Source organism: Motacilla alba, chromosome 3 (genome assembly GCF_015832195.1).
Source record: "Motacilla alba alba isolate MOTALB_02 chromosome 3, Motacilla_alba_V1.0_pri, whole genome shotgun sequence".
In the NCBI taxonomy this organism is placed as follows: Eukaryota; Metazoa; Chordata; class Aves; order Passeriformes; family Motacillidae; genus Motacilla; species Motacilla alba.
Genome location: NC_052018.1, coordinates 98,106,186 through 98,250,364, shown reverse-complemented (window position 1 = coordinate 98,250,364; position 144,179 = coordinate 98,106,186). Strand labels below are relative to the sequence as shown.

At 40.3% G+C, this 144,179-nt stretch overlaps 1 long non-coding RNA gene across 2 annotated transcripts; it reads left to right on the top strand.

The window, feature by feature from the left end:
- Nucleotides 1-58,545: 58,545 nt before the first annotated feature.
- Nucleotides 58,546-112,808, top strand: LOC119699820. 2 transcript variants are annotated; one of them, XR_005256558.1, is made up of 5 exons: nucleotides 58,546-58,669; nucleotides 58,966-59,162; nucleotides 90,920-91,048; nucleotides 92,898-92,987; nucleotides 112,728-112,808. It is a non-coding gene; the product is annotated as an uncharacterized LOC119699820 (long non-coding RNA). The 2 variants fall into 2 exon arrangements; XR_005256557.1 differs by lacking the exon at nucleotides 112,728-112,808 and having other exon boundaries at nucleotides 92,898-93,151.
- Nucleotides 112,809-144,179: the final 31,371 nt, after the last annotated feature.

Here is a 144,179-nt window from a genome sequence, read left to right as displayed (position 1 = left end):
AGAGGTTTGCAGTACTCATTTGCCTTTCCCTTAATGATATGCAAAACTAAGCAAATGTAAAATTTTGTTTGGTGTACACTAAAAATATTGTCTTCCTGTATTTTTCTCCTCCTTTGCCTCCCATCTCCCTCATAGTCTCTGGAATTTTCAGTTATCTCTGAAGGAAATGATAAATGTTTGGCTTGCATGCAATTTGAGGTTGCACATAGCCAAAATCTGTTCTCCTTCCCCCAAATGAATAACCCAAAGACTGAGGAGTTTTCCCACATTTTGCAAAAAGTGCATAATTTAAGCAATATTTTGATGACATTTTTGAGTCCAATTTAAGCCCCAAATGAAGACACTATTTTTTCTTTATCCTGTTCTTGGGAAGTATTCTGCTACTGGAAAACAATTTAACAGAAGCTTCAGTGCAGCTGTTACCGACAGAGTATTAAGAAATTGCAAGGAAATGAGGCCCTGTGTTATCATATTAATGATATATTAGCATGTATGTGTATATCCTACAGGACAGTGTAATGTACAACATGAGTGGAGGTAACAAATGGCATTGCTGGGGAATGAGGAATTGCAGCTTACAAGTAGCAACGCAAAGCAGGAACCTCAGGGTAGTCTTCTGTACTTCTTTACTGCATCTTCTGAGAGATGATGCAGTAAATGGTTTATATTCATCTTTGTGTTGTGTGCTATTTTTATGTATATCCTCTTTGCTTATTCCATGATTAAAGGGTATCTGTACACGACAGGAATGATGCAGAAGACTGCAGCCATGATAGATTGGGTTATGTAGTGTTATGAGAATATTGTTATGGTGTTAAGGGGACCCTTTCCTTTACTGCCTCCAATATTTTGCATATTGCATCCAAAGGCAGACTTCCACAGCTGGTGGGCTGTGAGGTTAGGCAGAGTTCCCATGTACCTCCACTGAGGTACCTCCACGGCTGCATAGCTCACTTTGTGAACTTGCTTTCTGGAAGAATACCATGGCAAGTTCAGTAGAAAATCATCATCCCAATGAAGCCTAAATTTGTTTAGCATAGCTTTTCAGGAGATTATTAATAATGGGTAAATTTGAGAGACCTAAACAATAGTTTTGAAATATTTTTAGACATTTCAAGCAATTCCTACCTTGACTATTCTCGCTCTTGGTTTGGTGGTGTTTTTTGTTTGTTTGTTTGTTTGTTTGTTTGTTTTGCTTTGTTTTGTAAGGAAAGGCAAAGAGCTCCAAAATGGTGATTTAATAAGTCTGAAATAGCTAGTTATTACAACTTTGGCACGGGGAAGAAGGGAGTCACTTCAGAAATGCTGATTTATGTGATCTCTGTCACAGCTACTGCACATCAGCATTTTTCTGTCAGAGGCTGATGAAGACTTGATTTGTTTACTGTGGTTTTTGCACCTGGAGTTGGAATGATCTGCTTCCTTAAGGTGCTGCCCACAAAGGTGGGTGCAAGGATGCCTCTTCATGAAAAATGTGCCCAAACCTTTTGGAATAGGCAGCTGAGAGATTTGTGTGCTCATCCAAGAGGTCTGAAAGGCACATGGAAATGTCCTGCAGTTAAATGCTAGCTTTTGTGGATTTAACTATTTGGCAGTGCTGTACCAAGGGTTGCTGAGTATTCCAGTCAACTCCTTCCCTCAGCTGGTCCAGCTCTAGCTTTGTCTCTCTTGAGCCTCTGCTTGCCACTGGCTTTTGCAGAGGTAAAATGATACAAAAATGCTTCCTTGCAATCCAGTGGAAAGTTTGGTGATGGTGATTCCCTGTAGCAGAGGGAATGAAGGGATGCAGCTGTTTCTATGTGCTTTGTGGGCATATTGCACTTAAAAGAAAAATGTCTCTTTTCCAGCTCTGTCCCAGTCAACCTGGGGAGGAGAGCAGCTGGGTTGTTCCAAGAGGACATCTTGCCTTCTGGTGCCTTTGTATCTTTCCCTGCTGCCCTGATTTCCTGCTCGACTCCTTCTTGTGTCTTGTCAGTAATGTAAGGCCCTGGTATCAAGGCTGACGAGAGGTAGTCTCCAAAAGATGAGTGTGTGCAGTTTCCATATAACATCCTCCTTATCCTACTCACTAAAATGTGTAACAAATAATCTGTGCTGGCAGTGGGATTAACACATTTGACCCTTAATGGCTCAGAAGGAATATTTGTGATGTCTCGGGTCAATAACTGTGTGAACTAAGGAGGATTTGCTTGATGCACCATAACATCTTCCACAGAGCAGTTCATCCCTTTTGAGGGCCTATGAGCCATTGGAACTTTTAAGTCTGTGTTCATTATGCTCTGTTCTCTGTGTGCATATGGTTAGGACCTGGCACACGTTAAAAGTAAACTCTCCAGAATGCTGACAGGCCCTCTGATTCCATTCTAAGATACCACATTTCTGTCTGATTCACAAGTATCTTTTTAAATTGAAATGGGGCCTGCAAGCAATCTGAGATGATGCAGTAACAGTCTCTGAGATAGCTGTTGCTTCCACAATCCAATAGGAATTTCTGTTCCTTCTTGCCTTCATGCTGAACTCGTCTGCTCTATTTATATGAGCTGTCAGTCTGCTGCTTTTCCATAGAAAGGGGGAGTGGGGGGGAGTTTGGTAGAAGTAGCTTTTGGGTCTCTAAGGCTTGCTTCTATATGGAATTACTTCTTTTAGGTCTCTTTCACTCTGCACCTCCCACCTCTTCTGTCTGCATGTCCCCCAGATAAGGGTGAATAGCTTTTGAATTTGGCTTTGAGGAAGGCAAGCCTTTCTGATGAAACAGGTCAAAAAATACTTTTACTCTGAAAAGTAACAGCTGTTTTCACCATCTATTTGCAGATATTGTTTGGGTATGAAGGAACAATTTAGATAAATGGGAAAAGAATCCATTGAATTGCTGTAAAATTAGCTGTGCAATAATCAAAGGAAAATGTCATCTCTTTACAGGAAATGCTACTCGTCTTAACATATATTTGAAGAACAAGTCTAGTCAGCATACAATTATTTTTCAGGTAATTTTTCTGTTGTGGTTAGTATTAATGGTTCAGATTCCAGAATATCCTGATTTTACTATCTGTGCAGACTTTCCCAGTAGGTGCAGAGTTCTTCCTTTACTTTTGGTGTGAAATGTTTAGCCGTGTGCTAATAACCAAGAGTTGAGCTACTGAAAGGGACTATGTACTAGCACTAATATTACAGTGGACTTAAAAAACCCACAGAAACCCTCTGCTTGAAATTTGCCACTGTCATTTTTATTTTGTCAGGTGTCAAGAGAATGCATAGTGCCATCTAAGAAACATATGAAGGGCCTAATTTACAGAAGCAAGGGACGAGGAGTTTCTCTGTCAAACGGCCTGTTCTGTTTTCCTCAGAAACCACACGGGAGCAGTGTGGTCCAGCCTTTGAGAAAGGAAATGCTAGTCTTTCCTCTGGCGACTGAACCTATCTGTCAGAGGGTGTCTCAGTCTGAGATATAAGAACACAAAACTGATGACAAGTAAAATATTTCACAGAATATCCATCTTTCACTTTGCAAATACTCCTTTGTGAGAAATCAGGTTGTCAGTAAGGACTACTCAGAATACTCGCTATAGTGAATGAAATAAAGAATAAAGGCTGTATTTTGTACTGTTGCAATCTGTGATTGGATAATATGAAGTAAAAAAGAAGAAAAAAAATCTACGATTTTGATGCTATAATGAATTAATAAATGAAAGTTACCAATATTCCATTTCATATTTCTGACAAGATGTAGTTACCAAGAAAAGAAAAATAAATACCTTGGGAAAACACTTCAGGAGTCTTTTGGGTGAAGGCATAGGTGCAAATGTTTAGATGTTACAAGTTTTGTGTGTATGTACAATTTTGAAATTATTTGAGAATCCCTGTGCAGATTTTGTATTAAGATGAATAACTTTGCTTGTCAAAGGTGTACACTGGATCCTTTCTGAAAGATCAGGTAGGTATAAATACAGCACAGAGGAAAAGGCCTTTGTAGTGTCTGGTACTCCTAGGAAAAGAGAAGTAAATCGTTGCTGTTGCTTTTACCCTCATCATATGGGGTCATGGGATGGGAGGACCATAATGTGCTTTGGGGAAAGACTCAATTGCTCAATCCAGAAGCAGTGATCGTTTGCCTGAGGCTTGTTACAGGGAATGAAAGATCTCTCCTGTCCAGCCAGCCCTGGGGCTAATCCTTTTCTGTCTCTGTAGGTGTTGGTCTAGAGAGACTCAATGCTCAAACTTCTGGCAACGCCTACAAAGACCTTTCAGAGGAAACCAGCCTACAAACCAGAAATAAAGTGTAGAAAACAGACTGATGGTTGCTGCTGTTCTCTCCCCGAGTGGGGGAAGACAGGTGAGAGCAGTGGTCAAGATGACTTTCAAGGGAAGAGCTTGGCCCCAAATATCTTGTCTGAGATGGTGTGCAGGGATTTGACGGTTTAGAACCTTAGGAAACTTTACGGAGAGAATTGCGTAGGCATCAAATTTGATTTCCAGCTAGATTAAATTTCAGAGGCTTAGAATATGTTTCTGTTTTTACACTGAGACCCTTTTATCTTGTTACTTGTTCCTCAAAGCCTGAAACAACAGCATAGTGTTCCTGGGGGCATCAGGCAAAGCATCGCTAGCTGCTCAGGGGAGGGTATTGTCCTGCTCTGCTCTGCACTACAGCAGCCTCACCTCAGGTCCTAGGGGCAGTTTTGGGCACCACAATATAAGAAAGATATAAAGCTGTTAGTGAAACCCAAAGGAGTTGGAGATGGTGAAGGGCCTTGAGGGGAAACCCTTGAGGGTGGCTGAGGTCACTTGGTCTGTTCAGCCTGGAGAAGAGGAGACTGAGGGGAGACCTCATTGCAGTTACAACTTCCTTGTGAGGGGAAGAGGAGGGGCAGGCACCATTCTCTTTTCTCTGGTGACCATTAATAGGACCCGAGGGAACAGCATGAAACAGAGTTAAAGGAGGGTTAGGTTGAATATTACAAAAAATTTCTTCATCCAGAGGGGTTTGGGCACTGAACAGGTTCCCCAAGAAGCAGTCACAGCACTGAACCTGCCTGAGTTCAAGAAATGTTTGGACAATGCTCTCAAGCACAGGGTGTGACTCTTGGGACTGTCCTGTGTAGAGCCAGGAAGTTGGATGAATGATCCTGATGGGTCCTTGCAAACTGGGGATATTCTATGTTTATATGAGTGGAATTCATGTTTAGCTACTCTAATCTGTGCCTCATCTGATTCACCTGATCTCAAGTGCTTGGCAAATACCAGAACTGACATAACTGAACACTTTATTCTTGCTGTATTTGCCTCCTCCCAAAAGCAGTGAACAAGGTCAATAATTCTTTACTGACATGAGTGATTTTATTTCAATGGTCCTTAGTCCCTCTTTGTATATGTATAGAAAAGAAGACCTATTGTTTAGATATGACTGCTAAGGTCACTTTTTCGGTTGGTTGTGTTTAGCTAATGATAAAAAGGGGTGAGAAATCTGATATTTGGTCTTTTTCATAAAGCCCCCAAGCTCCTGGAGTCAGGTACTGAGGTGTTTTGTTTTGGATACCCCATTTATTCCAAAGAAGGGTGAAGATTTTGACTTCCATTGATTTAGGGATGAGGTGCAGAAAACTTGAAGAAAAATAATGGTTTACTTGTGAGCATTATAAAATGGAAAGGAAATCAAGAACTGTCAGTCCTCTTAGAACCTGACTTCCTCCAGGATAACATTGTAAACATCCTCTGACCACAGCGTTAAATAACACTTGTCAAAGCGCAATTCAGCAGATTCACTGGGGGCTGCCTAAATTCTGACATGCAAAGTACATTAGGGAGTTGGCAGTATCTCTTCTCATTTCCATAACTTGGAAGAAATACCAATATATTTCTGAAACAAGCGATGAAATACAACCATTGTGTTTGCAAAAGCAGAAATGGTGGCATACAGAAGAGTTACAATATTTACAATTCTAGATCAGGAGATTCTGAACAGATTTCTAAATCAGAAGAGGAAGAATTCAGCATTCTCCTGATGCAGGAGAATCTTTACAGAAGGTGGCTCTGGGATATCCTGATGCTGCCCCTATTCAGAAAAGCTCTTGGGCAAAATTTGTTACTATTTTCAAAGTCTGCCTCAGGTGAAACAACAATCCCAGCAGTCTGAAGAAAGCAGTGCAAGTTGCATTATGTTGACTAGATTTTGCTGCTGGAAAGGCATTCTGTGGTTCAAAAACACCCTGATAGCTTGACTCTAATTACAAATGGAGCAGACTCCCAAAGCATATTACAAGATCACTGGCAGGCAGCAATTTCTTTACGGAAAGGAGCCTCTGTCATTTCAAAAGCCCAATATTCTCTTAAGAATGATAAAAAAAAGATATGATCAATGGGAATGCACAGGAGATATTATGTTTCATTAAATGTAGATTACAGTGATCTTTGTCACCTTACTTTTAAAAACCAAGGCAGAGAATCAGCACACAGTAATTTAATAGAGTGAAATTCTTAGTGTGTGACCTCATTTGCTCATTTTTGGGGTAAAGCTCAAGTTCGTGGGGCATTTACTAGAGTGGGACTTGTGCTATTCTTCCACTCTAATTTCCAAGTATTTCATCAGTGTCAAATGCAAAGCAACTTGTCCAGGATTAGTAGGATCTCCATTATGTCCTTCCATACAAAAATATCTCTGTCAAGTTTTAATTAAATGAAAACCTCTTAGATAATTTATTAAGACCATAGAAGATGTACAAAACATGTGACTTGTTATTTTAAGGGTTGAATCTTCACTTTGAAATTGGTATAAATTGACCAAAAGTCAATGGAAGTATTTAGATTTACACCAGCTGAAAGGATCTGTTCTCAATTTTACTCACAGTTTTTATGGCTTTTTTTCCAGAATGGAAGCAAATGTTGAAAAAAAAAATATACTGCAGTATTATTATTAGGCTGCTTATATCTCAATCAGCCACACAATATGCAGGTGGGATAATCAAAGGTGTGGAGGGAGGAGGTGTCCCTATGTACTTTGTTAATTCTGACTGTGACTCTGAACTCTGGGTGTGTGGCTGAGTATCACACTTTGAGCGTGGTGCTCAGGCTGAACAGCATATGGCCAATGCAGCTCCCCAAGCAGGGGGTCTGGCACGCATTCAAGTGGGATCCCTTGTGGACAGTGGGAGAGCTGAAGGCAGGGAAAATCAATCCAACTGAATCTGCTGGTGGAAAAGGTGTTTGGAACAGTGAAACTTCCCCAGAAGCAGAGTCAAAGACATTGAGTACTAATGGTGCATTTTGAGCTTCAAAGGTTATGGGAGAAGAGGAAGGGATCTCAGAGGCCCATGCAGCGATGAAGAGATTGTGGGCAGGAAGGAGGAATGGCAGGGTGGGCTTTGGTGTCACTCTAAGACTGGCTACGCAAGAAGGGAACTGGCTGGAGAGGGAGACAGACTGTGGGAGTCAGAGAAGAAAACACGTATAAGGGAGGAGGTTCTTGAAGTGAGATGACTTTGAGCTAAGTCTGAAAAGTAAGAGGCACAGGAATACATAAAGGTGTGAGTTGTTTTGCCAGAGTCTCCAGATAAAGTGGAGAGGCACGTGACTCTCCCAGCCTTTACAAATGAGCATGTCAAACTTGCCTGGGCTGCTGTTCCTCGTTCCTTGGGAGGACAGCTGTTCAGCTGGAGCACCTGTGAGGCTGGAGAACAGTGTGCCTCTACTAATGGGACACCAGGGGTGTCAGCACTGGTATGAGGAGCAGAAAGTAGCAGCACTTCTCAGGCCCCTGTGTCTTTGACAGGATAACAGATGCCTGTCCACAAAGTGCTTCAGAGAGGCCACAGAAGGAACATTTGTTGCAGCCTGCTCAGATGAAGGGAAGTGTAAAGCACGCTGGGCTGTGTGGGATGAGGCCAAAGTGCAGCAGCCTCAAAGGAACTTAGAAGTGAAGTCTTCTGAGGCTGTGTGGGAAATGGTCAGCTATGGTTCAGGGAATGGACAAAGATGTGAGAAATCTGTGTTTAGTTTAAACCAGTTCCTGGTTTAATTCCTTTTCAACAAGTCACTCCATTCTGGCTGTGGCATGCTTCTCAATCTGCAGCCTGAAGGTAAATCTTTTTCTCTTGTTCTGTTACCTAGGTTGCAAGCTTTTTTTTCCCTTCGCAATGGGTGTTAGGTCCCATAGCTCCTCAGCTGATCCCTCAGTTTTACTGTCATACAAATCATTAATAGTGATTATTGAGGGTCAGCTGTAATGTCAACTGCAGAGAATAAGCCTTTGGAACAGGTACTTCTGTGTTGGACCTGCATTGCAATCTTTCTAGGTCTGAACTGATTTATGGCACCCTCAATGCTGGTCCAACATACTGGAAAAGGAGAAGGATCCATTGTGTTTGCAGGTCACCTGCTCTTCTTGCATAGGGTAGACTCTTTACAGGAAAGGATTTGAAAATGAATTGGCAGAGTGATAAAGACCTTTGAAATGCTTGACTTCTTGTGTTTGTTTCACCTCAACAGCAGGTGTCTTCCTAAATATAATTTCCAGCTGAAACTTGGTCTCCTCTCCTTTCAAATCTGTTTAGATCACACTTTCAAGAAACAGCAAATGAGGTTTAGCTGTGAACACAATAGCAAGACATATGTCTTGTCACGGGAAAATTCTTCATATAATTTCATTTTAGAGGTAAAATGAGACTCATGAGGATCCTGAGGATCCGTGAGAGATAACACCACTGACTTCCCACATTTTAATTAAAGCTCATTTCCAGAAGTAGGAAGCCTGGTTGAAAAGACCAACTGCATGCAGTTGTGTTGCTGCCCTTAGTGAAGTCTGCTGGGACAAATAGCATTTCATGCAGCCTGTCATTTATTCAATCTTTTTATTCTTCTTACACCCCTCTCTAGCATATCACAGTCTATTTCAGCAGGTATTTTCTTGTTAGATACCTATATTAAGCTGCTTCTAAAATAATCCTCTTGGTGTAGATATTAATAGAATTCCTTGGTATGAGTAAGTGAAATCTGGTAGTACAAAGTTTAATGATGTCTGGTAGTACAAAGTTTAATGGATCTCTTTACACAGATTTGCCTGTGTTTGTGCAAGTACATACATGTAAATCCCACTTTTACATGGCTAAAATCTTCAATGTGGTTAATAAATGGAGGAAAATATTTAATCCTTCATTTTTATCAGTGGCTTCATCTGAAACAGATCACTATTAGTTTTATGATTTTAATTGTATTGGGACTCCTATTATAACTTATTGTTCTATCACATTAGTCCATTAACCTGTGGGTCATGAGCAGAAGTGGAGAAAGCCTGTTCTTCCTTCTATCCCAAATAATTTAAATATAGTGTTCATTGAAGGTTTCAGGTTTTTCAAAGCACTGGAGTCTAGTGTGGTCCTTTTTACTCTAAAACTTCAGAGGCTATGAACACATTCCCAAACCTTCTGTTAGCCTGAAATATTTTTTGGTTTGAAACATTCCAAGTGGCAAAAGAGCCTCAGAAACTACATTTGGTCCTAAGTATCTGTGGCCACATGCCTTTGATCTGGGTAGAATGCTTATGAGGGGCTGTGTTTTTTGCTTAGGATTTGCAGCACGTTACCATTAATCAAATTTTCTGACAGGACTCTATGAGGAGGCTATTACACACTCTGCGTTTTAAAATGTGCATCTGGCACACTCCTGTCACGGCCCAAGATGTGGAGATGTTCAGCAATGGCTTCTCTGATGGCTCTACATGGAAAGCCTTTGGACATCACCAGTAACAAAGGCAATCTAAGTGACAAAATAAGTGATGGGTCACCTAAACAGAAGTTTTTGTCAGCTTTCTAGAAATATTGCAACACTTGCAGCAGAAGCTAGGGATTTGTGACGCTTATTTTTCACTCTGCATTAACTGTAGTTTAGAGACTATCGCTTCCTCTTGGGATTGTAGGGAGCTAAGATCTTAAAATAGAGAGGAGCAGACTGGGAGAGGCTTTCACACTCAAATCACATGCTGAGAATGCCTTAATTTTCCAAAGCTCCAAAGTAGCTTTTTGCTCGATCAGCTGCTGAGAGTGGCTACTTGCAGTTTTAACGAATGTAGCAGGGTACAGCCCAGCACAGGGAGCTTGGTAGGACTCTGGCATTTCAAATGCTTTGGTTACTCTCCCCGATTCTCAGTCACACACCTCTTGAATGTTGAGTTAATAGAAATGCCTGCCCTGCCGGGAATACCTGGAAGCTACAAGAGCTGGCCATCGGTCTGTGGTGGGTGTTTGAAGGGGGAAATACAGCCTGGGGCGTTGTCAGGTCTGGTCATACAAGAGCATCTCCCGCCTTTGTGATACGGCTGTGAAAAGGTTGAGTGGGCTTTGACGAGGGTAAAGCCATTGATAACGCAGCTACTGCAAACTAGGCTGTGTAGTTTGGGGGGAAAGAGCACTCCCAGCTGGGAAGCTGTTGGAATCTTATAAACGGAGGATGGTTTGCTGCAAGGCAGCAGCAGTGCTGTGGAGAGTGCTTGGAGTTAGGCATGCAGTGTTAAAGGTCTGAGGGAGGAAGGGGGCAAATGTAGTTGTGATTTGTCACTGCCCTGTTTAATTCCTGACAGCTGCCTGGGGATCGTGTCAGCCCCCTACAACAAGGTGGGGCAGCTTGAACAATTCTAGCCTGTTCTTTCCTTCACAATTGTCCTTTTCCTTGAAAGAGAGCTTTTGACCCTTTCATAACCCAGAGCTGTACAAAGGAGATCTCTCCAGTTTTGCCCTGCTGGTTCAACACTTCAAAATCCTTCCAAAAGTTTTAATTTCTTTGTCTTGTACTAGAATATTTGATAGCAATTTCTTCTTAAAGTATTTTAGAGGTTTCCCCTTGATTATGACATTCATCTGAATATTGCCCCCAGACCGTTTCTTGGTGTCACTATAAATCTATTTTTACTTTGTTTTTGCAGATACTCAGGAATGCTAGCACTGAATAAGCTTAAAGCAAACTAAAGCTATTCCAAAGCACACGTACTATAATAAGCTATATTTACACTGAGGTTTGTTGGGACCTGATGAGTTAACACCCATCAAACTTGACTGCCATTCTAATCAGGGTGAAGCCAGAAATGGCTATAATCATAGAGTCTGACCATTCTGCTTGAAATTTTCTAAAGCTCTGCTCTAAAGTTGTAGGGAATGGAATATTGAGAGGCTGCCTAAGAGGATTTATAAACCCTCCTGAGCCTATTCTTTCTTTTTGCTCTTTTATTTCAAAGCCATGGCATTTGCCTTTTTTTTTTTTTCCTCCCAGGTCAGAATAAGTATTTCTTTCTCTATAGCAGGGATCTTAGCACAGCTTCAACATTTACAGGCCAGTCCTGTGCTTGCTGAAGCCACAGGTTTCTAGGTATGTAGAAAGGAGCCCTTCATGCCTGTCTTTGCCTTCTCTGCTCTGAACTTAACTCTTTAAACACAATGCTCAAACTTCAGTCTGAGTTATCCAGGCACTATTTGCTCAAGGCACTTACCTCATCATCAAGGGATTTTACACCTCTCAGTCTAGGAATTTTTATGCCTCCAGCACTTTGTTTGAAGGGAGGAAGCAATGTTATCTCTGGATTGCGCTGGGATAGCCAGTGTACAGGGAGAGTGACTTGCCCAACGCTACTCACATGCTCAGTGGCCAGGAAGATTGGAGCCTCTGTGATTGTCCCCTGTTCACTCCATGCCCTGTACTTGGAATATATTCTGTGAGGAGGGGCCTTTGTATCTTGATAGAAGTGAGCTTCTTTTCCCAGCAGTATGAGAAACTGGCTTTCCAACATACCCTTGCGAAGTACCGTTATTCTGGCATATTGGATTATTTGGGTGATTTGCATTGAATGCTACTGTTGAGGAAAAAAAGTTAATCTGTTGTCATTGAGGATATTACAGTGTTGCACACATGTTGAGGGAAAAAGACTAGTGGTAAATAATGAAGCCACCTGATAGGAAAAGTATGAAACAGAATATTCATTTTTCTTCAATGGGAATAACAGATGACAAACGTGAGGCTTTCTTCAGATTGTTTGTTTACAGAAAATTCATATCCACTGAGACTGTATGTTAAATTCGCTCTCTGATGTTACTGTTTGCCGGATGCATGTGGCCACTAGAGTATGTTCTTATGATCTTACCATTTATTTACCTTGATACAAAACTCCAATTACTGTCAGAGATGCTTCTTGTTAAATATAGTAAGATGTCTAGCTTCTAAGAGAGTGAATATGTATTCTTTACTCTGGGGCCACAGTGAGCATGATGCTAAGGAATGAAAATACTGGGGACTTTGGTGCAAATTAATTATCTAAAGATAACAGTGTAATGAAAATAGTTTGAAGAAGTTTGGGCTTTAGAGACAGATGAAATTTGGAAGAGAGAATAATACAGTTCCATGTTTGTCTTTCTGTTTAGGAAGCTTTTTCAAAGCATTGGTTTTTCTTTTACATAGATGTAAAGTCTAATGCTTCCAGAAGATGAGGACTTATCACTTTTATTAGTGTTAATTTAATTCTTATAATTTAACAAATTCCCAGAGTAGTTTTAGGTATGGTCCCTGTAGACACACAGAGTACTTGGAAGCTTATGTTGTAAAAGTCCCCAGCTTTTAGATGTCATTGTGATCTGAGGAAAAAAAAAGGAACTGTAACATTAGAGGTGAAGAAATATGAATAAAAAAGTTTTTAGGGAAAAAGTCATATAAGCCCATTTTTGGACCTGACCACTTTGTGTCATTGTCTGCATGTGAGCCATTAAATCACATTCCTCCATAGTAGTCTGAGCTGAAAATCTTCCTGGCAACCAAGAATGCTTTCCTTTAAATCCTGACTAGTAATGGCAAATTATTTCTGGGAGAACTTTTTACTGCTGAAGCATGTTCTGGACTCAAGGAATTTCAGTGTCATACTGTCTCAAAAACAGTCAGTTGGCTTAAGTGTAGTGACTGAAGATGAGCAGCTTGTGATCAAACACGGAGGTCAGCAGAGGCTGGAGAGATAACAGTGTCTACATAGTTGGTTTGGTTTTTTTGTTTTTAAATTTGGTGGCTCAGAGAAGGTTCTGAGTATCCCAAATTCCAGACTCAGTTATTGTCATGGTTTTAAGAAACCAGGACAGCAATAAACAAAGAATATTCAGAAGGAACAAGCGGAAAAAGAGAAATATAACTTTACCAAAAGTATTTTATCTAAGTGTCTTTGGGTTAATTCCTCTTTGTAATAATTTCTTAAACAGAAGAAATTAGCTTGATCTGCTGTATAGCATCTTCAGAGTCTCTATGGTGTTACATGGGCAATTCTTAATTTAAAATGTTAAGGAAGCAGCTACTAGAACTGTAATGTGGAGTGGAACTGGTAAGAGACAAAGCAGTTATACTAAAAGAAATATTGCTATGCTGAAAGCAAGTTACAAAAGGAAGGTCTCCTGAGTGAGTTTTGGCACTGGATTTGGTTGAAGATTTTTCTTTAATGATGCAAGCATGAAAATTGGAGCATGCTTGCATTGATAGAGGAAAATGAGATGAACTGGCAATACAGAGAAGGCCTTAAATCTCCCATGGGAAAATAAAGATAACTCTGAGAAAGCAAGTGAAAGAAAAGGCATTAAATGCACTAGTGAAAAATGTAAAGCCATTCCAAAGTGGAATCCTATTTCCACTGAAAACTCATAATTTAGAAGTATGTAAGTAGGAGGGAGACTGGAATATAGTACTTGCTTTGAGATGATTGAAATATGTGAAGTATCTCCATAAACGGTGTTCTGAGATGAGAAAAAGATCTACCCTCTGTAAATATTCCCATGTGCTAATACGAGCAAACCATGTTCAAGAAGAGGAATTTGGAGAGGACTTCCTATGGTACTCTGGGTTTATCTCCTGTGGGAGTACAATTTGTTTAGCCTAGAGAAAACAAGGCTGAAAGAAAACAATATTGTTGTAAAATCACAAATAAAAGGTAGGAAAATGCTATGTATGAAATGCGAGTTAAAAAACACCACCATGAAACAAACCTGGAAGAACTTGAAAATATGGGTTTACCCAGTGGAGGGTGGGCAGATATAGAATGCATTTAGTCTGAAAAGTAGAAGGTGATTACTAGGCATGGAAAAAGCTGTTTCCCTGAAGCAGCTTTAGCAAGAGCAGAATGTTCTTTCTTGAGTCTGTGCCTGCTTCAGGACCTCCAATATCATCTTTAAGGGTGAAATTCCTATGTCTGTGTATCCCAAGCTTTGAAAAAAGTGTAGTGCTTTCATCTTTTTTAGCTAAAAAGCTGATAAATGGCTAACTCTGACTCCATCTGTTTGTTGCAGGTGTCTTGAATCCTTCTTCTGCTATGATGTAATGCGAAATGATGATATTTATGTTCATGAGTGGTCTAGTCTAGTCTTTTTTTGGCTACTGGCTGACATTTTTTGGTCCTTTATGGTTCCTGTGGCTGTGTCAACTGTTCCTGTTACCACTACTGTTTTAAAGCTGCCTTTTTTACTATAAAGTTGTATGAAGATTTTTGAGATGGTGCTTTTTATTCCTTTCAGAAAACTCCAAGAAAGCTGGAAGATTTGTAATGGGCAATTTAATTTCATTCATCTTTCCAACAGCTCTCTATTTGAATTTTATTTTTTTTTCCCCTGATCCCATGTCATCTTACTCAGCATCTTTCTTAAATGTCTGGTGGAGTTTGTGTGACAACTGGACTCCCAGAAACATGCTGTTGCACATCATCTTTATACCAGAGGGAAATGACTCCCTCTACAGCTTTCTGCATTGCCTGGGAAAGATCAGTACCTGGATGAAGGCCAGTCGGCTGTAACTGAACTCCTTCCACAGGAGATAAAAATGCCTGGGAATTCATCCATCCACAGAGCAAAAAAGCAAGATTTGCTGGCTTTCCCACAATCAGCCAAGCTGCCATTAGTGGGTGGACAGAGAGAATCTCTTATACTTAGTGCAAGAGTGATAGTTTGCTGGATAATGTGGTGATAAACACAGCATTGATACCTAGGCTAGAATTTTTGTGAAGCACATCACTCTGGCTTCTACCTATACAACTGTGGGGACAACTGTGTAGATTTCAGTGGAAGCAGAGGTTGAGTAACTTCTGAGTTATTTTGAAAAATTTCAGTCAAGGTTGAAACAAACACAGATATTGTTCAAAATTTTTTCTTAGGTATTCAAAGAGTAGATAAAGCTTTTCTTTAAGTGGTGAGTAAAATAGTTCTGTAAGGTGACAGGTAAGAAAAATACCAAATTGTTTCTAATAATAATTAAAGCAGTTGGTAAGCCTTGCTGACTTATTTTGTTAGCCTGAGCTATATTTGTGCATTTGTTTTATTTATCACAGAATATTGTAATAACAATATCAAAAGAATTTACAGCGGGGTATGCTGGTTTACTTTCATCAAAAAAAGTTACAGCAGATGCTTTGAATTTACTGCAGATGGTGGCAAATATTTGCCTTATTATGAGGTTACACTAGTAGAGTGTCATGGCTGTTATTTAGTAAATCAGCTCATGATTCAGGTGGTAATATCTATTAGCTGTAGCTGGCAAGGCTCAAGTAAAATCAAAAATAAACCAAATACTCAGCCAGTTCTTGCTCTTGGAGCAAATGTTTTTTCTTTGGAGAAACAAGAATTTTTTTTTTCTGTTGTTGTTATTAACTCTCTCATATCCCTCTTTCCTGCTTGATTGTGAGAATTCCTGCAGCCCTGCAGGACTCCCACCTGCCCAGAAGCAAGGCCTCAGCATGAGCAGGGGTCCTGATGTGCACTTGTTGGGGTCCCCCATCACGGGGGGCTGTCTAAGGGGTGATGTTTAACAGGGGCCTTGCTGAATCCAGTGCTGCCTTCTGCTCCTGACTGTCATCTGAATGGCTTTGTCCAGGGCAGGAGCATGGAGCCTGCTCCAGAGGCTGGGCAACACAAGATATTTCTTTTTCCTTGGGAGCTCAATAGAGCTGAACTTTACTCTTGAGCAGTAGTGTGATGGTGGATGCAGGAGCCTGCATATAAGAGCTTGATATAAATGGATTTGACATAGAGGTGCAGGGATGTGACCTTGTCCCCTGGGATCAAGAGAGTGCTGGGTTTGTGGGAGACCTATCCCTACAGTCTCAGAAGAAATTACATTTTTATTGCCAGTGTCCCAAGTACACCATCAGACCTTAATGGTCAACATCACCAGAAGCATCCACTGCACCCTCTTCCTATGTACCTTATTTGAACTCTGTCCTGCCTGAGCTGAGCTTTGTTAAAGGAACTTTAGTCTCCAGCTCAGCTGTAGCTGTGCTCCTCTCTGGCTATGAATGGCCTTAATCTCACTTGTTCTCTTGGGCCTGTCTTGTCACCGTGGATGTCCCTGGTTGACCCTTGGGCTGTGTCTGACTTGTTTGGCCTCAGCAGGTCTGATCCTGGCTCTGACTTGTGCTCTCAGCCTGATTTTGGTCCTGCCTCCTCTCCCTGAGCTCTGAGATGACCCTGGGTGCCATCCTGGGACTGCCTTTCCCACCGTGTCAAGGAGTGGTGGGGCGGGGGTTTTGCTGGTAAGGCCTCAGTCATGGGATTCCCCTCAGGTCCTGGCTCCCTGTCCCTCAGGGAGAAGCTGACCCATGTGGTGCTCTGGGGTGGACCCCACTAGTCCAGCTCATTAAAAATGTCAGGTACATCTGAGCCCTTCTGCGTCTAGGGAGTGAGCATAAACCAGGAAACATTAATGGGGTAGGTTCATATGTTTTCCTCCATCTTTTTTTTTCCCCTCCCAAGACATGTGGGAGGAAGCCAAACGTGAAGAAAGTTGCCTTTATTCTGTCTTATCAGCAGTACTGTTGCACCTGGTGCTGAGCTTACCCACATGAAAGGACATTGCTGCATTCTGTGTGAAGTGACGTGAGTGCCCGCTCATGAGGTAATTCTGTGTGGATTGGGAGCAGGAAGCAGAGACCCTCTCCTCAGATATCTCACTCCCTGGGCAGACTGGAAGTTTGAACAACTCAGATAAGTCACTAAAGTTTTTCATACTTTTTTCCCAGCTGGTTGCAACATATAAATCCCTGAGAGTGCAGAAGGCATAAAATATGTACTTGAGATCCTTGAGTTTGTTTCCCGAAAGGTGTGATGGTTTTCCTAGGTGAGAGGTGCATCCACCCAGACCAAGGATGAACAAATATTTGCTCCTTATAAAGCTTGGTGTCATAACTGTTGAAAATCACAAAATCTTCTAATTCAGACACTTTGACAGGGTAAAAATTGTCTTATTTTGCCAGTTTAATCTTGTGTGTGAGATAACTAATAATTTTTTGGTGCTAGAATAGGTGTTAAAAAACAGGAGGAATAAGAGGGGATTAAAATGTTTGGAATAAGAAAAAAGAAAATACTCCTACTTAAAATTAATAACTACATAATTTGAACTATTGGAGAACTTGGAGCCATTTGCTGAGCTCCTTTTTGGAGTAAGGGAGTGGGTAAAAGTTAATCCAGTTCCACAGAAGGTAATCTTGTTATGGGTTAATACTAGCAATTTCTAGGTTAATGGGTATCCATGAGGAATTGTCCAATGTTTATGCTATCTAATGCACGTCTATGTTATGAGGGGAGTGGGATTCACTACTCTTGCATATTTTTAACAAAACAATTGCTATTAAAAAAATGTATACTTTAAGGAGTTTTAATTATGTTAATTATCACATATTTTGTTAATAACATTTTCTTTTGAAGATGCCCATTAGAGGTTTTAAAGTGTTAATTTGCTAGGAAATCAAATGAGAATGCTGTTTGAAATTTCCTTTTAAATTAACTTTACTTACTTTTATGTCCTAATTAAGTGGAGATAGTAGTATTGATGGAAATATTACAGAACTAGGAATTAGTGCTCAGTTATTTTACTTAATACCAAGACTTTAATTGTAGTGTAATGTATCTTTTGTTCTAATCAACAATCTTTGCATTTAATTTACTGATGTGTTTTGATCAAAACATCTAAATAGGAACATTGATGCAAAGTGAGACTATCCTAACAGATAGCATTCTGATACTGTTGCACTCCTTCTGAGTAATAGGTTCCCCCCACTGCAGCTGTAATCTTTACTGGAAAAAGTGTTGAGGGTTTTTAGTATTTTAGCATTACCTCATCACGTATTAGGTAATACACAGTGATCCCACTTAAAACAAACTTTCCGTAGTGTTTGCAAATCAGTCTAGGATGTGTAATTCCCTTCAAGTTTGACTGCTCTGCTGCCTGGTCCCACAAAAGCCATGGAATTTGCCTATTGCATAGATCTTTACATTGTTGCAGAGATGTGTTGTATTGAGAGGCCTGTTTCTTTGCAGTAGAGGGGGTGACATTTCTACATATCATGGGTTTTGTTTAAATAGAACTGCATTAATTGCAGGAGATACACTGGAAAAAATAAGTAAAAAACCCTAAGAAGTTACATTCCTATAGTACTGGTGTGGGGAAGCTTTATTTCAGATGAATGAAATATCAGTTCTGCCCTGATACAAGGGAGTCAGGCTTTCCTGTGTGGCCTAACTCAGCCTGAAGGGACAGTGAGGTTTTGTGAGGTTTTCAAATGCTTCAGTACAAAATGGAGAGGCAGCAGTGGTGGATGCCTGCTTAGCACATGCACACTCACACTTGGGGGATGCCCTGCAGGAGAATTCCACAGGTTTTTGTGAAGTTCATGCTTCCTGTATCAGGAGCACCAGTGGCAATCTGTTCATCAACTTCTACCTCTATGTTCACTCACAAAAGAGCCATTCTGCAGTGCTTGGCCTTCATGTAATTTTTTCCTTTGAAGTCCATGTCTGACAGTCTTATGAAGGAGTAGAATTTTTCTGAACCACAGAAAACCCATTCCACGTTCTCTGTTCTGCATGTATCACTACATTTTTGCTATTGAAGGAAAACTTGTGTACTGTTAGGCATGTGGCTTGCAAAGCTGCCACACGGTGTGATGTCTGTGACAAGCTGAAGAAGATCCAAGCAGAGCAGTGTGATGGGTTGGTGACTGAAGGGGGGCACTTGTAAAAGCAGTGCAAGATGTGTAAACCAAATATCCATTTGCTCAGAAGGAGTAATTTGAGTTACTTTTAAATAGTTAGCTTTTATGGTCAATTGGGTGCTGCCACATTACTAGTAATAAGCCATAAATCTATTTGGTATAATATGAAATCATTTTTTAAGACTCTCAGACTGAATTTTCAGGTAAAGAGGAGAAATTGAAATTTATAATCCATACCCCTTTTTTGTGTAAGAGTTATTAATAAATTAGCAAGAAAGTGGCAGCAGATGGAATGAATTGTTGTAGTTCATTAATTTTATGATGGCTTTCTTTGCATGAGCCAATTACGTCTGTCATTGTATCTCTAAACTGCAGTGGTGCCCAAAGTAAAGGGCACACAGACAGGGACAAATCACTGAGGGGATTTCCTGCTTTCTGAGGTTGTCAGAAAAAATTTGGTCTCTGTTCTTACTGATAGCTTTGGTGAAGATATCAGGTCCCAGAAGCTGTTGCAAATGTGGTTCTTAATCCTACCTTCAAAATCTTGGTAAAGAGATAATTAGTCTTGTTCTGTGTGCACAAAACTGGAATCTTCTGTCTGAAATAATGATAAATTCATGATAATGATTACAATTTCCGAGTTTGATCTCAATATGCCTTCACATTCTCAGGATGTGTTCAGGAATGCTTTCCAGTGATGCTGTGCTGCAATTTGCAGAAACAAGTGCCTGTGTGGTTAAGGACAATAGGAAGGAAAATTATACTTATGGTGCCTGTGTTTCAGGAAAACTTCCTTTGAATATGTCATTGTGATCTCTTTAATTAGAAAACACTCTGTTATCTCCTGAGACACTCTGTGGTAATACGCTGATAGAGTTTCATGTGGAATATGAGTTGATTGCTTTACCTTCAGACCTTATATTCTGAACTTGGAGATAGTGGTTGTTTTTCTGTCAGATGTATGCTTCACTTAATGACTGTAGTTTATTACCCAGCAGGTCACATCCTGTATGTATTTTAAGAACAAACACCTCTGAGATTGTGACTTGGTGGAAGGAGGTGACATATGTCATTGCTGTTGTTTTCACTACAGCCTTGTGGAAAAACTAATTACCTTTTCATCTTGGTAAATTCAGAGGTCAGTTTACCACTGCTATATCACAACATAACAGGGAACATGGGTAATTAGGTAGGCTGTGTAACCTGGATATTCCATGGATCTCATTACATCTTATTTAGAAAGGCTATAATTTGATTGGTGGAAAATTAAGGCATCTCCTCATGGGTCATTTTATCTTTCTGCAATAATAATTCTTGGCTTGATTAAAAATTGATCCAGTGTCTTAAAGTGAATTTATTATTGCTGCAATCTATCACCCACAGACAGATAATCTGGTTCCCATCTTTATCTGATTTGAAAAATCTGTCACTTATTATGTGTTGTTTTTTTCCCAATCATTTAAATTGATGGTTTGCTGAAGCAAGGCGTGCTACCATAGGCTTCTTGGAGAAAGCATGTGCAAGATTTTCAGCCAGTATTTTTTACTGCAAGGAATCTGATACTGTGTCAAATATTGATTGCAACTGTGTTGTGGCATCATTTTCCCTAGGAAGAAAAGAACTGAGCAGAAATTTTGGATGCAGAGCAACAAGAAGGACAGACAAGTCATACTGCTGGAGAAGACAGTCTGTGTGTTCCAAGTGTCTGGGCGAATTCCTGCCTTGTGTGCTGCAGCTCCTGCTGAAAGCAGATCTTAAATTGATCAGGTTACGTAGAGGCTGGTCTCAATCTGTTGGCCTCCGAGAGTCCTGAAACCACCTTAGCTATGGAGCTGTGTGCCCAAAACATTACCTGTTCAGATAAAAAAACAGAAAAACAAAGGTTAGATCCATGAGCAGTCTCACTGGAATCACAGTTTTAGGAAATATTTTTCTCTTGATTGTATGCTTGAGCTTTGATAGATCTTCAGGCTTCAGTTTTTCATTTAATTTGTTCATGTAAAAGTAGAGTGGGAAATTCTGATCAGGGAAGAGTGATCTCCAAATTACTTAAAAAACATCCTAGTTGAAGAAATGTTGCAGTAAGTATCACACTGAGAATACTAAAAGGATTTGACATATGCTTATCTCTGAAAACAACATTTATAAACCAGATGTAGTTGGAAAAACACTACTTGTGGTATAAGCATTAGAGAGTCTCTATGATTCCTAGGCATTTTAACATACTTTCTTTCCAGTTTTCCAAAGTATTTTAAAAGAAAGGATCATATTTGTTCCTGTCCAGAACCCTAGCAGATCCCATATACCTATACCTATGCTTATAAGGGAACACTGGCAACTATTACATATGGTCTGATTCCTGCAACTACCCTGGAGAAAAAGGATGAAAGAAGATAGTGCAGCCAGCTGGTCAAGGGATGGGTGTGTGAGAGAAGGAATGATTACTAACAGTCCTGCTGAATGGCTTTAGACTGGGGCAAAAACATGAAAAAATAGAGGAACACAATTTTTGGTTGAATTTCTTGAAGCAGAGTAGAGCCTGGGGCAGGTGTTTCTCTCAGATGACTTCCTATTATTTAAAATATGATGGCTCTTATTAGATTAAAGATGGAATTCAGCTCTGGAAATTTGCGTAGTTTGGAATAGAAGATTGTCTATTAATTTGGACTGAAAACAAATAGTAGAAAATAATTGCTGTAATAAACCTTTGGTTATGGAAGAGAAGCTAGCTGGCATTCTATCCTTTGGGTGGTCAATGGGAATTTTGCTGCTGACTTTTGTAAATCTGAAATTGCCTTTTGTGCACATTGTAAAATGTGTCCTTTTTAGCCCAGAATAGGTTGCCAGACCCATCCAATCAGTGTAATCCAGGACTGATAGTCTAACATGTCTTTTTTTTTTTTTTTTAAGAAAAAAGGAAGAATTTCAAATGGCATGTGCAAAATTGAATCTGTTCTGTAATGTTGAACAAGCATAGTTGGCTCCCTTTCCCAGCCTGCAAAGGGCGTGTGTAACCTGTGTTTCTGGATACTAATCAGAACAAGACGTGATACCCTCAGAAGTGGGGGAAAACAACCTTTGTAAATTAAATTTTCCTGCTTAGGTTCACTTACTGCATTTGTTCAGCCTTGATGTCTTGTTTCAGCTTGGGACAGGGATGGCTCAGAAATGACCTGTACTGTTGTATTGTGAGGTCCCGTAGTCCAGAGACATGCAGTCTTTGGAAGGGAACTGTGACAGGTTGCGCTTTTCTCTGTTTTGAGATGAAGCTTGAATTTGGGACCCCAGGGCAGGCCAGAAGATGGTCCTTCACCAAGAAGCATTTTGCTGTACCCTGGGCCTCAGAGCAGTATCTTGCCTTGGGGGAAAGCATCAGCTGCTGGAATTCAGATGAGGGAACCTTGGGGTGGTTGGAGCTGCTGCCTCTCTACAGTGTTCATTTTGCACTAGTCCTGCTCCCAGCTCTGGGCTGTTTCGTGTGCTGTTTGAAGTCTGCCTCTAACATGCACCAAGCTGCTGACCTTTGGCTTGGGTAATGACTGATAGCAAGAGAGAAGGTTGTCTGAAGAAGGGGTTTCCAGCTGCATGATCCCTCATTGATTAGCTTTAGTTGTGCCTCCCGAGTCACTGTTGATGTGATCTTGCTATTGTTAATACTTTCCCCAGAGACCGTGTGTTCATTGCTTATTGCTTGTCCATATTCCCTATAATTAGACCCGACTACAGGATTGGAATGCAGATAAAAGCAACAAGGTGTTACTTTCTCTGAAAAGCCATCCAAATGGGTAAAGCTGCACATCATCTTCAAACAGCAGCAATCAAGCTGGTAGCGTGGTGTGGATTTCCCCTCTTGTATTTCGCTGAGGGGAGCAATAATAGCTACTGTATTTTTGGTCTCCTTAACCCCAAATTTCAGTTTAAGCTAGGCTGAAATTTCATAATGAAGCAAGATGTTTCCAGAAGCAGAGGATTCTTACATATACTAATAGATTGGTATTTGGGCTAAATATCCATAATGTCTAAAAAGCTCTGATGTTATTTTAATATGGATTTAGTATCTCCATCGAGGTAGTAATGCCAGCAAAAAATAGGGTCAACAGCACAGTAGCAGTAAAAATAAATAAATAAAACAGAACTGTATGAAAAAATACCCTCCTTGATTTTAGTGTCCAAATCAGCATTACGATCTGTAATTGGTGTTGCAAGATCAGACCATAGTTCTGTGCCTCCTATTTAATTATTAATGAACTTTTCTGCTGCCAACTTATTATAGGAGTAGCTTCGCACTTCGTAGCATTTGGGCTGAATTTGGGGTTTTCTGACACTTACTGCAAGTGTGCATCTGTAGCTAAGGAGTCTTGTGCCAGCACTGGAGAGTCCCAAGGCAGAGCTGACATGCTTAAAAGCTCTTCTCAGTCACCTCTTGCCCTGCAGGCTGCTCAGGGCCTTGTTCCCATGGACTAGCAACCTGGGCTTAGGGTGCTGCAGTGGAGTTTTGCTTGTGGTGTTTAAAAACTTGTTTTACATTAGAAATCATAAAATCACATTTTGTTCAATACAAATTACCATATGAGATTGTCTTGGAATTTTTTTCCTCATTAAAGTCATACTGGCTTTAATCTTCCTGTTGTACAAAAATGCTTGTGCTCATTTTAAAGCAAATGTACAGCATTGTTCTCAGAGCGCAGGCTTGTCTTGTGGGTGTGGGCACTCCAAACAAGTCAAAGGGACTTGGTGGAAGATTACTGTGGCCACACTCTCCTGAACACAGCATCAGTTACTCAGCTTCCTAAACTCAGCTGCAGGCTCTTGGGCAATTGCTTTAGAAGGTGTTGGTCTGTATTTTCACTTTCCTCCTCCCTACCTTGTGATTTCCTCACTAAAGAAATACCCAGGAACATCCATCTTTTGTCTTGTCTAATTAGATGAGGCTTCGCAATCACTTGTCCTGTTCATTTCTTCTCACAAGTGACAAACGAGGCAGGGTTCCTGCTGTATTCACCACCAGCAGTGATACCAATGAAGGAGAGAGAGGAAAATGGTTTACACAAATGATAACCCTGAACACTATGCTGTATCTGAAAGCAAATGGCTCTTTCCCCCTACTCTTCCCTATATTTATAAATTCTCTTTTTGCCTTTATTTATAGCTCTGTTTACCCAGTACAACAACTAATTATCACATTGTGTCATTGTCTAGTTTCATTTACTCATCCTGCACATAAAAAGTATTTCCTGTGTTCAAAAAGTAACAAACTGCAGCAAAATCCAGTAATCTTATACACAAATGATCCAAGGACAGATACACTGTGTGTCAGAGGCTGTGTATGCTACCAGCTCTCCTGACAGAGCAGAGACAATTCCACTGGGGCATTGGCAAAGTTAACAGTTTTTCCATGCAACATTGAATACAGGGAGAGGTACCAAGTAATTTACTTCATATTTGAAGTAAAATGAATTTAGTGCTGGTGATCTCAAGTTATTTAGTGTATATGTAAGGGGTTTTTTGGGGGGGCGGGGGAGGGGTTGGTTAGTTGTTTTTTTTTTTTTTGGTTTTGTTTTGGAAGGAGGCAGGGAGGAGAGAGAAGGGGGAGGGAAGACTTCATTAATTAGAAAATGAATCACAGGAATTTGTAACCTGTAATTTCACATGAAAAAATAGTGATCTCTTTTTTTTTAAGGAACAGCTATTATAACCCCCATAAAACCAACCTGAAATACCAAAATAATACATGCTGGATCAGCAGATTTTCTGAGGAGTCTGATACACAAAAGGAAAATCTCTGCATCTTCAGCCCCTCCAATCTTCAACAGAGTACATTACTGGATGTGTCTTGCTATGATCCTTTGAAGCCTTTGTAGGTATTTTGTGGGATCCTTCTGGGATGCATATAAACTAGTAAACAATGATTTTGTGTAAATACACCTTCTTTCCAAGTGTTATGTAGGACAGAAGATATTCTTGTTGGAGAGACCTTCAATGCATGCAAATTTTTTGTGAGTTTTTTTCCTTTGCCAGATGGTTCTCCATAAATAATTTTATTACAAAAACATAAGTCAAACAGGAGTGCAGGGTGTTAGGATGTAGCAGGCAACTGGGCTGTGCAGGAGGCATGAATGGGGGTTCAGAGTCTCTTTCCTTGTCAGTTTAAGCCCTGCCTCTTCTATGATATTTGCCTCCAGTAAACTAGCACCCATCTGTGAGTGCCTCAGAAAGTGTAACTCAACTCTGTAGCAGAAGTAGAAAACTGTGTGAAAAAGACGTTGGAAAGGAATTCTGTTGATCACCTGGTCTGACCTCCTGCTGAAAACTTTTTCCAGGATCCTGTTAAACTGAGTCTCAAATGTTTCCAGCAAGGGAGATTCCACTGCCTCTCAGGGCAACCATATTTCAATGTGTAGTTGTTCTCATGGTGAACAATATATATGTATTAATAGAGAATTTGCCCTGGAGCAACTTTGTTGTCTGCATAGAATTTGGTGTATTCTTGGTCACTGTGACTGAAGAGTCATTTTACAAACTACTTAGTTCTATTTGAGTATGTATGTTGTAAATTAACACATGCATTGGAAATGCACATTTTTAATGAACATTCAGGAAGTCTTTGAAAAAAAAAGTCTTTGAACATCACTTTGAAATTATATCCAGACCAGTAAAAAGGTTTATTCCTAAAGCATCCAAGTTCAGTTCCATTATGGATGCAAGCTTTATTTACTAACATGGCAATGATGGAATGATATTGCTTTCCATGTTACAAAGCTTTGATTCACCTGTTGATACCAACAAAAATATTAACACTCTTTTGTGGCTCTTCCTTCCTTAGCACAATGCAGACTCATTTTGTGTACATGCTCCCCTATCAAAGGCATCCTGACAGTTGTTAAATCTGTTCTTCTTTGTTGCTTCGAGTTAAGAGATATAGGCAAAGATGAAAAGAATGGAAGGGAAAGTTGAGCATTCAGGAAGAGAAATAAAAACCATTCTGGTGAACAGAGGCTGCAGAATGGGAGACTCATGGCAGCAGGGAAGAGATTTGTCTGAGGGGACAGGCAATAAAACCACGCAAGAAAAGTATGGGGACTGGGGCAGAAGAAGAAATGGACAAAGGCGACTGTAAATTGATTCCTTGGCTTCCTGGAGATGTGAAATCCAAATGATTAACTACAAAATCTGTGATTTGATAGATCTGGTGCAATAGGAGAAAGATCACATCCTGCTAATGATGAAATGCAGTTTGATTAATCCTTTTTTTCCTTTGTAAGTTTTGATTTTTGTGTAAGTACATCACTGCCAAAGCTGGTGTTTGCAGCACTAGGTCATTTTGGCTGTGTAACCTTTGCCATTACAAGGTGCTGGAAGGCACAGTGTCATTCTAGTCAGAATATTTCCTTCTGTCAGTACATTTTTGAAACTAATGTGTTTGCATCCACTGTATGTGAACCATTAAACCTGATTTTTAAATATATCAGGAAGAAGTATTTGTCTAGAATTAGATGACATTTGATCAAAATACTGCAGGAATAGCATGGTAGAACTGCTTATATTCTAGGCCTTTATAAAGAGGATATGCTCCATCATTTTGTGGAAAGGGGGCACACTGGGGTATTTTTGAACCTTGCAAGAGCTGTCAGGATTTCTACTTTCCCTAGGAAGTGAAGAAGAAAATGTACTTCTGCTCTCCCTGAGGTGAAATGGATGACTACTCCATTTGGGATGTGGTATTCCTCTTCCCCTGATTTTTCCCAAGGAAACTAGGTATTTGATAATTGTCTTCTTACAAATACTGTGTTGGCTGATGGGAAACAAATAGTTGCTTGACATGAGCCCTGCCTCAGAATGCTGCTCAAGGCAAAGACTGAATTTCTGGGTTGGGTTTCACATAAGTTTCCTTTGATGCTGATTGCCAGCACAACTGAACACCTCTCAGCAGTGATTAAGGTACCTTTTCAGTATTTCTTCCTCAAGCAGAGAAGAGATGATATGAAATATACAACAGAGCCATGGGAGTGTCATTCATTTTCCATTTGGGGTTTTTTTTTTGTTTGTTTGTTTGTTGAAAGCAGTGGACTTTCTCTTGATTTTTGAGGCTGCTTATTTCCTGGGCAACACCTGAGAATGAGAGATTTGTGTTGATTGTAGAAATCTTGCTTGCACCAGGGACATTCTAAACTAAAGAAGTCATTGTTGATATTTTCTCCTATGCTTTTGGTACCCTGGTGATAAGCACCGTGACCCAGTTGTTGATGAGAGTAGCGAGGGGCAAGGCTGCTTGGATGGACTCTCCAGATCAGCATTTCTGATTGAAGGCTGGAGTTTGGTGCACTGGTCTTTCCAGTGTGTTTAAGGCATCATGTATTTGCATTGCTATGAAAATTGTGTCTCAAATTTATTTTTAAAAGCTTTACATTTTCTGTTTTGCAGAAGAGGATGTCATGGGAATAAACTTCCCTGAATTGCTGGAGTCACACGGCAGCTTGTATCCGTAATGGAAATACTTAACAGTTTTGGGTAATCTGATGCCCAGCTTCGAGATGTTTGGCTTCAGATATATTTGGACTCTGCTTGTCATACTGTTGTAGTTTCCTATTTAAACTATGATTTGAGTGACCCCCCCTCCCCCAGCCTTAATGAAGATGTTTACCACAGTAACATCTGTCTGGTGCGACTTGCAGACTTTGTTTAGTGGAGGAAGGCCCAAGGCTGGCCTGCCAGAGGTGAGATAAATTGGGACTGAAATCCCCAGGGAGAGCCTGAGGTGTGAAAGCTGTTCTGCTATGACTAGCTCTCATCAGTAATGATAACCCCTCAATTTTGTGCCACCTAAATTTGCCCAAAATTATATGCTAAATATAAATATTCATTTTATAAATATGCATGTTAATTAAATATACATTTATTTTAAATGCATGTGTTAATTATACATGTTACATCAGATCACAATTAAGTCAATAGAAATTGGAGATTTGCATATAATCATCCTTGTATACTAATCAGTTGTCAGTCTAGAAAGCCATTTTCTGCATCCAGATAGAATATAGACCTTGGTCCAGTGATCAGTTCAAAGATTGTGTAGCAATGTCAGTTCTTTTGTTTTTATGGATTTTCTTGGGAAGAAGTATGACTCCTTTTCAATGCATAAAGAATACTCAATAATTTCTTCATGTTTTATACTACTGCTTCCAGGAGCACTGTGGAGTTCAGATTTTGGCTGAATGAGGTTAGTCCTCTGATGTGTCAAAACTGCAGTAAACCTTCCTCAGTAATTTCTTTTGATGTGGGATGCAAATTCTCTTTGAGCAACACATGTTCTTTTTCTGGTGTGCTACCTAAATGTAATTTTGCCTGGCCCTTGATCTTCTGGGAAAATACAAGCAATTCTCCAGCATGTTCTTGGATAGTAGTTATGGTCATATTGCCTTCTCTTGCCTGTTGATTTCTGCAGGGTGAGAGTTCTGGGTGTGTGTTGCATTTGCTATATTAAAAGCCATTTCAAATCTCCATGACTTTGGTTTCATATGAATGTAGATAAAACAGGACATTTGTCCTGTTCCAATACAGATATATAAACATCTCTGAGAAAACACTTTAGGGCTGAACTGTTCAGAAAGCAGAGTTACTTTGAGAGTTTGGTTTATCTGAAGTGTTTCTCTAATAGAAGGAGGTGAATTTAGAGCTCAGTTTTGCCTGACTGCATTCTGGTACCCAAACTCACCATGGCAGTCGTTGCATCCAAGGCCATCCTTGCTCAGCAATGAGCTTCGGTCAGCACACTGTGAAGTGCCATCCCACCCGAAGGAATTGACCACATGTGCAAGTGCTCTGGGGAAGGGACTTCTTCCTGAACTGGGATTTGGGGATCAAAGAGGAGATGAGCATCAAGCTCCTGATGGCTTTGGCAGTGGGATGCTATGTTGCTTGGGAATAAGGTCCCATCCAGAGAAGCAGTTAAAGACTTGTTTTGAGGACTGCCAAGGAATGTGGTTCATGGAAAGGAATATGTCCTTAAGTCAAGGCTGCTTTTGCATCACACCAGTCTTGTGAGGGGAATATGAGAAAGTGTTGTGGTGCTTTCCCCCCCAGCATTCTCCCTGCATTCACAAACCCTTGGTTCAGTGTCTCAAACAGGACTGCGGACAGTGCTGAGTCTCTCACTGTGTGTTCCACTAAGTCTTGTTGACTTTTCCTCCAGAGCTTTAAATTAAGTTTTCCTTGGAAACATTATCATTATAGAGCATTATTCACCCTGAATATTTTTCAGGTTAAAACCCAACAACGTATTCAAGCAAGCCCTGTGAAAAGTAGCTGTTTCATCAGTCATTTTAATCTTTAAAATATTTGCTTCATGTATCCAGGACACCGTTGATTGCTTGCTGTATTATGTAAATCTAGAGAATAAAATAGGTCACTCTTCAAATTGTCTTCTTGTAAGGATGTAATTAAGCTGCATTAAGACAATTACTGTATTGTAAGTATCTACTGATTTTTAAAAAACAATGTAGTTTTAGTTTTGACAGTGAAATAATTTCCTGTTTATTAAGTTTTAATTAGAAACAGTGGTAAGTAGGATTAAGGTATGGTAATTTGATGTAACTATTGAAATTCTGAAGTAATACAGTTAGTCTACAGTACAGTAGTAGTGGAAGTGGGATAGGGAAAGAAAAACTTCTAATTATTCAAATCAAGAATTCTGGTAAATGGGAATCCTGAACCGGGTGCCTCTGGACTCTGCTCATGTTTGGGTCTGACTCTCTTCCCCATTAAAGGAAGGGTGAATTTGGTCTTAACTTTAAAAATCCTAGAATTTTTGAAGGTGCTGGGAAGGTTGACTGTAATTTTGATGCCAGTGGTGTGATTTTTGTCTCAGTGTGTCCTTCAAATCTATATTTTGACTTTCTGCGAATGTAAGAACTAAGATGAACTAAAAACTCAAAAAGTAGAGGATATATCCACCTTTCAGAGAGTGATGGGTAGAAAATGGCTATCTTGGCATGTCCAAAAGATTAGGAAGAATAAGAGAAAAAACAAGAAAGCACACATGTGTGGGTAGAAACACTATTCAGCATAGACTTCAGCAGTGTGGCAATACAAGGTGAGGGAACAAAGAGAAAATTGATGAGAAATCGGGTCAATTTTGGCTTTACAAGGGTCTGTCAAATCCATGGTCTTCAGCTGTATGACAGCATGAAAATGAGCTTCCCAATCTGTCTATTCCACTCCAATTCCCAATACCATTGTAAGTTTCTATGTCTACTATAAGACCATTCTTTCCATGTCCTGAGACCTGCAGCTATGGAGAATAGATGATTCCTTCAGAATCAGCTCTTCAGCTATAGACATTGCTTGTGAAACCTCAGATTATCCTTCCTTTGGACAATTAGACTACATAAATAAATATTGCTCATGTTCGCACAAGGCTAACCTCATATCTTGGGTTGGTAACTTTGATTTTAAAGGAGGAAAAGCAGTTGGCAAATTCCTGAGTTGGCAAATTTCCATCCATTGTGGTGTTATGGCTGCAAAGTGAAGTGAAAGGGGATTAGAAGAACAGTAACCTGGCCAAATTGAAGACTGAAAATGCAGAGTTGTAAGGGAGCTGCTTGACTGGAGGGAGTCTGTGAGAGGTCATCCTCAGGAATGGAATTTTAAACCTGGTCATATGTTGGAATCCAAAATGCAGGGAATTCTCAGAACTTTGGGCCTGAAGCTGAAGTTTAGAATTAAACACAGGATTTGAGACCTTAGAAAAAGCTTCCAAACTAGGTGCTAGAAGTGAGACTGTAGATTTATAGTTTAAAGCAGAGACACATCAAGTAGAAGAAAGTTTAGAATTTTAGAGTTTAAGATATAAAAAAATAAAAGTAGTTACAAAAGTAAACAAGGACTTTAGAATGCAGTGCTGCTTTCCTGTTTCTGTCATAAGCAGGAAAATGCTGCATTTGGACATAATGGTAGAATCAGGCCTACCTGTGTTAAGAGTTAACCTGATCACTAATTTCTGGCCATTATTAATTACTGTGGGTAACACAAGCCTCAGATATGTTATGTGGAATTTTTGCAGTGGGAAAACACAGGTGAAAATTTGTGTAAATACTGTTCACCATTTTGGCCATCCATGTTGAAGAAGGAAGAATTCAGTCAGGAACATGTGCAGGCAGGTGAAGAAGTGGAAGTTTCCTTTTACAGGGGAAGGTAACAATGGCCTACATAGTCCATTTAAAATCAAGGACATCTGACCTTTTCATAACAAATTAGGAAAAGATTCAGAATAGGGAGGAACTATTTATGGTAAAGGATAATAAGTGTTAAGAGCAAACAGCTACTAATAGGCTGGGAGTATAGTTTTTACCTGGATCACAGTTTTTACCTCTGTGATCCTCCATGAAGTCTTCATGAAACCTCTGCTTACCATGGGGCTCTGGCAGGTGAAATACCTTCTGAAATTTCTCTGAGGCTGCTGTGAGGAGTCAGCAGTCTTCTCCATCCACTTCTAGGGACTAGGCTTGGGGATGGGATTGTGCCCTTGAAGCCCATTATCCTCTCTACAAACACCCACAAAGGGATTAAGTCACACATAAAACTGAAAGAAGCACCTGGAAGTGAATTTGGCATTCCAAGAGAGAAGTGTCGTTCCCCCAGTCTGATCTGCCAGCTGACACAAGGACAGCAGCGTCTCACCTGGTCACTGTGATGACCTTCAGAACAGCTGAAGAAGTGCTCCTCCCAGAGAGCCATTACCTGAAGCATTTGCAGGATGAGCAGTAAAGATGGGAGTTAAGGGAAGCAAAACCTCACTACTGCTAGTCTGTCAATTTTAGCCAATTTGCACTCATGAATACAGATTTTTTTTTTCCTTCTTGCTTCACAGGTGCACCCCTGCTGCACTAGGCATATAATTCTAGGCTGCTGTGAAAATGTGGCTGCCAGGGTAAGCTGTTGCAGTTAAATTGTATATCTATATTGTACAAGATCCATAATGCTCATATCTGCAGATATTTACCTATAATTGTATCCAGAATTATACACATGTATTTACATAAAAAAAATCAGGCTAACCAACTGTCCTTTAAATGTTTTGCCATTCTTGTCCTCTCTTTTCCTTTCTTTCAGTCCAAACATCCCTAGGACTCCAAAATAACATTCTTAAAATAAATGTTGAGCCTTTAAGTAAAACTTCTTTTCTGTGTAAGGGAAAGTATTGTGACTCTTACAGCCTTAACACTAATCACTCACTGCTCCTTCCTGGAATATAAACTAACTCTGTTTATTAATCTGAAATAAACAGAAGGAACATCTCTGGCATCATTGAAAAAATGAATGCTGTGCACTTCATTTTAAATGTAGTGAGTGGAAATTTTACTGTTGATGCTTACTGAACCAGTTCAGGTGAATAATTTAGGCATGAGGATGTAAATTAATTGGTAGGGTTTTTTTCTCCATCTTGATTTTACTTAATGCATATGGCTTATAAATTTGTATCCAGATATGGAGTGAGATATATTTTGTTTAAACTTGTATTCCAGGCATGTCTGTGGTGGTACCAAGTACCCTGAAATCATCTGGCATCTGTGTGAGTTGCAAGAGTTCAGTGCTGAGCAGAAAATCAGGCTCTTTGTGCTTTGAGAATGGTAATCCATTGTTAGGGCTTCCTTTTAAACTGAAAATAAACACAATGTGTGTTATGTTAACTTAGACAGGTGCTAGAGCCGACAGCTTGAGGTTTAAGGGCAAGGGTCAAGCAATCAAAAGTGGTCCACTCTTGCACAGATCATCAAACAGGGAGTGCATCAATGGGCTCAGTGGCCAAGGCTGGAAATTAATCAGCTCAGCCCTCGGTGTTTAGCCATGCTGATTATATACTGGCAAAGTAAGCAGGAGCTGACAGGCCAGGGGAGCTAACGTAATAGGAGTGCGTTCCCAACAAAGGCAGGGAAGAAAGATCAATTTGCAATATTCTTTTCTGTACCCATGCAACAAAGCAGAAACATGAAAGCAGAACATTAAGGGATGCTCCCTATGAACTGGACAAATCAATAAACATCAGTGGTAAAGGGAGAAAAAAAAGTTTCTCGTTCTGTTGTGTACCCTGAGGCCGCTACTGTCTTTGTGAAGTGCTGAGTAGCAGTGGCCTCTGTCATGTTTCCTATCACCTACATGGTGTCATCTTCTTCAGTCTCAAGGTGAATGCTGGTTTGCACAATCAGAGTGGGTGTTTAAGGAAATTATTTCGTCTCTTTGAGAAGAGATGATAGGAAACAACACTCCGCAGAACCTGCAGTGGCCACTCAATACACAGAGCTCCATTTCTACATTGGAGCTCGGGGTAGACACTGGGATTTGGTGCTTGCACCAAATGAAAGATTTGGTGCTTGCACCTGGTGAAAGATTTTGATAGTTTCAAAGATTGCAGTTCAGAACACTTGAATAAGTGCCAGTTGCTTTCATAGGGAGTGCCAGATGTAAAATCTGGTTTGATGTAAAGGAGTTTACCTTTTCTTGGAAAATGAATTCCCACAATCAATAGTTGGAATAATGTAGGAAACCCAGGGGAAAAAATAGTGAGATGGATCCAGTTTGTAGACATAAATAATTACTTCTAACAGCATTTGGGAAAGGGAACTACAACTGAAAAGAAAAATGCGTATTGCAGCCACAGCCAAATGCGGTGTTTGGCCAGTTATTTTATCATCTTAAATAATTGGCTGTGAGAGCCAAGCCTGTAAATGAAAGTATTTCCAGCAGTGTTACAGCTTTGCACTGACCACTTTCACCTGTATGTGAAATATCTATTAGATGTACATTCAAAGCTGTTGGTGAAAGAATAGCTTTCTTTCGGCTTCCCACCGGCTTTGGTGGAGTCCTCACTCTCTTGGCACTTTATTTTTGAAAGCAAATTGAGTAGAATGCTAAAGCACATGTTCAAGCATGTGACTCCTCCCTTTTAAAGGAAGCCTGTGCTCCACACATTGTGAATAGGCTGTTACCTGCTGACAGGGAACTAGTGAGGGCTGGGGAACAGATGAAGACTTGTCAACGTGGGCACAGTCCCCCTCCATCCAAGCAGGACAGCAGATCTGGTCTGAGGAGAGCACTTGTGGTAGGAACCAGCACAAGCCCTTGTGAGGGTGATAGCAGTGGCAGCTGCAAAGTACTTTGCTGGTGAATGACAGTAAATGATGAAACACTTCAGACTCAGGAAGGTGTTTGTGTTTGTCAGCAATTTTATTAAGTTAGTCTGTTATTTGAGAGCAGTTTTCCCCCATTTGCAAATGGGGTAAGTCAGCCTGGCAGGTCCAGCCAGCAGGAATTCAGTGTGTGCTCTTTTAGCACAAACCCCCAAACTCAGCCGGTGCTAAAAAGCATGGATACCTCCTGCAAACAGGCTGTTTAATTGCAGACCCAAAGCAGGTCACCATCAAGTTATATGTGATATGAGATGTTGTATGTCATGGCTAAGGCATGGGTAAGGAGACCTTTTTTTGGCTGATTATTTTCTGGCAGATTTACAGGCTAAATAAATTGAAAAAAAAAGTTATGATAAGCCACTAGTGTCTGTCTCTTATGCATGATTAAGTAGTCCAGCAAAGGGGATATGGGAGGAGTGGGAACAGTTGCAGAAGCCAAACTTGTGCCTTGGATTAGTGTCTGGTATTAAAGAGTCAAAGAGAGGTGCCTGCTGCTTGTGAAAAGCAAATTGATGGAAGTTTCATAGAACAGATCATCTTTATGTAAGTGGTGCAGCCACGTGCCAAACTCAAACCTTTGGCATCCTGATGAAAAAGACAAGAGTTGTGTGCTTGCTGTGTCCCCTGAGGGAGCCCTGGGCAGCCTGGGCTTCCTGAATGTTACTGGGGAGACAGAAGAAATGATGACCCAGGAAATGGAGTGAGTCTTGAAAACGATAAGTTAATAAATGTTGGGAAAGGGATTCCTGAGAGAGGAGCAAGGGTTGGTGGTGTCCTTTTGTCATATTGCTGATCTATTTATCATCAGCAATGCCTAATCACAATGCTCTAGGCCTTGTTAGTGTTCTGAAAGATTTGGTCTAAACAAGTTGCTTTTGCACTGTTCACTGTGCTTTGAGGTTCATGTGGATTTCATACACAGAAAAATCCTTGTTTTGTAAACTGTTTTGTATCCTTGCAATATGATTGCATGAACCTGAGGGCTTTGAAATAATCAGAGGACTTCTGATGACTTAAAATATTTAATTTTTTCTAATGGCAAAGTTTGTTTAAAGAACATTACATTAAGATGTAAGAAATCACAAAAAATGAGCACTTCCCAGAAAACAAATCAGCCTAGGTCATTGATTCTGGTTAGAGAACCGAAGTGTGGAATTTGTTATTTGTTTTTCTTGAGCGTTCCATTTTGTGCCACCTGACATGGTGTGTGGGCTGATTATTTTTCTCTGGATAGCACACAGCCATATTTTTTTTGACATTTGTTGGGGTAGAATGTGAAGTGTTCAAAGGTTAGATGGTCCATCTGACATCCTGCCTCTGTGAGCAGAAAGCATGCAAGAGGCTTATGGGTAGCAGGACATTTCTGCTAAAATAATGAGTAATGGAACAGTTAAAATTAAGATTTTTAAAAGCATATTGTCATCTTCAAGTTTCAAAGTGTCTGGAATGGAAGACCAGAGCCACATATGCTCTTCTTTAGTGACCTCTTTACAATGAGAGTGGTAAACATTTTCTGTATTTAAATAAAATAAGCTTTCCTGTTACAGTAGATTCAGGAGTTCTGTTTATCTATCCAACTTGATGAAAGTTGGACAGAAGAAAATAAAAATTACATAAATTTCACAGTTTTAGTTTGGATAAGCAAAAAAGTTCTAAGTCATTTATGAATACAGGTGTTGAAGATATAATGTCACCCGTGTGGACTTGAAAATGTGCCTTGTTTTTTCAAATAATATCAACAAGAAGATCTTGTCTATTGACAAGAACATTTTAGATGTGCATGTTGTTAAGAATGGAACAGGAGTAATAGCTGATCTCTTTGACCTAACAAAAGTGCTCAGAATTTTTAAACTGATGAATGTTATCAGCTGCTCCTATTGCACAACAGCCACAGCCTAATGACCAATCTATTTTTGACCATCAGGAATACCATCCTTTCGTTATTTAATTTCAATTAAACATTTTTGCCTTACACTTTGGAAGTGCTATTCCAGTGTTGGCAAATGTCCAGAGGTTTGTAGATATTTTGGCTGTTGTAATGGTGATGGAACTGAGACAAAATTTGAGCAAAGGATGTTGGTGACTACAGAGGAAGGAGAGGTTCTGGAAAGAAATGTGAGGAAAGGGACTAAAAGTTAAGGGTCTCTTCTACTTGAGTTCATCATGCTCAATCCATCCTTTCTTTCCTGGATTAGCATCCTGCTTAATTTCTGCTATATTAAGATATGGAAAAGAAATGGTTGCAGGAAGAAATGCCTCAAAGGATATGGATGGTCACCTGCCTCCTCCAAAGATCAGAGCTGGTGCTGGGCATTCTGTAGCCTCTGTATGTGGATGCTGCTCCTCCACACACTGACAAACTTTGAGATCTGGTTTAAAATTACTGCTGTTTTTTTCTACTTTTTTTTTCCTCTGGTGTAGACTTCGAGTGTCCCATGTATTTTGAAAATTCTACAGAACATAAACTTCCTTCTGAACACACCTGATTTTAAGTTGCTGTGCATGTAGGGTTTTTTGTTGAGTTTTTTGCCTCTCAGAGTTAAAGTTGGATAAATGTTGGTCATTGCATTCTGAGAATGCTGTAACATTGGCATTTGACCATCAAGAAATGCTTTGTGAGTGTTTTTCTTGAGTCTTCATTCCAGGTCTTCTGAATAAACCAGTGCTGAAAGCTAAAATACCAACAAAACTTGGAAAGCAAACCTGATCTAGCTGATGTTAAATGACAGGCTCTTTCTTTTCCAGATTATCTTAATTGCTTGTAGTTGATTTTCCTGCATCCTGTCTCTTAAAACTGCTGGTTTTGAGGATTGTTGCAACTGTGGGTCAGCAGGGACCATCAAATCTTGATGCTGTTCCAGGCTCTGTCTCTGAAATGCTCAGAACAGACTTTATCTTCACTTGAACATTCCCCAGAAGTTCTAGTTTTCATAATCCCTTATTTCCTAATGCTTTAGGATGTACTTTGGGTAATATGTGAGATGTGTCTGCATTCTGTTCCTCTATTCTATTGTAGTAGCTTTTTTAAGGAAAGCTGTTTTGTGGTATGATAGGCAAACTTCGCGTATGATTACACTGGCTCTTCTGACTTCAGGAATGTGAAGGCTCTGGGCAAAATCTGGATGATTTTTCTCTTTGGTTTGTGGTAAGAGAAATTATAATTAAGAGCTCTTTAGAAAAAAATCAAATTCTTAGAAACAATCATTTTCATTTTGCATGTGAATGAAAACACAGATGGAAAGAGAAAGGAGATCTATAGGAAAAACCTTGAATTATTTTGAATTATTTCTTAAAATGAAAAGTTGAATCAAAACTTTTCAGATTAGCAAAATCCATCATTTTGATACTACAGAAAGACTAAAAAAAAAAACAAACCCCAAATCATCCCATTATTTTTTCCCCCCACTGAAAGCATAATGTATACAGCTTTGCAAAATAGTGTTTAAAAAGTTGAATTTTGTCAGTGGGTTCTGGAATCTGGGATTTGGTTTTCTTGGGGCTACTCTGTGGTATGGCTCCTTCTGCCCTGGTTATTCTGATCTCTGCCTTTGGAAATTGCTCAGAGGTAAAAGTTACTTTTCCTGTCACTATTGGCAGACCTTATCAGTCCTGCTAGCTAGCTGCTTATCACTGAAATAAGCAGAAGTTTGCTCTGTCATCTACTAGCTGCCAAATATCATTCACAAGCAATTTTTTCTACTGCAAGATGGGCATGAAACAGCTGCTAATTTCAGGCTGGTTGGTAAATCCTTCTGGAGCCTTCACAGGAGGCTACACACAGGCTGTTCCTTCGGTCACCATTCAAAACACGTGAGCGTTTTCAAAAGCTGGCATTGATTTCTCTGTGATCTGCATCCACACTCAGTTGCCCAACTTATGGGACTGCAAAGACAACCTCATTTTCCAGGATCTCTGTGCATCCCTCTCTGAAGATCATTCCTGTTATCATGTCATGTCTTACCCTGTGTTTTAAAATAATTTTGTATTAAGCAATGAAGATGCTAAGTTGGCATGCTTTTAAAAAATAAAAGCAGACTGTTTTTAAAGTAGCATGGCAATTACCATGCCAATTGTTGATGGTGGTTCAAAATCTCTCCTTCCAAGTTTCAGTTTTTTGCCTGTTGTTAATGCTCCTACTGAGGCTACAGTGGTTATCTGCTCTGATTCACTGGTACACCCAATATCTGTGAACTCTCTGAGGACATTCTTGGCAGCTGCAGGACATAATTACTACATTTGAGAATATTTTTTAGGCATTTGGGTCTATGGCTGGCTTTTCAGATTGCTCCCCAGCTAACGAACCCATTACTGGTTTGACACAGTTGACAGCTGGCTGTGCTGGTGGCTAAAGAACTGCCTCTGGGGCTGTCTCAGAATAAGGTTAATGATGGGTTAGATAAGTTCCCTGCATTTCCTATACCTCATTTACCTGGAATTGTGCTCTTTATAGGCTTTTCCATGATGACAAGAGACCTCACCAAACTGCCATATTTACAGAATGGTGCAGCTATTCTGCTGGGCCAAATTTGGGCTTATTTACTGGGTTTGTTTTTTGTTTGTTTGTTTGAAGTAGTGACAACAGGAGCAAAAAATCTTTGCTCTGAAAATGCACTGTTTTAATAAAGGGAAGGGCTGTCAAACATCCATTTTGGGCTGGACTCATATTTCTTAACTGTCTGAGCATCCCTTTTCTCTCTCAAGTTATTATGATCCACAAAGGAGTGTTTGTACTTCAGTGTGCTTTTGGTTTTCTTGCTTCCTCCCTGCAGGGCTTCTGGAGACCATGACTAATGATGGATTTGTGAAGCTTCCATGTAGATCCCATGTCTGTAAGTGCTTCACACATGGAAGTTTAATAGCTATTTTTCTTGTGATACTTCATTGTGGTCAGCTGTGCAAGGTGAAGAGCAAACATAATGTTGATATGTGGTGCTGATATTTTAAACAGAGTCACAGGAAAATAATTATTATATTTGGGAAGGACAGCACTAAAGGGATCTTTTTTTTCCCCTTAAAGCTTTTCCTTCTCCATAGGATGGTTGAAATAGTTAAGTCATTTTAAAAACAAATTCCCATCCTCTCTGATTTAAGATCTATTCCTGCAGTATGTATTGAGTGGGGGAGATACTGTAGCATTTTTATGAGGAGATAAAATATCGTCTTAATGATAATTTGGCAAAGTTTCAAGATATCTGAGAAGACTTCCTGGAAATTAAAAACAACTCAAATGTAAGAGAAAATTAAGCTACTGACCTCAAGTACAAAAGGGGAAGAGCTCAGACATCCATTCTTCCCTGCTCCTTGATTTATTATCTCTTTTTCTTTTTCTTTTTCTTTTTCTTTTTCTTTTTCTTTTTCTTTTTCTTTTTCTTTTTCTTTTTCTTTTTCTTTTTCTTTTTCTTTTTCTTTTTCTTTTTCTTTTTCTTTTTCTTTTTCTTTTTCTTTTTCTTTTTCTTTTTCCTTTTGCTAATTATCTCCCCTTGACCCTGATTGCTCTCATTACAGGGTGGAGAGATAGTTTGGTGTAAATTTGCTCTTACTATAGCTGCACATTTTTAATTTTCCAGGGTTTTTTTCCTTGATGATGGTGAAACTTTTTGTGAAGGTTTCCAAATGGAGTAAATGCATCTGATACCAAACCCCCTTTCTGCCTGTGGTGTGAAGGCTGAGGAGAGAGACACTTTCTCTGAGAAAATGAAATTCTTCTCTACTCTTCAGTCATTTGCACCATTTTTCTACAGGAAAATGTGTAAATATCTGGAGGTATGCAGGATGACATAGAGACTATTTTGGTCTTCCAAATACTGCTGCCTGTATATGGATCATCTGAGCAGACTTCTCCATGTTATTTGCTCTTAGGGACCTGAGCTGATCCTCCTTGACATCCTTAGATGAAGGCCTTATTTTTGGGATCTGTATGAGTTTTTACTCAGTTGGAAAATACAGAATCAGACTCACTAGACCTCTTGTAACATAAGGAATAATTCCTTCTTATCTGTGGAGTTTCTGACCTCACTGCTGGGAAAAGTGGAAGGTGTGGTAATTGGAGACAAGTTTCTTGGTTTGGTGTTTCAGGAGGGTGGAAAGAGATTTGGAGATTTGAAAATGCAGGCCAGACTCACCACTGACATGTTTGATTTAATCACATCAGCCAAATAGTGATAACGTTTGATTCCTGCACAGCAGACATTCCATGAGAATTGCCTGTGCAGAGCCTGAACATCTGATTTTAATCCATCATATGATTTAGCCTTTTAGAAAATTGCTACTTTTTAACATCTCAATCCTGTTCTCCTCCCTGTAATTCTGAGGAAGGCTGGATTGGGAAGGAGCATATGACACAGAAGCTTGGCAAAGCTGAGAAAGCAAGGGAAGGGGTATCAAGAAATAGGAATCAGAGTAACATTTGGTGATGGTGTTGAAATATGTGTTTGGGGAAAGTTTCTAGCTTTCATAGCTACAGGACACTCTGGATGTCACCCAAATGTAATGGATGCTGGTGTCTGCAGTCAGCCTCAAACAGCAACTGTTGGGGATATGCCCCACTGAATTGGTTTTAGCTCTGAAATCCACTGTTGCTCATACAAGTGATTTGCTGTAGTATGGAGCACAGAGAGGGTTCATGGGCTATGCTTGGAGCCTAGACTAGTTTTGTCTTGTGGAAGGCAGCTGGTCCTATGAAAAGCTCTGGAAATGGTGGTCCCTGCAGCTCAGTGCCATAGACATCAGTCTGAGGTCTACTGCCGCCATCGGTAAATCCCACAGATGTCAGCAGTCCAAGAGCTGATGGAGTCCAGCCTTTTAGAGCAGCCATTCATAGCACTGACCCTTGTCCCTGATAAAAGTCAGCACTGACTTTCAGGTTTCTTTTACTTATTTATTTATTTATTTCTATGCTAACCCCTTAAAAGCAGACTTTCCAGCCTTGCACTCTGACCTGTTGTTACTTGCTGTTCCCATTCTTAGCCTCTTAGCTCATGTTCTGCCTGTCAACTGTGTGCTCCAGAACCTCTTTTGGAAACTGCTGTAATTATCTCACAGAGCCGTGGAGTTGATTTCTTGTCCAAGCTCAAGTTGTAAAAGTATTTTCTTTTTTTTTTTTTTGTTTTTTAGATGCAAATTACAGAAACTTATTAGAGAGACTCTTAGTCCTCCTGCTTCTTCATTTCTCTGTCTTTGCACTGGATAGTTTGTTTTCCCTCATGGCTTGCCTTTCAAAACAATTTAATGCCTGCTTAGGGTATGTCTGTCTACTCCTCTGGCTTGAAGAACAGAGGTCACTGAGATGAAGAGGATGTTGCCCACTGCTTTGACAGCAAAATGCTTCAGGACAGGATGTTCTGGATAGGCCAGCTGTGTCTGCTCCAAGACTTGAGCTCTTTGGAGGGAGGCAGTGATAGAATAATGTTAGTGGAAATCTTTTGGAATAAACAGGATTTGGTCCAAGCCAGATGAAATGTAAAGGAAAGCTCAGAAAATCTATGCTAGAACTGGGCAAGAAAGGTAAGATTTCATGGAGCATCTCCCCTGATATCTGGGCATTAGATTTGTGCCCACCAGCTGTTTGGAAAGATGCCAAGAACTGGTTGCATCCAACACTCTGTTGTTGGCATCAACAAGATCTATGCAGAGGCTGCTGGAGTGCTTCTTCCAGTAAATGCCCCTTACTGTACTTAAATTCAGGGATGAACTGAGCTGATGGTTGAGCTGTCAAGATAAGCCACCTAGCCTAGATTTTGTGCTTGATTTCTTGCCACCAGCCCATCTCTAGGTTCATAAGGTCTCTAAAGTTTTGGGAACTTTTCCTCCCTTTAAAACAAGGATACCAGCATGCCCAGCCTCGAAAAGATAAATCAGTCTACATTCTATCTTTGTATTCTTATGTTTGCACTGAACTGAAAAAAGAGGTGAGCTGAGGAAGAGGAGGAAATTCCAAAGACATTAGTGCAATTTTGAGGTCTGGTTGGCTGGTTTTTGTGAATTGGCAACTTCTGTGGAATTTTGGATAACCTCTAAAAATGTGTCAGTTACATTAAAAAAATCTTGTTTGTGGGATTCAAGTAATTAAGATATAAGTAATTAGTAATTAAGGAATTTAATAACATTGAGATTTTGAAAACTCTTTGAGGAGGCTGAATGATGTTTCTTGGTGTATTTTTTTTGTTATAGTCCTGTTTTGCAGTGTGTAGGTCAAATATTAGTTGTGCCTGTTTGGGCATGAACCTTGGGTGTGGGACAGAGGGTTTGTCCTTGGTTTGCTGAGCATGTTCCCTATCAGTGCTGGCTGGTCTGTGTGCCCGTGTTTCACATGATGTGCTTCCCCTTGCAGCTCTCAATCCTTTTAAGGCTCTTCTCTCATTTCGTAGCAAGGGTAAAGCATTCAAACGTTCTATTCCTGCCCTTCTATCGCAAAAGGGCAATTTCTTTCAAAAACAGAAAGGCTCAATTTCCTTGACCTGAGGAATCCAGCTGATGTGTCAGGGAATCTCAAATGCCTGGCAGCTACTGAAAATTTAGCTTTGTGTTTGCGTTGTTGGCTCTGAGCTGTGGGTCTTCTGAAAGCTGCTGGGCTCACCCTGCTGGGGATGCAAGCAGGCCATTCCTAAAAGGTGAACAGACCTTCCTCTCACCTTGAAAAGGGCTGGGGAGGTGTGCCCAAAATACAGCTTTATAGACCTGAGCATCATCTGCTGATGCTATTTAACTAGAAGGGAAAAGAATGTGACTTGGTTGTTTGTTTCTTTTTTTGGTTGCAACACTGTAGAAACTCGAGGCAACTGTCAGGGATTCCATCAGAGAGCAAATGACAATGGGGAAAAAAGCTAGAAGAAGGCGGTAGGTTTTTTTCTCACTAGACTCCCAATGAATTATATTCTTGACAGGAATGTGCATTGCGCATACATGCAGCATATGTTTGCATCCAGAAATTCACACCAGGGACTTAAGATTTCAAAGACTTTGGACATTTATCTGTTGTAAATGTAATTGTATGTAGAAGTAAATAAGACTCTGCAATTTATAGGCACTTTAATCTTGCACTATTTATGGACACAGGATTGCTTAGAAAAATGCTGCCTTATTTTATACTGATGGTGTTGTATTTTCAACACTGTAGTAAGGGTTATTTCAGCTATGAACCTTTATCAGAGCCTGTGAGTTTCTAGAGGGTTATAAACTGGCTCGTGTTGTCTCTGAAGAAACATGAACTCTCAAGCTTGGAAGAACATAGTTAAAAATTTAAGATCCATCAGTGTACCAAATATTTATGCTTATGGATAAATATAGAGGATTCTTTCCAAACATGGGTGGGTGTGCTTGTATGAATTTTCTGAAGAGAGAGTTAAAATTAACAGTGGTTTGTCTGATTCTGCTGTTTGTTATGTAAGGAGAGAGGGTGCACTCAAAACTAAACAGAAATACTTCTAAATTCAGAGAAAGATGCCGTAAATAGACCCAAACCCCTTCCTTCTTCTGGGAACTGGTCCACACACAGTGCTATTCTCTCTCACCAGGGCAAGGTGGATGTGTTATTGCCCAGCTGGACTAATTTCTGACAGGCTGTTAGACTGCAGGAGAGCATCCACAGGTGAAATATTTTAGTAAGAAAGAGGGTTTAAATTTCTAGCTCAGAAATGGGCTGGTAGCAGCAATGTTAAGACAAGACAGAGTGTACCTCCTTTCTAATTCTAATATGCTGGCTTTTAATCAGCAGCACTTTGACGTCTGCTGCTGAATAACAGGGAAAAAAGAGAGTTGCAGAATCAGGGCCCAAGTTTCTTAGCTATTGTATCTTGGGACAAAAGAGACACGTCAGGTCACTTCTTGAGTAAACAGTGGGGTTGGAAAGTGAGGTGAAATGGAGAAAATGTTTTGGATCTTCATCAACCCACAGAAAAATCTCAGCTGTTGAGTCAGCAATAAAGATGTTTGTACCTAACTTTAGCCCTTTTATCCTTCCTGCTGTGCTGGCTCAGCTGCATTTTGATGTACCATGGAGGCTTTTCTCAAATGTGAGGTTTGTGCAAGTCTCTCAGATTTTTCTATGTACTTTCTGCTATTGCTGCCTCTTATTTCCTTAAACAATAACCCTCCCTACCCCACAATGCACATATATATGTGTGTATATATGTATCTACATCAGCTCCCTATGTGCAAAGACAGTGTTCACACTCTGGTGTGCTGGTGTCTAGGCAGGTCAATTTATAATTGTCTCCAAGTGCTTACTCCTGCAAATGGGAACATTGTTTATCTGCTGCTTGGTGACAGTCAGAGATTCTTCTGAAGCATCATAGAAAATCAAATAAATTACTTCAAATTTTATCCTTACTGGAAGAATGTACATTGATCAGTGTAAGAGAGGAGCCAACACATCCCTGTCAGCAAGTAATAGCCTCTGGGAAGTAATTTTTCGAGCTAAAGAGGTGAACAAACCCTGTAAATAGTGATCAGTAAACAACAAAATTCCCCTGTACTTCAATATCAACAAGGATACCATCAGTTCTCCTGCTGCTCATTTTTACCATCTCTATTATTCTGTGTTGTGCTATGCTTGCCTGAGATGGTGGTAGTTCATTGTGTCAGATATTCTTGCTTTTCAGTAAAAGTAAATAGATTTTTGATTTAGAATAATTTATGTTTAGCAATAGAAGGGAGTGTTTTATTTTCTCCTTCTCATTAGTTACAGTTTGTTAAGGCATTTGCATTTGAAGAAGAACTTTGTCCTCTCTCTTCACATCCTCTTGCCTGTTCAGGCACTTGAGTGCCTTCTCATTTGAAATAGCTTCCTTTTTAAAAAAAAAAAATAAATAAAGGTCTTAAAGGCTAATAATCCCCCAAATTACAATTATCAGTATTTATCAAAGTAAAACATGGTGTCATGCTGCATTTGATACAAAAACATCTAGCTGAATATTCTATTAGACAGGTCCTGTGAAGTTAAAAAGAGGACCGGGTTGAGTTATCTCACCATGGGAGGAAAAAGGCATGCACAATCAGATATTTAACACTCCTTTGCAATTATGGGAATTTTTATTCCCTCCCTGGTAGGGAACATAGCATTTTACTGCAGTGTTTCAAGTTTGCCTCCAATGGTATCTGATAGAAGTGCTTTTATCCCCTGAAGATACAGTACAAAATACAAATCATCATTGGTTTTATCTCAGCTGGAGCTGCCTATTTTCTAAATGAGTTTACTCTGTGCTACTGCCCATCAGGCACATTTTTCATCCTTCATCCCCACTCTTTTACTATAGCTGGGTTTAAGTCCTTTCTTCTGTCCTTTGTTCCTTCAGCTCAGCGAAGTAAACAGCAGGATTGATCTTACACTGCATTTTGGTATTGTTCCAACTGCTCATCAATAGACATGGGCTGGGAATGCACTGACTGGAAAAGAAGGGCAAGATTGAAATTCACTTTTTGTTCTTTGTGCCTTTTAGTGTGCAGCGGAATGTCCCTAATCTGAAAGCTGCTACACTGACTGCCTATCAACATGCAAATTAATCATCAAGTGAGTCCCATATTCGCTCAAAGTAAAAGTCTTTTAAGGTATCTGTGAAAAAAAAGAGGCAGGGAGAGAAGTAAAAAAGCCTTTTTTTTTTGTTTATTTGTTTTTCTGATCAGTTGCTGGTGACTGGTATGGGTTTTGAATCTACTCCCTTGTTTAGTCACAAGCCTAACACTTTGGAAGCATCTAGGTAGGGAGGGGAATCTTTTGGTATCCTCATAAGCAAGACAACTTAAACTAAAGATTACCTGCAGTTAGCAGCAAAGCAAAGGAGAGATTCCAAACAAAAGCAATATCATAACTGCAAATTATTTGTACCTGCTTTCCCAAGATAAGGTAGTGGAAATAAACTTACAAATGCTGAATGCCATAGTTTCTCATTTTTTTAGCACACAGTGTTTCCACTTGTAACTTTTCCCTGGGGTCTTGAAGGATTATAATTGAATTCAGGGCTGTAGCAAGAATATACAGTACTACTGTGTTTTAATATCCATTGACTTTTATATGGCAATTTGATAAAATGTTTGAATGCAGGAAAAATGTTGGTATTCTTTATGGAAGACTAAACAGCTGGCAGAAAATAACTGAGGGCTGGAAAAGAGCTGGCTTACATGTTTGAGAGCTGTTCTAGTGTGCTTATCTGGCTGTTGAAGAGCAATATTTCAGACAAGGTTTCACTCTCCATCATTGTTGGACTGATATGCCTATAAATACATTGCACAAGAAATGGCACCAACCTGTGTCCCTAACTGAAGTAGTTTAATTAATTATCACAGCACTGAATGTATTTCATCTTCCTGTTCTTACTAGTTCTTCAGGACTTATTCTTCATCCTTGCCTGTGTGATTAGAGTCCCAACCACAGAGCTGTATGTATTCTGCAATCTCAAAAACTTTATTTATTTATCTGTCTTGCCCACTATATGATCTGAATATCTATCTGCATCTTAGAAACAGAAAGGAGGAAGAAATAAGAAAGGATTGCATGCCGGTCTCACACCAGAGACCTACCCACATCCAAAGTTGCTCATAATTTTTGTGTTAGCTTACATTTCTTTCAGCCTTCTTGTTCTGCACCCAGGGGTAAAGTATCCTTTGCTATGTAGATAGGGCTGTAATTTTCATTCTTTCTTGGAGGCAAAAATGCTTCCTCCTTGTCTATCTCTGGAGGAATCTTTCAGAAAAGGAGAAAGGAAAAAAGAGAGAGAGAATAACAGAATGTTTTATGCTGAGCTGGGTCTGAGCTGTGAAGTACATGTAACAGTCCCAAACCTCCCACAGTCTGGGGGGTGAACACTCTGCTTTGTGCCAGGGTGCCTGGTTTCTTATGGGGGTAGTGTGGTGTGAGATGGAAGTATGAGCAGGGAGGCCAAACCTGGGAGAGGAATTAAAGTCCCAGCCTGGACATGGGTGTGAAGGAAGGTGTGTGTGTGTCCCCACAATAATCTGGTAACAGCTGGGGCTCTGCCTCCAAGCTCTGACCTCACCTTTGGCTTCCCAGCATTGTCTGGGCTAGCTGGGTGCAAAAGTGGATTTACACCTGGGCAGCAGGAGGAGTGTTCTCATAACTAACCTACCTTGGCACCAATTGGGAGTGACTTCCAAGCCAGCTGAGAGCCTGGCTGCAGGCACTGGGGCTCTGCCTCAGCACTCACTGTGGAGGCAGACTGGGCTGGGGGAGAGAAAATCTGAACACACTGAGTAGAGTCTCTCTGTGGCTTTGGGTCCAAAAGAATTAGTGCCTTTTAAAAATAGGAAACAGATTTCTTCTTACTCAGGAAAAGAATAAAGGCTCCTGAAGATTTCCATGGGAACAAATTCTAGAATTTTTAATTTGTAAAGCAGTGGCATGCTATGCCTTTGTTCAATTTTAAGGGTCATTGGGGTTGTTTTTTTGTTTGTTGTTAGGTGAAGGGGAGTGGCCAGCTTTCTCTGACCCACCGCCGGCCCAAATCAGCAAACTTTGCACAAAGTTTGTGAAGTGTCCCTTTTTAGCTGGAGTGGCTATCTTCATCCTCCCTATCCCACTGCTGTCCTTTGGCTGGGCTGTAGCTGAGCCGGGATCCCAGCCTCCTTCCCACTTGTCAGCAGGTCCATATGCAACGAGGAGAGCTCCTGCCTGTTCCTGGATGTGTGGGCATGCTGTCACAATGGAGCTGCATCCCAGCTCCACCTGATCCAGTGCCCCACTGCCAGAAGGCACCTGGCTGCTGCCCAGGGGAGCTGAAGCTCTTCTCAGCTGGAAGTCACTTTCTATGCCAGATGCCAGGCTCTTGACTCTCAGTATGAAAGGGGATGGACTCTGTTTGCAAGCAGCCAATCCTGGACAGACACAAACACAGGCATGTGCTGATTTTCTTCTTGGGGGGGTTCCAGGCAAAGCTTTGGTTGCAGCAGCATGTCTGTAAACTGCTGACATGCAGTAACATAACCAAGATGTGCATCTAGGCTTGTTGGAGTCCAACAGTGCTTATAACCAGACTTGAGGTTTGAAATGGGCCTTGGTCAAGGCTCTGACTAGTCCTTCCCAGCAAGGATGTGCTCTCTGCTGAGAGAAAGCTTATTCAACAAGGTTAGCAGGACATCAGAGTGCTGATATGTCCATTAAAATTAGTGAGACGTCCTTCCCTCTGCTTCTGCTGCTGGCCTGATCCTTGTGAGCTGTCTTTGTCAGGAGCACCATAGGGATAGGCAAGTCTGTGCTGCATCTTAAGAAGGATGTCACATAAAGCAAGAAATCTTATGAGGTCATTGCCTATGCAGTCTTTTGCTTTCCTTTAAGCATACAGGTCGTAGTCTAGGAATGGTACTCCCCAGTTTAGTGCTCCCACTGAGAATCTCCAAATCATGAGACTTTTGCTCCCTCCTACTTAATTTCCTTCTACAGTGGGATAGAAAGGAGAATTGGAGGCACAAAAGGTAAAGCTCACATATTGAGGTAAGAACAATTTATTGGAAACAGAAATGAGATAAGAAAATAAACAGCAACAGTAATAATGACAAGAGGTTACAAGAAAGAGGTGAACAATTCCCAAGGAAATCCTCTGATGACAGACAACACCCAACTGCTCCTTCTTCATGCTATGCCAACTGGAAGAGGCCCCTTCTCCTTGGAAGAGACTCCCTTTCCACCAGCCCTAGCAGTGACATGAGGTGGTATAGAATAACCTCTGGGTCCTGGCCATACCTGGCCTACCATCTCCAGGTTACTGTAAAAATTAACCCTGTGCTGGATGTAACCAGGACAGTATGTTGGACTAGGAGACAGGCAGGCATTACTAAACTCATACCTAGATAGGAGTGGTGGGAGTAACGAGCAGTAATTTTACTGTCTGCCACTCTTTCCTAGTTGTTTAAGTGAGATGATGACATTTCATGGCTTGTGATACCCGGCCTCAGTGCTCTGTCTGGATATATGCTTTCCTAAACAACTGCAGGCATTTTTCACTTACTTGTGCAGGGTCCTTGTTTCTGTAACCTCTGAATTTTGTGCATGCCAGTGGCATGGAGCTTCTTGGCTTCTCTCCGAGATGCATTAACCCAGGAGCACTCTCAGTCGTTACAGCTCAGCATGTGGGTATTGATCGCTGCCGCCTGTCCCCGAGCCAGCGAGGATGAAAGCAGGTTGAAGAGGGCAGTGCTAGCTTGTGAACCAGTGTGGGTGACATTCCGGCTCTGTGACATCCAGCTGTAAGAAGTGGTCTTCTGCTCTTTTACATTATTTTGTAGCATGTTGCCGTGCTAGTTTTATACAGGAAACACTGACTAAGGTACCTCTAGTCACGTTCCCTTCTCCCTGTGATTGACTGTGTGCTGAAGTACTGTCACAGAAATGTGTGTGTATTTATGTGTACATGTATCCATATAGGGGTGTCATCCTAGCTTGCATAAGAGCTGGATTCCTGCATGCTTCTGTACTGGTCCTGTGATTTTCCTTTTGCAATATTACTGATAGGTGGGATCTTTTTCTCCTCCTATCTGCATATGCTGCCCACCCCTTTTCCTGGGGAATTGGGCAGTGGTGGTGGGGGTTCAGCATCTTTGGATAGAAGATCAGAAGAGGAATCCTCCTCAGTTGCTGACTTGCTGAAGCTGGTCACATGCTGAGCCAGTAAGTTTTGCTCTTCACCTTGGCTGACTTCAGAGGTCAGTAACTTGGGGCCAGACGATTGCCTGGGATGTCACATGCTGTTCTTGTAGCTTGTGGAAAACTTAATTTTACTGTTGAAGTATTTCCCTGATAGTAGCACAGCTTTTTTTCAGTTAAAAAGGATGCTTTTACAAGAGCAATGTAGTGCTTTTTCTTTGACTTCTAGGAAGTGCCCACTGTGCAGGCTCAGTGTTTGTAGAGTAGGTTGGCCTGCACATGGATGCAGGAGGTCAGGATGCAGGAGGTCAGGTGCTAATGAAATCAGCTGGAGCTGCATGTGGATTTCCTGTGGCATTTGGCCCAGCTGGTCTTTAAGGGATGTTTTGGAAGACCTGGCAGCAAGGGAGAATAACTGTGCTTAGACAGCACAGGCAGGTAAGCCCAGTGTCTACAGTTTAGGTGTTGGTGGGAGTTTTCCAGCAGAGCAATGTGTTGGGCCAGACAGTCTGCTGACATCAAAATGTTCCTGTAAAAATGGGGCTTTTTATTTACAGTCTTCTAAAGCTATGAGCACTGTGAGGCCTTCTTGGTTTTTCTGCCTGGTCTTGTGTCAGTGCCAGGCTGCATTGGTAGGTTCAGAGTGCGAGCTGAGCTGCCTTGGGAGCTTTGATATTAGGCTCAGAGCCTCTGCTTTTAACTGACATTTTTAAAAATGTGAGGGTTTTCTTTTTGCATGTATGTGGGTTTCTTTGCTTTTCTTTTGGGGGAGGGGTTTGTTTTGTTTTTAAATAATTCTTTTTTTCAGATCATTAGAGAAGAAGAAACTTACAGCTCAACACAACTTAAAGCTGAAGGAATCTAGGAATCTAGACAGATCCTCTGAGTTTTTTCTTCCATATTAGTATGAAAGGTTTGGTTATATTTGACTTCTTCTCATTGAAGTTATCCCTGCAGATGGAACAAATAGCCTTAAATGTTACCAGATCAGCCATATAAAGGTCACTGTCTTCTACAGCCTGGCACCTTTTCTGGGCCTCTAAGGCTCCCATTTGTGCTGGAGCTTTCCAGTGTATCTGGGATGAGATGGTCTCCAGCCCCAGCCCAACCTACAGCCTCACAGGTGAGGGCCGAGGATTCAGCTATGGTGGTCTGCAACAGTGAATTTAAAAACCAGACAAAATCTTTTGGCAAAACTAATTTTCTTCTGAAAGTGTTCTCCATTACACTTACCCCCCTCGTTTGTATAATGGAATGCACACAACAGTACGCATATTGACTTATGTTTTCAGTCAATATCAAGATTTATTGTCCCCTGAGTTAAATGAATCACAATATTGACCTCATTGTAAGCCAATACTGGCGTAATGCATTTTTTTAGAGTATTTTGTATTCATTTTTAGTAATAGGGTCCATACAGTAGTCTATAATATTAATTTGTATTCTCCCTCTTGCTCTTTCCCCTTTTTTTTTATTTCCTCGTCTGTGTCTGTTGATGGCTATCACAGCAGTAGACACTGGATTCATTTAATGAATGAGAAATAAAGATGTCCAATAGGTGGTGTATCTCCATTATAGAGATGGAATGAGTCATTTCCACAATCAGCTTGCCTTTAGCTTGGGCCAGGAAAAACAAGGTGCAGTGCCTCTAGCAGGCACTGATATAGAAACAATAGCCAAGTGTTACTTGTATCTTGCCACTTCTTTCTTTCCTTCTTTTTCTTTTCCTTTCTCTTTTTTTTCTTTTTTTCCCCCCCTTTTGTTTCTGCATTTATATTTTCCACAGGAGGGGAAAAACCCAGTATTTCTTTAATATTGAATTCCATTTATCTCCATAAATTGGTTATGGTATACAATCTAAAGGACTCAGCTGTTTTTAAAATAGGTTTATTCCTTTTTCTTTAAGATTATTTCCGATTATTTCCACACAGTATAGGCGAGTTATAAGAAGACTCATTTTGCAGACTTCAGTGAGAGCTGCACATTTGCAGTGCATCGTTTCAGATGTGTAATGTTGAACAAAGAAATTAAATTTATATGTATCACCTAAATTATTTCAGATTCATGGTTCAGCAAAGAGTTCAGATCCTAATCAAATATGTAGTTTGCATGGGCACTACACCTTTTCTCAATAATAATATGGCAGTTCTATTTACAATGCTTGACTAGATTTTGTAATAATGCTTTTACTGAAATTTACCTTTTGTTTTTCTGCTGCAGTCTTGGCTGCCCATACAACATGTGCACTGTTAGAGCAAAGATAATGATTGCAAGTAACTTTTCTTGAGAGAAGGGGTGAGAGAGAGTGAAATCAGGGCTCCTGTCAAATATGATTACCTCTCAGACTTTTCCAGTGACTACTAAATGCTACAGTGACTTCCAGTGACTACTACATGCTGATATATGGGCAAGTAGATCTGTATTCTGTTAAAATGAACAGTTTGAATATCAAGGTCATGAGAAATTATCTGAAAAGCTGCTTTTCTAGAATTGCCCCAACTATCACCTCATCAACATCCACTGCCTCTATTGCAGCATGAAGGAGAAAAACACCAGTAGAACATGTAGAGGAGGAGAAAGGGGTGGAAGAAGAAGAAGAAGAATACATTATTGGAGGTGAGCCCAGAGTGGGAAAAGGTGAAGGAGCATCCTTCTTTCGTGTACTGGTCCTGGCCAAAAAAGGAAGAAGCCTTGAAATGCCTTTTTTTTTTTTTTTTGCCTCTGGCCTGTTCAACAATCCATGAATGGATTTCAGGGTGTTCTACAATGCAATGCCCTGTAAATTAAGAATGTAGAGGCAAGTAATAAGCACTCTTTCCCCATTTTGTTTTTGCAGTGGACTGCAGTTACCCCACTTGTCCCTGAGCAGAACCTGACTCTGTGAGAATTTGGGTGACTGTCCAAGTTTTGGGTGACTGTCCAGTGGAAAATCAGCAGTCCCACTGAATTAGTACTGAGCTAGAGCTGGTCCACAAAAGGCTGCACTTCAGTCTTGCCTGAGCTTAACTGACACACAATGTGTGTTCTAAGATTGAGATTTTTAGACAGCAATGGAGAAGCATCAGTTTCCTTTTGTTGAGATGTTGCCACTGGTGGATGCAGGCATAGAATTTTTCCTGTGTCCCAACATAAAACACCTGCAGAGCTGGACATGCAAACACTCCAACCTGTGTGAGCAAATCAGTCACATGTATTCCCCTGAACAACGTTTCTCTGATGGGCAATGTGGATTTGCAGATGTGCCCCCTGAAGTAGCCCAGCTGGAGTCCCTCCAGGGCCTTTGAAGGAGACCCAGATCTTTGCATAGCCAACATTCACAGGAGCTCCTTCACAGCTTCTCTGTTAGCATCATCACAGCTCACTGTCTGCTTGAATATTTGAGTTTCTTACTCACTTTGGTTTTTTCTCTCCTTCCCAGAAACCCTTCACTGCTCATGCAGCCCCAGGAATGTCAGGACTCAGAAGGAAATTTAAAAAATCTAATTATAAACTTGTATTTATATTTTCACCTTGCAGTTTTCAAGGCTGCCGGGGTGGTGCCTGAAGTATCATTAGGCTAGGGATTATTGGTGGGGTGGTGAGAGTGCGAGCGTGCATGTGTTGATGCGTGTGGGTGTGTGCGCTCTTGGGAGAGGAGCTCTGGGGTGTTGGGGAAACATCAGGCAACATGAGAATTACTTGGGGTTTTGTTTTTCTGCACTGAGGGTTGCTGTCTTGTGCTGAATGGTTCTGTGCTGAACTCGGAGGTCAAATCCTGTAACTGATGTTTTGTTGAGCTCTTTTTATTTTTTTTTTTTTGTTTAGTTGTTTTTTTAATGACAAAGGAAAAATTCTTGCTTTGAAAACAGCATTGTGCCTTATCTTGGTCCATTTTTCAGAAAAGGTTTTAGTTGTCCTGTTCAGTGATTTCCACTGGTGTTACACACCTCCAAACCTGCTTCATGCCCTGATGGTGGTGGTTGTATATACTTTTTAAAAATATCTGTGATTTTGTTTGTTATTTGGAACATGTTCTCCGTGTGCATCTGAAAATCTGAAAAAAAAGGACAAAATAGTTTCCTAGTATAGGAGTTTCTCTCTTCTCCAGTCCTTGTTAGGAGAAAATGGGAAACCCAGAGGGGAAAACAGTCACCAAAGCAGTTTTTACATTCTTCTCAGACTTTTATCACTTTAACTTTCTCTTTTTTTTTTTTCCTTGTCTAAAATTCTTATTCTGACACTGTTGGTGCTGTAAGATCACTGCTTCTGGGGAATTTTGATGCTGAAAATAGGTGGCTAGGTAACACATGAGAAACTGTTATTTGTAAGGCAAACATCCTGCTGGAAAAGTCTTGCCATCTTGCCATTCCAGTGTCTTTTCTGTTTGAAGAGCTCCACCTCCCTGGGCAGCTACCCTTTCTTTGGTATGCATTCTTATCTGGAAACAAGTAATCCAGACATCGGCCAAAGGATGATGTTTTACCCTCTAAATCCTTCCTCTCTTCTGGAAATACAGCTTACTTTCTCCTTGGTTGAATGAGTGAAAACAGAGAGGGGGAGTAGATACAAATGAGCTATGAAGTTCCTCTGTTTGTTTCTAATGTTTTTTGGGCTTTTTTTTGAGGGCAACAGAAACCACATCCTCAAAGTACCCAGAAATAAGGAAAGGGAACAGAGGAATTACATAGGAAGGGAAAAAGGAATTGCTTGGAGATGACTGCCCCACCGTATGTGTTGGGGGTGAGATGCCAGCTGTGTAAATCTTATTGGCAGAACTTCCCGATTTCAGAGGTAGAAAGGAATTCTTCCTCCCCTCACAGCTTGAAAACCTGCAAGGTGAAAATATAAATACAAGTTTATAATTAGATTTTTTAAATTTCCTTCTGAGTCCTGACATTCCTGGGGCTGCATGAGCAGTGAAGGGTTTCTGGGAAGGAGAGAAAAAACCAAAGTGAGTAAGAAACTCAAATACTCAAGCAGGCAGTGAGCTGTGATGATGCTAACAGAGAAGCTGTGAAGGAGCACACGAGAGAGGGTATAGAGAATTGGGATTGTGTATACTACAGCAAAGAGAGTAGATCTCTGTTAGCTGTACATTAATTGGTACAGGAAGGCAATTAGGTGCCAAAAAAGGCAAAATGCTGGCCTTGTAAATGCAGTTTTCTGTCCAGAGGTGTGTCTTTGAAAAATCCCTGGCTTGTTCAAACTTTGATGTCATCGATCAGATGTTAGCCCCAGGTAATTAAATGATAAAATAGAAAGAGAAAGTCCAATAAAAGCCTTTTTTTTCCTTAATGAGGATGAACTTAACATTCTCAGAAGCTGTTTTCAGGCAGAAGAATTACATTTAATATCTGGTCAATAGTGCATTTACTTATTAATAGAGTGAATGATTTAAAATTAAACAAATGACCATTCAGATATTTATTAGTAGGCATGATAATGCTTGTAGTACTAATACAGTGCTTAATTTATTTTAAAAAGTAACTTTCTCATACTTTGTAATGCTTCTTGGTAGATGTTGCTCTACTGGGAGAAGGAATAGCAAAAGTATTGTGATCACAGCCCCATCCTTTTAATACAGTGCCTGCTTGGACATACACAAAATGCCCCCTTTTTTATTTTTAGAATTTTTTTTTTGTACTATACCACCATCCATGTACTGGGGAAAAAAACCCCTGATTTTTAATCTTAAGAAGGGATTTGTTGAGAGGAAACTAATAGGAGGCAAAACCAGCCAAAACCATCAGTTCTTCTAGGAGTGGGATTCCTCAGAATGAAAACACTCTGTGGTTTTGGGGATTGCTGAACTGAAGTGAGTTCAAAAAGGCAAATACCAGTCTCCCACTGACTGAGTTAAGTTTTGGGGGGTTAATGTGCAGCTGATGGCAAGCTGAGAGGGGAGGGGGCCCAGGGTGCTGGGCAGGGGTTCCAGGGCATACAAAGGTCTTTGCAATGTTGAGATCCTTGAACAGTGCTGGCTCATCCCTGCTTCGCTGGTACTGGAGGTTTGCTGGAAACAAATGCTCAGGAAGCGCTCAGGAGCGTCCTGTGCAGTGGAGGTAAGAGTGCAAGGCAGCAGAAGTAATACAAAGAGCTAAGTGGAAAGCTTTTCAATGGAGATGCCAGGCTGAACAGAGCTGTGACACAAGATGTGAGTCTGTTAAAGGAGATAATGCCACAGGAGCTGGGTCATACAAAAAAGCATCATTCTCTCTTTTGCCCTGACCATGTTGAGTCCTGGCTCCCCTCGGTGTCTCTCCTGTGATGTTTGGAAGCCCTAGGATGGGCTTTCTCCTCCTGCAGAATACCACTGACCCTTTCAGCAAGCACTGTGGAAGGAGCTAAGGATGCGAATTCAGCCTGAAGCTTGGTTTCCTGGCTTGTGTTGATTATTGCCAAAATCTTAATGTTGTTTTAATGCATATTTGTGTTCATGAACCCATTTTCCAGAGCTGCCGATTGCATACACTAACCCTTTTTATGTGACTAAAAGCCAGCTGTAGTATCCTTGAAGAATCAAATGCTCTCATAGCTCTGGAAATTGCTCTGGGTGTGCATGCATGTTTATTTGTGCTTCAGCTCTTTTAATCTTTCTACTGAAAACCTAATATACTGTAACTGGGACATTTTCAAAAAAGAGAACACTTCAAAACAATTCTAAATATAAATTAAATCCATTTCCAAATGTCTTGTTAAAAATGCAGATGGTTTATATTTATTATATATTTTTTTTGTTTTATCACCTTGCAAAATTTTACAGCATAGAATCTTATTTAACGTGAAGGCATTTTAAGCAGCAATATTAGACAGCTGTATATGCGTCATACTAAGAGATTTTAACAGGATATTAAAGTTGGTTCTGATGTAACCTGGTGTTTTGAGCAGCATAGATTAGGCATTTTCCAATTTTGTAAATTTTTTAAGTAGGTGCACTTTTTTTTCCCCCCTCCCAAAATAGCCTTTTAGTCCTTGACTCCAATTGTTCTCAAGGTGTAAGGAAATTCAGGCCAGACTGATTGAGAAACTGCTCTCTGAGCTTATATGAATAACAAAGAGTGGCCCAGATATTATCTCAGCTGAAATTAGGGGTAATTATACTCTATAGCAAATTATATACATAGTTAAAATAAATAACAAAGCACAGTGTTCATATTCTGGTGATTAATTCTTTTCCCCCCAAGTTCTGTTTGCCTTTACAATTTTTCCATTGCAATCAACATGAGAATATTGCTGGGTAGCAGCAGCACCTGAATAAGTGCCAGCCTGATTTGTTGTTTTTTTTTTCCTTCTCAGCCTCCAACAGGCACAAGCAGGTTTAATGTTAACTCAACTCAACTCCAGCTCCTCTGCTGGTTCTCACACCCTCCAGGTCAGAGCTAAATCCCCTATTAATTAAACAGAAATTATATCCGAAATAAATCACTTGGCTCAAGAAACCCACAGTGGAATTTTTTGAAAGATGTTTGCAATAATTAAACATTCTGTGACTGGTGACATTTTAAATAACTCTTAAAATACCAACCTGTGTTGATATTTAAAATAGGCTCTTCAGTGGAAAAGCAGTGATCCCATTGAGCAAATAAGATAAAACATGTCATTGTATAAGAAGGGAAAAAATAATAATTCAATAGCAGCAAAAACCTACCGAATGTTTTCATATGGTAAAAATCTTAAAAGTGCTTGGAAGACACAGGTTGGGGGTGATTCTGTCGATGCTTGTGAAGGAAGAGCTGATAAACCTTCAGTATCTGTGTACTCCATCTCTGGTTGTTGAAGGGTGTGGAGTGGGTTTCCTGGCTCATGGGCACTGATATAGGTAGAGAAGGGGTCAGGGATTTTGGCTGGTCTTTTAGGGTTTTGCTATCTGTTTGTCACCTCCTGCACTGCACCTTTCCTCCTGACCTGGCAATTTCAGGGGCGTTTTGTGCAATGAAGCAGAAGCTCAAGGATTTCGTCAGTGTCCCCAGGCAATATGCCACTTGGGCTGATGGGAGCTCACAGCAGTGCTGCTGCACACTTGCAAGGGCTTGCCTCACCCTGTATCCATTGGCTTTGGAAAACATACAAACAAAATAATACCTCACCACCACCAAAAAAATCCTACAATGGTTCCCCTCTTCCAGAGCATGTGGGGAAAATGAATAGTGAGTCTTGCCTGAATGCAGGAAGAGGGGAGGTGGGGGAATGGTGGTGTAGGAAGAAAAGACATTGTGTGCCTCAGTGGTGGTCTTTATGACCAGTTGGAACACCTCTGTGCAATGCTTCTTGCAGGCTGGAGAGAGGGAGAGGTTTGTGTGCCTTGCTGAGCTGGGGATCAGCGTAGGCGAATTGGGTTTTGCACTTCCCTCTTGTGCTCATGGCCTGAGTGACTGTGGCTACTAGCTGGGAGGAGGCAGAGGACAGTGGCCATGCCCTCTGCCCTGAGAAGGCAGGGAGTTTGTTCAGAGCTGGGCAGACCTAGGGACCCCTCTAGACCTGTCCTTCCCCTGTCCTGGTCTCTGTGAGGTCTTGCAGTCTTAGAGCAGGCAGGGGTGCCTTGAGGTTAAGTGCAAAACCAGGATGGGGATAAGAGCGGTCTTCCTTTGGGAAGTGCAGGCATCTCACACTGGTCTACTGCTGTACTGACATTAAAAGTGCAATGGGTTATGTGGAAGTAGATTGTATCTATATAGTGACTGAAGGCTGTTACACAGTATAGCTGTACTCTAATTTCCTCAAGATGTCTCATGTTTGGCCTCTTTTCCAATCAAACTGTCACTGCTGCTTATTGCTCTCCATCTAGGTGGACCATGCCCTTCAGCTGTAATCTCTGCCTAGAAAAGGACCCTGTGTGCAGCCAAACCTACTTTCTCAAGGAAAAGTCAGGAAATCCTGTTTAGAATTATTTTTTAACTGCATTTTACATTCCACCTGGATTTTAAAGCAGGCAAACTTCAGTGAGAGGTATGGGAACCAAGAGACTTGGCATGTATTTACTTGAGGAAAAATTGTCTTTGCTACTGCTGCAGCAGTCTGGCTCCATGTCTGGAGCTTCCCCCTGGCTGTGCACCGGGAGTGCAGCTGAGGAGGGTACATGGCCAAGGAACCTGGGCAGTGTGGTGCTCATTTGGAACAGCTGGGTGGCAGCTCAGACCTATGGCTCGTACCTGCAGGTTGGATTTATGAGCGTTTGGGAAAACACAGCTATTCTACTACCAAAACCATGGCATTGCCAGTCTAATCCTGTTTTCTCATTGAAGGATTAGTTTCTAAGACTGGAACAAATCTTTCTGGGGGAAGAAGAGGAGGAGTAAGCAAACACAACTGTCATTTGGAACAAGAATTAAGAAGATGAAATGTGAAGAAATGCTGACTTAGACTGATCTAATCACCAAAGTGTAGTTCAGGGATGTGAGCTATGAAGCTGAGGCTTGGACTACAGAAAACACCTGGACAGGTAAAATACAATAGTTCCTCTCTGTGCTGGTCAGTGCATGTCCTCCTCTTGGTTTAAGGCCTGAAGGTCTGACAGTCGACGTCTTGTGACTGTGATTACAATAGTGCTGGACAGCTGTGACACCACTGCTCCAAGCCTCTGATGGTCTGGGAGGGTTTTCAGGGTCCAGCTCTGCCACTCGTGCTGAAACCCAGTCGTGATGTTCCTCCTGCCAGGGAAGGTGGGCTGGGGACAGTCGGTGGCCTGCACGTACCAAAGCGGTTTCTTAGTGTTTAATAGTCAGTACGGGCAGATCTAAATTATCTCTTGTCCCAGTTGCTTGATGCTTTTAGGCGGGGGTTGAGAACTGTACGCTGAGTGACGGCACGGTGGTTTATTACTCATCGTTATTAATTATTCGGGAAGCGATGGTTAGGCTTGCACTGTGAGCCCCACCGCCGCACCGGCTGCATGACAGCGGAGAGCCGCGGGGCGCGGGCGTGGCGGAGCCGGGGCTCGAACCCTCGGCCCATGCTGCGGGCCGCTGCGGCAGGTGGCCGGCAGAGGGCGCCGGGCCCCCAGGCACGGGGGGAGCGCAGCGGGGCTGCCCCGCGGCCGCAGAGCCCCGGGACACCGCCTCCTTCCCTCCCTGCGCCCCCTCCTCACGGGTACGGCGCAGAAATAGGGAGGGGACGGGTGGTGTGGGGAGAATAAAATAAAGTTTGAAACAATCTAGAAAAAAACAAAAAAAAAAATCCCAGTTTTAGAGGGAAGAAGACCAAACTTCCTCCGCCGTGGAAGGGTCGCTCCCCGGAAGGAGCGATGCGGAGAGTGCTCCAGCATGAGGCCGTGGGACTGCAGGGCTGCCTGCGTGTGCACAAACCCATCCTCGCTTACGTTCGCTACGAGCCCGTGCAGGGAGCGCTCACCATCCTATATATTCGCTGGACCAGGTTTTTGGCACGTTGGGGTGCTTTAAACTTGAGCGGATTCATGTACAAATCAATTCGGAATTGGGAAACCATCACTTCCCTTATGTTTATATCTCTCCTGCCTTACCAGTTTTCCAGCTGGGAAGGCTGGCAGGCAGACGGCTTCGGAGGTGGCTGCCAATGCTGATTCATGACCCAACCCACAAAGGATATTAATATGGTACCACAGGAACATTTTTGCCTCAAAGACAATGAATGTGTAGTTTCTATGATGCAAGTGGAGGTCAGTCTGATGTTCCTCTCTCGCCAGTAAGTTATACAATAAGTTTATAAGTGTAGTTGTTGGACAGAGCCAAAACCTCAGAATTGCTTTCAGAGCCAGTTTTTTACCCCATTTGGTTTACTGTGAGCCCCTGGTTCTTGGCCAGCTATAGTCATACCATAAATTAATTTTATTCTGCCATTTTAGAAGGCACTGTAAGGTTTAAGAATATTTTTTCCAGTTGTCACGTTTCTAAATATGCTCTCTTTTATTTTTGCCATATTCAATGCCAAAAAGCACAGCTTAGGAATGTAGTAGGAGCGTAGGAATTGCCACAACAGTCCATCTTGTCAGTCTGCTGTCTCTGTCGGCTGCTGGTGCCAGATGCAAATTCTTGAAGGAACTACGTAAAAGAAGTTCTCCTAAAATAAAAAATACTGACGTGTGGTGGGAGAGTAGGAAAATAAAAGTTGCAGGAGGGACTGGGCAGAAAGACTTTTTATTTATTTTATTTATTCATTCCATCTACTTACAGATTTGTTTTACAGGACTTTAAGCTGTTTTTAATTTTTCCTTCTTTTGCTTACCAGCCCTCAACTGTGCCACATATGAGAGGTTGCAAAAACAGAGCAGGGAGCTTCTTACTTTCTGTTTCAGGAGAAGGGAGCTCACTTTCTCTGTTGGGAGGCAACATAAAAGGCTTCAAAAGATGCCAATGATTTGTCAAAGACCATTGGAAGATGCAGCAAATCATTTAGAGGAGCCGACAGCGAGAATGCCTTGTGCAGCACAGTGCCGGGAAGCAGGATATGTGAATATATTTACAACAAGTTCATCTAGCCTGTCTAATGGCTAGTTGTTGTTTGAAGTGCTTGCATGAAAGCACAGCACCATGTGAGTGCAAGAAAATTCAATGGTACAAGGGAGTTATTTAGCTTATGCCCTTGAGATTAATCACAGGCTCGGTAACTTAACTCCAGAGCAATCTCTTCTGCTCTAATGTGACTTACTCAGACAGCAGCTGAACAGCCAAGGGCTGGGCATTTTGCAAAAATCATAATGTCAGATATTTTTGATGTGGAGTGGAATCCCCAGTTTGCGAAGTGCAGCTTTGCAGCCAGCAGAGCAGCAGGATCTGCTCCCTGCCTCAGTTAATGCGCTGGAAAACGGTGTTCCTTATCGCCCTCGGGAGCCTGCTGGGCTTCAGTGGTGACGAGGCACAGGAGGGAGAGAGCTGGAGCAGGCACAAATCTCAGGGACACTACTGTGAGGTGTGAACGTTCCCGCTGATGTCTGTGGAATCATTTTCCATGCTGCAAATTAGAGTGAAATATCCTCCAGGTGTTCAGTGTCAGGGATTGTGATCTGATCTTTTTGCGGGTTCATTAGCTGGATGAAGGGGACTCTTACAGTATTTCCTGATGCTGTCGTGTGCTGGGAGCTTACTGGAGACTTCAAACCAGCATTCAGTGTGAAAGAATACAGAAAATGCAGTGGATTAGAAGAGGCTTGTGTATAAAAGTTACTAAACCTACCATGGATCATATTCATAAAGGATTTTAGGGATCAACATATTCCTCGCTCAAGAATCTTTCCATCCTCACTGATAAGTGTACTGGATGAAGAACATCATTAATTTAAATGAATGTCTTGTGCTTATGTCTGAAGCTTATCCTCGTTCACCGGCAAGGAAGAGAAATGCTTTTTTCTTCTCTTTATTGCAACTCTGTGTGGCATGGTCCACCAACATACAAGGAGAGATTTTTTTTTTTTCCATACACATGTACCCCCAAAATGTCGCCCTAAATGATCAAGAGGAGAAAAAATAAAAAGGACATTCCACACACATAAAATATGTAATTAAAATGATGAATTATTGTAAGATAGAATATTAGCCTTTTGACATTTTAATCTGAGCGGGAGAGAGTGAGAGAGTGCATTTGGAGCCGCTCAATTAAATTTAGAATTTTTTCCCCTCCATTGTTATGAATAAATAGAAAGATTCTGTAGCAGTCTGCGGAATTATTAATTGCAAGTACTGTAGAAGGTGCATGCACCGTATCATGAAATGGAGTATCATTGTTAGTGACTATATTTCTTGGTAATTAAGGCCCAGACTAATGATGCAAGTTTTCTTCAGCATGATTTTCATCTGATTATGAGGCTGCTTCATTAAGAGCACTCAGACTAACGAGCTGTAGCTGTAATAAAGTAATTTTCTGTCTTGTGCTCTGATTGATAAAGAGTTTCTATAGCTAAAAGGAATTGAAAATATAATTATAATTAGAAATGGTTGAATAAAGTTATTACAGGATTGCTGAAGGGTAGTGCAATTGACACCATAATGTTTTTTGGAAGTGTGCATCTTAAAATTAGACTTTATAAAAGGAAGGGGGAAAAAAACCAACCCACAACCCCAAACCCTCTGTGCTAATAAATGGGCAGAATGTTGCTGCTTCCATAAAATGAACTGTTAGATTAAAGTAAAATGAGGTTTTCCCACATTGTTCAGAACAAGAAAAACATATGCAGGAAGAATGCTGTTGCCTTTCTTCCCAGCATTCCTCTTAAGTGAAGTAAAGCTTATGAAAGTGCTTTTTACTTCATTTATAAAAATTTTCATGCTGCCATATGTTGCAAAAAAAGATCTTTTTGATTAAGCTGATGTGTTTTGAAGCATAAGGTATAATTTTGGTGTTTCCCTTTAAAAAAGTGCAAAGAGTTATGTGAGTCTTTTCTGTGTATTAGCATACAGTAACTGGTGGTTTTTTAATACATGTGTTAGAACAGAGAGGTGTTCCTTTCTTTCTGTCTTTTTTAAAATCTCCTTGCATTGGCCAATATCAAAATATAACTGGGTCAAATACAAGGTCTTTCTCTTTTTTCTCTAGGGGAAGCAAATCAACTTTTTATCTCAGAAACCTTATTCTTTTTTATGATGTTCATATTATAAACAGCACAAACTCTGTTAGAGCAATCCTTTGTGTGTATGTCATAGGATATATATGCTGTATTGATAGAAAAAACTATAATAAGGGTTTTATTTAGAATTAGCTGGTGCACTTTAGTACTCAGAAGTTGTTTCACTTATTTAATTTGGAGGCTTTCTGTATTGCTGTATCTCCCTCTTTGGAAGTCATGCATATATTTTAAGGCTACAGTTATGCACATTTGGTTATGTAAATCTGTCCCATGCAGACTCCAAGGAACTTTATTGTATTGGTTGAAACAAGCAGTAGATCATCTAGAGGTATATTTATGCTAATTAACTTAAAGCCAGCATTTTGCATCGATTGCTCAGTCATAATGCTTTTTGGAAGATTTTTAGAATTTTTGAAAATCATTCTTAACACATTATATGGTGATAAAAGTGTGTCATTGGAATACTATTAGCAGGAATAGAAAAAGAGCAGAATTTTATTGGTTGTTCATTGAAAATGTTAGCTGTGATTAGTTACATAATCCTACATTAACCTGTAAATTAAAATTCCTTGGTGCAATTTGATGGCTGATTTAATTTTGTCTTTCTTTGTTTGCCGCAGGCTAATTCCATTATGAATTCTTTATACAGCCTTTTCCCTCAATGATTAGCAGCTTCTACTCAAGTTCTGATTACTATTGTACACTTAGCACTACATAAAGCTGGGGATTAATATTCCCCTGAAGAATTGTTGCTATGGATCTGCTCTATTCCTTCTAAGAGATGTTTCTGCAGCTTCAATTGTCCATAAATTATGATCTCTAGTGAATTATCAGTGGGAGCGAACTAAGCTTAACAAGCTGAAGAGAGCACTCTAGTTCTGAAAGAAAAAGGGAGAGAGAGAGAGAGAGATAAAAAGAGTCTCAATTATTAATTGCAAGGTTTCCATAATACAGAAGTGGTGATACTTTCCCTATCTTCATTCCTGTGAGCATGTAAGAGATCAGGGTGAGTCAGAAATACTGAAGTCCTAACCCCCTCCAGCACTTAGAGATAAAACCTACAGGAGGATCTTAATTATGTGGAGACAGAGGTGGAAAAACCTGCTCTGTCATCCTGGGGTTTAAGTTTGTATTTTGGCTCTTCTCATTTCTGTTTCACCATTTCTGTCCTCCTGGTATAGTTTTCAGCCTGTCAATAGCACTATTAGTAGCCTGGTTGAACTGCCTTTAAAATATAGTTGGGATTAATAGGGGATTTAATTGCAGATATCTGAGGAGCTTTCATATTTGGAGAGGTTTTATTAAGAGACAGCTATTCCAGTTCAAGTTTGTGAGCACTTTGCTATGCTCCCATCTGTTCCCCTTTGTTAGGGCTTTAAAGTCATCTTTCTCCTACTGATTCATGGCTGTTTTCCTTCTCCTCCCTTGAAAATTCTGTCTTGAAGGCTGCATTGCAGCGTTATTCTCTCTTGCCAGGTATGTTCAATTTTCCTAATTGACATGATCATGTGCTTCTGCCTTCCAGCCCCAGCCAAGCCCCCTCTTGCTCAAACTTTAGGCTGCAGGTCGTCAGGGTTAAAGACTGCAGCAGTGTGCCTCATTTTCAGGGAAGTCCTCATGGGGGGGCACAAAGCTGGCTCTGAGCCATCGTGCCAGGCTTCTTCTCCCAAGGTTAGGGAGGCAGTGACTTGGCAGCACTGCCCAGCAGAAGCAGAGCTGCCTTGCCTTTACTAGGGCACTGATCAGAACATCTTTGGCTATTCCATGCCAGAGGTAACATAAATCTCCAGTTCAGTTAGACTGACAGTGTGTTTTAGGTTGTCTTGAGACCTTTAGTCATTTAAAAAAAAATTCTTTATGCTAAAAGCGCTGTTGGATTGCATCTGCTAAACTACTTTATGCATTGTGGTACACTATCTGTAGTGGTAAATGATACTTAGTTGCACACAATGTTAGAGGGCCTCTGTAACTCTAGGAGTTACTGTGCTTTCTTGGGGCCTGTTTGATAACCTCCCCTAGTCCTATAGAGTAGATTAGGTGCTAAAGCTGACAGTGTTTCAGACCTATTCTAAGAGAAAATAACCCAAACTTTTAACACGTGACTAATAGAAGGTGTTTTTTCATCTTCCTTTTCAAAGCTCCTCTTGATAATATTCAGCAAAATCTGTATGCGTTTTAAATTAAAACCAGCAGCTGAGTCCAACTGGTGTTTTGTGCTTGGAGCTAGTGACGGAAAGAACAAAGGTGACTTAGTTGGGTTACTGAATCTGAATTCTCTGGTCTGCTTAGTTCACTTTGTGCTGCCTACTGAAACTGCTGGAGATGCCCATCAAACAATTCACTGTGGAACCACACTGTTACCTCTTAGCCTGTAGCACAACCACCAGGATATGGTATATACAAAGGAGTTTTGACTATACCCAAATGCTAGAGTTGGGACTAGGGACATTGAGGAGTAGTTAGGGTGGTCCCTGCAGAAGGGCAAAATTCTTGATTTTTTAAATTTTTGTTTCTTTCTCACCTGTGTGTTCTCTGCAGTACTCAAAAACTCATTGTAATGGACAATTTGACCTTATAGTTTCTGTTCTCTCATGTTGAAACTAACAGGCTAATCTTGAAGAAGCTGTTCTTTTTCTTCCCAAACAACTCTCTTGTCTTCATAGCCTCCTTTTTCAGTGCCATCCTCAATTTAGTAGAGAGCTATTGAAATTTTACCCCCTTTGCTAGGATTTTGACCTTCCTAGTGTTATTTGGGTGTTTTGGAGCTCTGGTGTGAAAAATAATGTCTTGCATACTTTCCTCCTGTGTTCCCTTCATGATTTTAAATTTGCTATGTCTCCTTTAGATAGCTGTTTTCCACCCTGAAGATTACTGCCTTCCTATTCTGAGTGTCTCCTCCTGTGGTCAGGAGCTGGTTTTCCTTCTTTGCTCCTTCCCCATTCTTTTCCAGGTGCGTCAATCAGAACTATCTGCAGTCCTCCAGACATGGATGTGTTGGGAGTTTGTCACATTCACATTTTCTTGAGTTTATTGGCATTTTGTTGTCCAGTCACCTAGTGCTGAACATGTCTTCATGGGCTATGGGTGGGGTAGTCCTACTATTTGCCCTCATGTGCAGACAGTGATTTTTCTGTTAATTAAATGTTAATATTTCTGATATTTCTGTAGTGAAGGCAAAAGAGTGGCTGTAAAAAGTTCCTTTATGTGAGTGTTTGTCACTCCTGTTAATTGATGCTAAGGTTGTCCTAGTAAGGGTCTTAGCTTAAGGCTCAGGCACAATCATGTCAGTGAGTTACTTACTGACATCAGTGTCATACTAGGCTGTGGTGACCATTACTTCTTTTCTTTTCCTTTAATTTGGCAATGGAAATCATAATTCTCTTGACTCCTCTGTTTTCCAGCTGAGATCCTAGTTCTAGGTTCTTTAGCATTCACCTTACACATCAAGGAAATCAAATATCAAAGAAATTAAGCAGTAATTCTCTTGCTCATTTTTGGGGTTGGGTCTAGCTGTGACTGAAGCTGGCTTTGCTTCAGTATGAATTCAATAAGATTTTTACTATGATCCACATCTGTAGAATAGATGAAATATTGGTCTGAGGTTTTTTCAGTACAAGTTTATTTCTCCAGCAGGGATAAACCTCTTAAGTTCTCTGCTTGATCCTCTCCAGCCATCTCCCTTTGAGTGCCCGATGTCTCTCCAGTGTTACTACTGCCTCTCTCCTCTCCCCGAAGTGCTGGCTTCTCTCTCTCTCTGCTCTGTCATATTCAACTGGACTAAAAGTGGTGAGAGAGGGCAGCAGAGATCCTTTTTAATAGTGTATCTGCCTCAGCTACAAAAAGGAGAGCTCCTAGAGCACAGAGGTGTTTGTAGCAGCCTGGTGCAGGGCTGAGGATGATGCCAATGGAATTCCAAAGGAGGAAGCACAAGGCAGAGATGCTCATGTGTACCTGTGAAGCCAAGCCAGCACAAAGCTTGATCAGTCCTGAGTAAAGAAAAGGCCTCAGAACTGTACTGCTGATAGAGCAAATGGGATGCAACCCCAGAATGCAAAAAACATTCAGGTCTGAATGTGTGTACCTGTTCTAAAGGTATGCCGAGCCAAACTGAGCACTGAAAGTGACCGTCAGTGATCTTTTCCAACCCAAAAGGTGCTCTGAATGTGAAGGTAAGGATGACCTAAAAGAGGGGCAAATATGAATAATGTTGGAAAGAAAGCGGTGAGTCCCCTTAACTCATTTCCGGGGGGTTCTCCTCCAATTCCATGGAATACAGAATCCATTAAAAATTGGGCTGGAAGGTGTCCCTTGTGTGTGTGTGGAGTTACAGCAATCTGGGTAGAATGGTTGGATGCTTTCCTGTGGCATGTTTCCCCAACCTATTCTGAGGGTCAATTAGTGATGGAGGTTATGTTGCTGCTCTTTCTTTTGTGGCAGTTCTTTATGGTGTCTTGTGGTGTTTGCTGTAGTCCTTACCTTTAATAGATGTGTCTTGAACCCCTAGGAACTTCATCCCAAAGCTGCTCAGCTCCATCCACTCTTGAGAATGCAGTGTTTCTGTGAAGCCCTACTGATACTGCAGAGAGCAGGGGAGTTGTTCTGTGTGTTTTGCAGGCTGCAGACACTGTTTATCTCTTCTAGCATTATGTTTTCTCTTTTCTCGCCAGCAGAGCCATGTTGACTCTGATCCAGTAACCCCTAAACATGTTTCTGTAGAACTGCTATTTAGCCACATGCTTCCTGTGTTTGAGCAGTTAAAACTCCAACATCTCCTTTTACTGGTCCTGATTTCATTTTGCCCTATTTTTCCTGTCTGTCCCTGTGATTTATCCAAAGCATTTGAACCCTCTTCATTCAGCTCTCTGCTACTGTGAAATGTGCTAAACTTTGTACAAATGAATTTTTGCTCTTCCTTGATTTTTAACTGTGCTGTTAAATCATAATTATTCTTATACCATGAACAGCTGACATACATTGTTCTGTAGGTCCCATTGTCCATGTAATCTTAAAGGAAAATTTTTGCTCCTTTGTTGGTGGCTTTACCTCTTCCTGTGGGAAATAAACCTGGAATTTCAGGGCCAGAGGGCAATTTTTCACATTTAAGCTGTCTTGCCTAATTTGCTGTTTTATTTGTTTCTAAGTCAGATGATAATGACACTGTGACATTTTTCTTTAAGAGTGTATCTTCCTGTCAGAAAATTCATAGGACAGTGAAAACTGACACCTAGAAAACATCCACACCCTTGGCTGTCTTTCTCAGACGTTTTTGAGTTTAGAGATTTACTTCACTTCCACTCCCCTCCTGTCCTCCTTTCTAGCAATGTCAATACTTTCTGAGAGATCTGCGTGGCAGAGGTACTCCTTGCAAGTTTCTGGTTGAGCACTGAAAAATATTTAAGTGATATGACACAAGAGCCAGTGCATTTCGGAGGAATCATTGCACATCTCACTTAGAAGTTAAGGGCAGCAGGCCTCAAAAATCTCAGTTCCCAAGAAGGGCACAGACTTGCTGTGCTGAAGAACACTAATAGAGACAAGAAAATGAGAGGATACAGGCAGCATAGACAAGATTTACAGAGTGTTGTAGAAATAAATACACTGCCAACAGCTTGTCACATGCTTCATTCACGCATTTACTGAACTCTGCAGAAATAGATGTGTTTAATCAAAGAACTGGAACTTTTTAAGATCTGTTGGCAAGTGCACCTCTGCCAGATTTGTTTTCTGGACATAAAGCTGTGTCTGTTGCAGGGTGGAAAATATTCCTCGATTCAAAGATTTACAGCAAAGATGAATTTACCAGTCAGGTAGATTTTACACCACATTTTCACATGAATAATCCAAAGATTATCTGTCTGAAAATGAAACTTCTAAACTTTGTTTCTGAAATTTTGTGGACCTTACAAATGACCTATCTGGCATAGAGATGTTTAATCCTACTGTATCTCTTTCTCCATAGATAGTTTAACCCAAAGGTGAGGAATTATTTTTGTGGAATAGTGCTTTTAAATGAGAGTGGATGATTTGGAGTGCATGAAAATATGATAATTCTCATTATTGCCTTTCCTTTACTTTTATATTTAGTATCTCCCACACCTCTCTGCAGCAGCTCTGATGACCAGAGACCTAAATTCTGATTGCTGTGGACTTGGTGCTAACTTTCCAGGATGAAAATAGGCTCAGGTCCAAAAGTCCTATGTGAATATTTGCAATTCCTGTTAACCTCAGCAGTGTGTAGCACACATTAAAATTACTTCTCGGACTTTCACCATATTTCCTATTAAACTGCTTACCTATAATCTGGTCACCAGAGGTGTTTCCCAGGGCTCAGTATTGAGCCCAGTCCTGTTTAATATCTTTTATCAATGGTCTGGATGAGGGAATTGAGAGCAGCCTCAGTAAATGTGTAGATGACACCCAGTTTGGTGGGAGTGTTGATTGCTGCAGGGCAGGAAGGCTCTTCAGAGGGACCTGGGCAGGCTGGATCCATGGGCTGAGGCCAACTGATGAGGTTCAACATGGCCAAGTGCCAGGTCCTGCACTGTGGCCTCAACAGCCCCCTGCAGCAGCACAGGCTGGGGCAGAGTGGCTGGGAAGGGGCCTGGGAAAGAGGAGCTGGGGGTGTTGGATGGCAGCACTGAACATGAGCCAGGTGTGCCCAGGGGACCAGGAAGGCCAATGGCACCTGGCCTGGATCTGTAATAATGTGGCCAGCAGGACCAGGGCAGGGATCGTCCCCTGTACTGGGCACTGAGGTCACACCTTGAGTGCTGTGTCCAGTTCTGGGACCCCCCAATTCAGGTAGAAAGTTCTGGAGTGAGTCCAGAGAAGGGCAACAAGGCTGGTGAAGGAATGGCTGATAGAGCTGGATATTTAGTTTGGGGAAACGGTGGCCCAGGGGTGACTTTATCACTCTCTACAGCTCCGTGAAAGGAGGTTGTAGCCTGGCAGAGGTCAGGCTCTTCTCCCAGGCAACCAGTGACAGGACGAGAGGGCATAGTCTCAAGCTGCTTCAAGGTGGGGTTCAAGCTGGACATCAGGAGAAATTTCTTCACAAGAAAGGGTTTTTAAACATTGGAATGGGCTGCCTAGGGAATTCATGGAATCACTGTCCCTGGAGGTGTTCAAGAAATGACTGTGTGTGAGAGTGCCATGGTCTAGTGAACAAGGTGGTGATCAGAGGTTGGACTTGTTGATCTCAGAGGTCTTTTCCAACCTAAATGACTCTGTGGTTCTGTGTAATGGGTCCTTATTAAATGTTAGTGTCCTCTGATCCTTTTTACTGGGTATTGTTCACCATCTATTATCTTTCTCCAGCTTTAAGCTTTCTGTCCCTGTATTTTATATTTTTGTATATTTAAAGACAAACTAAGTAACATACATATGTTGTACATGCCAACAAGATAAAAACCACTTTACTTCAGACCAAAGGTTCAGCAAATCCAGCATCCTGTTCCAGTTGATAGCTGTAAATGGATGCTTGGAGAAGATTAAGTGTGAAAGTGTTAAGATTAGTGTGTCCTTACCAATACTCTCCTAATCCTCTAGTACTTTCCAATCTAAGGATTTCCTGATCAATGTGTGGTATGTACACATCTTGAACCACTGAAAATATCATGTAGTCCCACCATCCTTTGCTAAGGACTTCTCCAGGTGACTCTTCATATGAGAGAGCTGTTAGACCTCCTTTGGTGTGTTTTGAATTTTGTTTCCACAAGCTTTATTTGATGATCCTTTGCTCTAGTATTGGAAGATTCTGTCCTCTTGAAGTTATGTGCAGTTGTTTGGCGTCCTACCACACCCAAAATAATTTATCATGACAGATTGAAGTGTCACAGCCTGTTTTGTTCTGCATAGAAATATTGTTCAATGTGCAAGTGCATCTGGATGAAACCTAACTTTCTGCCTGTGGTGGAGGGCAGATGACTGAGCCGTGTATAAAGGCTGTTGCAAAGTACGTGGCTGAATCCAAGTTTCATTCATTCTCATGCGTGTCCACTCCAAGCAACTAATTTCTGGAATTAGTGGATTGTTTCTTTTTCTTTCCCTCAACATCATCATAGGGTTTGTTATTGAACCGTTCTCTTGCAGAGAAGCTGAGTATTTTATTTCTGTTGTGTTCCTGCTCTGAGCTGACATAGAGGAATGAATTGTGGACAGTCAGCTCTTGGGCTGATATAAATCAGCATAGCCCTGTTGATTTCAGAAAAGCAGTACAGCTGGGTTAGCCAAGTCTTTTGATATGTATGGGAACTGTTTAGTTTCCTATCATGAGTGGTTGTGTCCCTGACTTCAAGTATCTTCCAAAGAATGGTGCTGAAAAGGAGTTGATGCAATAAACCTTCTCTGTGATACTATATTCCTCCTCTGATGTTTCAGTATATGCAGTAGTCAAAATGTTTGCACATGGGTTATTATTATTATAACCCCCAGTGAACTTGTCTCCCCAGCAGGAGTTCAGATATACAAGATAAAGTTAATTGGGCTCCCTTTCAAATGGAGGATTTAGACCTCCTTCCAGCTTTTCAGGTAAGGGAACGTGTTTTGGACTGTTGTTATCTCTCCCTTCTCCCTTGAGCTATGCTAATTCAAATACTGTAAGCTGATAAACATTATTCTAACATTGGTAACACTTGTATAAACTCCAGTGCCGTTCCCTTCTTAACACCTCCCACTTCCTTGCATCCGTGTAAATTCTTTGCCCCAGCATGGTGCACAAAGGTCCGATACGGATCGTGTAACATACCCAATACAATGAACGCTTTCTTTCCATCTTTGCTGGACTCTGGAACTCTTTTGCTTTCCTTCTGTTCAGCACTGAAACCCAGGCCAGCTTGCCAGTGATTTATTGGGTATTCAGGGTTTCCAGTGATTTACATTTTCCATCTTCCCTTGAAGGCATTCGTGCTGCTTCAGGAGGATGTGGTGTTTGGCTTTAATGTAAAATATGCTTTGCAATGATTTTACTTCTGAATTCAATAGTCTTACCTTCTTTGTAGGAGTTTTAAAAACAGTACTACTAGCTGGATTTGGGCTTGAGAAAAAAATAAAAGGAAAGTTTCTACTTGCAAGCATATAAAAAAACCATAATGGTTTTGGTTTGGTTTTTCTTTGCTCTGGAAAGAGAGGAAGAAGTCTGGGTTTGACAGACCTCAATGAATTCATCTGGAGAATAAAATTAAGTCCATCTTTTCACAGGTATTTATCCAATTAGAAGATGCTCTTTCTCCTCTGCTCAAGGTTTAGGCAACAAGTAGAACTCTTCCTTTCCATAAATAATCGCTAGTGAAGGCTCAGCCTTTCTATTTGGGAGCATTTCTGGGAATATTTATGAAGAGATTGCATCCTTTGGTTAAAAAGTAAGATCAGACCATTCCTTTCTCTCCCCCTGCCCCCTGTTAATTTCCAGGTTAGTTGAATGAGAGTTGCCATTTAGACTTTGGTTCAGGGAACCTGAAGATACTTGTTTTAAAGGATTCACTTGCAACTTCTGAGTTTTGTCTTTCATCTTCTCTGATGCTTCAGGCAGTGAACTGCCACAAGTACACTCCCCACCCTAAGAAGTCAATTTTTTTTTTAACCTTCCTAGGAACACAAATTAGAGCTTCCCACTGCAGCAATTAAAATAATTTCAGTTTTCCAGGTAGCTGTGTGTCAACAGGACACACCTCCCCTTTGTCTGTAAGGTCCAGCTTATCCTGGCATTTTTATCTGCTGGGGAAGTAAGGAGGGCTTCAGGATACGTGACAGGCTGTGCTTCCCTTTCGCTTCTACTGAGGTGTGTCTTGCCTACTGCGTGCACAGTTGGAGAATGATTTATTCATCCTCTGAGAGCATAGGAGACCAAAATGGCAGCTACAGCATAAGGTTTTGACCCTCCCAAGATGCTGGCAGCCTCATGGAACTGGCTGTGCTCCCAAGCTTTCTCCCTTTGTGCCTGAAATCTCCCAAGCACAAATTGGTTGGGCTCTGCTCCAGATAGGAGTTACAAAGTCACATCTTTCAGGTGTGACAGCTACTGCCATAGGTAAGACTGTAAGGCCAAGTTAGCTGCTGGTGAACCTCACCTTGCCGTCCAGAGTGGCTCAGTCTTTCTTTTTCTGTTGTACTGCTGATAGAGTAGTAATAGAGTAGTGAACATGGAGTAGAGGGTGTAGCAGAAGAAGGAATAATGGAAGAAGGTGGAAGTTAGTACCATGGAGCACTGCAGTTCCACAGCAGCATTTGTTTTTATTGTGAATCCAACAGCACTGAAAAGAAGCCACAGGAGAACATGATTCTGCCTCTGTGATGGTTCACCTGCTGCAGTTTCACTGGCTTTCTCCAGCCTCATGGCCAAGGCAAATGGAAGGATCTCTTGGAGTGTAATGTCAGTTTGTTTTATTTAGCTCTAACATCCTTGGGCCCAAAGTGAAGATCTAAAATCCATCAGACAGGATCACTTGTAATATCTTTGAATAAAGCTGTTGAACTTAAGCTCTTGTAAAACCTATAAAGCAGTTTGTCTTTCTTTTAATATCATTGTTGCAAGCTATAATTTTAATTGCAATATTCTTTCTTGTGAGGCTTTTAAGGATTACTTCTGGAAAGTGTTGGAAAGGTGAGAATGACAATTAAATCTCAAGTATGATTTTATGGTTATATTGCACTATTCCCCAGAAGTATGGGTTTGAAATTATTGTGGGCTCTGAGCAAATCTCTGGGGCATAACTGAGAAGAAGGTGCTAAAACATGAGTCTTTACCCCAATTATTTTTATGTCTGCATTGGAATGAATTTTCAGCTTCTGGAGCTTCTTTGATAATTTCACTAGTGTCATTAAGTAATTATAGTAAAAGAAATAGTCCTGTCCTTAAATATGCTACATTTGTTACAAATTCTTGGAAACTAGACAACTGAAAGGATTCTGTCTGAACTCCTAGAACCAAAACTGCGTGTGTGTGTGTTCAAATGCAGATTTGTAGAGGCATTTGAAATGTCCCTTGCAGTGACTTCAGTCTTGAGCATGACTTATTCTTTCTTGGTGTTCCAGTTAGAATTATTATATTTTTCAGGCAAGATTATTCCCTGCTATCCCAAAAGAGAAATGTAAATTCAGTTTTGTGATTTTTGAAATTATTTGCAAGTCTGGATGAAATTCAAATGTTAGTTTGGGCTGAGTAAAAGGACAAAATCTCAGGAAAGTGTAAAGAAAATGTTTTAATATTGATCTAAAGGAAATTTTCCTTTCTTTTAATAACATTTTTCATTCTTAAAGAATTGATTTTTTTTAGTACTTTTGATGCAATATGACACTTTCATTCTAACCCGAGAAAAATTTTCTTATTTATTCATTTTTGCTGAGAAAAATTTGGTTTCTGGTCATCCTGAGCCTATGCATTTTAAAACTTTCTTTCATATTCATGTAGCTGTAGTTAAATCTGCAAGGTTAGACTGTGGGGATAATTGAATGAAAGGGAGAGTCGGAGGACATTGCCTCTGCAGAAGCTTCTCACAGCATGGAGCTTCCTTCAGATAAAGCAGTTTGTTAGTTCATGCCTGAAAGCAGCTGGACCTTGAGCCAAATCTACCTTGGAGCCCATCCACCCTGCAGTCCTGACAGTGTCACTCCTTTGTGGGTGACCTCTTCAAACTGGAGTCAACACTCATGACCAAGCTCGAGCTTTTTTTTTTTTTTTTTCTGTGTGCAGTCTGCAGGGGCAACTTAAAAGCAGAGGTTAAAAGGATGACTGAGCCCAGTAAATGCATCTGCAGCTCTTGAGCAGAATGAGACTTTTGTGGAGGGATTGCCAACAGGAGATTGGTCTTGCTGTGAAGGAACTGTCCAGGAACTAGCAAAGATGGATGGTAAATCTCAGATCGTGATCCTAGAAATGATCAGACCTTACTGGTTTCAGAGTTTACTGGTCTGTCAGAACTGACTGGTTTCAGACTCAGCCCTGGGTGTCATTCCTCTGAGAGCAGGAGGAAACTTTGCATTTTGGAATGATTCTGGTTGCACACTTTGGAAGGGTGTAGTGTATGTACCTGCCTGTGAGCTCTGCTAGAACAGGTCCCAGGTAAAAGCACACTTGGAGAGGCAAAACCTCAGGAATTATTCCTAGACTGCTAAGCATGATATACACAAAGAACACAAAACAAACTGAATGTTTCTTCTAATAATATTTAAGGCTGCGTAATATTATGTTTTCATCAAAAGCTCATGTGGAATGTAATTTATTCTAACTTTTTTCCTTTTATTCTTTGTATTTTAGACAGTTCCAATAGTATACTTACTGTCAAAATGCTTTACAAATCTAAGGGGTTTTAAATGATTTTTTTCTAAAGCGATTTTTGAAATTTTGTGTGGCTAACTCATATTTTTTAAAACTTCCTAATGAAATCTTGGTCTAGACAAAGGTTGATTTTGTAGAAGTCAGGCTATATTTCTTTTTCCCCCCTTTGCAATCTCACAATTGAATGACTTCTTTCTGACATTAACGGGAGTTACACATTAATAAGGAGAAAAGAACACATTCCCACCCTCTCTCTTTAAAATGTATCCAGGAGATAATATGAAAGGCTTTACAGTCCTAATGATTTTTTTTCCCTAATGTTTATTTTAAAAAGTGTTCCTCTGCAGGGGGTTGATCCAAAGCCCATTGAAGTCAGTGGGAATTTTTCCATAGAATTCAATGAAGTTTGGATCTGGTCCTTAGATAGCTCCGGGAGGTAGGCTGCTCATTTTTTGCAGCTGTCCTTGGGGGTGTTGGAAGAGAGCTGCTGCTCTGGCAAGTCCATTCAGTGTGGAGCATGCTATTGATTATAAAGCATAACTCCTGCAAAATTTCAGCTGGAAGGGAGTGGGAGGTTCCACATAATAATCAATAGCACAATGTGAGACTATATCAAGGAATTGGCTTTTTAACAAACACTTTTAAAACAACAAAGGAGATGAGATGGTTTTCATTTAAAGGGCAAACTCCCCTTTATTCTTGGGATTCCAGGCAGATTAGCCCTGGTATGTCCTCAAATGCTGTACTGAGCATATTCATGATGCTTTCTGTTCTCTTTGCAGAAGCAGCACATGGAATACTTGCCTTTCTAAATGTACTGGTAAAGTTGCACCTTCTTGTTTGTTTTGTAAAGCTGCTCAGTATCTTGTGAGTGAGAGACTCTGGCAAAAACCAGGAACAAGATAGTTCAGAGGGAAGCAAACTGAAGAAGGTGATGAACCTGCACAGTATCTGCTTCTTCCAGTTCTATATTTTCCCACTGTCTAGTGGCATGAGAGTCCTCTGAAGCTCTATTTTCACATCTACATCACTGCTTGTCTGTTCAGTGGTTACTTAAGTGTGCTGATGAAGGGAGATTCATAAGGGCAGGTAATGCATGTGTACTGTTAGTATATTAAGGTAAAAATCCTAATTCAGACCCAATGTTAATCTTGAAAGAGAAAGTCTGGTTCATTCTGTTCATGGCACCTCCCATACACGCTCCAGTCAAAGCAAACATGTAAGAATTTGCATGGAGCAGCTGGATGCAGGAGTTTACCAGCTGTGCACAGCCAGCTCTGTGTCTGCAAGGAGTCACATGGATTTTTGCCTGGTTCAGCACCAGGTGTGTAGCTGAGGGTAGAAGATGGAGGTGTTAAATGAACAGTTTGGTTGTGGTGCCATTGATACTAAAACCATAATTAGCAAACGCTGTGGTGCTTCCATCCAACACAGGGTGGAAAACCCCCTTGTTTTTCTTTGCACCACTTGCTTTATATTGAGACATAATCACACAGGGCCATGGATTTTTTCCCTTTTCCACTACTCATAAAAAGATGTAACTATGGCCCCCAAACATCTGGATCCTGATGTAAAGGTGATATAGGAATCTAAGGCTAAACAGGAGTTAGAAGACAAATACTTAATGGTGATATTCTTCTCAAAGTCAATTATATAAAACATAATAGTCAGACAAGGCCATAGTTCAGTTCCACCTGGTGCAGCTGCTTGCCTCAGGCAGCAGGGGATAATCTGTGAGCAGGCATTTCCTGGACAGCTTCTCCTGGTCTACACCAGATTGTTGTGGTGGGGTTTTGGTGTTGTGAAGTGCTAGCTGTTATTTAAAACTCGCCGGTGGGGAGCTTTTGTCCCTTTGTGTCCTCCCCCATAACTTTTCCATTCCTTCTTTGGCTGTTAGAGCTGTTGGTGTCCTGGGGCAGGACCACCGAGGTGAGAGTCTCCCTTTCATCTTATACCACTTCCTTTGAAGTTCATTTGGCATCCCTCAATTCAGGGTTGGAAAAGATGGACCATCCTGGTCATCATCTTCATGACAAAATTTTAGATCTTTTTCCATATATCCAAATGTAAGGAGAGTGGGAGTCGGTAGGACCAAGTTTAACACTTATATGTAGGCTTGTTCTGAAACCAAGACATTATTTTGAAATATTTGTGATTTTATTTGCAGACATCTATAGTAACTATGTATTATTAACTTGGACTTTTGTACTAAAGAAGTTTCCTGTAACTTAAAACACATTGGTTTTTGAAATTTAGCTCTTGGGAGTTTATTTAGTTTTGAATGAGAAACTGTTAAATTCCTTATTACTCTCATTTTGTTCCCATCTGACAGAAAAATTGTTCCATTTTATTAATGTTATTTGCCACAGTGACATCATATACAATAGATTTGTTTGTATATGTTTTGTACTTCTGCTTCTTAAGTCCCCCAGCCTTCTACAACAAATGTTTAAAACATTTCTTCTCCTCCTCTCCTTCTTTATCTGTCTTGGGTTGAAACTGAAAAGACCTGATTAATGGTTTTGGGGGACCGTGTGAAACCTCTAATTACTTTAGTCCCTTCTCGCATAAAATTTGGAAAAAAAAATAGACCAATTCCCAAATGCAAAATGAAGAAAGCCACTAGCTCAGAAACAGCGAAGCTGCCCATGGGGCTCTGGGTGAATGGATGTAGGAGCCTGGTTTGGGCTGGTGCACCACCAGTCTTGTGGTGAGGTGGGCCTGGGTGGCAAAACACTTGAGCAAGTGTTTTTGGGGAACTGGTGGTGTTCCTGCTGGTCACTTACGGATTTATTTTAGAGATGGGTTTGGTCCTTGGGGCAGGGCAATACAGGTAGGTGAGTACAGGTTCTGTGTTCAAGGTTACCAGGTTCTGGGCTGCAGCAAGGGTTGGAACAATGCCAACAATGCCTCCTGTGTGTGTGCTCCAAGTCCAGTGATGATACATGTATGCAGATATTGCAGAACAGATGTTGGTCAGTGGGGTAAGGCATTCCCCAGTGAAGATAGGCTGGGTGCTGCAGTACTTTTGAAGGCCTTGTGCACCTTCTACATTTCTACCCTGCAGCTGAGAGGGCACCTGCATTGTGCTTTTTCCTTGATATTGCATGGTTTAAATATCTACATTGTCAGTCTGACCTTTGTGTGCATGACATACCATATTTATTGCATGCCTGCATGTGTATATAATATATAGTGTCTGTATATAATAGGCATGCAGTATATTTTGGACTTAGCCTTTCCCTTAATTTGTTTCTTTATCACATGTAACTCTCTGTTCTTGTATGTACTTGGCACAGTTGACTATGTTTTTATTTCCAGGAGATGAGTCTTTTTCACTGTCACTGTGAGGTGTGAAGGATCAGTGCTCTCAGTTGCATTTAAATGGATTTAGGGAGCCAGTTGGCATTGACTGTTCTAGAAGTGTGATAAATATTTACTTATATCTATAGATACATTTAAATCTCACTCCTAAGACCCTTTCCCCTGCTCCATTGAAGACATAAATGCTTTCTCTTTTTTTCATCAATAGTTCTACAAAAGAAGGAAATTTATACTTAATGAGGGCCTGTCTCCTGGTGTTTACAAATTCCTCTGTGACGAGACTACAGCACGGGCAGATGGAGACATTTATACTCTAATAGGATTTACCTTTACAAATATCTGAAAACCTTTTAAAGCAGAGATTAAATTGTTTAGCTCAATATTTAATCTGTTACTTCCTCTTTAAAGATGCCCAGTGGAATTTGTCATACACTGAGCTGATAACACGTAATATTGATCAGTCATAAACATAAAACAGAGAAATCTCAGGAAGTCTTCTGCAATCCTTTTCTTTTTAATTAAATTTTGATCTGAACTGCTTTTGATTAATTTTCTTATTTGTAAGTATGTGAATTCTGGGGGCCAGCAAGTTTCTTAAGTTGCCTGGCATTGGTCTCTGGTGAGTGGCTTAGTGCAGGAACAGTATGATTGCATTTTTATGGTTTTCAGATATTTAATAGCTTCTTCCTGTCATTTTCTGAATGAGTGAATAAGGTTTAGCCCTCTGGGAGCCAGCGCAGCATCAGAGAGTGGAGAAAATGAGTCGAATCTGTGTACTTGACTGATTGCCTTAGTCTTAATTGTTCTCTTAATTAGCTGCAGTAGCAACTGCATCTGGGGAGAGATCATGGTATTGGTAAACAGCTCCACCTTGGAGCCCTGTGTAATGCCTTTTGGAAAAACGACAATGAGCTCTGCATCTCCGCTGAGACACAAACCTGCCAAATCTTCTGCCCCTTAAGTCTTTGGTTTCCTCGTGTGATCTGTCACTTTTGTCTGTGAGATGCAGGCCCCCAACTGTTTGTTCTTAAACAAATTAAGCTTTAATATGCCAAAAGCCAGCTTTATTGAGCAGAATAAGGGAAGGGGAAAACAAAAGAGTGTCGGTAGAGGGTTGTTCAGACAACTTGAAGGTGTTATCCAGATTAGGAGTTGGAGACAGATGTGCTTTAGGGAGTCAAGGCAGGCTTGAAATGTTTTATGGTGGGAAACACAGGCAAACTGAGGTCAGAGAAGATGTCTTGTGTCAAGGCAACCTTCTTCCTGTGGGGGTCGGCTCAAGCCTTCAGCATGAACTGCTGGCACAAGCCAGCCATGGCCTCCAAAGGGAGCTATTTGGCATGTCTGTGGAATGAAAAATATTGGGTGATGGTGGAATTGCCCACCAGTCCAGCTCTGTTTCCCATATATTCAGTGATTCTCTGAACACAACTCTGGGACTTGCAATGAGAGGTGTGAGGCTTAAGGTTGCATTAAAATTTGTGTCATTTAATCCTTCAGTTTTGTAATGTAGTCTTGCTACAGAAGAGAACCTGCAATAATAAGCATAGTGGATCACTAAAGCTGCTGGGTTTTAAGAATATCTGCTAGTTCTTAGGTGCTTGCATTGCTGAATAGCTGGCCCAAGATTTAGACTGAGATTAAATTGGTTTTTATTCATCACTGCACCCACACCGTGAGTGCCCATTGCAGTGCCTATGGTATTCCATGTAGCAGGGCACTGGCAGTAGGAAGTGTGAATTAATGGGATTTTTAAGTCTGACTGAGGCAGGTTTGGACCAAAAATGTTTTTCTGTTTTTAATTAATTTTTTGTTTCTTTAATCCTGCAAGCAAATAAACATACCATAATATTGCAATATTCCCTTTTCAATAAACAGCATATTCCTTTTCATGTGCCTATCCAAATGAAGAGAATACTGCTGGATTGTTTGGTTTTGGTACTGCCAAAAGGAAATGCATGGAAGGGCATGAAAGGGTTTGTTGCTGTGTCTTACCTGGCTTTCAAAAGGCCTATTTTCAGACTAGTGAGTATCTGTTTCTTAGGGGCCATCAGTGCTAGAAGTTGGGTGTTTTCTACCTCTTCCAGAGGTTTAGTTCATAGCATCATTTGTTGTGTTTCTATTACTCAAATCTATTTTTTAGCAGGATTACACTTCATCTGCGCAGTTCACCTGATCTCTAATTAGCAACAATTTGTGATTGTTTTGCATTGTAGAGGTGTGAGATTTGGAAGGCTTCTCCTGCAGTGATATTTTAGATATCCTTCCTCTGGAAGCTTTTCTGTGCTTAGAAATTCTTTGTAACTGTAAATCTTTTGTTGAACCCCTTACTGAACTTTAAGCTGTGGAAAGAAGGCAGGTTCTGGTGAATGATGAGCAGATAATGTGCATGGGATAAAAAAGGCCGTTTAGTCGGATTTGTAGTAGTTAATTCTGAAATTAGTAGTGAAGGTTAAACTACATTTTATTATTATATTAGGGGCAATAAAATTCTGTAGGGAGCTATGGATGCTGGAATCCAGGATCAGCAGTGGTTAAAGTTTTACGGCAAATTAACTCATCCTATGAAACAAGCAGAAATTAAATCTAGGTAGCAAATTCAAGGTATTTATTCTATGCATGGCTTTACTATTTTTAAATTCCTGTGGAATACTGAAAGTGCAAAACAGATAATTTTAAAAAATATTGTTGAAGTGAAAAAAATGAATGCATTCACTGTAACTATAGCAAGTATCCTTCTTGCTGTTCTGAGAGCAACATAAGCATGAAAACCATTTACAGCTGCAACAGAGAGATGTGAGGTGAGAGAACATTCAACAGGGCATTAGAGTTTGGAGGAATGTGACTCTAAATGGGCCATCCTTTCCTTGTTACTGCTTAGCCCTTCTGATCAAACATAAGACAGATGTGAAAGTGAGTTGTAGGCACTGAGAGAATAAATGCAGTGGATTCTGTATCTCAGGGCTCTGAGATGAAGTTTTTTGTATAGGATGTGTAAAATAGAGGTGAATAAAATATAAATTTCTGGGTTTTATTAAAAAAAATAATTAAAGTGGTTCCTCCTGATACAGCACCCAGTTATTTCTGTGTGTATTCACTCACTTATGTCAGCTCATTCTCTGGTGGTGACTAATGATAATATTAATGCCCTACTGTTTAAACCAAACCTAAACCTTTAGAGCCAGTGACTGGATTATTACCACAACTGTACTCGTGTAAATCCAAAGTGACCCCTGCTGACTTCAGTAAAATTACAAATTCTTGGAGAAACTTGTAGCAAGATCCTAATGTGATCTAATGTTAATACCACTTTTAAAAGCCTTAATTAAAAGCCATGGGTTACTGAGTATTATGTTCTATGGGCCAGAGATAATTAAGAACAATATACCTAAAACTCTGTTTTCTAATTTTTGCTATCAAACTGAGATTGAAGTTTGCTTTACATTTGTTCTACAATATTTTTAAGCTAACTTGGGCAAATTCCTTTTCTCAGGTGGGTGAAGATAGATTTTGTTGGAAATAGACACTTGTGCTCATTAGAATTTTTTTTAAGAAAGTGAGATTAAGAGATAATTTGCTGGAGATTTCTTGTTGCTTCATTAGCTATGTGCCTTTCTCACATCTCTACCTCAAGATGCTCCTTTGTGTTAAAGATGATGATTCAGAAAAGTTTTGTCTGCTCTGTGAAACAAAAGCTGTCTGTGCCTGCCTAGTTTCCTGTTTTTCCCAAGCTCCTTCTGGATGTGCTTGTCTATGCTGCTTATGAAGAATCATGCTATGAAATCCCACAGTGTTTGGAAACCTTAAGGGCCGCAATAATAATAATAATAAAAAATTGACAGTCAATCCTTGATTGTTGGGAATGCCAGATATGTTATGAGTGCAGCCATAGATTCTTTTCCTGCCTGTGGTCTGGGAGCTGCAGAGCCACGTTTTGTGGGTTGCTGTGCTGCCTGGTGTGGCTCTGGGATGTGTTCAGGGATCCCCATGTTCCACAGACAGCATCACAGATGTTCCTTCTCTGTAGAGTGTTTACTGTACGTCCCAAATAATGGATCATGCAGTTAACACTATTTTTCTTGATTATTTTCTACTATGGTATTACCCAACATATTGAGAGTTCACCATAGCTTAGAGTGGTTATTTCTAAACCAGTGTAGTAATCATAAGTGTTAGCTGCAAAGGCAGAAGATGTAGGGTAATCAAGAAGGGAAGTTAAAAGCTGCTGTTTGTGATCCTGTTTTGTAAACATGATGCTCATTCCTAGAAGTCAAAGTCCCTTACTTTGGCTTTCGATCTTACTATTTGCTGTTCATCTTAAGCCCTGATCAGCCCCATGTGTTTAATCTCCAGCTCAGAGAAGTTATCTTCTTTACAGACTTGGGCAACTGAGGCAAAATGAGAACAAATGAGCTCAAAGTTGCCAAGTTCACCCAGAAGGGCAGGGGATGACTTGGAGGGCATGCTGAGCAAATCCATGCAAAACCCCTCTCTCTTATCCCAGCTTTTAAAGAGAATAAAAAGCTGATCTTATTCTCAAATCTTTCTTGCATTTGTTTCTGCAAGTAAGGGCTATAAATATATGGAGTTACAGTCAGATTATCTCAGGAAGTCCATTAATTGCAGGTATCTGAAATTGCTCTCATACACCACTGTGCTATCTAAAATACCCAAAACTTCACTTATGGTGAAATAGATTATTAGATTATTAGATTACAGTTTGAATGACCTCAGTATCTTTCTGCCACATGCTTGACTACTTCCAACAACACTATAGGTAGTGGGTACATTTTAATTTACATCATGGCAATAGAATTAGGCAGATTTTTGGTTAATCTTCATAGTGATTAACTAAAAAAGAAAGATTCAGATCTGAGTGAATACTTGAATTACAATTAATAATTTATTCAATAAATTGTGCAGATTGCAGAATTCTCTGATTTATTTGCTGTAGGAAGTTGCTCACAAAGTTCTTCAATTAATAATTCATTGTTTGAAGATTGTTCACAAATACTTAGGTTTTTGCACTTGTGATTTGCAATTCATATTTTATAATTGTTAATCTTTTTTAGCCTGGTGTCTGGTTGGGCAATCAGCTTTCCTGATTAATAGATGTAACCTGTGAATGTTGTAATTCTGTATTGAGGTAGAAGTAGAGATGATTTTTTTTATAGTTTTGTTTGTTGGTTTTTTTACTTAAAATATGGTAGTTTCAATATTTGGTCACTTGTGCTATTCATGTCCAAGAATCTAAGTTTGGATTTGAATGCCTACTCATACACTCAATTTCCATGTGTATATTACACTCAGGAAGGGTGATACAAAAGGTCAGTCAAATCAAAACCCAAAATGACAGCAAAGGCAGCCAAAAAAATTAGTAAATCTGCTTTGCTGTATTAAAATGCATAGTCTTGGACAGGTTCCCCCCATCTGCCACTGTCCATTCAACTCTACAAGAATTATATTCAGGTCAGCATAAAAGTCTTTATTTGTCACTAACTCACAGGTTGATTACAAAGGTGACCGATGTTTGGCTCAATGCTTAGAAATGAAAATGTACTTGGTAACACTTTGATTTTTCTGTGACTTTTCTGTGTCTGGAGATGAAAATCTGGCATCACTGAAGATAACAGCAGTCATCATGATTTTTGGTTTCCTTCTGGCTTTAAGAGTAAGGACTGATTATCAAGGTAGTGTAAAAGTTAAATTTATGTAACCTGCACAACCTGGGTTCTGAGAATTCAAAGTTTTTTTCTCAAATACTGATTAATACATTTTTTTTTTTTTTAATATATGCCATACCTGGTAAAACTTTGCCAATGGGAGCTTATGGAGTAGGATTTCCTTTGTCTGTGACAGACCAAATCTCCTGGGTCTTTGAATGCACTTCCAAAAGATCTCAGTTCTGGTGCTGTTGATCAGAAGCCAGAATGTTTTCCTGAGATTTGGTAGGAAGAAGAGTGTATTAAAATTTGTCCTTAGGTTTGGAAAAAATCTTCATGAATTTGGGCATCAAAGACTTCTCAAAACAGTTATGATTAGCTTCCTACTAAACCAGAAGAAAAGATGTAGCATCTTTTTTACATCCAAATTTTCATCCCTGGTTGAATACTAATAATTTTAAATAAAAATGACTTAAACTACTAACGTCAATCTTCTTTACTTTGTCAAGAACTGATTTAACCCACACAATAATTATATAAACAAATGTCCATGCTGGGCCAAATTCCATCCTGACTGAAGGTGCATTTGGGGTACAATGGCCCAGAGCTGTTCAGTGTAAATATTCCTGCAATTCTGAATATTACCTTTTTTTATTCCTCCTGACTTGACGTTGTATTGGAAGGGAATAATGTCAAAAGGCTTTAAAATGTATATATATTATTTTAGTGATTATGTTATCAAAACCCCCCTGGGATATCCTTGACTTTCTCTCCTTAACACACTGCTTCCCGGGTCCCCCTCCCCCTGCTCTCTCTGGTGTTGTCTCTGAGAGAGCAAAGTAAAAATTAAATAATAGTTGACATCATTTGGTTGGACTTGTGCTCAGATTATCTCTATTATTCATGTGATCTTTCTTATTATTTTTCTTTTTCATTCACTGTTATATTTTATTTACTTTAATGAGCTGGATGCTGGGCTTCAGCCTGGGACTAGAGAGAAACCTGGCATGCTTTCAAACTATTGTTTCACTGTGGTTGAGATTAACGTCATCAGGATTTTCCTCTCTGTTATTTATTAAATCTTTTTCTTCCTCTCTCCCTCCCTCTCTCATGTGTGAGGAGTACCTTGGTGGTGGTCATGAAATAGAAGCTACATAAAAATAGTGAATACAGGTTTGGAGTCTTTCATTCACACCTTTGTTTATGGAGACAATGTTAAGTGTAGCAGATCTCCAATTCTACTTGTTTCTCCTTTCAAATCTGAGTTGGATTCTAGCAGAGGAAATGTGTACATTTAAATTGGACTTGTATAAATTCCCTAAATTCTCATTTTCTGCAGAAATTTCTGGTCAGCAGCAGCTCTGTGCAGAGGTAGCCTTCACTAATAAGCCAGTATATATGTATGGTGTTAGTAAAACAGTGACAGAGGACAAGTAAAGGCCTTTGTATCTCAGCTGCAAAGGGCAGAATGGGATTGAATTGCCTTTGCAGGTCCCCTCTGCAGAACAAGTGTGTCTTTTGGTCAATTTGTTGAGCTAAATACCCACTTAGAACTGTAGTCAGCTCTAGATCCTTAGATCTAGATGGCTTAGATCCTCCCACCTGCCTTTTGCTGGCTCTAAGCTCTCAGAGGTGCCTATCCAGGAGGAAATGTTACTCAGTTTTGGGCAGAATGTAGTCTGTTGTGGTTTTTTCCCATAAAGGTATAATTTTGGAGAAGGAAATATTTAAGCCTAGAATTTTGATATTCAAAGGATATTTTTGTCTGAAAGCGATGTTTTCAGTGTGTCTGGTAAAGTGAAGCATGTCATTTTTTGTTGATGACCATGAAAATGGGATTTTTATCTGAGAGTTCATAAAATACTTCAGTTTTGCTTGGTTTTGACATAGACTAGATATTAAGAGAAAAAGGAGGCCCATGGGTTAAGTGCAATAGCTGGAATAAGGGCTCTTTCCTCAGAGTCTCTGCCTGTGTGTGCCTCTTTTGAAAGGTGCCTGTCTGTGTTGGCTTTTTTTATTTACTAGACAGGATTTACTGCATCAGCAGTCTTCAACACTGGAATAAAAGGACAAGCTGAGACTGTAATGAGGTCTGTGGCACAGTTTCTCTTAAAATGAAGAAATACTCTTGAAGTTTTTTTGGCTTGCTTTGTTTAGGCTGTTTATCACATAAGATTTTCAGGTGGGTTCCAGCATTCCCAAGTTGTTTAAATCAAGACTCCTTTGTCTGTTTTCAAAGAACTTGGTTCCTAGGGAATCTACTTGAGCCCATTCAGGTGTGTTGAAACACACCCCTTTTTCTGTTGAACTACATTTCTATCTAAAATTTCAGTCATTGTGGAGGAGTATCTTTGATTTTTTTTTGTATTTCTTCTGAGTTAGTCTTTATTCTTAACCCTCCTTGACCTGGAAAGGCATTTGTATTGATCCCAATGTGTGAGAGTCAGACTATGAAACTTAGGAGCTCAGAGCTGACCTTTGAATGTCTGGTGAATCCATCCTCATTCGTTTTAGTAGAAACAGGGACCTGGATATCTGTTCTCATTTTTCCTTTGGAATCACCCATTTTTCTCCAGCCACTGCATCTGGGATAGATAATCTTTAAACTCTTCCCTTCTCTGAAAAACATTCTAGGTTTACCAGTCCTGTGGAATAACATGAATTGCAGATCTTCTAGCTAAATGTGGACTGAGTTGGGGCTGCTTTGGGAAGGCACCAACATCAAAAGAACTTTTAGGCTTTAAGAAAATTCAGTCTAACCATAAGACCTCTGGAAAGCATTTCAGATAGACTCTTTTGAAGGGTTGTTTTGAAAGGGATGACTCAGTAGAAGATCTCTCAGTTGAGGCTTTCCTTTGTAAAAGCTCTTTTGCAGTGTGATTCCACAAATGATGTTTCTCCTTGCAGTGTTAATATAGAATAACACTCTTTCATTCATTTCATATCTGAAATTACAGATAAACTGATGCATAATAATTGATCTCTACTGCAGCTGGACCAAATTTGCTACTCAGGAAGCAACTCAAGATGCAGCCTGAAAGTTTCTGTCTTCAAAAGATGTAGCTAAAGATAAAAGCATGGTAATGACGTTCATGTTTTGCTAATTATACATTTCCTTGGGCTTGGCATAATGGAGTTTTCAGGTCTTAATGGTTTGCTGTATTCTTGCTACATTTGCCAGTGTGTTATGGGCATGTTCAGTAACACCTTGAACAAACCAGGCCATGCACCACAGTGGTCAATTTTTGGGGATTAATTAATTTAAGTGGTGCAGGGGAGTGACTGCATCAGTTGTTGGAGTAGTAGTTAATCAAAAAATACCATTCGTGCATGAACTTTGTTTGAGGGTAGCAACATTACCTGCCATCCATATGTTTCTGGCTAATCCTTGCAACTCATTTTCTAAATAAAGTTGAAATCTAACTAATATGGTATTGAGTACCTTGCTGTTTCAGTTTGTCAGACTTTCCAATAAAAGGACTGTGTATGATGGTTTCATGCTTTTGGTATGTGTCAGAAATAGTTCTATGCATATACATTACAAAATTAGGATTTAATTTTTGTTGTGTAGCCATAAAAAATTAGATTATGTAATTATTATGTTTTCCTTTCTTATCTTTTATATTTTTAATATAATTTCTGAGGATGCCACAGGGCACTCCTGCTGTGAATTAGCTGCAATAAACTCTCTTAAACAGATAAACATCAAAGTGCAGTAATGTTTTAAAATGAAGCAACCTGCATTCAAAATCCAATTGCTTTATGTTGTAGATCTTGAATGCTTCGGCTGCTAAAAGTGGATGGGGTTTCTCAAGGGCATAGGGGAGTTGCATTAGTGGGATTTTAATGCAACAGAGATAATTTGAGTGAAGTTGCTAGCATAATCTATTTGTTTTCACAGGTACAGGCTTCCTTCTATTTTTCTTCTTCCTTATGGAAAATATCAATATATGAATAAATTCTCTGCTACAAGGAATCCTGCTCTTGTATTTAGACTGTTCTTATTGAACGGGTTCATAAAATCTTGCAGACTTCATGGTGAATTGTTGTGGATAATTGATTAACTGCAAACTTCAGTAGGAATATCAGCTAAATAATTCCTTTTAAAATAGTTTGGAGGATTTTCTGTAGTCTGGCATTCATGTTGAACCTAGAGCTGCTACTAGAACTGAAGTACCAAGACTAGATTCTATTGAAATGCTGTCAATGTGACAAAGGGCCCCAAATTTGCATTTTGCAACATCAACTTCATATAACTAAGGCACTCTACCTCCTAAGGCTAAGGCTGCTTGGAAGAGCCACCTCCTGACAGTAATGTGAATACAGGATCAGAAAATCAGGCACCCACATTGCCCAAAAAATACTCTGTGAAAGTTAATGAGACCTCACACATGGACTGTAGGATGTTTAGGGTCTTACCATCAAGGTTTATGTTTGCCTTGAGCTCCTCAAGATTCTCCAGTTTTCAACCTGACCTTGGTAACAGTTGTGCTTTGCAGGTGCAAAGGTAACAATATTCATATTTGGGTACACAGCTGCATTTGGTTGCTCCATGCCTTTAATGCTTCTTTATCTGTGTTGCCTCTTTCATATAGTTTCTTTCATATAGTTTTCTGATGATCTGGGGTCCTGAAACAATGGTCAATAAATTGGTATTTTGTTTAGTTTTAACTTAAAATAGATATCAGACTGAGACAAGATCAGAGCTGAATAAAGCTCCCTATTTCTTTTTTTCTTCTTAAAGCGAAACCTGTGTTGAAAGATGCAACCTCCCTGATACAGTAATTACAGGGTTCTATCCTTAGTAATGTTAAATAGCTCCCTTTAGTGTATCTGTTTGATCTCGAGCTGTGAATTCCCATTCTTTCGTGGGTGTAACTGTAAACAAGAGGATTAACACTGCTTCAGTGATGTTTTGCTTAAGTGAATCAAAGTTGAAAGGGTGTCTTGAATATCTGTAGAAAGCTTTGTGTGTTGTAGGGTTCCTGTTGTATATGTATGCACAGTGCACCTTTCATGGTAAACTCCAGTAATGCTTTCAAGTTTGAGTTAATTTTAAGCTTTTTATATTTTCATTGTTTTTGTGGGCTATTGTGAGTGGGATCCTCTGGCTCTGTGGTGACCACAAAGAGGCTGTGAAGTTCCAGTCTATTATAGCCATCCTTTCAGCTGCATAATTTTTGTCAAGACCTATCACGGAGAGCAGATTCTCACCCTAAGAGGTTTGCCAAATTTTAGGCTTTCCTAAAGTGCAGTGATGGCAAGCAGTTACTACACCAGGGATGTGGATCCCCAGGAGAGTGGAAGTCCTAAAGCTTTGTCTTCTGTTGGTGCTTGGAATGCAAGCAGAGGAAGGACTGTTTCTTGAGGGAAAGGTCTGATGGCATTCCACAGCTTGGTGCCAGTGTGGGTTGTCCATCATATCCATAAGGCTCCTTATATGTTGTTGCTAACCCAGTTCAGGACGCTGAAAAGGAAAAAAGAAAATGAGGAGAGAAGAGTGTAAATATGTTCAGTTCATTTCTCCTGTGTCATGTCATCAGCTGTGAGAAAGGAGAGGAAGGAGCAGAATCCCTAGAAACTTGTCCCTGTGTGGCGCTCCCCTCACTGCTCATCCACTCTTCAACAGCCAAAATCTACTATTAGAGCACCCTCTGCACATGCATTTTTTAAATCAGGATTTTAATTAGAAAATACAATCCTCCTCCCTTCCCCTAGTTATCCAAGTAAAAGCCTAATATCACGATTCTTTTTTTTTAACCTTAACTCAGCCAGATTCTTACTATGCCTGACACCTCTCTGTGACATGATTGATGTATTGAGGGTTTCCCTGTTATCTCCTACCTTTGTCTGATATGGCACTCAAAGCTTGTCAGTGTCAGAAGTGTAATCTGCCTCTTTAGTTGTGGCAGGAGCCCAAACCCTGTCTCTTGGAGGGAACTTACTCCTCCATGATTCCTTTCCAGGTTGTCACTTAAGTCCGTTGTTTTCATTTCAGCATGCTTGGTTGCTCTGGTCAGAAGGAGACGCTCTGCTCTGCTTGGAAGCGGTACTTTCAGGAGGACAACAGGAGTTATGTGGGCCCTGTTTTCCTTCCTGTGGAGGAAAAAGCATTCATGTTCACATGCTATTCATTGTTTCAAGATTATTTAAGAAGCCACCGCTGTTGAACTAGCAAGGGATCTTTCCTTCGGTGACCTTTGCCAGAGCAGCTGATTGGTGTGCCCCAGCTGCATGCCCTCATTTTCTTGGGAAAGTTTTAAGACTGTCAGAAAAATGAGCATTTTCTTTCCTAGCCCTTACTGACTTGTATGGGCTTCGCTGGCCTTTCCAACTTCAGTGTGGGAAGGGTTGTTTGTTTTCCTTTTAAATGTTATCCTGCCATCCTCCTTTTTTAACAGTGCTGTATATACATGAAGACTCGCTGTGTATTCAGTGTGGCACATGGATGGAGTGGATGCTTTGAACTGCTTTTGCAACAATGGATGCTGCTTGACTGATAATGAAACCATGGGATTGACCTCAGGGAGGTGAGTCATATGTTAATTTGTTCTTGACGTTTCCTTGGTATGTTAAAAGCTGTGATCTTTCAGAAAAATCGCTTATTTTACTATTATTTTTTTTTAAAGCTACTTCCTGGGGCCATGGCAGATGCTGTTTTGGAATGGCACCCAATGAGTTGTTTAATGTAGTTCAGTGCTTGGTTGGCATTCTGCTTTTGTGCAAATATTATTGGTACTTCTTTTACCACAAAGATATTTTATTAAGAGTGGCACATTTTTATACGCATGTGGTGCTATGGAGCTCCAGAATATGCATGGGACATAATGTTGAGCTGCAGAAACACAATAGCAATGAGTCACTGAAATCCCTTGTTGGTCACAAGAGTTTGAACAACTGCAGTGATAATCTTTTGAGACAATGAACAACTCCAGTGGTATTTGCTATCTGCTCTGTGGTCTCCCTCAGTTAGCTGCTTGATTGGCTTGGCTTTGTGGGTATTCTAATCATGTTGGCACAGTCACTTTGATTAACAGAGACATGCAACTTGGAAATCTCTAGGCTTGCACCGACCTCAATAAAGTTGTGTGCTTTTTCTCTTTCCAAATTTCAGCAGCTTCCTGAGGGCACAAGAAATGTTTCGCACAGCTTTCCATGATGGTTGGTGAATATTGAAGTGTGGGGTTCAGAGGACTCCATCTGCTTCTCTGTAAATTGTAGGCTCAGAAAAAGAAAGAGTAAATAAATTAAAAAAAAAAAAGAAAAAAAAAAGAAGAAGGGGTGAATGCAGGATCCTTAAATCTGTGTTATTTTTTCATGGCCCTTCCCATAGGTCCCAGGTCACTTTAAGCATTAGCTTTAGCCCTTTCTTTGGTATTACAAGAGAGTAGTCTCATCAACATTACTTCATTTGTGCCTAATATGGCCAATCTTCTCCTGTTACATCTACGGTATATTTCTAGGTGTCATGCTGAATGCTCTCTTGATCTTATTTAATTTCTGTACAGCTCTGTCTTTTGAGACAGTAGGCTTGTTTTTACAGCCAGGTAAACAGCCTTGCAGGACCTTTGGCAAAATGAGGGAAAGCTTAATTCCTATTATGCCTCAGACCAGAAGAAATAGAAGTTTAATATTTCACATTACACTTAAGGAAACTGAGAGGATATGAAATCCATGTGGTGGTTTTACTAGTGGTTATTCCTCTGCAAGCTGGTTCTTGACCATATTCCCCAGTCTTCTACTTGTGTTTTTTTAAGGAGATAAAATATTTTCAATGGCCATCATCTACTGCTATATGGTCCTTGAATTGCCATCTCCATCCATGAAGGTAAGAATGTCTTCTAAAAGACAGTTCAGTCAAACCAGAAGGGTATTTAACTTAGATGCTGTGAAAGACTAAGTGTCCAGTGCTGAAATTGTAAATAAAATGTGACTTTGGAGGGACACATTCCCATCTATCCACAGACAAATGTTTTTTAAGTATGCTTTAGATGGGGTAGTTATCCCAGCTGTTGAAAGTGTTGTTTGTAGAGAGAGTTTGTAGATCCTTGCAGTTTTGATTAAGGTAGTTTCCAGGACCAGTTTGAGTGCTCTCTTTGTTTCCAAAAACCTTAAGCTTGTTTCTTGGAGCCCCCTCTCCTCCTTAGCTCAGCTCTGCCTTGTCTCACAGGGGTTACCAGGTCACGTGCATTTCAAGGGAGTCACCATTCAAACTTAAAACCTTCCCATCCCCTCTCTGTGATGTTGTTGTTAGGGGTCAAACCTTGTGCTTCCATTTCTCACTGAAGAAATTGTTACTTAAAATATACCACAACACCTGCTTCCTTGACCCACTTTGCCTTAAGCCCTTTTTTATAAGATTCTTTTGTTTTTTCACAGTGGTAAAGATATGAGGGATCCTGAGGTCACTGTGCCATGTGGGACATCAACTGAATGTGCCAAAGATTGTGAACATGAGTCTTCTTACAAGTGAGTTGTTTCCTGGTGTTGAAATTTTTGCCATTTACAGTTATCCTTCCAGTCCTTAAACATTTTTTAGGTCTTTAAAAAAAATAAATTCTTTAGTTGGAATTTATAGTAATAACCTGTTTTTGCCCAAAATAATTGTGTTTATTAGTGGTTACTTTGAATCATTCTAGGAACAGGATCTGCATTTTCAATCTTTCAGGAAAAGGAAGGGAATCACATTTTTTAGCTTGTTTTGTCTTATTATGAAAAAGTCCATTTCATGCTGTCTTTTTATGTCTCCTCCTCCTTTTGTCTCTTCACAAGAACATTTGGACTTCCAGAGATAAGTAATTTCAAAATCATTTTGATTTTTATTGTTATAGAAGCTGCTGTCTTGTCATGCATATTAATTTGACACTGTTGATCCTATAGAAACACCTTTCTGGTACTAACTTCTTAGGAATGCAAGTATTTTAAGTATATCAGTGTAAACAGTTTGTTAGACTGATAGTGTAGTGCACATGTCACTTTGTCCTAAATCACCACTCATTGCATATGACACCTGCTTTTGTGTTCTAAGTTATTTGAGCTGGGGAAAGTTAAGCGCACAGTAGCTATGAAAATAATCTTGTTTTCACCTACAAGCTGTTTTTTTGCCTCTCTTTGAGTACTCTGACTGTAGAATGAGACATTTATTCACTTTGAAGGAACTGGTGTAACACTGCAGAAGAATTTAAGACACTTGGATAACATGCTAAGAGAAGATACATAAGCATCTGTATGAGAAGATGATTGTCTCTTTAAGGAAAGATCAAAAAAGGGGGAGAGGTGGAGTTCTCCTTTGTTTCATTTCTGCATGTTATCAAAATGAACATCCAGTGAGGATGCTGCCTTCTGCTCTGGGCAGGAGCCTGTCTGCTATAAAGAACAGAAAAAAAACAGAGGAATCTTCACAAAGTCAAAGGATTTTGTACCTTACATTTGTGAACTGAAGCTGGAATTACCCCTTATTTTAACAAAGAATATTTTTCTTTTACTTTGGCTGGGAATTGAGCATGCAATTTTATCTCAGTGTCATGCTACTGCAGATGCTGGATGGGAAAAAGAGGCCTTCAAAGGGAGTTGAAAATACTGCAACCAAAACACTGGACAGCTTGGGCTGCCGAAAACCTTTTGCACGAAGCCCTGGCTCCCTTAAAGTAGCTGGCAGTGCTCCCACTGAGTTCAGTACAGCCAGGATTTTGCCTTTATATATTTATTCTGATTTATGAAAAGCTCAGTCATCTTGGTATCTAAGCACTGAGATACGGTATTTAGTTACAAACAATCATTTTAAGAATGATGCCAAAATCTACACATGCATTAGACTTGGAGATTAAAGAACATGGAGCTTTAGTTGCATGTGCTTCTCCAGTTGTAATTATTCTTCATTCTAAACACTGCAGACCTCCGTGCTGTTGGGCACGGAGGGGCTCCAGGCTGAGACAAATCAGGAAGATTATATGATATAGTAAATAGCTATAAATTAATGGATCTTGCTGAGGTGCCAGTAACTACCTTGGTGTCCCTGTCAGCCCCAGAGGAATTCCTCAGATTTTAGCCAACCATTGCAGGAAAGGATTTTAATCTTATGCATTTTTTAATGGAAACTGTTTACCTTGCAGTAACTTGTACAGCTCTCCACTCTGATGCTGCATTACAATAACTTGCAGCAGACGAAAGCTAGTGGAGTTCAAGTGAAATCTATCCCAAGGAAAGAGTATCCAGAGCAGCTGGTTTCATTTATATGTTTTATTTCTGAAGCTCATGAACATTCCAGTGAGAGATGGTATAATTGATTTAAATCAAATTATGAAACACTATACTTTTTATTCTACAATCCACTTTTCTGGCATTCAATTCTGTAATGTATCACTCACAGGTAATGCTGGTTGAAGAGGCTGAAAAATTCTCCTCTGCATCATGCAGTCCATTGTTACATGTTCTTGCCTCAGAGCTGAATCAAAGTTTCTGTTTGTAATAGAATCATCATGTCATTAAGGAGTTGAGGCTTCATTGCTTTGGGTGAGATGCAAAACTGTATTCCTTGAATTTCTTAGTAATAGAAGTGTTCCTTGGTTTTTGGAGGAACATCTTGGTTCAGCTGATATAAGTGTACACAGAACAAATACATGGCAAGCAGAACAGAGCTGTTTTTAGAAAGGGATAACACTGGACGTTAACCTGCATTTTAAGAGGTTCAAAATATTCAGTTCTCAATTGTTCACTCAACTTTCTAAGTGTTTGCTGAGGCTGAAGACCTCGTTAGTGTGTTAAAAGCTTGCCAGAGTGTTTGTTTTCCCTAATAACTTCTGAACTGGATTATTTAAACCAGATTTTATGGAGGTTATGAAATTCCTATAAATTTTCTGAAAATTTTTTGGCTGAGCAGAAAGAAGAGGGAACAACTGGTGCTACCAGTAATGGAAAGGCTGCAGCTGGAGCTCAACGGCTCTCTGCTTAGATTTGGCCACCCAGCTTGGCTGGCTGGGAGAAACACTGAGGTGTGGTGCACGTGTGCAGCTCTGGTCTAGGGCCAGCAGATACCGGCCTGTGCAGTAGGGATCAGCTCTGAGCAGGTAGATGTGTCTGTAGAGGAAATGTGTCCTCCATAAGCAGCACAACAAAGGAACAAAGGTGCTGGAGAGCATCCAGAGGAGGGCAACTAAGCTGTGAAAAGGTCTGGAGCACAGTTCTGATAAGGAGCAGCCAAGGGAGCTGGGCGTGTTTAGCCTACAAGAAAGGAGGCTTAGGGGAGACCTTATCACTTTCTACAACTCCTTGAAAGGAGGTTGCAGCCAGGTGTCAGTCTTTCCTCCGAGATAATTAGTGGTAGGATGAGAGGAAATGGCCTCAGTTGTGCCAGGGGAAGTTGAGATTGAACATTAGGAAAAAAAAAATCTCATGGAAAGAGTTATAAAGCACTGTACCAGGCTTCCCAGGGAAGTGATGTCCATCTCTGGAAATGCTCAAAAAATGACTGGGTATGGTACTTGATGACATGGTTTGATGGTGAGAGTGGTGTTGGTACTGGGCTAATGGTTGGACTGGATGATTTAAGAGGTCTTTCCCACTTTAAAGATTCCATGATTCTTTGTCAACCTTGCACAAATGACAATGTGATGACGCACTTTAGAGATCGCTGTAACTTCGCTATTTCCACTGCCTGGTTTGAAGCAGCTGCTGGAGGATGACTGGGGACATGTGCCCTGACCTCACTGGCACCATACTGCTGCACAGAAGCACATTGGAGCTGCCGGTGACTCACAGCCTGGGTTAAGGTACAGGACAGTAGATTGGGAGGTGATATGGCAGCCTGAGAAACAATTGTACCTAGAGGCAAATTGCCTCACTGGGAGGTGAGTGTTACTAGCTTTAAGGAGCCAGTATTACAAAACACCATGACAACAAATTTGTATTTATTTACAGGCATCCACTCAAATTGAATGTGTATCTCTTAGCAGTGTCAAGTTTCAGAAGTGCTGGCACTTTTCCATAGAATCCAAGTGCTGGCTGGTGTATGTGGACACGGTCATGGTCTGTGTTTCACACTTCTGTCCCTTGCTCTTTGCAGGGCCTTTGGGTTTGGGGCATTCATTTGCTGAGATAGGCCAGTGTGGAAGCAGGAGATTCCAGCTTTGAAAAGCACTTTTCTAGAAGCTGTTAAAGCAAATGCTTTGTGCACTTCACTTGCCAAAAGCTTGATGTGGGATGAAGGCCTTTTCAAGGTTTCTCTCTTTTTTTTTTTTTTTTTTATTTTCCCCTCCAGTAGAAACTTTTCTGCCAGGCTATGTCCACTGTGAGCTAAACTTATATTACATTTCTCAGGTGCTCAGTTTAAGTGTGTTTGGGAACCACACAGGTAATTTTTGCTCAGCCCTCTAAGAGGAGTCCTTATCAGTGATGTATCTGTATTTCCTTCACAGCCCCTGTTGATGGTGTTGGAGAAAGCATTAGTCCTGGACAAGATGGTTTTCAGCTCCTGTAACTCAAATCTCTGCTTATTCTGGGGGACCTTTCAAATAAGTTTCTCGGTGGTCAATAATTGTATTAGCTATTCCTCTTGGCTTAGGAATAAACTGAGAGACCTGCTTTAAAAAAGGTCTACAGACATAAATGATCCATTCTTATCAGTGTTTATACCATCACTAGCTGGATTTGAACCTACTCCCAGTTCAACATCTGATTGCCAATATTCTGAGCAGTCTTTCAAGGTCAGTGAAGTGGCATCATAAATAAAGTATAAAATATATCATACCAGTGGTTTACAACAAGCCCACGGCACAGCTCAGTTGGTTGATGGGCCATCTCTGTTTATGTTAGCTGTTAAAAACTCATGCACACAGCCATACTAAGTACTGATGCCATCAAATGTGGTCAACACGGTTCAGCCTGCAAAAGTGAGCCAGAAGAGGCATTAAAATGCTTAGTCTATTACATACTTCCTTATTCTTGTCATTTTGACATTTATGTGCTGTATCATTGAGGCTTTTGAGAAAGAAGACACAATTCCTGAAGCAAACTGAACGGAGATGTTCAGTTTATAATGCCACAGCTGTCTGGTTTGCATTTAATTCCAATTGACCACCTGCATGCTGTTAACCTCTGGAAGGTTACTGTGATCACAGTTGTTGTTGTTTATTTAAAAGTTTTGTAGCTCAAGGAAAATATTAGTAATCACTTACTTAACCTACACTGTTTACTGATCTCATTGAACTTGCAGATGCAGCTTTGCTGGCCAGTGAAAACTGGGAGTTGTCTGGTGCCAGTAATAGCTTGCGCTTATTTTTCAGGCAGGAGCGGGTTGAGCAATTAAAAGAATTTTTTTTTTTTTTAATAAATATGCTCTTTGTCTCTTGGCTATTTGTCTTATATGTCAAAATCCAAAATATAACTTAGAGCATGTGGAAGGTAGCTCTAAATGAGCCAAACATTCACAGAGGCATGCTTGAGTTGTGAATGCTGCTGGCTACACAGGCAAACCCCCAGAGTTGCATGTGAAAACATATAGGAATTGCAGAGGTAATTCAAGTGTAAAAGACAGATGCATTCATATTAATGTTCTCTGGCTAGGAGTACTTAAATTGCTGTAATGAAGCATTTTACTAAATGACAAAATTCAAAAATTAGGAAATACTTCTTCAAAAGTACCAGCATTTTTCTTTTTAAAACATGCCTGTTGCCAACACCCACCTAAGCCTATGAACAGAGACCCTGTTCCCCCTTCAAACCCCGCCTTTCCTCTAACAAGAGAAAAATGCCAGGACTTTGTGACTTTTAAACAGACTTCAGCTGCATCTATTCCTCCAAGACCTTAGCACAAGATCATAGAGTGCATGGTCTCTAAATAGGAGAAGTATTTGGTTTTATTGCAAGCACCACCTAACCTTTCAGTTTGAGGATGCTCTGTTAGTATGGGCTGCTGGAAAAGCTTTTTCAGGTCGAACTGATTGGGTGTGTAGGGGGTAAGGGGAGAAAGTTATTTCTGCATTCAAAATCTTGAATATTAATAACAAATCAAAGGCCAAATGTGGTTTGGTCTAAGATAGTAAACATGTATTCTGGCTCCAAATCAATTTCTCTGATGAACCTTGCTTTATCTGTCACCCTGGTTGTCCCTGACCACAGTGTGCTGGGATAACTACTTGGACTGCAGACTATAGGATATGTGATAGTCAACCAAATAATACTGCAACAGCAGCTCTAATTTCTAAAAGAAAAGGAATTTGGTTTCCAGCTGAAATTTAGGAAGACTCATTGTCAACACCTTTTTCAAAGAGATTATATAGTTGAAAACCAAATTTTCCACCAAAAAACCATGAAGTAAAACTTTCTGCCAACCAACCTCTCTTAACCTCTCTATTGCTTTACTGGGTTTTTGTTTGCTTGTGTGAGTGTCTGTCGGGACACTCGGGCATGTGGATTCAAATGATCTGTTCAAATAGATTAAACAACTTTAAACCCCTCTGTGGTCTTTGGAAGTGAATTAGATTAAAGTGAATTAGAGCTATTTTAATTCTGAATGAGTGAGTCCACATGGGCTTAATATAGTTGTATATAGAAACCCACATTAAAATCACATCCTTAGTTAACTCAGATTGTTTCCCGTGTAGACAAACCCATCCTGTGTCTGTTTTGCAGAGCATACAGAGCTTCATCTGTAACTTGCACTATTGACAAGCAGAGGAGCTAAATCAAAAATGATTTTATGCTGGTATAAATGGTTCCACAAACAATAGGTCGGTAATGCATCTGGCCTGGGATGTGTCCAGAGAAAGAAGCTGGGCCTGAAAAGCTTTTAGCTCTCATCATTGAAATCAACAATGCTTGCCAGAAGAAAGCCTTCAGCATTAATTCCACAAGCTATAAATTATTACAGGGCTCTGATTCCTTGGAATGAAATGCAATAGATAGATGGCAGAGACGTATTATTAATGGATGGTTTACTACATTCCTAACTGCACTGACTTCATGAGAATACATTATATTACTATCTGGAATAGCAATACTAGAGATTTATTAAAATGACTGAGTACACATTGTTAGCTAGGATACCGTGCTATATTGGAAACATAAAGTATTCTGCATCAAAGCATGTAATCTACATCTTTCCTTTTCATCCTTAATTTGATTATGAACTATTACCATGTTTTGCCATAAAATAGGAAAGTTGTATGTTTTGATGGTTTCTCAAATGCTGATTTTACTTTTTGCACAAATACTTTGTATCTTTTCAGCATAATTATTTAGCAGCCATTTTGGGTTAATTATTGTCATTAACAATATGAGTCCTATGAGGGAATATCAATTAAAATATGCACAGCTGAACTTTCAAATGAGTAAATAATTTAGTTTTTGAAAATGACTGGAAACAGCAGGGTAACAGTCACAAAGGGAACAATTATTTGAATGCTTATTTGACAAATGAGTAATTTTTACAGCAAATTAGTTTCTTATTGTAGCACCCCTACTGGTAACAAGAGAGAAACTGTTAACATGAGTTTTAAAAATAAAACCTGCTAAGATATGCATGTGAAGTTAAGGAAATCATTTGTATGAAGAAAAGGTGATTATGATACACATTGTTAGCTGAAGAATGTTGCCATGGGAATCTAATTAGGGATATAAATCACACAAAATTATGTTTATATATAGGGCTGGATACATTAAAATCATATGCACAGTAATACATCAATTTCATTCTTTGTCAAAGTATTGAAGATAGACCCTCATTGCTCTTCATTCTTGACCACTAAATAGAGCAATTGAAAGTTAACAGAGGAAGCATGGAATTCAGGTGTGAATATATTATGTTCACTCATTTGCATAACAAAAAGGAATGTAAAAAAACTTTGCAAGGTGATTGAGTTTTATCCCTGCTTTGGGAAAAGTTTTAACATACACATTGACTTTTTAGCAATGCTATCTTGGTTGTTTATGTATCTATTTGGGAGGGGCAGGGTGAAAATAAGAGAAAGTGTATAGAAACCAGCGCTATTGAAAATGTTTGCCGTTTTTTTATCCAAAGCGCTGAAAAGGTGTTGTTTCAAGGCCTTCTATGTGTGTTAAAATGGAAAGAGAATTTCAGCAAAGATGTGTTTTTATCTTTTTCTTATTTGCATGCTCTGTTTAATTTCTGATTTTCATGTTCAGCCTGATTACTGCCTGTAGTCAGCCTCAGTGCTGCTGATGGTTTCCCACAGCTATGATTTGGCATAAGTGGGTAGTTTATAGTGAAACACTGACTACTAAAGACAAGTCAGAATTTCTCTTAGGTTTCAGTGACTTTTTTTTAGTCCCTCTATGAAGTGTGTTGAACTGCACTACTGAGTTGCATTAAGTGCTACTGAGACTTGTGCCCAGAGGGGTTTCAGTGAAGGTGACTAAACCTTTGAATGATACTGGGGCTTCCTGGACCAGAGAATGCAAATTGGGTGGCCCTGGCATGGTAAGCAATTAAAAAGAAATTTAGGAAAAAATGTGATGACAATGAAAAACTGAACTTGCCATTTCTTGGCAGGAGTGGGCAGTTGTTTCCACTCTCACCAACTGGTCAAATTCAGTTTTAAACTTTGTTACCACGAAACATTTTGCACTCTGTCTGTTCTAGTCCAGAGGCAGGTTTTGAGGCTTGATTCTAACTTGCTAGGAAGTAGTCTTCCTTTTCCACATGACCTCTGTGCAATAAAGGGAATTGCATTACCCCCAGTGTGGTCACACACTTTGTGTTGACATGCACAACTAAGCATGTAATTAAGGGTGTAGATTTGGTGCTGTCTCATTTGAAAAGCTGCTAGAATTACAATGTCTCTTTGACAGAGATATTCCCTTATTGGGGTATGTCTTCCACATCTTTTTTTTTTTTTTTTTTTTCCAGTGATGTAATGAGACAAGGGGGAAGAACCATATAAGATGTTGAGAAACTTCATATTGTATACTAGAATGGCTAGGGCTGTTGAAGGCTGGAATCAAGGAATGACTATGAGCCAAGGAACAGCCTGTTTGATCTGCTTTTACGGAACCTTTCCAGTTTTTGTGTAAACATTTATTTCACAGTAGAGTCTCTTTAAGACAGTTTCACCTTTTTTATTTGTCCACTTCACCACAGCATTCTCTCACCCCACCTCAAGCCACCACACAGTTTCTCCCTGAAATCTCACAGCACAGAAATTCCATAGGAAAACACAATGATGTCATTTCAGTCAGACCATAATTTTCCAGCTGTTGGAAGAAGGCACATTGTGGTGTTTATTTCACTACTTATAAAGATTTGTGGCAAGGAGGGAAATACTTTACTTCCAAGATCATTGTTCAAGCAATTGAAACTGTTCATCTGGTGCTTTGTGCCAAAGTGGGGGGAGGCAGAAGGGATGATGCGGGAGAGTGACCACATGCATGGCCTGTAGGTAACTGCGTGGATGAAGCCTCGGAGGAGTTAAGGGATATTTTTCATTTTTGTTCTTATGGCAAGAAGGAAAGAGGCATGGAGTAGGCAGCTTTTCAGCATGTAGGTGCCTGTGTGAACTTCTCCAATTCCCATTACTGGCTTTGCATTTGACAAGGCTTTGTGTGGATCAAGCAAGTTCTCGTCTGGGCTAGTGCCAGGTTTTCTCTTGCATCTGTCATGGACAAGCCTTTCTCCTGAGCTGCTAGCTCTGCTGTACACCAGAGCTCGAAGGGTGGTGGAAATGGCTTGTTGTAACATTGGTCAATGTGGATTTAAAAGCCTCATGGCAAAGATTTCCAGAGGGAGCTGGGAATTTCAGCAGCTTAGAGTCTACTGAAAATGATGATACTTGATTGTTGCTTAAAAAAACCCAAACCACCAAACAATCAGTCCTGAGCCCTGGAATATCTCATCTGTTCTGAGTGGCAATGCTATGTCATGTTTTATTAGTGGCCCAAGATCTCCTCATGCTTTACAAAAGCCCTTTATGTGCAGAGACATGCCCTCTCATCTTTGGAGATGACCAACTGTCCTCAGGCAAATGAAGGGGGAGGAAGCAGGTGTCTGAGAGATGTGACATACTTTGATACACTCATTTCTCATTAGTTAAGTAGCATAGTGGACAGTGGAGTGGCTCTGATGTGAAACTTTTGGGACAGTTCCTCTCAGTACTTCAGTCAGGAAATGTTAGCCAAGCTCGCCCTCCAGTTCATCTAAGAACTCCAGAAGGGCTGGATGCAATAATGAACTTTTGGATGCTGCTGTTGCTCATTTTTTCACTGTGTGGGTCCATTAAAGCATTGCTGCCTTTTGGGAACTCAGCTGGAAGAAGAAAACAGGCCTGGAAAAAATAACTGCCTTATGTGAGACCACTGGCTACTGCTGGAATTGTGTCAGTTTATAACATGTTATGCAGGTTCCCTGTGCATCCGCTGTGAAGCTTCTGCTGACAGGACTTGAGCTCTAGCAATGAGAGCAGCCAACAACAGCAAAAAAAAAGCTGTGGGCTCTCAGATCATGTGTGATCCCAGAGGTTGTGGGCAGCATAACTCAGTAGGAGAGAAAATGAAACTGTTAAAATGTTCCCCTGATGTGCCCTGCAGCTTGCAAGGACAATCACCTGTTCAAAGGGGTGATTTCTTCGTTGGAAGGAAGATCTGTAAGTGAGTGATAGACAAAATAGCTGCAAGTTTGATTTAGTCCCCAGATTTTTCATTATGGTCAATTCCACATAATTTAACTTCACTCTTTCCCTGCTCTACATGCCTTTTCTGTCTTGCTTGGCACCACACTTTCAACTCAAAATGCCAGTTTAAGAGAATAGAAGTAGTCCAGCACAGAAGTGTTTGCTAGCTGGACACACAGTAGCCCCCCCTCACTGGCGATTGAAGCATGGACAGAAGCAGAGCTGAAATTTGTCATTGATTTGGTCTAGAAATCAAAACAACCTCTTGAACCTAACAAATAAATTTAGTCACTTCAGCTTTTAACCCTGCTCCCCATTACCTCATCATATTTTACCATGAAGGAAACATATACTATAATGTATTCTTTGTCAGATAGAGTCGGCACCCTTATGTAAACTACATTTTCAGTCCTCTTCTCGTGCAGACACATTCCCCAACAGGCATTCCTCAGACATGCCAGACAACGCTTTACTGCTTAGCAAATCTATCGGATTAACACAATTACAGTAAAAGCGTGGGACAAAATAAATATTCCCCAAAGAACCTTTAGGAGGATTTTGCCATTTCTTGGTTAGTAAGAGATGATCCCTCAACAGACACCAGGCTGACCCTGCTTTCGTTTCTCTTATTTCATCTGTCCCAACGGAGCAAGAAAAATATGTCACTGTATGGGCAGCAGGAGAATGAGCAGCCTGGTATTATCCATGCTTTTTGATTCAGTCTGCAGGGAAAGCTGAGAGTCAGGGGAAGAATCAGGGAACTCTGTGTTCAGCCAAATTCCAAAGCCTTTGGTGTCTGGCCAGATTCACAAAACTTAATTTTTTGTTTGTATTGTGTGTTGCAATATCTCAGAGGTTTGCGAAGTGGTTCTCGTGAATCCCTTTTGGGTTCTTGGCTCCTCCAGACATTCCCACCAAACACGTGCACAGCTTCCATGCTCATGGTACAATGTCCCCGCACTCAGCGGTATGGTGGTCCTTTACCTGTCTAGTCATCCCAAGGGAAACACAGAGGGAGGCTGAGTTGCTCAGTTGGTCAGCCTGGAGCTGTTCTGAAGCAAGTTTTTCCCCAGGGTGTTGGCATCAACTCTTGCTTCCCCAGCAGGGATGTAGCAGAAGTGGGTGGCAGCTTGTCATACCTGCCTCAGTGTTTTCTTCCAAAGTGCCCTGAGGCAACTTCAACTGTTTTAGTTGCTCACTGTTAGTATTTTCCTTTGAATTGTGTTGCAGTGGATGACAATGCTGCTTTTTCCTTACAGGGGCACTGTTGGTGTTTTTTTTTTTTCCCACCACTCTTAACTTCTTGGTCCAGTTGAGTCATTCAAGCTTGGAAATCTCCAGTGAGTTTGGATCTGGATGTGACTGGATTGATACATGCTAGTGCCAGTACTTCTTTAGTGGATAGGGGGAGAGAGAAAAGGAAAATTGAAGGCAAACATTGAATTTATAGCACTCCAGATGTCAGAGAAATGAACATAAAAGTGCAGATGCCTTATAAGCAGGCAGACTGCTCAAATGTATGCAAGTGGGTGACAAGTTTATGTGAATATGGTTGAAAAAAAGCAAAAGCAAGGGGGAAATGCTTAAATAATCGTGTTCTCATTGCTGTAAGTCTTGGACATTGGGTTTGGTGGAAATCACAATTGTGATCACCCAAAGAAACACAAAGCTCTGGTAAATGTGGCCAGCTGGATAGACTTTGATTAGTCCTAATGTTCTTGGACATACCATTAAAGTAACATAAATTCATACCTTCTAAGTTATGGGGCCTATTGATTAAGCTTTTCCTTGCACAGCAGTATTTAGATTATTCTGCAAATCATCTTCATGGCTAGCTGTGAGAGATGGCTACGGTGTCTTCAGTTAGGGTGGTATAAATGTATGGATTTAACTGAGAGCAGATGTATTTGCACATACATTTCACATATGAGCTTCTTGATTATTTGGGGGTAACAAAACAATTCTTTCTGTCAAATGTGCTTCCAACTTATGAATTAATTATATATGCCTTCCTGCAAACTGTTTAAGAGCAGCTGGTCTTCCTGGCATTTTTATTAGCTTGCAAAAAAGTTTCTCCAAAGGATGAAATGCCAAAAGGAAAAACCTCTGGCTAACTTCTGCCATGGATGCACAGAATTCATTGCTATCTGTCTGCAGCCAGGTAAAAGAAAGAGCCAGTGGTCATCAGTCGAAGGCATCCCTCTGTGCAGGACCTTGAAAAACTTTCTATGTCTTTTTGCTGTTGGATAAGAGCAACTTAAAATTATAGTAGTAGGCAGCCATAACGTTGAGGAAAACTGATACAGTGTGGATAATCTGCTGCTGAACAGCTTGTGTGGGTCTGTGTCCAAACCCCATGTCTTTAAATAACATTTCAAGCCAACTAGCTTTTCTGGATTTCTTTGCTTAAAAATCAGACAGAATTTTTGGATGGCAACTGCTATTAACGTTACTAAGCATCGTTCGGGTTCTTTGTTCATTGTGTTCTTTGCTCATTTGTGCAGGAAAAGGCCTACTATATCCCTAGTCCCATGATGCAATACTAGAACCTTTTAAAAAGTTATTAAACAGGTTGTAAAATCCCCTTTAAAAATATGCTTCGATTTGTACAATTTCTAGAAATGGCAGAGGACAAAACCACATCCTTACCCCCATTAAACTCTTGAACACCCCCACCACACCACAACCCCCAAAGCCTTAATTTAATGTATCTTGGTTTTGCTATATAGAAAAGGTGAGAAAAACAATACAAGTTAAACAGCACACTTACAAATACCAGTTTATATGAGCTAACACTGGCACTTAACATCTTAGATTTTTCACAGCAATAAGCTACATCTGCAGAACTTATGAGTTGGTTTTTATGAAGTTCACAATTCAAAAATGTCTCTGTGCTAAAGGGCTTTGGCTTTCTAGCTCAGGGCAAATTTTATATGCTACAGTCTGTAACCATCTTTGTTTCTAGAGAAGTATATACATGGATCATGGATTAAAACATTTTACTATGTGCTATGTGGGTTTTATTGTCTGAATAGATCATATCCGAAACAGGTCAACTGCCTCTGATTTAAACACATAGAGAATGGGAAACAGCATTTATTCATGCAGAGGGTAAATCATGTGGTACTGCAGGTATTCTTCAGTCTAGCCACTACCCAAAAGGGAGAGCAGTATGCTGAGCATCCAAAAATCAACATCAAACCTAATTCCACTTCATTTCAATAAATGCAAGTGTTGGTATAAAGAAATAAGTATCAGCATTGTGATGAGGCATTGTATATGAGGCATTATATATGGCATTGTAACCAAGTTTAATGTAGTGTTCTGTCTTGTTCTTCCTGCTTGCAAGATCATCTCCTCAACAAAAGCTTTGCTGTGCACCAAGAGCCATAGCAGAGACCAACAAGAGTGTGGTATAACTGTGCCCAAAAAATAGAAGGTCAGGTGTGCCTGGATGCTCCAAGCACCTCTGCAGATGCTGAAGTGCATTGTAATTGTGTACAGTGGAAAACACAAACAGTGTAAGTATTTGGAAATCAGAAGGGAAAGAGAAGAATAAGTAGGTATAATATCTGTGAATGGAAACAGTTGTCTCTATGGGACAAAGCCAGGAGGGGTAGTATTACTACTACATATTTATTGTTACAATTAGCTGCTATTAAATATGTTTCAGTATTGTATTATTGTTTTCAGTGAGACCAAACTGACCATTATATAGCTGTGCAACAGTTTCCCAAGGAAAGTATGGGGAAGCTATTTACTGATTTGCTTAAATCTCTGTTGAACAAAGCAGTGGAAAATACTTAGTAGGAAATAATCACCCATTGGCAGGAAGCTGGAATAGGTTACATAATAGGGATCATATTTCTGTGACAATGAATGATTCTGTTTATACAATATTCATTGCTGGTCATGCAGTACCCTACACTTAGTTTATTTTTGTCTCATCCCAAAATGATATGAAGATAAATTCAACTTACATTTTTGCCAAAGGGTTCTAGAAAACTGTTCAGTGTTTCTTGCCTAAATTTGCACGTGGCACTCTCACCATGCACACAAAGTTTTGCTTCTCCTGGAGACCTACATGTTTTTCTGCAATGAATTCTTAACAGACTGTACTATCTATCTATAAAAAAGGGAGTAGGGAGAGGGTCTTGTGTGGTCCGCAGGGTAGTTAGGATTTGTGGAGAGATAAAAATTTTGACTCCATGTTTCAGAAGGCTGGTTTATATATTTTGATATATCTTATATTAAAAAACGACACTAAAACTATACTAAAAAAACAGAGAGAAAGATGTATCAGAAAGCGAAACAAGAATAGAAAAGAATGTATAACAAAATTCTGTGATTCTAAGAGAGTTTGACTCAGTGGCTTCCTTGATTAGTTATTAAGTAGAAACATTCAACATAAATTAATTAAGGAAGCACCTGTTACATTTTACAGCAGTAGATAGTAATTTATTTACATTTGTTCCTGAGGCCTTTTTAGCTTCTCAGGAGAAGAAAATCCTGACAAAAGGATTTTCATAAAGTGTTATAACTACAGTCTTGAGAGTTATGCACTGATCAGTGTAACCTTGATATCTTAAAATGTATTAGATACTAGAACAAATTATTAAGCAGTCCATGTGTAAGCACCATGCAGATAAAAGGTTATAAAATAGAGTCAACATGTATTTGTCAAGAACAAATCCTGTTAAACCAATCTAATTTCCTTCCTTCCCTGGGAAACTGGCTTAGTGGATAAGGCAAAAGTGGTAAATGTGATACATCTTGACTTAAGCCAGGATTTTTGACACTATGAGAGATTATATTCTCTTGTGTAAACTGGAGAAAAATCCAGAAATTTTGCCTGTATAACAGGAGATGGCCTCATTCTTTAAAAACCCCATGCTGAGAAGGTAGTTAGTAATGACACCCTGATAAAAGGAGAATTCACTTTTGCTCTTAAAGTGGCATAATTTTGGGCCTGGTTCCCATCAATATTTTTATTAGTAGCTTGAATGATGAGATAGAAAGTGAACATGTAAAATTTAGATTGAGGATACAGAAGTGCTTCAGCACACAGGATTAGAAGAGCAATGGACACGATACACTGGGAAAAATATATGAGTATGAAGGCACTCAGATTATAGAACTGCAAAATAGTATATGTCAGAGAGTCTGCAACCGCACAGGGACTTGGCATCAGGAGAGAAGATAGAGCTTTAGTGCCTGGAAAGTGGAACAAGAATAAAAGATAGGGTATTAAGAGAGTACCTCTTAGTGTGTAAGACATCTCTGTCCAGAGGCAAGAAGTCAGCAGCTGTTTTTTGGACCTGTGTTTTTTCACTTCTTTTTAAAGTGATACAGAAAAGTGGTATGTAATCTAGAAGAATGACCCAAATTATTTGAGACTTAGAAAATATAATCTGTGCTGAAAGATTGAAAGATTTGTGTGTTTGTCTAGAAAAGATATGTCTGGGAAGGGTATAGGTCTTGTAGGCAACTGCTGTTAGAAAGCGGATGCAGATCTATCAGTCACCATGGCTGTGGAGTGTAGGACTGCAAGCACTATATTTTCACACATGTTTAATAGAAGGGTCTCTGTAAAAACTAAACTGAACTCAAATTTATCAGATCAGTGCTTTTCTTGCTCAGGCATGCGAAAAGTGTATCACACATTTAGCTGTCAACGGTGCTACAGACCCTGATCTGTGCTTGTTGCTCTCTCTGCCCAGATTGCCATTGTGTCCCTGTATTTAATTTGATATCTGTAGGGGCAGTGTGTCTATAGCCTTGCATTCAGTTGTCAGTGCTGTCAAAGGGGTGGAGCTACTAAACTGTAGATTAACCTAAGATGTGAGAAAAATCCAGACTGGCATCATTGGTAGCAAAACAAGGTTTTTGATTGTTTAAAAAATATCTATATGGATAGGATTGTTAATCACTGGAAAAGGTTACCCAGGGATTCTTCTAAAGGTTTTGAGAAGTTTGATGGACATATGTCATGGCTGTAATTAAACTTGCTACTGCTTCTAGGTAACAAGATAGACTGGAAGCCCTCCTAAGATCACTTTTAGTCTGATGTCTGTATGATTTCTGTGATGTAACGTTTTGCAACTATATAATATATTTTATATCCCTGCAAAAAAAGCACAGAACTGACATAATCCAGGCAGTTTTGCTTTATGTAGAGAGAAGAAAATGTACATATGCATTCATAAAAGTCTCAGGAAAATAAATGCCCAATTTGACTTTAAATAGAAATGAAAATGGCAAGAATGACGTGTTGAATAATGACCCTGCAAAAAAAAAAAAAAAACTAGCACAGTTCCTCAGTACTAACTATCATGGGGCATTGATTATCTATCATGTCTAGTTTTTGTGATAACATAAGAATTTAAATTGTAGCCTCACCCAGAACAAACACAGATGGATTTTCTCTAGGTGTTAATCTCCCAAAGGCCCACAGTCTTGTAATGTAAACAGACCTTGGAGCCCCAGCCTGGTTCACTCTGTATCAAATAAGCTGTATTAATATCCTGGGTCAAAACTTCCTTCAGGCAGCCTGAGGGCAGAAGCCATCCAAATCCATGTGCACTGACACCTTCAAGCGACAAGCCTCTCTCTGCTAACCCTTGATTTATGGCTTGTGTGTTTTCTATTTGTGATAAATGTAGTGTTTATTTGACACATGAGTCTTCTGATAACTCTGCTATTGTTAAATTTCATCCTGCTTCTGCAGGGAATGCTTGCCCTTCCCTTCCCCCCCCAAAAAAAACAAACAAACATAAAAAACCCCCCAAAAAACCAAAACAAAAAAACCCCAGAAAACAACCTAAGGAAGGAATGAAGGCAAAGTTTGCAAGGAAATCTAATTGCACTCCTTAAAATATTGCTTTGAGAAAGGGCTTTGGAGTCAAGCCTTCTCATTCCAGCCCCCACTCTGCATTTTCTCTGTATTAAAGAAGCTCAACTTGACAGTGGTGAAATTAGTAAAATGTTTGTGTGAAACTGTTCCTTTGTTTTTTCCTCCTGATTTACTACTATATAGCCCCTGGCTCATAAATTGGAGTATGTGCTTACTAAATCAGTGATTGGGGGTCATCTGCTCCAGGTGCCCTCCAACTCTTCCAGGAAGGCTCCTTCTGTTGCTGCCATGCTGGCTGTAGGAATTATCTTGGGTGCTACTGGAGCCTGTTCTGGTGTATTCTGGTGCCTTGCCTTGTTTGTGCTGCAAGTGGCCTCTGAAGGCAGGAAGGCAGAGGGCAGTCTTTGTCTTCTGTGCACAAGGCCTGAGAGACTGCTAATACATGGCTCATGTCCACAGAAAACAATAGCTACATGAGAGATGGCTGCATCCCATGGGTGGCCTTTCAGGAGCAAGGAGATTTTGAAAGAAATATGCTGCTGTGCCCAACTTCCCTTGTGTACATGCTGCTACCAGAAGCTCCCCCTATGAATCCCTTTTCTTCAGAGCACAAGCCAAATCCTGCTGCAGTCCATAACTAGAAGAGCATCCTGCTGACTTCTCAGAGAGACTTGCCTGAGGGTGGCATGAAATGGCTCCCAAACAGCAAATCCTTCCAGCTCCCTTCTTGTGAATGCTGTGGTTTAGCTCCACTGCTAGTCTGGAATATGACCCCACCCTCACCCTTTGCTGCTTAACCCTTGGAGATCTGCTAGTCCTGGTGGTGTCTCCTGTGTCCATGGCTGTGGTGGCAAGATGGGGATTGCTGCAGAGTTCGGTACCATATGTGAAGTGTTGCGCACTTCCTCTATTTATCATATCAATTCTGTGGTTTTTTTATTGAGTCTTTGCTCATAATACAGAAAACTTACAAACCCTGAAAAAACCTGCAAGTCCTACCTAAGGATCATTGATATGAATTTTAAGGAAAATCCTTGAAAGATTTGACCCAAAGAAAAGCTTGCACTCATTTTTATGGTTATTTTTGGCACTGCTTGTCTGACACTGCTTGTCTGGCACTGCTTCTGGTATATGAAACATCAGCTTTGGTCTCTCATGGCTTCAGTGTGAGGGACCATGGACATTTGCAAAGAAAGTAACTGTCTCTTAGGTTTCAGCTGGAATAAGGTATTAAATTTTCAGACTAGGCTTTCTTCAAGCACAGTGTTGACAGCATGGTCAACTTGTAGCACTTGGAGTTAGAGGGATATTTACCAAAGTAACACATCTTAAACAATTTAACAAAAATGGAAACAAGCAAAAACCTCAAAACACTTTTCTGACAGATTGGTAGTTACTGTCCTAGTGTGAGTGACTTTGCCCCTTCCTCAGTTGTCAGTGTTTTTTCCCCAGGACCTTTGCTATTACACCCCCAAAGTTTCCAGCTGTCTAATTACACAAAGGTATAAACAAGTAGAAATAAGGAAAAATAAAAGACAAGAGCCTAATGTGTTTTCAGTTGCATGTTGCTCCTAATGAAAGTCATGTGTGCAAAAACCTCAGTGATTTTGTCCTGGCTTACTGAAATTAAACAAAGAATGATACCTATTTATAATCCTGAGAGTCCTGCCAGTAATATATTTTATCACTATGGTTGCAAAAAAACAAATAGCTCCTGAGGAAGTATTTTTCACAAAAATGAATGAGTATAGAGGGTTCCATGGAAAGAGTTGCTGCTTGTGGTGGAGTAGTGGAGAAATGTGAAGCAAGTGAGGAGAGACAGTTAAAAGCAAAAAGGGACTTTACTTTTATTATGGTGCTGATGTTTACTGTTCCCTTTCATTTCATCAGCTTGGTTTGCAATGACCTTCTGTCACTTACATAGGCTAGTTTTTCTACTGTAGTTTCAGCAGGAAAGAAAAGCGTGATATTTAAAATAATTTTGTTCATTTTTGATTAGAAAGCAAGTAACTTAATTTCTTTTTCTTAAATTGAATTGATTGCATTTAATAAATACAACAGAGGGCTTGCCAAAGTGTTCTCAAAGTAATGTAAACCACATGTATCATCCCACAAAATAAAGGACATCAAAATTGAATTTCTAAATGGTTTTATGTAGATTAATTTATTGTGAGTAAATGCCACCAGCCTCCTTTTCTGGTGCCCCATTGTGTTCAGAGCTCACCAGCTGACATTAACTGCATAATATGGTCCCTAGAAGGGAGTGGCTGCTGGAGCACCATAATTGTGATAGGGTGAGGCTATAGGTGTGACCACAGCAGGAATCCATCCTCAAACTCTACCTAATCCAAAAAATGCCTATTGCAGGCAATATGCTATGTGTGACAGGTATGAAAAATGTAATAGCAAGATTCAAACCTGGTGATCATTCATTTCAAGAAGCACGAACAGAGTTCCTTGGTGGTGGCAGCTATTTTGGGAAGACTTCTTCAAGCTGTTTGAAAAGTGAGACTCCAGTCTTTACCAGGACATTCAGGGTATGAGCAGTACTCATCACCAATGCTAATGAGCCTGAAGGTGTGGTGTTCAAATCCTGTTTGTCAAACCTTCAAGGACTCCTCTAGATGAAATTTTCTTTACACTTGTCATCTTCTAAGAAAAGAAAAAAAAGTGGTTTATTCCTTGGGAGGGAAACTTTAAAAAGATATTTGCAGCATTAAACCTTTGTTTTTTTAGGTGCTGCGCCTCTTTGTCTCTTGCAGATGTGAAGAGCTGGTTTAGGTCTGGCATCTTCCATAACTCCACATTAGTACTTGCCTGTCATATCAGGTGTGTAAAACTAGTCTGCCTATTATACAGTGAGCTGTGATTGAATCCTTTATTTATGACTTCTGCCCCACATTGCATTAATTAGAATGTAAATTAGGTGTTTCTTGGAAAGCTGCTGTTTACTTCTGGCATACTTTACATGTTTCATTAGTCTTAGGACCCTGACAATCAAGTTATGTCAATTTAACAAGTTATCAGTCAGAAGAGCTGCTGTGATTGTACACACACGTGCACGTAGGCATTTGAGGGCTGCAATGGGATGGAGACTTGAGTTGGCCTCCTGTGAAAGGTGTTTAAGATATGTTATCTTGTCTTGTCTTAGCTACTGGGCTCAGCTAATTAGAGGTAAATTTTTTCCAAAAAAATTACTAGTGCTTCCTAATTTGACTTTGTCAGATGTTTTTAACTGAGAAGCTCAATTTTTGCTAGAGTAGATTATTTGGCCACTGCACTTGGCAGTAACTGAGCAGTCTGCATCCCTGAGTAGCAGGACATCAGAATCATAGGATAGTTTGGGGTGGTAGGGACCTTAAAGGTTATCTGGTTCTAATCTTCCTGCCATAGACAAGGATGCCATCCACTAGACTGGATTGTTCAAAGCCCCATTCAACCTAGCCTTGAACACTTCCAGGGATAGGGTATCCATCAACCTCTCTGGGCAACCTGTTCCTCTGCTTCACCACCCTCTAAATAATGGATTTCCTCCTAACATCTAATTTAAACCTGCGCACTTCCACTTTAAAACCACTGCCCCTTGTTCTGTCACTATTTTCCCATATCAAAAGTCCCTTTCCCTTTATTTCATAAGCCCCCCTATAGGTACTAGGAGGCTGCAATCAGGTCTCCTTGGAGACTTCTCTTTTCCAAGCTGAACAACCCCAACTCTCTTAGCCTGTCTCCATAAGAGATGTCTTCTGTCCCTATAATTGTCTTCGGTGATCTCCCCTGAACTCAATCCAGCCAGGTCCACACATTTTTTGTGCTGAGGACCCCATTAAAGACCACATTGAGGTGGATTGCAACTGAACAGGCCACAAATTACAGAGGGTTTTTTTTTCTGTTTTAAGCATGCAGTTTAGCACAGTCTGCATTTTTGTGTGTGTCCCTGTTTACCAGCCTTTAGGAGCTGACACTTACTTGAGTAAAGTGGCCGTGTTCAGTGCCTCTCTAGGCATGAGGGCATCTGCTGAGGTTTGGCAGTGTGGCTGAGCTTCTTGTATGAGGTTCCCTCACCTCCCTGGCTCAGATCCACAGAACATTTTTAGGACAGATGTCCTGTCTGGAGCTTCTCTTGTCTCTTCTTGCTTGTTAGGTGGTGAGTATGCAGGGAAAGCCACATGAGGAGCAGCTGATGTCACTTGGTCTGTTCAGCCTGTAGAAGGGGAGATTGAGGTGGCAGGAGGGGAAGCTTGCAACTTCCTCATGAGGGAAAGAGGAGGGGCAGGCACTGATCTCTTCTCTCTGGTGACCAGTGACAGGACCGGAGGAAATGGCCTGAAGCTGAGTCAGGGGAGGTTTAGGTTGGATGTTAGGGAAAAGTTCTTAATCCAGAGGGTGGTTAGGCACTGGAACAGACCTAACAGAGAAGTGGTTGCAGCCCCAAACCTGACAGAGCTCAAGAGTCATTTTGACAATGCTCTTGTCCATATGGTGTGGTTCCTGGGGTGACCGGTGCAGGGCCAGGAGCTGGAATGTGGGGATCCTGATGAGTCCCTTCCAACTCTATGTTTCTGTAGCTGTGCAAAGTGCAGAGTTGAAAGGTTACATTTTCTGTTTTATAAAATGTTGGGAATGATGTCATTTTGCAGGTAAATCTGTTTTGAGGGCATGGTTAAAGAGTGAAAATGGTGGTGTTGTTGTGTTGATGGTTGGACTTGAGGGTCTTAAAGATCTTTTCCAACTGTAATGATTCTGTGATTCAAAAATAAGTGCTACTTTCTCAACCTTTCAGGATGCTGTGATGAAAGACGTATCTCTGGATGTGTTTGAACCCCAGAGGAAGAATTTTCATGCAAGAAGGAGCTTACACCAAAGTAATGAAGAGTTTGGCCCCTGTCACCATTATTTTCCTCGGCTCCCACAGTGACAGAAGGGGGTGGAGGGAAGTAACCTATCCCATTTCTGTTTGAAAATATTTAGCTTGAGTGATGTGAAGATTTCAGTAGATCTGTGACAAGATCAAAGACTATAAATTATTTAACAGTGGTTCTACTTTTGTGGAATTATTTAAAGTATCATAATTGCAGCTCAGCTTCCCAGCCTTCATTTTCAAGTCTGGAATTCTGTTGGGAACTATCATAATCACTGAAGAGTATAATATTACAGGCTGGGTATAAAAATATCTTTTTAATGACTAGCAAATTAGTGAAATGTCTTGACCTAAATCTAGACCAAACAGAAGACAGTGTTTTTATGGAGGGGTAAGAAAGACTAAATTGTCACCACATTGTTAGTCTTGTTAAATTCTCTACTACTTAAAATGTCAGTTGATTAGATAAAATTTGTAACACTGTGCATCAAGGCAAGTGATGAAGGGCTGTGTGTTACGTAGTATCTTGGCATTTCTGCACTTTTGTTTTCCTTTTAATGGTAGCATGCACATTCTGTGGCTGAATCTTGGAAAAATAAAGGCTATTCATTACTTTAGTACCCTGTGAACAATAGAGATCATGAAAGGCATCGCAGGGAACTCCTCTGTGTGTTGGCTCTTCAAGAAGCAAGATGAGCCCTTGGAGGGTTTTCTCATAGGCTTCAAGTAATTGTTGTGTGCATGATCTGCCTGGCTATACTCTTTGTGTTTGACTTAAATAAGATCTAGAAGAGACAGGAATGTCTCACTCCATACTGTGTTATTCATAGCCTCAACCAAGTCTCTGTTAATATAGAAACAGGAATTAATTCTCCAAATTCTGGTTTTCAAATGACCTAAAGGAAACTGAGCCCTTGTGTTCTTGTATGCAATCAGTTTTCAGTGGCAAAATACTCCATTTGATGAATTTTGACCATACAGTGAAGATACCATGCAGATCTCTGCAGATTAGGACTCTATTTCCAACTATGTTGCCAATTTTCACTGCGATTTGGGGCAAGTCACTGGCCTTTCTGTCCTTCATTGCCCCCAAATCTAGTCAGAAGGGATAACACTGACTGGTTTACGTGTTAAGCATTATGGTGCTGCAGCTGCATTTGCAGGGCAGTCTGTAATGAGAGAGGGAAATAAGAGTGGTGGTGCAGACAGGCTGTCTGCATTTTGCCTTCATGCCAGGGTACAATAGATATTTCTGGGGCAGAGATCACTTAGTGTTCTGTCACAGAACTCCATATGCAATGAGGCTGCAGCCTGTAACTCTGAGCACCAAAGTGAGCAACAGGATCCCAGAGATAACCCAAGGCAAGAACAGAGTTGGACTCCATTCTTGCCTTCTCCTCCCATGGCCAGAGCCCATGGTGCTCTGCATTGCAAAGACAGATGACAAACTTGTTCAGCACCTGGCTGCAATGAATGTGACTAGTCTTTAATTAATATTAATTAAAGCATGAAGCATGCATGAGCATGAAGGTGATTCAAAAATTAAATGGAAAAGACTGTTATCTTGAGAATTTTTATCCTGGTAGGACCTGTGTAGCAGGTTGAAAGCCATCTACAGCAAGGTTACACTCAGTACCTGCGTGGATTGTGGATGTATGTCAGATGTGGAATGTTCTCCCAGAAGACAAACGCAATATGAATGATCCTTTTTACTGGCAAATGTCATCTGTTAGATATCAGCCTAATTTTCTCCAGTGACACAAAGCAGACTTCACCCTCGCTGTGTTGAGCATTTAGTTTGGCTGTGTGCAGCCTAGGGCTCTGGCTCAGCTGTTCCTTCAGGCTGCGTGTTGACACACACTGGGGAGCTGGAGTCTCCAAGGCATTTAAGCAAGATTGTATCATGGTGCAGCCATTTTTTTCACTTTTCCCTACTGAGTAACATCCTCCTACTCCTTGAAAGTACGGTAGAAATATGTTGCTTGAAGAGTTTACTCATTTTGTTACTATTCCTTGCTGTCTGGTTGTGCTGACAGATCAGGAAGGGCTTAGAAAAGGACATTAGGAGAATGATCAGAGACCTGAAAACCCTACACACATAAGGTAAATCTAGTTAGTTTATCCATTACCATGACCTTAAGATTCCTAGATATACTTTGAATGAAGAGCTTTTTGATTAGTGGAGAGTTTTTTCCTGTCCTAGGAAAAGGCTGTACAAAATAGGAAATGAGGATTTTGTTTTGGTATTTTTATTTTGTTTCTATTTTGTTTTGTTTGCTTTTCCCCCCCCTTAAATTGTAAGAGTGATTAACTACTGCTTTCCTGGGTATGTTGTGAGGTCTTCATGATTTTCATTCTTTTGCACTTAAGCTTTTCTTTCAGGAGTCAGGAGAGGGTTTTATGGCCAGTGGTTGTAGGAGCTCACGGTCAAGCAGGTTTGATTCTTCCAATTATATGGAATGGGCTGCAATAACTTTTCTGGTCCCTTCCAGCACAGTATTCCTAGGCCTGTCTCTTCCAAAAAAAACCCCATCCTTTGATTTTCAAGAAGAATGAAAGTTTGAGTGAAGCAACCACTGGCCTTAGATTTTCCAGTATAAGAGCTCAGATGTCCACAGTCCTTCCACATGGCCATAAATCTGCAGCTGTACAAACTCGTCTTGATAAATAGTAGAAACTGTCTTTCACTGAAGAAGCTCCAAACCCCTCTCTTTACCAACAAGATTTTGCCAGGAAGTCTCTTGGTGAGACGGTATGTAAGCAGGCTTTGGAAATCTTCCAGATACATTCCACACTGTACACAAAATAGACAGGGCTGAAATCTCATCTAGCGTGTGTGTCCTGGAATTACTACTCATCCCTCTTTATAATAAATGAGTGCTGTTTGGCTATAATCTTTCTAAGCTGTAATGAAGTGGCATCCTGGAGTGCAAGAGTCCTATCATAGATGACTACATTCAAAACATACCCTAGGGACTGTTAGAGAAATTTATAATTGTCCTTTTGGAATCCTGGGATTAAATTCTAAGTGGCAAGCAAATAAATAAACAATGTTTCTCCCTAATGCCTATTTATTTACTGTAGATCAATGGAACATTCAAGGATGAAATTGGTTTTCTCAGAGGATTAAAGATATATTTAAAATAGGCTTTATTATGAGAATTAATAGTGTGGATTCTCGAGGGGTGAAGGGTTAGTGTGAGCCAGGTTATCAGAAACTGTTCCATTCTGGAAGAGATATTTAGGGATAGAAGAAGAGAAATTCAGTTAAAGGACACCTAATTTTGGTTCATCAGTTTGACATCCTGCTAAAAGAAGTCTTTGAAATTGCCTGCTGTTGCTGGGAACTGGGCAAACAATGTGGAAATGCATTGACACGTGACATGTGGGCCAACAGATGGGATTGCAATACCTGTTTGGGGCAGGACCTGCTGTTTGCCCTCTTTTTGTGCCCAGTCCAGAAGAGCAGATGACATCTGTGTGCATAGAGGTGACCTCAGCAGCTGCAGAGCTGAGGTGCACCTCACTCCTACCTCCTTTGACCAAAATAAAGCCTGGACACGAGGCAAGTTCCTCCTGCTCTTAGACTAGCTGTGATAATTGATGCTGTTTTCCTTTTCTAGTTCTTACTGGGCTTCTCATCTCTCTGAGTTTGGAAGAATTCTTTTGATTCTATATTGCCCAAAGGAAAAAGAACAGCAGCAGTAGAGAGTCCAGGGCGGTTTCACTAACGTGCAGCACTTGGAGTGCTGTGGATTGGGGAATTGTTTGTTGCCACCTCATAAAAAAGCCCTAGAGCACTCTTTTTTCATCTTTGGGAAAAAAAACCAAACTGAAAATGCTGACAAAACAGTGTCAGCGACCATGGAATGAAGGAACAGCCCATGCAGTCTGTAAGAGCAGAGTTGTTAGACCACAAACTCAGTAAGTGCCCCGGTGAACGAAAGACCTGTAAAGGGAAAATATAATATTGAAAACATATTGTGTTTGTATAGAATCTTTTCTTCCCTCTCTTTCTGGTTGTTGTTCTGTGTGGTTTCTGAGTGAGCTGCAGTGTTCTCAATGACTGACAATACTGCAGCTCTGTTGACCAAGATGTGGATTTCAATGTAGCCTCTACTGATGAGAGAATGAAGCATATTCTGCATTGTACGCATGGAATCTCTAAGGGTGTGTGCAGATTCTCAAAGAGTCTTCTATGTGCTCTAGATTCTCAAAGAGTCTGCTATGTTCATGTATCTTCTCTAGCCTTACATTTTTGGTATTGTTTTTCCTACATGTGTAATTTTTAGTTCCATTTCTACTGCAGGCTTTACCAAAGTTATTAGTTTCTCTGATGTGATGGTGGTGACACCTGAATGTTTCACTTTCAGGACTGTAAATCCTCCTGTTGAAGATGTGTCTATAGTATTTCTTTCTAGTGCACAGGAAGTGGAATTTGCACCTGGAATTCTTGGGCTTCCAAGATAGGGGAGAGCTTCTTTTACAACACATGAGAGGCTGTAACAACACATGAACATGGCAGAACATGAGGGAAAGTTCCTTTTGATTAATTTTTTAGCACAGTCCTTTTTTTTCTGAGTTAAAACCTGTGTTCCACAGTTTCTGAGTTAAAACTTGTGGCAATGATTCCTGCCAGGCTGCTGTGTCACTCCAGCCAGGCAATGCAAAAGTTGAATGTTATTTGGTACCTGTGACTCACAGGCTTCATGTGGGAGAGGGGGATGGCAGTGATAGAAGCAACTATGAGAAAGAATAACTGGGGCATTTGGTTAATGATGGCTGAAATCTGAAGATGAAGGAGGGTGACACATTTCAGTACTAGATAGTGAACAGGAGCATGAAGGAGTGTGGAAGATATGTACTGTGGCAAAAAGAGACACTGTAGAGGTCTATGAATGATGCAGGAAATTCTGAAGGCTAAGATACAGTTGGGGGACTGAATATATATATGTGATGGACTTAAAAATTATTACAGGTGTCTGGAGAGGTTATGTGAAAAAGAAAATTTGCATGATGGGTCTTAAAGGCATTGATAACGATAGGCTCTGCTTTTGAAAGACCATGAGAATTTTAAATGATTGGAGGGATGATTGTGGGCTTTGCAAAAGAACTCTTTGTGTCAGGGGGAGATGAAATATTCGTCTACACTTTGTTGGAGGACTGGAGTTTTGGGGTTGTTGTCAGGGAAATGCTTATGGCTGTAAATTGCATTTTTTAAAACTCTCTTAATTTAAAAAGCCTTTGTCCCATTTGCTGTATTAGTCTTACAGTTCTTGCTTTAGGCTTATATTAAAAGTTGGCAGTCTCAGCTAGAGGAAAACTAGGGGATAGGTCAGATGCTAATTAATTTCATGCTAATTGTGCCATAATTTGAAATCCAGTGGATTAGTTTTCTGTGGGAGAGCTGAAATATATGGAAAGAAAAAAATGAATAAGGATAATTAATCCCTGTAAAATTGCTTGGGATGTTTTAAGAAAAGAGGGTTTGTTGTTGCTTTTATTTTTTGTTTGAAGTGTTTTAAAGGCGCCTGTGCTGTGGGTTATATGGAAGATTTATTTTTGCTGAAAAACAAGTTTTTGTTCCTGAAACACTAAAAAGAAATACCTCAATGGCTAGCTAAGCTCTTGCTGAGGGCTCCCTCCTCATAGGATGAGTGTTTGAATTTGGACAGAGCTCCTGTTTCCCCACCATGGGAAGGTAGTCCACACCTCTGAGGTGAGTGCCTGCGAGGGAGAAAGCACTACTTGTCATAGGATCATGGAGTGCTAGGTTGGAAGGGTACTTTGAAGATCACCTGGCCCAAACTTTCTTGGCAAAAGCAGTCTAGACTAGGTGGCCCAGCACCCTGTCCAGCTGAATCTTGTAAGTTGTCTATTTATTTCTTTTCTAGAAGTCGACAAGGCTGGAATGGACAAGGGAGGGATGCCAACCACTTCTCGCTCTCTGCATTTCCCTCCTGCTGAGTCTCCAGTGGCTGGTTGGAGAGCTTGACTTGGAGCCAGACTGGGGGGAGTAATTTACTGCTGGCCTCTAATGACTATAAATTACTACATGCCCTAGGGAATTGCAGCTATAAAGGTAGAGCTGTGACTCAGAGCTGGGTCCCATGCTCACCACTTCTAAGGTCATTCTCTCACACATGGAGCACCAAGCTCTGACTGACAAAAAAAAACTTCCCCGTGTTTCCAGGCTGGTCCCATACAAAATGTCTCTGATTATTGGAGTTTTCTCTATATTTATTGTCAGTCTACTAAAGTTCAGCAATGTAATTCTGAACCTCTGGGGAGCAGTGACTTCCTGAGAAATCATCTCTTGTTCTGAAATCCAAGGAGCTCCAACTCAATGAGGAGATGGAGGGGAATGGCACAGGTTTCACCACTGAACTTTTGTTTTGCTTTCTGCTTATGAACACCATGCAGAAGTTCAAATAACATTACAAAGCAAAAAGCTGTATGATTAATTATGCCTGGTACAGGTATAATTTAAACATATTGACCTGTCTGAAGTAAGTGCCAGACGGTGCAATAGGGGAGACAGGAAGTGGCTGGTCAAGATTGCTGAACCAAGCTGGAATAAGAAGTCAAGGAGAGGAAGCGTATCATCATTTAACTTTGCTTGGCAGCTCAGCAGAAAACTGATGCAATTGCTGATGGATGCTGATATCAAAGGGAGAAAAATCATGACAAATTCTTTGTGCTTTTAAAATTAATGTAAAGCTAATCAATAGCTTTGGCTTGGTGCAATATAAAAAATGTAGTACTGGGACCTCCATTAAAATGATTTTTCTTTAAACCTATATTCTGGGATTGCTATTAGAGAGGCTTTAGAGATAATACCGGCAGTTAAAAGAGAGCTTTCCAATTCCCACCAGGTTGTTGCATTTCACAGCAACTAGTCTGTAGCTGTGCTGGGAACTAGGTAATGTCAGCCCTTGAAAGATTATGTTTTCTTTAGATTTTTTTCTTTACAGGCCAGTGGGTCCCTAGGAATATTTAAGATAGCACTTAAATGGGGTCCGGAATGGAGAGAAAGAGAAACCATTTGACTGTACCAGACTCAGTGTGCTAAAAGAGACCTTGGCTGTTTTTTTCCTCCCCCCACCCCTCTCTCTCCAGAAAACTGTGACCATATGTGAATCTGTGAGCCACAGTTCAGAATCCAATCAGCTGCCTTAGGTTTCTGATAACAGATCATATTGTAGCGAGGACTCTCTTACCTTTGATAACCTTTGTGTCTAAAACCAGAATATATGTATTTTTCTCAACTTAGTGGGGCTGTTTTATCACCCTGTGCTCGCATTCTTCACTCTCTCACTCAAGTTGGTCATAGCTGTTTAATGGTTATAACTGTGCCATCTGTAAAAGTGTTACATGATTCGCTGCAGTCCTGCTTGGAGACGTCTATTCCTCCTAAATCGTGTCTCTGTGGGTGCTGGTCACAGAGACTTGGAAACTCAGCACTCCTGGAGCCGACTGGTGATTCATGCCTCCAGAGTTCCATGATGTTGGCTGTGCTGAAGTCAGAGGTAAGCCTTCTGCCCAAAGCATTTCTCCCTCCTCCTTTCCTGAAATGCGTTGGACACTGTGAAATCGCAGCTATGCAAAACGTTTGCACAAAGACTGAATGTTGTGGAGCTAGGTGAAATTTGCATAGCGTGGTTTTGGAGATGGCTTTTTTTGTCTATGGAGGGCACTATTCCTGGTGTTCTGGTTTTAGTTTTCTTGTGTGAGTATCCTCTGCTCTGAGAGAGCTGCAGTGTTTGCTGGACTTACCTTTAGGGCTCATCAGGCTTGCCTCTTCTATCACCTCAATTATGAGCTGAGCTTCCCCATAACCTCAGCTTCCCTGTGCTGCTCTTCGGAGTCCTAGTGCTCCTGTAGAATTTGCCAAGGCTGAATCATGGTTCTGTGGCAGCTTCTCCACTTCATTTTTGAGAGATTCCAGAGGAGATGATTTTGCGATTCAGAGTTCTCTATTTTCAGCAGCTGTCGCCAGTATCTGTGTGGGTGAGATAAAGTCGCAAAATGATTTGGTGTTGCATACTGGCCCTCTCCTGAGTTAGTTCTGAGAGATTTGTGATGGTAAGTTACAACTTCATCAGGAATGCTTACAGTATAACTTCACTGCACTTCCCTTTCGACAGCAGTGGTCACAAATATGATGTCTCTGTAAATCTGCTTTTCACCTTAGTATGAATTGTTGCATCTACTCAGGCCATGGCATTGCTAATAATACATGATATGAGGCAGAAGCAAGTCCAAAGAATTGCCTTGGTGTGACTCTTAAACATAGCATAGGATTGTGATTCAGCTCTTAGGATTTCATTTACATAGGTGGGGGCATGGGAATGAAGGGAACCTCCAAAGCTTAACATGAGCATCTGGATGGGATGGTAATGAAGTTTCACTGTGGGAGAGATTTTGAAGGCATGGAGATGGCATTGTGAGTTGCTCTGAAAGCTGCCAATTGTTGTCAGTATGTTGACAATTATTTTCAATTTGTTTTGTTTTGGTTTTTAATTGTGAAAATGTTCCCAGAAGCTTAGTAAATAAGGACATGTTCTTATAAATATTGAACTAAAATGTAAAAGCTTACATGGCCCAGCTTTGGTTATGAAACCTAATTCTTGCAGTTGGTGTCATTCTGCCCCTTGAAGGCCTGTGTTCAGAAGTGGTGCCTCTAGTTGTAGGATGAGGGCATTTATCTCAGCCTGCAATGAGACAATGCTTAGAGTATGCTTCTTTTAAACTGCACATGCAGCCTTACAAATGGATTTAATCCCACTCCAACACATGGCTTTGTTTGTGGACATAGGATGCCAGAAAACAACAATATATTCTGTATGATATTTATAAGCTGCATGCAAAACTGCTGAACCAAAAACCTAGTCTTCAAAAATTAAGATCAGGATTGTGCTTGAAGAAATGTTTTGTAGTTAGTTTTCTTTCATCCCTTAGATACCTTCTTTTTCAAAGATGATGGAGGTTGTTGAAACTTTTGGTTGTCCATTGCATTCAAAAATCATTTGTGAAATACCACCTCGAGTGGGTCTAACAGATTTTCTCCTCCTTTTGTGCATGACCAAGATCAAAATGATTTCCTCACAGTTGTTTAATTAACTATTCCTAATAGTGTAGTGAGGATATGGCAGATCTGGGTAACCATCCCAAAGCCAGTTTCTAAAAGACAAGTGTGCTCTGACTAGGGCTGAGACAAATGGAAGGTTTAGCTTCTTGCTCACATATTTAGACGAGTCTTATCAAAAATGTGGAACTTGTACCCTTATATTATTTACCTGCTAATAACATCTCTGTTTTCACCTATATAATGAAAGACAAAATAATGAGCAATGAGTGGACTAGAGGCTTGAATTCCACTTGATTTCTTGATGGCTCCAAGGAGCCCTCCAAATAAGTACTTCAAATGAGTACTGCTTAGGGAGTATGTTATCCCTCATTGTCAACATAAGTGGCAGAATTTAGCTCTTTTGTTTCTGAAAACCAGTGTCTCTAATTCTATGCATTTCAATTCTGTAAACTGTTTATCATGGCTATAGAAATTAAACTTGCAAGGATGGTAAGTTTTGCTTTGCTGCTGATAAACCTGCTCCTATAAATACTTTTTTATTGCAGAAATAACCCCTGCTGACTTGTGCAAAGCAACACCTTTATTTACACCCGTCCAAGATTCAAAGCATTCAAACTCATCTGTGGGGAGGAAATACATTAAGAGAGGTTATTAGGAATTTCTCTCCTTATGGGTTTTTCCATGTCTTCTGTGGTCCAGCTGTGAAATGGACCATAAGAGGGAAGCATAGGGAGTGGGAGATCAGCATAGTGGGAAGACAAAAACAATGAAACCTCAATGAATTGATGATGAAAGGAAGGGAGACAAAAAGACTCCAAAGTGAGCTGTGGGTGAGCTGGGGGAAAAGAAAGGAGAACATAGTGTCTGAATGCCCAGAGGAAAAGAAGGGGCCACAGAACTGTCAGCCAGTTAAGCAAAAATGAAGAAACGAATGAATGGGGAGAACAGCAATAAGCTGATACCGTTTTCCTCATGCAGAATTAGAAACAGAGTTTGTAGACAGGAAAGGAATATATTTTGCCTGTTGTGTTTTTTATTGAATAGGACCTTGTCCTGTTTTCAGCTGGGATACAGGTAATTTTCCTCTTAGCAGCTGCTACACAGCTGTGTTTTGGGTTTGGGATGAGAACGGTGTTAATGCACTGATGTTTTGGTTGTTTCTGAGCACTGCTTGCCCTAAGTCAAGGACTTCTCAGTGTCTCCTGCTCAGCCAGTGAGGAGCAGCATAAGAAGCCGTGAGGGAGCATGGCCAGGACAGCTGACCAGAACTGGCCAGAGTTACTGGCCAGTCTGATATTCCATACCACAGAGCATTATGCCCAGTACACAAAATGGGGGAAGCTGGCTGGGAGGGGCTGATCACTGCCTGGGTTTTGGTCAGTGGGTGGTGAATAATTGTGCTGTGCATCACTTGTCTATCTTGTTTTTTTTTTTTCATCTCTCTCTCCTTTTTTATCACAGTAATGTCATTATTATTAGTGGTAGCACTAGGTTTGGGGTTTTTTTAAACTTTGTTTTAATATTAAACTGTTCTTATCTCAATGCATGAGTTTTCCTTTTTTTTTTCTTTCCCTAATTCTCTCCACTGGTGGAGGGAGTGAGCAAGCAGCTGCTTTGGGACTTAGTTGCTGGCTGGGGTTAAACCATGACAGACCTTAATCTCTAAATGGTTTACCTGTCTTAGTGGACCAACTGGAGAAATTGGGTGTGATGCAGACTGAATGAGAGGGACAGCATCTGGCTCTAAATTTGCCGTACTCCTTCTGCTTCATGTCAATGCCACAGAATAAAGTTTTGTATTAGGGAAATTGGGACCTCCATTAAAAATGTGTATCACATTAGGTGATATATTACTCTTCCAAACCCTGGTCACGAACATCCAAAAATAGCTTGCCATGGACATATAAGGCAGGTAATAGACTCTGGTGAACAATATTTAGTGTTCCATGGGGATAGGGAGAAATGCTCTAATGAAATCACCAGCCTTGAACTAAGCTGCTTTTCTTAGGTGGCTCCCCCAGACCTCAGTAAAAACGTGTCTGTGCAGGTTCAGCCAAGCTGCCTGTTGAATAGTTTGGCCAAATGCAGGAAGCAAGATCTTTGACCTTCTGCAGTGTCCTCATTGTAGACGCATGCATATAATTTCCAGTAATTTAACAGGAGCTTTAGTTTGAAAAAGATTTGGGTTTTATTACTTTCATTCATCATCATTAACTCATGCCATGTGGCGGAGAGGAGGGAATGACATATTTCCGCAATTAGATTCAGTATTTTGCATGAAAAAATGAGCTGTTACAGCAAATGCTTCTTTTGAAATAGGGACTAAAACCAATGGAAAAAAAGGTTGTGATGTGTGCTTGGAAGACAAGAGTTAAAAAAGGATATTTTTACTCTGAAGTCTTCTTTAAGTTGTGGTTAGAAATGATTTAACCTTATAACCTGCTCCTACCGTGTACTTGGCTTATGTTCAAAAATGTTTTCATCCAGTACCTTGATGTGCTTCTAATTTGTCTGTTACAAATGTGTTCTATTTCTGCTTACTCTTAAAAGTGCGCTGACTTCGTCTGCTGAAAGTACCTTTGTGTAGGGCTGCTTCAGTGTGCAGGGGGAGTGTGAAATTTCATTTGATTTTAAGTTTGTGTGGGTTTGCTTTGCTTGAATTTTGATTTAGCTGAGCCCAACAACTTAACACAAAACACAGGTAGGAAAATCGTATTTCCTATGGCATGGAATGCAAAAGGGATTAGTTCTTTGGAGTGGCTTGCTTTTGGGCTGAGGTACACTTCAGGCATTTTGCTACACTTTATTTTTTAACCCTTTGCTGGCAAAGGGCCTGATCCTATTCTCCATGAAGTCAAAGGGAAATTTCCCATCATGGGAACAACATGGGGCCTGACGTAGGTAATGAAACCCAAAACCGCGCAAGTTTTATGTGGTTGAATGTTCCTGCCAGCATTCCTCACGACTGTGTGTGACACATGCTCCCTTGATAATCTAATGAAGAATATGCGTAGAGCCAAACATGTATTTTATTTTACAGAGCAGTCTGCATTTTCAGTAATTTGCCTTTTCTCCTCGTATGCATCTCATTCTTGTGGATGTTCACATGAGCCAGTACTCCTGATAGCTTTTCTGCTTTCCTTCTTTGAATGTTGGTTTTCTTTTCTGCATGTTCAATTACATGTGCGCATTCATCTATTATTAGTTTCTCTCCACTGGAGGATATTTTGCAGAGCTCTTTATGCAGCATTCATAATATTCTCATCCATGATTTGGATTTCTTGCTGACAGCAAAAGTTCAATTCTTTTTGCTGCTGTTTTATTAATTTTATAGCTTTATCTAGATAAACTACTTGCAAGTTCTATAGTGGAATTTTAGTAATTTGCTTGAATTTTTCGCTTCTAATTCAATTGTGCATTGAATTCTGTTCAAATTTTTATTTATTTGTACTGGTTTTAAGGCATTTAAAAATGTAAGGTCCTCATTTATCAGGATTTCTCTACTGATTGCATTCTTACATTGTTGTCATAATTCTCACTGGATTTTTTTGTTGTTGTTGCTCTAGCTCCTCTTTGGAAAAATGATTCTCATTGTTTGATTATGCTTGCCAGCTCATTTCTGTTTCAGGAGAAAAAAAATTATCCTTTGTGTTACTGCACTCTATTACCTATGTAAGTAGTGAGAGTATACATGTCTAGTTGTAGGTGATAGGGAGATGTACAGAAGCATACCACTTTAGTGTTTCCCTGCACCAGCTGCCCTCAAGACTGTTTTTTTTAGAATATGCACCATGAGAAAGACATTTGTTGAAAATGTTACCAAAACTCAGTTCATAACATATTTTCTAGTGACCTCACCACAGGCATGAGAGGAAGAATTCAGACCTAGTTTGATTTCTCTCCCACATCTTTGGAAGAGCACAATGCGTGCCTGGCACTCTTAGGAAGGTTAAAACTTGTCCTCCCCACAACGGGTATGTCTGGAGCCTCAGTTCTTATTCCTCATTTCAAACACACACACAGAGGTCAGCACAACACTACTGGAGTAAAAACTTTCTGGTTCGGATGTATTTTCACAACAGTATACTAAAATGCAGTCTCTAACATTTGGCATAAGTGTCAGAAAAGATACTACACCAGTAATTTATTTATTTTACTAATAATTCTTCTGGCTATCGATCAAGGTTGAGTTTGGCTCCAGCTCTGCCCTTCAGCAGCTTTTTTGTAAACAGGTACTTCTTATCTTCATGAGTCAGGGTTTGACATTCCCACTCTGTGCAATAAATTACACCTGTGTAATGCCTGGATTTAGTGACAAAAGGAATTTGAGCTCAACTTTTTATCTTGGAAGGCTTTGCCTTTTCCATTACTCAGGCTCCACACGGAAACTTCGTTCTCTCTACCCCCTTTAGTGCCTTTACAGAGAGAACAGAGTGAAACAAATTCATTTCCCATCTTTGGAAATCTATGTTTTAGTCTACCTTCTTAAGTATTTGGGGTTAAATTTTAATTAAATTTAAAGGTAAAATGTGGAAGGGTCATAAGATTACTCATGTAAGAAATGTATCCATAGAAGCAAATAGACTCTCTACACTCAGGGAGATTATTAATATAAGGTGAATTTACTGAAGAAATTCTAGGATCAGGCCCATGATATGGAATTTGATTTAATTCACTCATACATAATGATTACCCACAGCTCTGAGCAGATGTAGTAATGACTACAATTACTTGCAGATCATTTTTTACTATGATTAAATCTGTACATTATATTATTCTTGAGGCAGCAGTTTTTAATATTCAGCTTGCTCCCCTCCCTCATCAACATTGAATGTATACAAGCTTAGAGGCAAATACCCAGTTCAGCAATGAATAGCTTTTTGCCAGGAGCAAGTGTTGGTTTGTGTTGGAGTCCTTTGGTGTATTTATCTAATGCTCCAAGTACAGCTTTGGAGCATCAAAATTGCATGTGTGTGTGTGTGTGCGCGTGTGTTTTCAAATGTATTTCCATTGTGAAGCCCCCCGCCAGCTTCAAGACAGAACTTTCAAAATAATGTTGAGTGTGCAAATGGAATTGTCACCTGTGATGTGTCTCAGTGGTCAAGGGCTGAAAAAATGGAATGACCAGCAACCTGACCTAGAAGTTTGATCATCCCTTAGGAGCTTTCAGCTGACTCAGGTTGGTTTTGTTGGGACCAGCAGATTTCTGTGTTCCTCTCTTGGATCTGCCTGACTCTCTTTGCATAAGCCTTGAGAAGCCTACAGACTGCCTTATAATTTGTTCTTTTGTGAGATCAGGGTAGGAGTTAATTTGAGAGCAGAAAGACTTGAATTGTGTTAGGGAGTGGTGAGGATGTACAGATGCTGGTGGTAGGCATATGAGCGAACAGGAATATTTGAACAGGGCATTTGCCAAATGTTTTTCATTCATGTGTGATATTTGTCTCATCTTTTAGATTAAGCACAGCAAATATCACAAATAGACCAAATGGAGATAAATATAACTGAACATTAAAAAGTCACTTTATGATCTTGATTGTTCTACTTTTGGTAAAAAAAATCTTTTTTATAATTGGAGACTGGGTTAGAGAAAATCAGAAGGATATCATTGTCTGTGGACTAGCTGAAGATTTTCTAATTAAGAGAACAAGTTTCATTAGCCACCTCCTCCCTCAATATTTCCATTTCAGCAAAATGAGACTTGTCAAAAAATACTCACCACTCTTGACTGTGGTTCTTTATCCACCTAGGGAGGATCACCGCATCAAACAAAAGCATCTGTCACAGTTCTTGTCATCTGTGCTTGTTTCTGGATTTGTTTTTCTGATGAAAGCCATGACAAAACCTCTGATTATGATGAGGCAATTTTTAAAAGCAATGAATTGGTTGGGAGGTGAAAAGTTGTTTGCCTGTAGAATTTCTACTCAGCTGGGTCACAGGAAAGAACCTAAGAACCTGTTAAAGGAACATTTTATTTCAGGTTGCTTCATGGCTAATACTCTTGATTTCTAGTTTGCAGTAAATTTTAGGAATGCTTTTGATTGCAGGAGATGACATAAAACAAAATTCTGGAAAATAGCTACTCATAAACACTTCCTGTTGCAAACCCCATGATTTTAAACCATTGCATTGCCTTTAGGGCAATGTGATAAAGGAACAGAAAGAGAAAAAAGAGAAAAAAAAAAGACTGATTCACAGTAAAATGCCAAACTGTATATGTAGAAATCAATTCTTTGCATAAAGCAGATGAAAGGAGTGTCAGTACTCTTAACAATTATATTTATCTTAATGATTAGCTGCAGTAACACTCAGGAGCAGTGGACTCTGCATTGATTACAAGAAAATTATGCATGTTGCTCGATGCAGATGAATGATGTTCCAGAGTGACAAGTTGATGTCTTCAGATTGGACAAAGCCCCCTGTGTTTTATAAGCTGGCCTCTGGTCAGAAAGGGTTACTGTGATCTGCAGTGTCTCGAGGTGTGCTTAACAGCAAGGTGGGTAAGAGCTGACATGATACTCAGGGTTTGATTTTATAAAAAGTCATTGACCACTTTAAGGGACACTCTTAGCACTCTAGGTATAACTGCAAACCTGGAGGCCATTTGTCATAAAGATTATTACTAGGTGGTTAAGCACTTGAAAGGCTACCACTTGATGCAAGACCTTCCCTATAAAAGCTTGGCTATAGGTCGGTAATTTGCCAATATTCCTGGGTCAGGAGAAAGCAGCTTAAGATCAGAAATAATAATAGAACATTTTAAAGCTGACAGTACAATGCCAGAAATGGGGGAAGTATTAATAATTTTCATGATTAAAAAGACCCTATCAGGTTTAGGGGGAAGAAAAGAGTCACAAAGGAATCTAGTTGAAGATTTGAAGAGATACTTCAAAGGGCTTCATTAATATAAAAGGAAAGATTAGCCCAAGAACAAAAGAATAGGAGAGGAGTTTGCAGGTATAAACCCAGCAGAAGAATTATTATAATGTCATACATGCAGTATTTGAGTGAAAAGCTAAAGAGAAATTAAAACAAAGCTATCTTTAAACTTTTCAATCCAATAATGTCATTAAGGATATCATCCAAAAGTTAAGATGAGGGTTTTTATGGAATGCTGCTGTGAAAATTAATTTTGAACACAAATGCAGATCTGGCACAAGGAGGGATAAGAAAAGCAGCAGAGGACTTACAGCCACTTTCATACACAACCTAGGGCCAAGTTCGTCAGTTCTTTGGGAATTTCACTGCTTTTGTGAGACAACAGCAACAGTAATTTCTTCTTCTAGAGCTTAGAGTGTAGTCCAAGAGCTTAATAAAACAACGTGAAAGAAAGCTCATTTGCTTGACTTAGTATGCAAGTTCACATTTGAAACTGAAGAGCAAACAGTGCCATGAGATACCCATTGTGGCTCATGAATGGAAAATGAATTATGTTGTTCAAGTATCATGTTCACTTGCATATTTCCACGTTGCAAAACAATGGCTTACAAAATACTGCACGCAGCATGCCTATAATTTTGGGTTGGAGTTGAAGGGCAATTTAGTAATATTTTGCCCAAAGGCTCCAAGCAGCATTGACACAGTTTTGGCCCCTTGTGATGATCCCTTTTTGAAGACACAATAATGACCTGGTTTATATCCCAGGGAGCTTTTAATCAATTTGAAGATCCAAGAATGCTGATGATAAACAGGGAGGGAAAAAATAGATGAAAGGAAAAGGATAATATCCATTTACCTACTGATAGAAACAGTAACTGTCCTCTCTACTGCTGTGCTTCCATTCAAGCACTGTTCCATGCCTGTGACATCCCTACTACAGCAACAACATGTAGTAATTCAGAAGCTCAGCAACTTGAGTTGACTGAGCTCTTCAGTTAGTCTGGATGGCTTAGAATTTCTTTTGGATTGAGGGAAAAGTGTGTATCTAGCTTTCTGCTGCTCCTTGTGCTTGTGCCTTAGTTTTTAGATGCTTTATTCAGTGTCATAGGAGAAGGGTGTAGGTAAGCTGTAGCTCAAAGTGTTGAGGCTCTGCTGCTGTAAGATCCTGGGCCATTGCTTCTGCGGCTGGTGGGAGGAGCTGCTTGAGATGATGTCTGCCCTTGGATGGAGGGGGAGGTGTCTTCTTCACAAGCTGCAGGGAGTCCTATGCAAAAGGTTGTTCATTTCTCCCAGGAGAAGGCAGAGGCTGCCCTGTCTGAAGAATTTAGGTCAAGAAAATATCCTTCTGGAAAAAAAAGAGCAGTTCTGCTGAATAGACCCTGTTAATTGACTTCTTTTCCCAGTGTGACCACATTTTTAGAGAAAGACACTTTTATACCCACATACATCTCACTGGCAGCTCTTGTAAATAAGTTTGAATTATTTTTCTCCATCAACATCCTGATTTCTGTGAAGGCTCTTTTCACGTCTTGATTATTTTAGCCCACTGTTCATTGTTTGCAGAGGTACTGTATACACACTATTTTTAATTGACTATCCAAATGAATTACTGTTGCTGATTTGGTTGCACTAAACCCTGTTCTGTTATCAAACAAATTTGCTGTCAAATGAAAGATCAATGTTATTATAGTATGCCCCACTTCATGGATTAAAAAGGGTATTTATTCTAATTAAACTATCAAGAAGAGCACACAGAATGTTCTAAAATGGGCAGCACTTATAGTCACAGCTGTTAACAAATGTGGTATATCTGATTTGAGATTAAGATACAAAGGAAGAGAAATTAGAATTCAATACATTAAATAGGTTCTTAGGACCAAGGTTACAGTAAAAGACAATAGTTTTGAACATGCCTATACGAGAAGGTAATTTACTATGTATGACTTAAAAGCATAAAATCTTTCAATGACTCAGTTCTGGATCAACTATATAAAGTGATGATGATGATGATTGCCATAAATTTTTCTGAGGGTGGACATATCTTATGTAGTTTTTTTTTGCTCTTGTGAGTAAATGCATGGGTAAGTGTCGGAGTCTCCTTCAGGTCAGGGTGACTCTGAAAGGTGGAAAAGTCTCTGCTCCAACCCATGCCTTCAAAGAAAGACTCAGCAGTCTTCTGTTGTCCAGTCTCAAGGTTGTTTATCGTCAGTTATATAAAGGATTTTCTTCTGGGCTGCTGCGGTCTGCTCAGCAGGTCAGCCAAAGCCACACTCCCTGCCCCTGAGGCTGGTGCTATCTTTTATACTAAAAACTACATGTTTACAATTTCCATTCCAATAGCTATCACCTATGTTAGACAGTCAGCTTCTATTCTAAACCAATCTAAAAGTGCCAACATCACCCAAATCATGGAGGCTAGGAAGAAGAAGGAAGGAGGACAAGGCATGCCCTGATTCCTCCATCTTGGAGCCTCAGACCCCCATGTACAAAATCCACACCCCACTGTACAGCACTCAGAAATTTTTCCCTTCACTTTGTGATTATCTCTACAACAATACCTAAACTTTTGTGGCTTGTAATTCTTCATACAGAGTTGGTAATTTGCTCCATGGGCTAAGATCAAAACCCCACGTGTCTTTGGTTGCATGCCAGGGTCTCAGAGCCCCCTGTCAGGGGCTCGGGCCATCCAGGGCACCCAGAGGGGTGTCCTGGGTTCCGACAGGTAAGAATTTTTCCAAGACTAGATTACATGGCTGTGAATAATTTATACCAAGCACAAACAGTCCTGCTCACCTGTCATGGCAGAAAGTGAATTTATTCCTTTTCTGAGCAAGCTGCAGAAAGATCTTTCTTTCGTTGTGGAATGCAGGCTTACTATGTTACTGCTGAACTTTTTTTCCTTTTGAATTGTAAGGAAACAGAAAATAGTTGGTTTAACTTGGTCTCACAGTACACCAGACAGAGCTGTACATTATCTTTAGGTTTTCTTAGCTTTACATACATTCGGATAAGTTTTGGCTCCTTCTGTCTAATGCTGTTTCCTCTAATGGTTGAAGAAATGGAACATTATACTACCTAACGTGTGGGGGTCACATTAATCACAGAAAATTCTTTTAATGTCTCAGAATTAACTGTCAAACTGGACATACTGAATCTATTTAAACTAAAGCATGCCATTTTTTATCTACAGTGATCTTTAATTCACATAAAAGGGTCAAGAAAATGTGATTAAGTGACAGTTTTAAAATGTACTATAATATTAAATAGTTTGATTAAGTGACAACTATAAAATGTAATACAGTATTAAGTATCTGGCTGTGTCCCAAAAGAACTTTAAAGTATTTTGAATGGTTTGGGAATTCTCTAGCCCATCATGAGTTACAAAAGAGCATTTTTATTAAACATAAACAGGTGAACTCAGGAGAAAACCCAACAGATAATGTCTTGTCATGGTGCAAGTAGTGTCAGTCCTGGCTTCAAATTAAAATGTCTGCCTTTTCAAACAAGATCCAAAGGAAACAAATAGGACTCCTTCTAATTGCACTGCCCTCATGAGAACACAGGAACAAAGAACCCTCTGACTAAGGGTGTAAGCAGAATAGACCAGTGGGTCAAGCAAACACTTTTACCTTGTGTGGCTAAATAAAAAAAAGTTCATATGTTGCTTTCCTAGCTTTCCAAGTCTGAAGTATCTGTACAGTGATGGGCTTATCACTCTGGGGAGTAAAACCCTCAGAGATCTCCCACAAACACCTGTTTGGCTGGTATGGCCTGTACTTTGTTAGGAGCCTGTGTGTGCCATTGGGCTTGAAAAGGAAAATTAAAGTGAGGAAAGTATCAGATATCAGAATATGACCTTTGTGACTGTAAAAGACCTAGTCTTTGGAAAGAAAAGAAGGGTGGTCAGTGAGGAGAATGTGATTTTTCAGCAGGTTTATGGAGAGCTACGTTAGTGGTTACCATGCTGGAGAAGCCAAGACAAGATGTGCTGCTCAGCAGTTCACTCTCCAAAGTGCAGAGTACTGAAAGCAGACTTGGTGTGCAAAGTATTGAGACATTTGTCACCTTTGTGAGGAAGTGTCATCACCAGTGCTGTCTGTGTGAGCATGAGCAGGCTTGCATAATCCAGGGAATTCTGTTGTCTCACCTCTTTTTACTAAATTTAGCTTTTAGTTGCTTCTTTTCAAATAGAAATTGATGGTTTCGCGTGTACTCACTTGTGGGTTTAGCACTGCTTGGTGTTTTAAATTCCCTTGGAATTTTAGTTTCACAGCTTTTCCCTAGGGGAAGGTGGGAAATTTGCTGAATTTGGGCATGGGCATTTTGAAATTCTAATCTGTAACACATCTAGTCATTCAGTTTTGTTTGTTCTTGGTGTTTCCTGGGTTTCCCTGAATTCATTCAAAAGGATGTGAAGCTCAGCAGTTCTCCTGCTAAGATACTTTGGAAGCAGAGTCTGAGGGGTATGGGGTGGATTGATAACAAATATCCATAAACAGGATCATGGAATTTTCTTATTAAATGGCATCCGATTCTGGGTTACTAGGAACTCCAGCCCCTCTGGTGAGCTTCTTTACATGTGCCTAATGTGTGGTTCAGAGTGTACAACCACTCACTCTTCTACATGTATTCACATAGAGAGCACATATGAATAAAGAAAACCACTCCCATATTGTGCTGGTTCTGACCAGTCCTGGAGTTTTCAAGTCAGATGCTAAACCAGTTTTAGCATACATTTTCCAATTTCTTCATGCTGAGCAGTGCCTTCTGCATTTTTCCAGGGGCTATGTGGAGAATGCGTATGATTTCCCTTTAAATATTGGGAGCCACTCTGGAGTTGCAGCAATATCTGTCGCAGATGAAAATACTATAACTATGTTTCTCTGTAATCCATTCATTGGTTTATGGACCCCAGATCCTCAGGAGAGGGACACAAATCCGCATAATGTTCTTACATGCTGGCTTTTGCACTTGGATCTCTGATGTAGCTGACAGATGTGCAAAATCCCATCTAGCCAGATATCTCCCTTCTGACTATGCAATCCATAGAGATCGAGAACACACATTTTTTTCAGTTAAAGCCTTGAATCCAGGCTAATAACTTTCCCTTCTGATCTGCTGGTTTCAGATGCCGTCCTCTGAATTAGGCTTCTTAGATGTTATCCTTAGTAAGTCCAGGACAACACATAAACTTCGCTATTTCCTAAATTCAATAATTTAATGACTTGTCAGTTCAGTAAGTGATAGAGCACAAATGAGGCTTAATGCCACTCTGCTGCAATACCTTAAATAAAAAACCTCTCTGCTGCAAAACCTTAAATACAAGGTTTTATGTTATTGATCCAAGAAGCAAAGGAATTGTCACAGCAGATGAGGTGTGAGATCTATCAAGACCTCTATGGCTTCTTTAGAAATATTCAAAAACAGAGGATCCAGAGAAGAATCTAGCAAGTTAAAATTTTGGTCTCTGCCACTCAGCACTGGGTTTCAGCTTTCAAATCTGTTGTCCTTGTAAGAGGAAACCCCAAGTTTTGTCCTGGAGTCTCAGAAGCACCAGCAGAGATGTTCCAATCTGATGATTCTGCAGCAAACACAGTTACCTCTGGAGGCTGATCTCCTGGGTAGGGTAACTCCTCAAATGTTTGCAATTAAACATGTCACAATTTATATGTCAGAGGCAAGGTAGTTGGCTTGTGGGGGCAGGAGTCACCCTGAATATCCAGCACCTGCATCGTAATGTTAGAACACAAGGAGATTTCAGCAACTGTGCTGCTCCTAAGTAAAAGAAAAAAAAAAAGAAAACCGGTTGTCTCCAGTTGTCCTTCAAGCAAGAACCCATACTTCAGCTGAGATGAATGGTTTATAAGTGCTTGAACCAAATATACTAACACAATATATATTTTAAATTTTTTAGGTCATATGCATGGCTATAAAATGCCGCAGTCACACTGGTGATGTTCTGTGGGGTCTTTTCCATCATCAGCTGATTTTCTCTGAGGTGCTTTACCCACAGAGGAAGAAATTGGATTTCTGGCATGCTGGTTCATTTTCACACACTCTCTCCACCTCCACTGTCCTTGTGGAGATGTGGGTGGTCCTGTAGAAGAATAGCTGCTTCCTCCAGGACCCACTGGAGCTGATCTCAGTATTTCAAAACGTAAAAGATCCGTCTAGGTGGCTCATTCTGGATTTTATGGCCAGCTAAGTGATTGCAGCTTGTGAAGAAGCAGTATCAAGGTGAAGAAAGAAGCCAGCAGAGCACAGCTCTGTTCAGGACTGGGTTTCCTGAGGATTACAAGGAGGGTGAAGACAGGACCCATGCATTGGGACTGACTCCCATTAGATGAGATTCCACTAGGAATTACCAAGCTCGTCTGAATGTGCAGCATTGTGCACACTTCCGTATGGCAAAGCAACCCAGCCTGTTCCTTTTGGAGCTGATGACATCTTTGTTGGTAGCATATGCACAGTCTGGATGTTTGCTTTCATGATGAATCCAGGCAGTGAGTAAATACCTACTAAGTAACAGCCCCCACCACCTTCTTCCAATCAAATAGCTGTCACTTGGGTCTTGCATTTTTTTCTAGGCTAACTAGGATGATGTTGAAAATATGAGCTCCTATCCTTGAGTAATTTTGAAGCAAATTGAAATCCATGCTGGGAACCTGATGTGCTTGCTTTAGCTGACTTGCTAGCAGCATGTAAATTATTTTAATTACAACTTGTGTTTGATGCTCTACAAGACTTGATCCTGCAATGCTATACAGACCAAGTGCTTGAGATTTGCTTGCAGGGTGGTGCTTCCAGGTTTGTGTGAGCCTTTGAAGCTGAATTGAGCTGGAGGAGCCTGATCCAAAATCTTTTGAACTGAAGGGAAAAAACAATCTATCAGCTTGGGTTTAGATTGAAGGATTTGTTTTGACTAAGTCCATCTTATCCTTCAGTACTTTTCTGGTTTCTATTTTATGTATTCCAGGCTCAAATGGATCTGAAAAAAAATTTTTGCAAATGTTCTTCCTCTGTGAATTGACTGTTTCAAACACGAGGGATATTTTTTTTTTTCTGACTGGCTGCATAAGTCACCTGCTGGTGTTTCTATTCTGTCATTGGTTGTGTAGAAATATTTTTCCAAAGTCAATAATGGTATTTGCATTAACATTTGTTTTCTGCAAACACTTGTGCCAGGAAACCAGATTGTATGGCTGAAGTGAATGAATATTTTTATCTGCATTAGTCACCCGAATCTAATTTTGTATCTCTAAGGAAGAGAGAGGCAGGAGTTCACCTGATTTGTGCTAATCTTAGTTGAAGATGTATGTTACTGCTCCAAAGTCAGATCCGTTTAGTACCCTGCTTAATAATCAAGAAATGAGCTAAAAGATAGTTTGAAAAGATTTTTACATTGGCAGTAACAAATTGTTTTTAGTATATTCTTACTATATTTTATTTCTTTTTACTTGTGGGTGCTATTGGCCAAGGTTGCTGAAATGACAGTGGTAGCTTTATTAAAATAATAGAGGCGGGGGTTTTCAAAGGGACACAAGAAAGAAGCACCTCCCATTGAAATTCTATGGAGTAACCTGTATTGTCAGGATCTTGCATTATAGTCGGTTTTGTGAATGTATTTCTGAGGCTGTGTTGTACTGCAGACATAAATATTTATAGCTGAGGCTGTGATCCTGCCTTTGCTTATGCATGTGTCTAACTTAAACACATGTGAGTATTCCCCTTGGCTCCAATAGGGCTATTTGCATTCATAAAACTGAGGAGCATCTGGTATTTTTTCATGGAATTGTTAATAATTCTACTGTGTGAAACTGCAGATGCATTTTTGTGAGAGAAAAACTACACCTCTAGCTGGGAAGATACAGTTCTGTATCAATTTATGCTTCTATGACCTTCACTTTTATACTCCCAGGACAGAAAACCTGAGCTGCCACACCCCTTTGGACACACTGACCATCTATTCATTCCTTCCTATGAATTTTTTATAACTGCTTGTCTTTGTAAGATACAAAGCAAAGAGACAGATGCAAAGTTAGCCATCAGTTTTCTAATGGAGCGAGAGCATAATTAATCAGAAATAACACCTGAGAATAACTGGTGCAGAAGAGTATTTCCCAGGGAGGTAACGTAGCCTCCTCGGGATGTAAGTCAATTTGTATTCATCACATTATAAGATTGGTGACAGTTTGCCTTTGCAACCTTTTGGAGATGTTACCCGGCAACTTTCTAGCTAATTATTCAGATTCGTGCAGGTTTTGATATTTGGTAAGGGTGAATGGAATATTAGGCCAGAGATCAAGAGCCATTGAGTCAAACAGAAATGCTGGAAAAAATTCTGACGGTCATGAAAGACAAATTATTTGAATGGAGACAGGGACAGAGCATCACCAGAACAGCAAGTGTTGTGTCCCCTTGACAGCTCTGACAGGATTATTAATGTACTGCAAGCAGGCATCAGGACTGAGCCGAGGTGTGAAAACTGTGTCGTGTTTACTGCCATTAGTGAATGGCACTAAATGGGGTCATAACTTTCACTTCAGACTCTTGCAAAAGATCTGTTTTGGAAGTTGTACGGCTGAGAATGGTCTCAAACCTGGCGCTGTTCTAATTACTTTTTTACTGGCTTTGGTGATGCCATAAATGAACCCAAGAATATGTTAGTGTGCTGATTATAAATTTTTTGTGACTCGGATATCGGGTCTAGTGTCTGTGGCTGTCTTAGTCTGGGAGCAGTCTTGTGTTGTCCATTGTTTGTCCCACAGTATTCCTAGCAGAGAAATAAGACAATGTGATGGACAATCGCATCACATTTTGCTTTTTTTTATTACACCCTTTTCTCAGAAGATTTCAGTTACGGTTTTCACTGTTATTCACAGCTGTTAGCAAGTGCTTACAAGTAAATGTATGTTTTGAGCTGTTTTCTGAATATAAAAATAAGAGTCTTAAGCACATGCTTGAGTGCTTTTCTGAACCCAGGCCCAAGACAGGTTTGATTAGAAAAAGATGATGCTTTGCCCACATATATAGTAGTGCTTTTGTTTTCTCCTGAACAGTAGGCTGGACATTTGGACTTGGTTCACTTGGGGCTAATGATACATGACCCTGCAGGCTGTGGTCTCAGCTGGCTTCCATTTTGGGTTTGCAATTTCCTTAGCAAATTTTATAATGGCTTTTTGAGTTGGTGATGAAATCTTATTTTTCTCTGTACCTATCTGAATGTGAGTGCTGGCCATGGAGAGATCAGCAGGTAAGGAGAGATCATGCCTCTTTCTGCAGGATGTGGGGCTACAAACCACAACCTGGACATAGGTATGTTTTTGAACTCTTCTCATCTACTCCTCCTTAGGAGAACTTTCTCTTTTGCGCTTTACTTCCTTGGAAAGTCCCACGTGGAGGTCTCCCTTGCTGTGTGCTTCTGGTTGTCCAGAACTCCCTCTAGTTCCTTATCATCCAGCAGAGTATTCTATTTCCTCTGTGGTAGTGTTTGTGTTGCCTATTTTGTTTCACAGAAGTTCTGCCACTGACTTTCCCAGCTGCCTGGGAGCTCTGGTGTGGTGCAGTTAATGCTGTCATTCACTCCTGCTTGTACACAAATGGACACTTCCCAGTCTTTTCAGAAGAGCTTATTTCCTACCACCCACAACATGATGGTGGAGTGTAGTACTTATGAATTTGGATTAAATTCCATGGCCCAATGTGCAGGACATGTTGGACAGTGTTTCCACAAGTCAAGCTTTTGGCAATACAGGTAGGAACATTTCCTGAGAGCTAGACAACGCTAAATTTTCAGGAAAAAGCACTCTCTTCTCTATACTGAATTGGTTGTGCAGAAGAAAAGCTATTTAACTGAAGTGTGGTTTTTTCCCCCCTTTAATGTGATCCAGGGATCTTGCTGGTTCTCCAGCTGGTTGGGTAATGGTGGGAGATTACTTGAGCCAGACCTGAATTTCTACTCTAGAACCCAAATTGCCATGCCTTTTTAAAGACCCATAAGACACTAAAGTTGCACAACTTGTTGCACTGTTGTGCACATCAAAACAAGTTGCACTGTTTTTCTTTGGACAAGTCTCTGTTCCTTCCTTAAATAGGGAGTGTGTTTGCTTTTTGAACTACTATTGTAACCACCGAAGAAAGTTTTGGGTTCCCATATGTGTAGGCCAGAACTAACAAGAGCCATGAGCTTTGTTTGGGCTACACTCATTTTCTCCAGTTGGAGGCTGGATAGACCTGTCCAATTTTGAGAATCTCTTAGCTTTTCTTATTTGACTCAGACCATCTGATTCTCTATATCTGAACAAATTCTGATTCATGTTCACAGTCTTCCCATTTCTTCTTTGCATCTGGTACTCGCTGGAATAAACAGTTGATGAACTGTGGTACAATACGTGTGCAGATGTTCTCTCAGCATGCCAGCTGCACTTATGATTCTCCTCTCCATAACTGTATATCTTGCACCTTTACTATACTTGAGATTACTTGTAGCTGTTGAGCCTGGGTTTATATGGGAGAGCTCCTGTTGCACAGCAGAGGTTCATGTCAGCTCCCTGGGTTTTTTCTCCTTAGGTTAGCAGTGCTTCAGAGATTTCTCTCCAAACACAGAATTCCTACAAGAGTATGAAATGTTTTGCAGAACAGTGGGCATTAAGAAAACGGAAGAGTTGAGGCTTTGATTTAATTCTTTATTTGCCCTCCACTTGTGTGTGAAAACAGATGCCATGACATATACTTACAGAAATATTCACCCTGTTAATACCCTAGTATTCGTTTTCACAGCAAAATATTCTAGGCTTCTTATATACAGAACCTCTAAGAACTAATTTTCTCCTTAGAATTATTTGACAAGCTCATGAGTTGTGCAATGATTTTCTTTAATATTGTTGTTATTTTTTTTTAATGTAATTTCTCTCTGGATTTTTATACCACAAGAGGTAGCCAAAGATCAGGTATTAATTTCCACCCAGGAATGTTTGTTTATATCTTCTAGATAAATTAAAATATGATTCAGTGCATCATCAGGCTGTAAATTACAATACTAGGGAATGCTAATGGTTTTATAGGAGCCAGGATCAAAATTTATATGAAGACTGTTGATTTGTTTGGGAGTGTTATGTTAGGCTCATCAATTTTTCTTGGGCTGACCTAATAATTACCTTCATCAAGGCAAGGCTTGTACGCCTTAAATTCCAACTTGCTTTGTTAGTTTATACTCTAACTTGGTTTTGCCAGCACTTCAAATACAGCTGTGTTGGGGGGTGGAGTGGGGTGAGGGAGTAAAAAATAGGACAGTTTTGCTTTTTAGATGAGATTTTTAAGGCCCAAGGTCTTTTTTGGTGGAGGGGCATGTGTAGAGGAATCAAAAAAAAAATCCTCACAGGAGCTATTTCATTGTAATGCTATTACAGGACAGACTAGGACAGACTAGTTCTCCTGAGCTATGTTTAATTTAGCTGTTGTACTGCTAAAGCACTGGAGATGTTGTAACCCAGACTTCTGGTTGTAGTTCGGACTCCATATGGCACACGGGTGTCATTGAATTTCAGGCCACTGTGCCCTAACCTTCCTGTTTTTGAACTTTATGTCATGGTCCCTTTTTCTTTCCTTGTGCTGGAGTCAGAGTTCCCACCTTTCCTTTGGAAGGAGACATCTTGTTTGGTCACAGGCAGGGCACACATGGCAAGGGAAACTAAGGTACTTCACCATTCCTAGTTGCTGATGGGAGGCAGATCTTCATAGGACAGATGAGAGGCTTTATCCAGAGAGGATTTATTTCTCAATTTAAATAAGCAAACATTTGTTCTTTGTGGATGTTCACAGTCATGATTGCTAATAACTAATTTTTTAATTTCAATTTAAAAAGTTGAAGATCATGTACAGCAGTTTTTTTTGGTTGGTTTTTTTTTTTTTTTTTAATATCTCCAAGGATGGAGATGGTGCAAATTTCTGGGCAGCTTGCTACTGTTTAACCACAATTACAGTAATAATGCTTTTACTATGTTTAAATGGCGCTTTCTCTAATTCACATTGCACCAGTTACCTCTTGAGCACCTCTGAGAAGAGCCTGGCTCCATCTTCTTTACCGTCATCCAAAATCCCCATCAGATATTTCTGCACATGTCTTCTCCATGCTGGAGTCTTCTCCAGCCTGTGCAACCCAAGCTGGCTCAGTCTCTTTCCATGATGGATGTTCCAGTCCCTTAATCACTTTTGTTGCTCTTCACTGGATTTCCTCCTGTATGTCTATGCCTGTCTTGTACTGGTGAAGACAAATCCATTTCCTACAACATCTACATCAATGCATGTAGATTAAAAACCACACATTGGAAAGACCACCAGTCCTCTCCTTTCCAAGTAAGGTGCCCTGTGTTTTGCTGAGAGTATTCCCAGTGAGAGAGATCATGAGCACTGCTGCCTTTACTTGGGTTCTGGTTGCAGTGAAGCACAGGAGTGTCCCTTCCTCCCTGTGCAGCAATGTTGGCTGCAGATTAAGTCATGTTTTTCAGTGTAACGAGAGTATGTTAGATATAAAAACCCTGGGCAGAGTGTAATGAAAGTGGAAAAAGCTGCTAACATAAAACCTGCTATATTGAAGCACAGATAGAGGTTAATGTAGGGAGCACTGACCTGTTCTATGCAGTCTATGAGAATAAGACTAGAAAACTTTGGGGGCATCCACTTGAATTAAAAGGGATGAAATCATAGAGTCAATTTACATTCTAAGCATCCCCATATCCTGCTTAAGGCAATAGATTTTTGCCTAAAAATAAGTTAGAACTTTTGCCAAATTGAGTCAGTCTCATCTCGCTGATATGAGTTTCCAGCATTCTGTTTTGGGATGTCTGTAAATAAGTGAGGTTTTTTGTGATGATAGGGCCACCAACAGTGATGTTCTGTAAATTCTAAGCTGACTCTTACTAGCTGTGATTTTATTTATATATGTATTTATTTATTTATTTTTCTGATGAGCAGTCAACACCTAATGGCACATAAATCTGTATTTGCCAAGATTTGGCATGAGATGTGACTGGCAGGTTAAAATGTTTCACCTTTCAGGGGAAGAGCAAGCTTTATGGAAATCACTTTTCTTTAGGGGCCAGCTGAAACTGTTTGAATTCAATAACTTGCTTTGCATGGAGAAGGTAATATCCTAAGTAGATAGGTTTGACACAAACCAGTGTGGCTGCCTCGTGCTACCAAGCTCTGCTGTGTAAATACTGTGAGTTTCTCCAAATACTGTTCAAAAGCATAGAGGAGTATTCTGGTGCAAAAATTCATAAAGAGAAGAGAAAAGACTAATTATTTTGGAGAAAGAAGAATAACTAATTGGCAAGGAAACCCAAGCTGCTGGAAGAACGCA